Consider the following 126,050-nt stretch of genomic DNA (forward strand, 5'->3'; position numbering starts at 1 on the left):
AATCTTTAACAGTTAACAGTAGGCTTGTTTTACGCGCAGAACATACTTCAATCCGAGTTCCCAGTTCCCACAAGAACATATTAAGTATTCTGTCCATTTTATCACGAAATTCAAATGACAAATGCCGCTTTGATGCTCTTTAATGTGACGTGACAGCTCACTGTATATTTTCTCTCCCCTGCCGAACTTCTTGTGTAACCAACACAAAATAGGTGTCGTTTTAAAGCTTCGAAGCTTGGCTTTTCAATTAATACAGGGAATATGACCATCACTTAACAAGTGCTTTTAAATTTGCCAACATATTAGAAGTGCTCTCTAATATGTGAAAAAATATCTTCTTTAAATGAAAATGTGAGCTGTAAAATCATCGTAGCATACGGTATATATTTCAGAATACAACAAGCATATCTGTTCTTGTTAGAGGCCAAACTATACCAAAAATTTGTATGAAAAAGAGCTGCCAACGCAACGTATAAGCAGTACACTCTAAAAAATAATTCAGTGGCTTAGTAAATATCACAGTAATAATTAACTTTATTAACTTAATAACATTTCTAAATATCATTTACTTGATGTTTTGAGTTGAACATACCAAAATAATTGACTAAAAATCCAACAGTTAATTGTCTCAAATTTACAGTTATATTTAATTTTTTTTCACTAAAAGAATTTAGTGTTCGAATAACCAATTATTTATTTAAAATATACTTAATATATTTGTGAAATTTCTATCAAAATATTTAAGAAAGGAGAATTAAATCGGTCTGTTTCAAGAACCACAAATATTACTTAATTCTAAACCAAGATTATTAATATTTAACACGCACTGAAGAAATTTAGTAAATTTACTTGATTAAAACACTGCACCCCTCCCCCGCCCACTGATGTGAAAACGACTCAATGGTTGATTGAGCGCGGGCTGTTTGAATTCTCTTCAGTCTCCAGAGCAGTTCGTTCTTCTCAGCGTCGCAGAATTGGAACATTTCCTCTGTGAAATTCAGGTTTGTGTGTTTTATTTTATCTATAAAATTATTACTGTGCTTAAAATCTTTTTATTTAATGCAAAACAACATATAGGGACGCAATGTAAGTAAACGAGTGCGCCATCTGTCTTTGAAGCCCCTGGTGCAGCTGCCTTGCTCAAAACACACAACTTTATTCCTTAAGATAATGAATATAATTAATTTGGATGATAAAATGTTCTTAAAATTGTGCACTGTTTGTTTATTGGCAGGTTATGGTGTCAGGCGCGTTGCAGCATCTTTCGTCTACGAGTGAAATGCAGGACGGCGGTCTGAAGTTCAAAGTCCACCCGCAGACCGCGAGTCCATCTCAGGCTTGAGGAACGGCGCTGATACGGTGGAAATTGGATAACAGACCGGTTGATTACACTTGAATTACTTTTAAATGCTTAATTTTTACTTCTAAAATGTTTGTTACATGAGTTTAAATGTTGTAAATATGTTGTAAAATATTGTATGCATGTCAAAACTGTAATATATACTGTATTGCTTTATCGACAATAAAGGCCAATGTCATGTATAAGTGTGGTGTTGAGTATTTTACAAAGGTTTAGATTCTACTCAATTTTATTTGTAAATGTACCAAATGTAGTTACTCAGATCTACTTAAATTTTTACTTGCATTTGCTCAGCTCATACGGTGTATGTAATTGATTTCACTGCTTTAAAATGTACTCAATTTTTTTAGTTTAAAAATGTTTCACCAAAAAAATTTAGTTAATCATAGTCAACGTTTTTAGAGTGTATGCACATTATGCTTTTCGCCATTTTTTCGAAACTTTGCGAAACATTAGTTTACGAGATGGCATATCAACAACACAAAATCTGAGTCACTCGGTATCGACAGTTACACAGTACACACCATCCCTGTATCAAAGAGCTGTTCAGTTGCTGTATTGCTCCAAAAATACAAGGCATTCAAAGCTTTTATTGATGAGTCAGAAAGAATCCATCATAAAGGACAAGTGGACAGGCTACTTTGTTGCTATAAGAAAGAACCACTGCAATTCAGCGACTATCTTCTTCCAATGTCCCATCAATAAGAAATGATATACACTCCATTGTCTCTTATTGATTAAATGTGGCTGCCAGATCTGTAATATTGGAACTGAAGCAGCACAGACAAGCAAAGCCACAAAATCTACAATTAGCCAGCAGACTGAAACAAATAGGCTTTTTTGTACAGGATAACCAAAGGACATGCTGTAAATGGATGAACTGTGCATGGTGACATGGGATCTTAGAGCTCAACTCAAAGCCATAACCGGAGATATCTGAGGCCATCAAATGCAAACTCATCCATGTAAATGCCTACACTCCCAAAACACTTTGTTTTGCATGCTAATAAACGTATAACAACTATAAAAGATGTGCTACAGTTGCACTCTTCCAGCTTTACTTGCTGTTCTTGCTCTTCTATCATTCGTTAAAGTGTCAAAAAGGCCAAAATTAAAAAAAATATATATAATGATAGATATTTGAATGCTACATATGCTTTTACTAGAAAGCCATAACCGGAGATATCTGAGGCCATCAAATGCAAACTCATCCATGTAAATGCCTACACTCCCGAAACACTTTGTTTTGAATGCTAATAAACGTTTAACAACTATAAAAGATGTGCTACAGTTGCACTCTTCCAGCTTTACTTGCTGTTCTTGCTCTTCTATCATTCGTTAAATTGTCAAAAAGTCCAAAATTTAAAAAATCTATATAATGATTGATAGTTGAATGCTACATATGCTTTTACTAGTATTTTGAAATAATCTCTCAGGTATCAAAACTCTCAATTTAAGTATTTTCTCTTTTTATTCATTTTGGCCTCTTTGACACTGTAATGATTGATAGTTTGTATGCTACTTATGCTTTTGCTTGCATTTAGTATTTTGAAATAATCTCTTAGGTGTTGAAAACTCTCCGTGTCAAAAAGCTCAACATTAAAAAGGAAAATACTTAAACTGAGACTATGAACCATAAGATTATTTCAAAGTATTACATATATGAAAGCACAAACACAAGTAGCACAGAAACCAAAAAGATCCAAGCATTAAATGTTCTTATAAAGACTATTCAACCCTTTTCACCGTTTCAGCCATTGTGAGGTCTCCAAAAAAGCTTTTATCAGTCAAAGTGCATTAAGATAAGGATGCTCTCAAAATAATAAGTTGTCATTCTTAAGTAGAGACCATAGGTCAAATCTCAGAGTCATCAACAAGAAGGATAGTAATACCCTTCTCTCCGATGCAAAACACACATCGATCAGAAGTGCATGACTGAGTGCCAATGAGCAAGTGACTTAACCGAGCAATTATGAGGAAAGTAATGTCTTCACAGCGCGGACGTGAGCAATGGCACTTAAGACGGTCCTTAACATGTCTGAACCTGTAGCCTCACTAGACCATTATCTGCTTGTCCTGACTCTTATTTCCTGATTTAGCCTAATTCATTTATCTAATTATAAAATCATTTGGCTAGTATCCAGAGGGTCTCTGCTTTTCAAACTGGCCTGATGCAGATTGGCATCATTAGAGATAATACACACCACAAGCAACACGAGTAATGAACCGTGTGATTGAACTCGCCCCTCGCCGCTAAATATGAACAACATGCTGGAGCCTTTGATTTTGTAGGCCTGATGTCTTAAACGCCCATCTGACGTCACAGCATGATACGATTCTCAGACAGATTGTTTTGCAACCTTGATTGTTTTGAAAAAAATTAAGAGACCACTTAAAGGATTAGTTCACTTCAAAATGAAAATTTCCTGATATATTATACTCATCCCCATCTCATCCAAGATGTTCATGTCTTTCTTTCTTTAAGTTTTTTGAGGAAAACATTCCAGGATTTTTCTCCCCGTCATAGACTTCAATGGCAACCAAAATGTTGAAGGTCCAAATCAATGCAGTTTCAAAGGGCTTCAAAGGGCTTCAGAGGCTCTGCGCGATCCCAGACGAGGAATAGGGTCTTATCTAGTAAAACGATTGGTCATTTTCAAAAAAATATAAAAAATGTATATACTTTTTCACCTAAATTGCTCATCTTGTGTTGCTCTGCGATGTGCCAATAATTGCGCAATCACTCCATAAAGGTCACGGTAGACGTAGGCAGAAGTACCGCTCCTGTGTTTACAAAGCATTGCGAACATTGATGTTGGGCGATTTTGAAGATGAAGATGGAGTGTTTTTTGGTAAAGGGTGTTTGTATTGGTCCTCGCACGTTCGCTTGGGGCGGTACTTCCGCCTACGTCTAGCGTGACCTTTCCGACGTGATTGTGCAATCCGTGGCACATCGCAGAGCAGCGCAAGATGAGCAATCTAGGTTAAAAAGGTCACTTTTTTTGACATATCATCATTGATCATATCATTGTCACATCATTTCGCTAGATAAGACCCTATTCCTCTGAAGCCCTTCGAAGCCTTTTGAAACTGCATTGATTTGGAACTTGGACCATGGAAGTCTATGATGTGGAGAAAAATCCTGGAATGTTTTCCTCAAAAAACTTAATTACTTTTATATATATATATTGGAATATATAGTGAATTACAAATATCAACATTATCATTGAAAAATCTAAATGGTTCATAACATTTTTTTTTACTCAAAATACTTCAAATTATGACTGATGTTTAAAAAAAAAAAAAGGAAATACATTTACCACAGACAGGCTTCAGAAAATATACTTAAGGCTTGGGTGGAATCAACATCCAAACAAAAAAATTGCCTTTATTTTAATAGACTATCACAGCTGTTGCTATGTCACAGCATCTGCATCAGTCTACTGGGCGTCTTTCTTCATAAATCAAAGACATGTCAGAACACAATTGCTGCTGCACTCAAAACTATTATAAAGTGCCTCACAATCACTTTAATTGGTGGCATCAAGCACAAATTATATTTATTGAATTGCAGATTTTGAGAGGGCACGCATTTGGAAACAATGAAAAAGACATCAGTAAGGTCAGAGGCACCACAGAGATTGCATGTCATTTTTTGTGGTGGGTAATCGCAGTTCTGCATAAGTGCATTCTAATAAGTTTTGCATCTCAGTATCTGCACATTATAATGAGGGATCAACAAAACAAGCCCAGTGTTGCCACCTTTGGTGCCAATGAATGAATGTGTAGCAGACACAAGTAATGAGGAGCCAGCACACCGTGCAAGTGAAAAGTGAGCACAAAGCCATGTCTGGAAAAGCAAACAGCTGCAGCAGCCTCCTCATCAGGATGCTCAATGCTCTAGAGAACCTTTGGCTGACATCTGATTGAGTATAGATGGATGGAAGAATGGATGGATGGATGAATGAATGGAAGGATGTGCCAAGGAGAGAATGAACAGGGGAAACACTGTGAACACTCCCCACACTCTAAGAGTATGATCTCTGTATAATAAGCACTCATGTGGTGCACTCATCAACAACAACAACAATAAATTGTACATAAAGAAATTAATCATCTTTTTTATGCAGGTCCACTGATGGGGGCAGACATGTTGAGATCACATGACAAGTTAATTACCACTTTATCTCTGTAACAACCATATTAATCGGACACATTTGCAAGCAAAATAAATCCATCATGTCTGACTGCAAAGAGCGCAATTCTAACGTCATGGATTTAGACTATAGGCCTAGTAAGATAAACTTCTATACATGTACATGGGAGAACATTGAATTGTTTTTTGGTTTTTATTTGCCTTGAACAGCAAAAGAAAAATCCACTATTGCATTTTTATGACTTTCCAAAGAGGAAGAAAAAAATGGAGGGATGGTTTATTTCAGTCAGAAGAGAGAAAGATGTACACTTGTCTTGATGACAATTGACACTACATACACTAAACTTAAACAAAGAAAATGTATGATGATAATCACATCAGAAATGCATCATAGGGCCTAGGGATGCACGGTATAAGCGGTACGACATCAAAATCGGCTGATAAACGCTTAAAATATAAAAATCGTCCGATTATGCAGATATGCCTTGCCGATATGATAACGTGTTGATATGCGCCTGCAATAACTCACGTGTGCAAGGAGTGCTATAGCGATAGATCATGACAGCAGTGTGGTCATTCTTGAACTGAAGCAAATTCATTGCATGTATGGCAGGGGTCTCAAACTCGCGGCCTGTGGGCCACTTGAGGCCCGCGGGATGATATTTTGTGGCCCCCTACTTGACATCAAAGTTTAGTGTTAGTGCGGCCCACGCATTATTCTGAAAAGCACCTTTTTGCTGAGTCGTTGCGTGTGCCGCGCTTGCCACGCTTGCTGCCTCCTTTCTGTGTGTGTGTGTGTGTGTGAGTGAGAGAGAGAGCCTTGGCTCACCCTTCCCTCATGCAGTATAATTGGTTGACACCACGTGATTGACAGGAACAGAATGTGAGGCTGATTGAGATGTCCAATCAAATCAAAGTAGGCGGGGTTTACGCTCTCTTTTGGCTCGTGAAGTCTTCACACAGACGAACGTGTCAATCTATCGCTTAATGCTGATGCGGAGAGAGACTCTATTCTTTCCGGTGAAATCTAGGCCTGTCGCGATTGGTCGATACAATCGACTGCGTCAACGCTGTTAATTAGTCGACGTCAATATTTTTAGTCGACTGGGTAAGTTGGGTACCATATGAAATTGTATTAGTACCGGTACTTTAAAATTGACAGCACTCTAATAAGAGCAGTATTTCTTAATGTACGTCGATGTGTGACAGCAGGAGTGAGGACGTGTGTGTGAGCTCTGCTTCCACCGTTCACTAAACAATGGAAGCAGAACAGCCGAATATACGCGCAGCTCAGCAAAAAGAAAGCAACAGAAGTGCGGTGCGGCCGGGACGTGCTCACGCGCGCTGCCGAACTCTGACCTGAAGCGCGAGCAGCCGCCTTTCACTCAGACAGATCGCCAAGCTAGTTTCGCGGATTATTGGGTTTGAATGGTAAAACATATATAAAAATGCACGTCCTGGCGAGTATTCGGGTAAACGCAGTCGGATATGCCTTTAGTGAACGTATACAGAGTTGAATGAGATGTGTTACAATGAATTTGGTCCGTGCAGCTCTTAAAGGGCCGGACCTAATATTCTGTGTGAAGCAATGCAGGGCAGGAACCTGTCAGTAACATGCCGGCCAAGGGAGTTTTTAGGGTTTTTTTTAGCCCTAAAACAATGATAAACAATGAATAGTAAGTTCTGTCATATTATTCAATTACTTGCACAGTTTTTTGCCATGGTATCGATTCAGTATCGGTATTGAGGTATTTTAGTCTGGTATTGTATCGAAGTCATCATTTTGCTATCGTGACAACACTATTTTATGTAAAAAGTATTTGCTGATATTCTCTTTTTTTTTGTTATGTTGGTTTACAAATTTTTACCTTTTTTAATTTTTACTCTTTTAGTTTTACATTTTGTCGAGGACTTTTTTATAGTACACTACTGAAGGCCAGCGTTGCAAGTTAAATGAAATGTTTTTAAGTAAAATTGTTGAAAATTATTTGTGATAAATTAGTCGATAGATTAATCGATTAATTAGTCGATAGATTAATCGATATAAAAATAGTCGTTAGTGGCAGCCCTAGTGAAATCACAAACCAAAATGCACACAAATGTGTCCAAGCTCTTAATCTATTTGATCTGGTTACGGCCTTGCTTTGAATTAGTCTATTATTTGAAATAAAATTAAAATCATTCATTCTATTTTAATTCATTCTACTCTAAAAATAATTATTTAATCAACATCATCCTCAATAAACCCGTCTCCAGCATGTTGCCCCCTGTCCCTTGAATATTCTGATCTATTATGACCTCTGAGCTGTAAAGCTGCCAGAATAATAATAATAATACGCTGTTTGTTAATTGGCCAGAGGAGAACTGGCACCCCGACTGAGCCTGGTTTCTCACAAGGTTTATTTTTCTCCATTAGGTCACCTAATGGGGTTTTGGTTTCCTTGCCACTGTTGCCCCTGGCTTGGCTTGCTCAGTTGGGGACACTAAATTTTTCAACTAAACATCGAAATAAATCTAATTAATAAACTAAATTAACCATTTAAACTGAATTACTGATCGAATTATTGATCCAAAGCCCACACTGCCACTGTATGATAATTGAAATGAACTGATGACATCAGCGTTTTTTCCAGAATGGCTATACAGCTGAATAAAATTATGCTGCATTATTTTCCTGTTTAACACTGTAACGCTGCTTTGAAACAATCTACATTGTTAAAAGCGCTATATAAATAAAGTTGACTTGACTTGACTTGACTATTAATTTCTATAGGCTATATATAAAAAAAATAGAGTAGGCAAGAGAAGCCTATGTTCTGAAGAACTCCTCATGTTCAGAAGGAAAGTTCAAATTCAGAGGAACAGTTCATGTTCAGAAGAAACATTCACGCTGAAGAACTGTTAATAATAATGAAGAGAAGATTGGATCAGTTGTGCTCCTTTTTTTGTAGAATACTTGATGCGGCCCAACCTGACCCAGAGTCTACCTCCAGCGGCCCCCAGGTAAAATGAGTTTGAGACCCCTGATGTATGGTGATTTATATTGACAGTTTTTAAATGCTGCCTTGAATTTGTGAATGCGCGACCGTCAACAGTGACTCCCCACTCTCTAGCGAGTATTTATCATCTACAAGTATTTTCAATGCATTTCTTCACCAACAAAGAGCACGCAACTGCTTTTGCTCGCACAGATTTCTACAGATGTAAACCGTCTGAGCTGACAGCTTGTATTTGACTCCTCCCTGACTGCAACCACCAACTGTGGAGTACATTCAAGGCGAGGTGTTGTCAGCATCTCAAACAATCCTATTCTTACAACAGAGCTTGCTGCTACACACGACTGCACAAGGCCATAAACACAATGTGAGAAGACTTCCATGAAGACTCCCTACCATTGCTGCTGACCAGCAAAAAACCTTCCCTGATACAATAGCGTTATGTTCACAACATGCAGCGATGATAGCAGCACAAACAATGAATTATTTTCAATGCCTTTTCTGTTCCTGCCTGCAGGCTCTTTCGGCGAGATGCTTGCAATCTACAGTGCCTCCTCCCTGTATCTGTGTCCTCTGCCTATTCCCTTTTCATTTCTCCTGAAGCCACGATATCAGTTGCCATGCTGTGAATTCATTGCTCAGCAAGTTTGGATTCATTCCACTTGAATGGTAAATAGAAAATGGAAAAAATTAGGGGAAATAATCTAGTCGCCGGCAGGTAAGTCTTTAGTCATGGTATATCTATTCACCAAGAGCAGAAGATTCAATATGGTACTTAGAGCATGCAAACGGATTTGTACACTGTACAAGTCTATAAAGAATAGTAGAATTGGATCAGAAAAAAATAGCATGCTAATGTTGCAGTATAATGCCACATGGTATAAAATTGGAAAAATGCATTTCTGCACAATTATATCACATTGCTTCTTGCGCATTTCGCAAAACTTTTGAAGTGAAATTTCCAGCCAGTGGAGCTAAAAGCATGTTTAGTTTTATCCGAAACAGGTGAATGTGAATCTGGCAACATTTTATTATGTTGGCACTAAAATGTTAATGCCCTGGCATGTTTAAAAACAACATACCACCTACACTAAAAACCCTACTCTGAACCGACAGTGTTAAAAAAAAAGCAAACAAGATAAAAACACATTTGCTGAAGCAACCATGCAATTTTAGCTTTGAGCTCATTTATCGTGACGTTTCACAGGACTCGTACCCAACTGCTTCACATCTTAAAGACCCCCTGCGGTGAAAATCAAGTTTTTAATGTTGTTTATTTGTCTATGTGGTGTTTTTAATATGCTTTAAGATAAGCCATGTGCAAATTCATAAGTCAACACCATTGCAGAGTATTTTCTTCTAAAAACTGCAGTGAACCAAAGAAGTCTCAAACAAGGATTGAAATCACAGTAACCAATCCCGTCAATGTGTGGGCGGGCTTTAGCATATCATTACTATGCTGCGAAGCAGGTAAGTCTCAAGAGAAGCCAGGTTATCCCTGTATATTTTTGTTGATTTGAAAAATTGGGTTGATTTGAAAAATACGATGTTATGATGAACTACATGCCTTTCTCCAAGTTGTTCAAAGTGTTTTCTAAGGATGCTGATTTTTAGGCAGCTGTCTGACTCTGTGACGGAGAACGGGAACATGGTTTGTGTGGTATTAATGACACATTATTTATTTTTTAATGATTTATTAATCGTTAATGTGCTCACTCTCTAATCATAATTTGTGTGAAAAGGAATAAAATGTGTTGTTGCAGCTGTTGTTTCGCTGCCACTAGTGTTCATTTCAGCTGGAAACTTAAGATAATTATATGTATAGGTACGGTTTTAGAGTTTTCCAAAAATACAAGTAGAGGCACGTTTTTCCAGTGAGCCTATGTGTAATTTTAAACATTAAAACAATTCTTTACAAACTAAAAATGTTTATAATTTACAATGTCCATAAGTAGTAGACTTATCACAAGTTTGATTCGATTTTCAATATGAATTGTTTCTCTTATTAGACAGTGGCACAGGCTCAGGAATAAAGTTTAATTACGCTGGTAAGAGGAGCGGACCTTAACGGAGGGTCAGTTCCACACCACAAACCACAAGCTCTTGCTCATTTTTCTCTGAATATAAAGTGACAGACATTCCCTACCCTGTAGTGGAATTTCGAATAACTGCAACATTAAATGTCTGTTATATTGTTACAACTGGTAAATCACTCACTTCTAATTGATGGACTGAAGGATAAATCTATAATAATCAAAGCTGAATAATCCATTCTGAACTCATTAAGATTTTACTGATGACCCAATTCCCTAGTTGGCGGCAATGTAGAGGTGTCAAACACGTGAGGAATTACGCAAGGTCCCTGGAAGGCCTCAATACTTTTTCTCCCTTTATAAAAATTTGAAGACAAGGGGAGTGTAAAAACAAGCTTTAATAGCAGTAGATTAATTACCTCATTCAGAATCGTTGCAGGCATCCACACAGTGCACTTGAGCCAGCCAAAGGCAAGGTTGCAGACATCCCTGTCAATTAGTTTCTACTTTTAGACCAGGTGCCTTCGGGACAAACAAGTAATGTCACTGCAGTGCGTTCCCAAGAGTTGTAGTCTGACTGCAGGCCACGCACTCTACTGTGGGTCTATGAAGTATTGGAGCTTCACAGGCATTTGATTTAATCACAGGGAACATTTAACATTGCGATTACAACGGTGAACTCAAAGTCTTTCAAGTAATTCGTTTCTGCCAGTGGGAAAAATGCTCGCACAGACTTTGAGTATTCTGGGGAGTCTTGCCTCAGATGTCTCAGATCTAGATCAGACTTTCATAATTACAAATAGTGGTTTATCCTAATTAAACACTAAATTATATCCAAACCATGTAGGGAATACAGCTTTCCAAATGCATATTTATTTTTTATTTGTTTTGAAATTCAAGGGGTTTATATAGACATCTAGTTGGCATCTGGGACACATCGCTAATGTCTATCTTTCCTCTATAAAGGATAGCAGTATCTGTAACAGCTCAGGGCTGCCTGCTGTTTCAAAAGAAAAGACAATACCCAAAACAAACATTTCTGGTGGATTCTGGCCTTTTCTTGTAGCTTTCCAACTCTCAGATGAATGTATAAAGTTGCCCATAGAGTTCACACGGGATTTGAATGACCTTTTCATTATGGCTTTTGGGAAAGAGCAAGTGAAGATTACATAGAACAATTTTAACACGTGATATTGTCCCATAGTATGCAGTGCTCCACAATAAAGACGCTTTTTCTGCAGTAGATCTGAATTTTTTTTTTACTTGCCCTGCCACCATTTTCACTGGCCTGCCTGACCACAAAAATATCTTTACATATTTTCAGTATTTTGTATTTGTATACATGCATAATATATATACATTTTTTTTTTTTTAAATAACTAATTTAAATTTAAAGGGATAGTTCACCCAAAAATGAATAATTTACTCACCCTCAAGCCATCCTACGTGTATGACAGTCTTCTTTCAGACGAATACAATCGGAGTTATATAAAAAAAATATCCTGGCTAATACAAGCTTTATAATGGCAGTGAATGGCAGACCAAAAAAGTGTATCCATCCATTATAAAAGTAACCCACAAGGCTCCGGGGGGTTTATAAAGGCCTTCTGGGGTGAATTGATGGGTTTGTGTAAAAAAAAAGCAAGATATTTTACTTTATAACGTGTTAAATATGGATTTTTTTTTGCGTTGCACTGCTATTATAATGCTTTTAAGAGCGAGCACATATTTTAATATAACTCCGATTGTATTTGTCTGAAAAAAGAATGTCATATACACCTAGGATGGCTTGAGGGTGAGTAAATCATGGGGTCAGTTTTGGGTGAACTATCCCTTTAACTTTCAATCAAATAATGTTTCAACCTAAAAAATAAAAACTATACAAACACTGAAAAAAGATGGAACAAGCTGGAAATTATATAGCTTTAATCAACCACCAAATATTTTTTTACTGAAATTTAATGAATGAACACACCTTTACTGAAAAACAATTAATATACATATGATTCAAAACATATCGATTGATCTGTAGTTTTCTACACATTCATACTGACGCTTTCATGATCATAATTTGCACTTAAACCTAAAATCAGTTACGCAGATGTATGGTTGTTAGCATTTTTGCAAATATTCTACCAAAATAATATTGAAAACATCACAGAAAACCAAACATTTGTAAGGCATAAAAATGGATGTACAAGATCCATGAAAGTGAGATTCTCAATATCAACACACACAGCAAGTGACAGTTCCGTCAACTGTTCTGAAACTTTCTCACACTGGCCCCAGGCCAGTGGGCTATCCGTACCGTTGAGCCCTTCACTATCAATACAGATATATGACGGTCAAACTGAAGCTTGAGCTGTTTTTCAAGAGGAAAGCTAAGGGGGTATTAGACCAGTGGTAAAATATGGTAAGCCTTTAAGAATCAGTACTGTTAAGTTCCAGCACTATGCGCTAAGGTCAAGGGTTCAAATTCTTTTTTCCCCTCTTATTTCAAAAGCAAGGCTTAGTCATACAAAACGGGAAACAGGTTAGTGTGGATATTTGCATTAAATAAGTATTTTTGACCAATGAAAAATACTCTTCACTGTCAGAAGTGTCTGAGATGCTCAATGGCACCGCCAATCCTATTGGTGACAATGGATGCAGGAACTGGCTCTCACTTTGGGCCTTTTCTCTGCTTCTGTACACATGACTCCTTTCCTACCATATATTTTGTTTAAATTGCAACACTTCAATTTCACAAAGGACCGTTGTTTGCCGTTGCCACATAGACAAGTATGTTTTTCACCCCACTGAAACAACACTTATATATCAAGACCACAAGGCGAAACCATAATAATCCACATCTTCTGAATTACACAAGCTCCTGGCTATGATTACATTGATAAAGAGACTGCCGATCCAAAGCACAAATATCTGGCTTCTGGCACTGCAACAGCCCGGTTTCTCTGGATTATGTCAGGCTCACCACAGCCGGATAAAATATGACTGCCTAAATGACAATAACATTATGCGTCTCTATAATTTTGTATGAAGGCCATCTTGTGACAGCTGGCCGGTGGTGTCCACAAAACCATCACACTGAGCTAAAGCAGCATATCCTCCCCCTTCGCAAACACATTTACTGAACTGTAAGAGAGTTGGATTTGCTCAATGGTTCGGTCTCTCATGAGCCAACTGGTCTACTGGAGAGTGACTGCTGATTGAGACAAATGTGACCGGGCTGTCCCGAAGGACATCAGCGCAAAAAGCCCCATCCCTATGTTTGTTTCTCTCTTTCTTTCGAAGCGCTCTCACCTCAGCGTGCGCCAGCTAGCTTGAGCTCTCGCACGCACTATTTATAGGTTATCAGATGTGTCACCTCTCACATTCTACACGTCCTCTCCTTTTCATCACTCACTTCTCACCGGACAAGATCGTGCTGCTCGCTTCACCAGCAACCACGGGAGAAAAGTGGATGGGAGATACCAAAGCTAACAAACAGCTGCTCAAGAGATGCTGATTCTTCAGGACGAGGGGTTGCAGCTGTATTCAGGTCTTTTATCAAGAGATGAATTTAATCTTAGATGAAAGGAAACATGCTAGTAAAAAACACTTGACTGGGGTCGCTGGATGTATCTGAGGACGATGGTCCATTTAATGCGGCCTCCATGGGGGCCCTTGAGCTGCGAATATTCATTTCACAGAACATACTGAGGTGGAAGAGAGAGACAATCCGCCTATTGTTCCCGCCACTGCTCTTTTACTCATCTGAAAACCTCACAAAACCATGTTGGAGAAGCTGTACTGCTCCTAATTTAAGAATTAATGAAAGGTCTGGCTTTTGTCCGTGATGCCTTCTGTGCTTAATCACAAAGGAAAATTATCTTGGTTCTGATGTACAATAGAGACTAATTTAGACACACTAAAAAAAAAAAAGTTGGAGAACACTCGCTTATCTTATTATTCATCCCGAAAGGAGCACAGAGAAACTTTCTTTGAACAGGAAGCAAGTCTGTAGTGAATGGTGTAAAATTAATCATTCTTTAATCATCTCAACTTTCAAGGTTTTCTTTATGTAACAGAAACTTTTCGTTATGTTGTATATATATAAATATATGTTTAAATATGTTATTATGAGACTTGCATGATCTCACAATAACAATTAAATGACTCGGATATACAAGCTTCTCACATTCACTTAAAGGCAGCATATGTTCTAAAAGGGACATGGACAGCAAAATGCACACATATAAACATTAATTTAGGATTACAACGTATATGGGCTTATAAATTGTTTTACTTAGATCTTAGTGTTAATATTAGCACAGCAGCTACTTTGTCCATTTCTGCTCCGCCAGTGTAAATATTGTTAAACAAATCCACAGAAGTACTGTTGCATTTCCAAGCAACACACAGCGATTTTGTTTGTTAAATGAATCACTGTTTTTGAACAAATCGTTTGAGCGAATGATTCATTGTTTCGTTCTTGAATCATTAAACAATTTTGAGTAAATGATTCAATGACACATTCACTGGCTGTGTCCGAAAGCTGAAAAAGACTGCCTCCGCAGGCAGCATACGGAGGTGGGAAGGCAACAGTGCACGTACAAATCGAATGATCGTGTCACATCCTGTCTAGTGAGATCATAGACTATAAAAAATATGGGTTTCGCTGCCTCCTCATGACGGATCGCTTCCTGTACTCCTCAGTTGTAAGTCGCTTTGGATCAAAGCGTCTGCTAAATGCATAAATGTAAATGTAAATATTCGCTATCACCAAATTTCCCTCTAATAGATCATTAAACTGTCAAGCTGCCTCAGAAATCATGAGGTAGCTTTGTGCGCAAACGCTGCTTGCAAAGACAAGTCATCTGCCTAAGCATTCGGATGCAGCCATTGTTTAATTTTTGTATCAATCAGCTTTTTTGAGCAAAGCGTTTAAGTAAACAATTCATAAAGACAGTCACTTGTGGCCACCTACTGGCATAGCTACAGTATGTAACCTACAGGAAGTGTCGATGAAAAATCCCCATACAACATACTTACAGCATAAAGTCCTAGTGCTTTTGGACTGTATAAAAAATATAAAAGCAAATTGTTGTATAATTAATAATATATTAAAGCTGCAGTCGGTAACTTTTTGCTCTCTAGCGGTTAATAAACAGAACTGCATGCGTCTTGCGGAAGAACAGCCGGAGCTACTTCTCTCGGTTTATGTCTATGGCGAGTCACGCAGGGACTGTGCCCCTCCGCAGCGGTTCCTACCAGACCGGTCTGAAATAGTCTCAATATAAACACTTATTATAAGTGTACCACAAGGATTCAGGGTAAGACAAAAACACGGTTTGGAAAATGGATTCATGTTGTACATTCTCAATATATATTTTTTGTAAATCTTGAACACAGAAAAAGTTACGGACAGCAGCTTTAATATTAAAGGGTTAGTTCACCCAAAAATGAAAATTCTGTCATTAATTACTCACCCTCATGTCGTTCAACACTCGTAAGACCTCCGTTCATCTTCGGAACACAAATTAAGATATTTTTGTTGAAAGCTGATGGCTGAGAAAGGCTTCAGATAGGCCTCCATTGGCATTCAGTACATTAATACTCCCAAGACCCATAAAAGGCACTTAAAATGTTGTTACAAAGTCTATCTCACCACAGTGACTCTACAATAATTTTACGATGCGACGACAATAGTTTTTGTGCGCAAAAAAAAATCAAAATAACGACTTTATTCAACCTCTTCTTGTCTTCCGTGTGTGCCTCCACGACGCATGCGCGAGAATATGACGTAGCGCCGGCGTTCGGGAATCCATGAAATGCACACTTTAGCCCGATTTTGAGAACTACGCCGAGACCTAAAGCAAGATCAATGTAGAATTCAACAGCTTAGATACGCGCGTCTTCCTCTGCTTGTAAACAAATCGCTTCTGGGTCATGTGTCCGAACGCCGGATCTGCGTCATATTCTCGAGCATGCGTCGTGGAGGCACACACGGAAGACAAGAACAAGTTGGATAAAGGTGTTGTTTTGATTTTTTTTTGCGCACAAAAACTATTGTCGTCGCATCGTAAAATTATTGTAGAGTCACTGTGGTGAGATGGACTTTGTAACTACGTTTTAAGTGCCTTTTATGCGTCTTGGAAGTGTAAATGTACTGAATGCCAATGGAGGCCTATCTGAAGCCTTTCTCAGCCATCAGCTTTCAACAAAAATATCTTCATTTGTGTTCCGAATATGAACAGAGGTCTTACGGGTGTCCAACGACATGAGGGTGAGTAATTAATGACAGAATTTTCATTTTTGGGTGAACTAACCCTTTAAGCTATTATTAAGATCAGCTACAAAGTCAGCTGAGAACCACTGTACCACCTGCAATCACTGGATACTCAAAATCTAAATGCAAGTCAGAATCTAAACTTACAATTGTAGACCACCATCTCCAAGATTCAAAACTGAGGCTTGACCCTCCCCCCCACACACACACACACATCTGACAAAGTCTGTTGAAGCCAGAGAACCTGAAGAAGCATGCAAACACAATATCGTTACCCAAGATTCACTGCCCCTGACAACAACAACGACATCATTAAGACTGCGTAATGGGCAGTTTTTTCCAGTTGAATCATCATTCCATGCAGACATGTTAGTTGTGTCTAAACGACAGCGGACAAGTACAACTTGAGAGTTTGGCTGTGAAGGTCTTATCTAATGCACAGCTTCTCGCACAATGCACCTGAGTACTACACGGCCCACACACTGCCTGACAACAGATTACAATTAATTACTTGCCCAGAAATCATCATCTGGGCTTAACTGACCATGTAATTTTACGTGAGCACGGGCGGCAAACAGTTTACCTTGATAAAAATGTGTGGCAAGCATATTAGCAGCTGCACTGTATTTCTGTTGCAGCGTGTAAGGGCATTAGAGGGATTTCATTTTACTGACACACAATCATTGGCGGCACACAGGCTCATTTCTTGGCTGTGAACTGCAGAAACTAATTCAAATGCTTGAAGCAATACTTTGTAGGTTTATGATGCAAATGTCAGCTAGATTGCTCTTTTGTCCACGATTGGCAGTAAAACGCCCCTTGAGTGCTTTAAGGAATGTGTGTCTATCATATATAGTTTTTTGTCAAGGTTCTGTCGTCGCTGCTTTCACTGTGCGGATGATTGTGAAATAAACTTGGCTTGCACTGGGAAAGTAGTGCGTCTTTATGTCAAGAGTCAAAAAGGGCCCAGTGAGAGCGCAGATTTGCATTTCATTTATTTGATAATGCATCTTAATAGGCTCTTCATCATGCATCATACACAATCAGACACATTGGCCTTGTTGGATTTTTTCAAAAACCGTGCAGCAATCGGTCCAATCACAATTTGTCCTGGGTAAATGCACATGCTGATTGCATCTGAACAACAGTAATACTATTGTTGAACAACCACGTGCATTCATTCAGCCATATTCATTGTCATCCATATGCATGCATGAGATGATAAGTGTAAACTGTCTGCAGTCTGTATGTGCCATAAATGAGCAGCGAAGCACAATAATTCAAATGAATGTTGGCCATTTGCGCCCAGAGTTGCTGAAGATCAATTAGGCTGCACCAATGTTTGTGGTATTATTTAAGGGACATGGATGTTAACATTTAAATGATGTGGATCCGACAGCCTCTGGTACTGTCGAGGAGTGGATTACCCAACAACGCAGACACGAGAGCGAGCAGCCACTAGCTAATTCTTCACATTACGAGAACAATTACATCTTCCAGAGGCGTGATTAACCTGATTATCATGGCATTGCCGATGAGTGTGCACATATAGTGGGAACTTTGAATTAGAAATGGTTCATCGGGTGACATCTCACTATCCTCTGACATTTCGGTCAACAATCTCGTACTGGCACATCGCTTCAAATCACGGATCCATTAGGATGAGTTGTAGAGGCATAAAGATGATGATAATGACCTCATAGAAGTGCGCCCACTGAAGTTAAATCATCTGTTCTGCTCCAAAACCTAGTGAGCTGCCTGCAGGGGCAGTATGTTAAGGCATCACAAGTGCGCTCCCAATGGATGCTTCAAAAAGCATCATATATACGCAGCTAAAATACCTTAGTTTTAATCAGAAGTAAACCCAGAATTAGGGCTGCAAGAAAAATTGGAAAAAACTGACATTGCGATATTTTGTTTTTCTTCTGTATATATGAGCAATATCACACGAGTAGCTTTTTGATATGGCTGTATAATTGTACGGCTGTGATTCGGCCGCAGGTAGCCAAAACCATAGGTAGTGGCAAATTCCCGAATGACTGGTCGAGATAAATCGCTGAACGGCCGCTGACAGCCTGGAGTACACATCTGCGAAAGCTTTTAAACACATTGTAAAACAGGCGCTATGTTTATATATGAGTCACATATTTGAGGTCTAAATAACTACATTCTCATTTCGAGACACAACAACAGTAGTATTTTTAAAACTTGTGGTGGATTTGCTCGACCCCCATGACAGTCGCTGCAAGCGGAGTGATAAAAACGGTGAAACGGTTTGAGTGACTGTGTGGATATAGCACGGCTGGAAAAGGCTCTCAGCCAATCAGATTTGAGAACCAGAAAGAACTGTTGTATAAATTGCGATATGAAAACAGCTTCACCAGATGACTTGAATAGCTCTATTTGGAAAGAATGAATTATTATAGAATGATTGCGTGATTTTGTAAGGGAGTTAATCATAGGTAAATACAACAGAACAAAGATACCAATGTCTATCAGTAAGGTACAGAAATTCAATAATCAAATGGAGGGATTTTCCTGTATTCAATTTTTTTTGTCCCGCCCAAGCCTTATTTGATCATTTATTGTGATTTATGAGTGATGAAGATGACTGCTGCACTTGTAATACACTGTAAAAAAATAGTGCTATATGGTGGTTCTTGGCTCGTAATTATAGGGGAATCACTTTTGGTGCTATATAGCACCATATCTTAACAGGTTCTGTATATGGTAGCGGTGCTATAGCACCTCAGTCATCCCAAAGAACTGGTGAAGAACCACTGAAGCACCACTGAAGCACCAACATTTGGTGCTATACAGCACTTAAAGTAGTTCCCCTATGATTACGAGCCAAAGAAGCACTTTTAGTGCTATAGCACAATTTTTTTGAGAGTGTAGGGCAACACTGAACTCACAAATCGGTGTATTAATCATTTACTCAGAACACCTCTGAAATGAGAATGCTTACCCCATTTAACAAGAGTGGTTAGTAAGAATTAGTAATCCACAGTATTTTCAGGTTCTTTATACTGACAATGTGTAGTAAATTACCTATAAAATAATTTAGTTTAGACCGAAGTGAGGTGAAACCAGAACAAAGCGATTTGTTATTAGCTAGCTGCTAATTTTATAAATTTGTATATGGTAGAAAATTAGACTTGGTTAATAAAATTTGTAATATTTATATGATTATATACAAAAAAATATCAGTAAACAATGTAAACTGTGTAAACAACGAGGAAGAAAAGAAACAATCATCAATGTCAGAGATCATACATAATATGAGATATCAAAATAAGATAAGCATAAATATGTTTCTTTGCATTTATTTTCAATTTATTGTCAGCATTGGGCTCCCAGATCATGTGGGTAGTGTGTGTGTGGATGGTCATGTCTGTCAGCCACCATCAAAGACCCAGGAAAAACCCTGATTGTGAAATATTATTATAATTTACAATAACCATTTTCTATAATATATTGATATTTTAAAATGTAATTTATTCCTGAGATGTCAAAGCTGATTTTTCAGCATCATTACTCCAGGCTTCAGAGTCACATGATCCTTCAGAAATCATGCTAAAAAAAACATTTATCATTATCATCAGTGTTGAAAACAGTTGTGCTGCTTAATATTTTTGTGGAAACCTTTTTTTCAGGATTTTTTTGATGAATAGAAAAATGTAAAAGAACCGCATTCCTTTGAAAGAGAAATATTTTGTAATATCATAAATGTCTTTACTGTCACTCATTAATTTCTTTAACAAAACAAATCATATTGACCCCAAACCTTTCAATGGTAGTGTATATTTAGCTTACTGTACAGTTTATCTCTTTACCTATAAAAATTGCAAGTCAAATCTCACATGTGTCGAGCGCTACGTACATGGAGTGTTCCTACTCTTTTACTTACAAGGGTCAATTTCAGCTAAGATGCTGCCTTAGAAGGCAGTAGGCAGCTTCCTCGGTTTGGAACAGAGCGCTGGGAGAAAGTTTAAATTGGCGTAATTAAGTGTGAGGGTAAACCCGTACAGTCTGCAACTGGAAGCCCCAGGGTTCGGGCCCGGTTGTTGGTCACAACAGCTGGCAAAAATCCCACACCCTCCTCTCCCCTCCACAACCTGTCATGCTCATTTTATACTGTCCCACCACAGCGGAACGAACAGGCTGCCTTTCCCATCCATGTGTTCATTACTACAGCATTCAACTTCAGTCACCATATGAGCACATACATAATAGAAGTCAAGGAATTTCATGGATCACAAGCTTGCGAAAAGGTTTGTTTCCTCTCAAAACTATTACACAAGATGAGGCATGTTCAAATCAAATGTATGGTCTCGGGGCACAGACGGCTCAGCTTTTTACTGAAAATATGAAGCTTTGAGCGGAGGTAGAATAACTGCATGTAAATCCTTACCCATAAACCCACCAGGCATCCTCAGAGGGGTTAATTTCAGGAAGTTAGTCTAAAAGGACAACCTGGTTTATCAGCCATGATCTTTTTATACAACAGCTATAGTCAGGCAAAATCAAATCAAAATTTTCTGTTGAAGACAAAGCACATGGGAAATGCACATCAGTGTTTGTTTGTGCAAGTCCTGAATTTAACTAATGAAGCATAAAAAGACTATAATGGAATCGACTTCATCTAGATCTCCAATGCATCCGAGAGATGCCCATCCCATGACAGATCCATAATGACAACATGGGCTAAATGTTCATCCAATATGTATACACGGTTGTAAAAGGAAGCCCATGTGTAAGAAGGCAAAACAAATGCAGCACATACAGCATATAGAAAACATTTATTAAAGTTAATTATCATATGATTACACAGTTCGGTTTTTTTATGAGAGATATCAAATTCCATTGTATGCCACATGCAATGACAATAAAGGAAAACTAAAACAAAAAATTATAAATATTGTACAGTACTTTATCCAATCATTCACACATTATACAAAGATCATAATATATACATACTATATATATATATATATATATATATATATATATATATATATATATATATATATATATATATATATATATATATATATATATATATATATATATAATGACTTTATGAAACCTTTTCTATTATAAGAATGTTTTTATATTTTGGTGGTATGTCAAATATGTCAAGGTGATATAGCTGTCCTGATATTATAAATAATGAGGGGGAAGAAAACTTCCACCCATCCATCTTCTTCCGCTTATCTGGGGCTGGGTCGCGGGGGCAGCAGTCTAAGCAAAGACACCCAGACTTCCCTCTCCCTAGACACTTCTTCCAGCTCTTCCGGGGGAATACCGAGGCGTTCCCAGGCCAGCTGGGAGACATGATCCCTCTAGCGTGTCCTAGGTCTTGCCCGGAACACCTCCCTGGGAAGGCGTCCAGGAGGCATCCGAAATAGATGCCCGAGCCACCTCAGCTGGCTCCTTTTGATGTGGAGGAGCAACGGCTCTACTCTGAGCTCCTCCTGAGTGACTGAGCTTCTCACCCTATCTCTAAGGGAGCGCCCAGCCACCCTGTGGAGAAAGCTCATTTCGGCCGCCTGTATCCGGGGTCTTGTCCTTTTGGTCATGACCCAAAGCTCATGACCATAGGTGAGAGTAGGAACGTAGATCGACCGGTAAATCGAGAGCTTCGCCATACAGCTCAGCTCCTTCTTCACCACGACAGACCGGTACATCGACCGCATTACTGCAGAAGCTGCACCAATCCGTCTGTCAATCTCCCGTTCCATCCTCCCCTCACTCGTAAACAGGAAGAAAACTTAAGTACTGTAATTTGGCATAATTTATTATTATAATAATTATTATTACTACAGTTCAGGTTAGTTCAAGTTGTAAAATATCATGTGCTATGAATCCTCAAAACCCTTGCCTTTTATTTATCATGGACACGTGCTATTAAGTTGAAAAGCTTAAAGGGATAGTTCACCCAAAAAAGAAAATTAGCCCATGTTTTACTCACCCCCAAGTCATCCTAGGTGTATATGACATTCTTCTTTCAGACGAATAAAATCGGAGTTATATTACAAAAGTCCAGGCTAATCCAAGCATTAGAACAATGATTCATAGTTGCTCTGTTTTTGAAGTCCATAAAAAGTGCATCTGTCCGTCAAATAACGTGCTCCACGTGGCTCCGGGGTGTTAATAAGGCCTTCTGAAGCTAATCTACGCGTTTGTGTGAGAAAAATATTAAAATGTATAACTTTATCAAGTAAACTTTCGATCGACCGCATTCCATGGAAAAGTGTTGAATGTTGAAAGTGAAACTCAAGATGCGTATGTGACATCACAACGAGCGGACCTGGTCGCGGTAGTGTTTCGATCGGTAGGGTAACTTTCAACAATTTTTCCATATATTGAACAGGGAAGACGGTCGTTCGAAAGTTTACTTGATAAAGTTTTAAACATGGATATTTTTCTTACACAAGCACATCGATTCGCTTCAGAAGGTCTTTATTAACACCCCAGAGCCGCGTGGAGCAGTTATTTGATGGACAGATGCACTTTTTATGGACTTCAAAACAGAGCAACTATGAATCCAATTCTAATGCTTGAATTAGCCTGGACTTTTGTAATATAACTCAGATTTTATTCGTCTGAAAGAAGAATATCATATACACCAAGGATGACTTGAGGGTGAGTAAATTATGGGCTAATTTTCATTTTTAGGTGAACTATCCCTTAAACCGGTTTCAGTTTCAAAAACACGGTGGCATCATCTAAGCAAATCATAAGCAAATCCGTTTCCACTCATGGTGACATTCAAGTCACGGCGCATGTTTGCATAGAAGGAGTGAAGAAATGTAAATGACCTCATCATTTCACCAGATTCAGATGACAGATTGCCTATGGAGTCCTGCGGTCATATATTAAAAAGTAAAGACTATACAGTGACAACGATCCGGCTGTGAGAGAAAATGCTGAGTGTGTAAAAAAAAATATTCCACACTATTCAAAGTCATTTGGCAGGAGATTGAGTCCCGTATATTCACTGCCTTTTTTTTTCAAATAAGAGAGCTCGGGCTAATAGGTGGTCCTGATATTTTACGATTCCAGTGATTAAAGTGGCTTTCTGCGTGATTTCGCTTTTGAATGTCAAAATGCCAATCTGTGCGTGTTGGCAATGCGGCTCATTTCAACAAGTGTTTCCAGCCTTGGTTTGACTAAACTCGTCCTTTTGCTCTTGTGGCCTTCTGATAAACTTCAACTGATAACAACTGTTATTGTGAAACCCAAACCCGGTTCCCATGCTGCTCTTCACATGTGTCTAATGTCTAAACACATTTCAGTTGACCTACTTATCAGTAATACTGCACAAAATGTTCTCTCATGAAGGAAAACTGCTGTAATTCAGTATCAGAAAGAAAACACTGAAGGATCAGAACATACTTGCTTGTGCTAATATTCAACATGATTCTATATAAAACTGTGGACATAAGAACGAGAGAGATTTGTTTGGTGTAATCAATAACTGTGTGGGAGAGTGTGCTATATGAAGAAACAAATCACACAATTCAGTTCCCTGTTCTCTGTGTTGGACGACATACATCTATCCAACCAGAATTAAGGACTACGCCATAGTTCAAACATCTATCCAACCAAGAATTTTAGCTCAACTGGTAGAGCACGGCACTAGCACCGCCAAGGCCATGTGAATGATTCCCAGGGAACACACCGACTGAAAATAAAATATGCTTCGGATAAAAGCACATGCCAAATGCATATCTGTGTTTTAATATACCATACAATTTAAGATTCTAAGAACAACATATAAAAAAATCACTCTAATGCATATATTATGACTTCTTCTGTCATCACTGACATAAAATGCTGACATAAAATCGCGGCAAAAGTAACATGATAAAAAAAGAACAGCCATTTAAAAAAAACATTCAATGAATTCATCCTTATTCTTTCCTCCCATACCTGATGGTAAATGCTATTCTTCAGCTTAGTAACATAGTTCATTAACATAACTATGGGTGGTTTACATTAGACAAGCAAGGTAGAAACTTAGTGCCTTAGAACATCAATATATATCAGACACTAAATGTGAAAAAGTGGTGTGCTTATTCGTACTAAATGTGCACCTGTTATACTTCAAATCTTTATTTTTGAAAATCTGTACTTGTACTAAGAATTTTCATGTATTAAATAGCTTATTTATGATTTATTTATATGTGAACAGCTTGTAACGAAACTTAAAACACAAGACCTCCCCCAACTTCCTAGGTTGTTTATGAAGGCCTGTAGACTTTTATGTTCTATGTATATGATAGATATTTATGTGAAGGACTCGGGACGTTTTTGCTGGGAAAATCAATAGGATGTGACGTTTACGCACGCCCCTGAGAGCCTCTCTTCCGTTCGATGACACATGAAATGAATGTTTACAATGTTAAGGATAATGCTGTAAAGGCCATTCAGTACTATAATGTCAATGTGTCATGAAAGGAAAATGGATTCATTCAACCTATAGTCACATATAGTCTCAAGTATACTTTATAAATCAATCTAACATAACAGTGACATTTTAAAGAGCATGAGCAATAAGTTGCTGGCTGCAGTTCACTTTATGGCCACCGGTGTCACTAATAACAAGGGTTTCTGAATTCTACATATAGCCCCTATCTACCTTTTTCCGGGGGGCGCAACTGTAAAAAAGAACGTGGGTATAACTTCCGGTGAGGCGGCGGAAGTAGTATACCAATGGTATTTTGTGTGCTAGTTAGTGAAGAGGTTAAGGCTGCGTCCGAAATCGCGTACTATGCGAGTAGGTACTACATTTGAATTTGAACAAACTTCACGACCGTTAACAAAGTATGTTCTATTTAGTATGAATGAATGTAGTATGAATGTAATCTGGACGTACTACATCCGCCATGTTGTCATGATCATGTGACCTACCAGCGTCAGTTGCGTCCCATCACCTCCATTCATAAATCGTCTCCTGTGGCCTCATGGGACAGTACACTGTAAAAAAAAATCAGGTCCCCAATTGAAAATTTTCTAGTGAGCGATCACATCTAAAATTTTCAGTTGGCCAAATTTAATTTCTTGAATTTTAATTTAATCAAATTTAATCAATTCACAGAAATTCAATTTGGCCAACTGAAAAATCTAGATGTGATCGCTCACTAGAAAATTTTCAATTGGGGACCTGATTTTTATTTACAGTGTAAAGTGTCCATCATATGCGCATTTCAGAATCGGGTTCGGGTACTTTTCGCCTACTGTTTTTCGAATACTATGAATTCGGACATACTACTCTGATGGCGTACTGTTTTTCGCATACTATATAGTATATAAGTATTCCAAAGTATTCGATTTCAGATGCAGCTTAAGGTAAGGTTTCAAATTTAACATTTTTACGATTTGTTTTATCAAGGGTTAAGGGTTATTATGAATGACACACACTAAACATTTCAGTTTAGTACATTTATTAGTCAATTAATAATATGACAATACAATAAACAATACAAATGTCGTTCCCTTAATTGTCCTTCCTTTACTGACCGTCCACAAAAGAGCTGCTGCATGACTACAACAGCGTCCTGGCCCAGCAATACATGAACCCGCTGTTTGTCCTTCACCTGTCACTGATGCTAGCACCCATGCCTTGTGATGGGATACATGTAGGCTCAGACACACTTTTAGCGTTTCCGACAGATACTGAGACGCCTCTGAGCTTTTCAAATTGCTCATCGCCTCACAGGCTACTGAATCTAGAAAATAGCTAAAAATGCTACCGTACGTGATACTTCTTCACGTCATCCTCCCAACCAACTATCGCTGAGGGTAAAGGTACTGTTGTTTCACCGTTTTGAAAGTTCGTTGAGGTTGTGTTCCCACATTGTTAGCAAATTTGGATAGCTTGAATGACTGTCAACTGTTGAATGTCAATAAGCTATGTTTCCATCCACCTGTTTTTATGCGTATTTTGGGATATCGCATCAAAAAATGCTGAATGGAAATGCCAAGATGCGCATGAATTCTATAAATGCGCATAAAAAAATGTATGCGCTCGTTTGAGTCGGATACATTTTCTATCCGATATGAAAACGTGCGCATAAACTACGATGGAAATGCATAATGTCCCGCTTGTTTACTTCGAACCGGAATGCGCTCCCACTTTTGACGCAAGGCTTCATGGGGCATAGGAAACTTGTGGATAGAGAAAGTAGACTTTCAGAACGATTTCTTTTAAAAAGTTCAATTTGTATGAGAAATTGTAATAATGTCAAATTATGAGTTTTACTTTAAAGCACATTTTAAATCATTATGTTTTAATAATCTTTTCTCATGCTTTAAGTATGCGTTGACTAAAGTACTTGATTATAATTTGAAGTAATCAATATTACATTTAAAGATAATATATTTTAAATGTTCTAAATTGCACATTTATAAATCTGTAATTACAAATAAGTTTTCATGAAGTATTTCTTCGATTGTGAAATCGAAGAAAAAAACATAATTGGAGAACGTTTTTACAAGAAAATACTATTTCAGTCTTTTTACTCTCTTAAAAGCTCTTAAATTCCAGCTAACTGCATTTAATACAAATATAAACTATACTACCATGTAATTTAGTGTCTGTAAACATCACATTCAGTTCACACTTAAGTATGTTTTGTAATGTTAAAAAAAGGTAGCCTGCAAGTGTATAACATTAGGTTTTAGGCAACAGGTCAAATCAAAATGAGTTACTAATTACAGGTCATGAATACAAAATTAACTACTAAGCAAAAACGCAAAAATGTTGGTTCCTGCACAAAAATGTCTGGGGCTGTTGAAAGGTCACGGCTGGCCATGATTTAGACTACCGAGTTAGCAAAGCCCCATTATCTTACACGAGTCAAGCCCATCTTGTGTTTATAATGCACAATAGCTGAAAGCGTGCCAAATGAACCTCAGGAATTAGCTTATTATCTTACATATGGGAGTCATCATAAACAGGAGCACTGTTGTTGTTCAAAGACTTTTATTGTTGCGGTAGATTACAAGCCTGCCAAGTATCGCAACAGGTGACTGCACTCTTTAAAATGGGCTCTAATGTCAGCTTAAATGAGTGGAAATCAAAACTCCCTGACTAAATCTGTTAGGGATTGACAGTCAGACAGGCTGAACAACTATCATCTGGTAAATTATTCACAACAAACATCTCTGTTGTATCTGATGAACATGAGTTTTTTGACAGCCTGAATCCCTTTGAATGTTAAAGACATGACACAACTGACACATTTTATATACGTGTAAATAGCCCAGTCTTATCAGATCAACAGAGCGGTTTTACTTAGTGGGTTGTTTCAGTTATAACATTTATGAACCTCTGAAATGCATGCTTCTCAGTTCTCACTCACATTGGTATTGACATGTAGAAGGATCTGTTTAGCTAATCGACATAGCAATTAATCACTTTTTGTGACAGCTAGCATTCATTTTAGAGAAGTTTGAATCATTTGGCTACCTGTGTGTATTCTTTATAGTTCAACAGAATGAGAAGGCTCTTAAATACAACCTAGTGCTACAATATTGAACACCGTTCATTATGTGGTGTCTATCTTAGCAATATAGGCTATTTATTAACTTTTTTATAACAGTTAGTTCCATGTCTAGACAGACTGTCAATATTAGTGGGGGGATTTTTCAGTGACTGTTTCTAGAAGTTACATTGTTATACTAGTAGGTGGTGATAAGCTACTTTATGAGTGAAAGATTATGAAAGAGTCACTTGAATCATTCATTCAACCAATTTGTTCCAAACCACGCATTCATTCAGAAACGAAATTTCACTCAATGAGTCATTGAATCATTTACTCAAAGACACTGAATTGTTCATGAACGCATCATGTTGTTACAGTTCTGCTGTGTTTGCATTGTTTAACAACAAACTATTTTTGCAAAAACTGATATGATGGGCGATATATTATGCATCCCTACTTTTTCCTTAAGTCATTAAATATTTTTATTCTTAAGAATGTTTTGTGAATCTGGCCCCTGATTCTTAAAACTGGTTCTTGGGTTCTTTGGTGAACCCAAAATGATTTGTCTATGGCATCACTGCAAAAATCCTCTTTTGGAACCTTTATTTTTAAGAATGTATATGCATTAAGCTGGGTTTGGACTTGAGAGAGAATGCAAAGGGCCTGGAGATGCATTTTTAAAAACAAAACACAACATGATACATTACATTATTGCCAAGAACCACCAAATCAAAAAGAAAGAAAGCAACACTTAAAACTAGGGCTGCACAATATATCGAAATTATCGAAATATTGCAAATGTAAATATGCATATCGCAACGGCACTTTGCCGATTTAAAATCAGAATGATTTTAATAGGCTAGTTCAACATTGTGAAAAGTGTACCTTTTAGGTCGACGCATAGCAGAGAATAGACTGGGCACACGACTGTTAATTATGTGACTTGCTTGATGTTAAAAAGAGTTATTAAACGCAATAACTTGCGGAAAAACAACTCCTTGCAGTCTCTCGCTGACTGACACACACCGAAACGTGCGCACAAGTCGTCTCTCTGAAAGCATGTGATCCCTTCAGTTCTGTTTTGTGTCTTGTTACACACTCAAACTGTCAAATACACACACAGTTATGTCAAAATGACGGTCTTGATGAGTATTCATGTAAACACAGTCGGCTATGCTTTAAGTGAAATATATCAGTTGGGGAAAGAAACCGAATGCGTGTCAATAGGATCTGTGCATTAGGTCTTAAAGTGCCAGCCTGCTAATACAGTAAACCTTCTAATACAGTAAACCTGCTAATACAGTAACCTGCTAATACAGTAAACCTGCTAATACAGTAAACCTTCTAATACAGTAAACCTGCTAATACAGTAAACCTGTATTGGCTGAATAACCTTTGTAGCTTTATTATGTATCAGTGTATATTTAATTCATGTGAAGAAAGATAAATTAAAATAACAAAAATAATCATACACCCCTAGTTGAGGTGTCTTTGTTTACCTGGATGTTCTTGATGTTAAGTTTTAGGTTGATACAACTATATATTACCAAGTCAAGCAAAGAGTTTTTGGTATTTAAATATATTGGCATTGCATTTTTTGTTTGTTTACATTGATGTTAAAATTATATTGTCAGATTTGTGACATTCATTTTTGCTTAAACACTGCCCTTTCAGAAGTTGTAGCGATGCTTTCTTTTCCCAGTAAGATTGTGAAACACATAAATGGTGTCATTCTCATTTCTTTAATAATTTCTTTAATATAATTGAAATAGATTTTACACACTTAAAGCAATATCGTATCGCATAACGAATATCACATTATCTATAAAGGTATTGCATATCGCAGTTTTCTTCAATATCGCACAGCCCTACTTAAAACACTTAAAAAACAATGACAAATAAATAAGGTATTGATGTGTTTTGTATATATAAAACCCTACTTGATTACAGATTGCTCATGATTGCTTTGACATACTCTGACAGGCCTTTCTGATAACATAATGACTCACACATCTTGTTAATTGTGATGAGATGTGGTTTAGTCAAGTACCAGTAGATGCTCGGTGATGCTTTCAGAATGGCTTTGTGTTTAGAAAACAAGCTTTCCTTAAAGTAAAAGCTTATTAAACTGTCAAATCACTGCATATTTAGCGTATATTGTATTGTGAGGTTGTACATTAAATGCATTCATTCATTGTTTGCTGAATCTTATTTCCATGAAGAGTTTGTAGTATATTTTTTAAATATGATTTGAAGTGTCAAATCCGTTCCTAGAAATTAAATTCCCTTCGCAATTAGCTGGAAACGCAATCAAAGTTTGAGCAATACAATCAAGGAAATAAAATAACGGCTAATTTACCCAACCCTACTTGTGGAAAAACAACTCATAATTTCATTAACCTTTATGAAAACAATGGACATGATTATTAACCTTGCTTTAAAGCAGCAAATGAAAGGGAACTGAAAAAAAATTGAATTTATGTTAAGCAGCACTGACAATATTTGTCATTCCAGGAGTTGTACTCATCATTTTAATTTAGAAGATAGGAGGCAATTCCTCAACTTTGACATGAAATACTATGTGGTATCCTTCACCTGGATGAGCTGGCAGCGCTGCAGCTGTGAAATGAATGTCTGCTCTTGCATTACATGCATTCACAATGATTTGTGTACAAATCAATAATCAAAATGGTGGCAGCAGGGCTCAACCCCCATTTGCCCCAGAGTAGATCATATTTTTACTTGTCCTGCCAATATTTTCACTTGCCCCCCCCCCCCCCCCACAGAAATATATAAGTTTATATATATTTATATATATAAATATACAAGATGTGCCAAGCTGATCAAGCTGAGCTCCTATCCAAACAGACTGAGTGCTGTAATACAATCAAAGGGTACTTCAAGTATTAGTTCAGGGCCACGCACACACAAAACATTTTTTTTTTTTTTTTCTGAAATGTTTCGCTTTCATTTTCAATGGCATTGCATAGATTGTCATTTTTACATTAAACGTGCAAAAGTTCTGATATGATTGATCTTGGTTTCATTTTTTACAACACAAAAGTCCACAAAAGATATGTACAATGGGAGGAGTTGGATCCAGATCCAGGGGGCAGAGATGAGTAGGTTTAGGGATATGTTAAGTGGGAGGAGTTGGATCTGGATCAAACCTCGCCGTCAGCTGTTTTAAAGGGATAGTTCGCCCAAAAATGAAAACTGTCATCATTTAGTCACCCTCAAGTTGTCCCAAACCTGTATGAATTTCTTTCTTCTGCAGAACACAAAGGAAGATATTTGGAAGAATGTTTGTAACCAAGCAGATCTCGGCAGCCATTGACTACCATAGTATTTTTTTCCCCACTATCGTAGTCAATGGCTGCCGAGATCTGCTTGGTTACAAACATTCTCCCAAATATCTGTACAAACTGACTATACAGTTTGTACAGTATAAAACACATTATGTCTATGGAAAGTCCCCATAAAACATGAAAACACAGTGTGTGTGTGTGTGTGTGTGTGTGTGTGTGTGTGTGTGTGTGTGTGTGTGTGTGTGTGTGTGTGTGTGTGTGTGTGTGTGTGTGTGTGTGTGTGTGTGTGTGTGTGTGTGTGTGTGTGTGTGTGTGTGTGTGTGTGTGTGTGTAGACTGGTAATCCCTACGTTATGGGGTAATCCCTACGTAAATGTCCCCACAAAGATGGCAATATCCGAAATCCTCGTCCTTGTGGGGACATTTTTTGGTCCCCATGAGGAAAACATCTTATAAATCAGACTAAGTGATGTTTTTTGAAAATGTAAAAATGCAGAATGTTTCCTGTGATGGGTAGGTTTAGGGGCAGGGTCAGTGTAGGGGGATAGAACATACAGTTTATACAGTATAAAAACCATTACGCCTATGGAAAGTCCCCATAAAACATGAAAACCCAACGTATGTGTGTGCGTGTGTGTGTGTGTGTGTGTGTGTGTGTGTGTGTGTGTGTGTGTGTGTGTGTGTGTGTGTGTGTGTGTGTGTGTGTGTGTGTGTGTGTGTGTGTGTGTGTGTGTGTGTGTGTGTGTGTGTGTGTGTGTGTGTGTGTGTGTGTTACAAATATCTTGAATGCAATGCAAATGAAAATATAATAAAACTACAACTTACACATTTATACAAACACATTTGTTGGAAAACAATTGTTTATGGTGCAAAATAAATATGACTGATTTGTAACCCTTCTGTCAGGGCTGGTTAAAATGCAGGAAGAAAAGGTGAGGCTGGATCTATTTGCAGCAGTTCTTTATCAACAGAACTCAAACGGCACAAAACTCTCAGAATAATCGATATCAAAAGCTGAACAGAATAACAAAAAGAACGGAACAACCAACTTAACAGGACGAATACCAAACAAAGAGAGACAGAAAACAAGCTTCATATAACCAAGACCAAACCAATCAACAGGTGTACAACTTAATCAATCAATGAGAAACCATAGAAACAAACTCATGAAACACATGAAACGGAAACAAAACACGTGCAAAACCCACCCAAAACATCGCCCGTGACAACTTCTTCTATCACATAATTTTATCAGACATTTATACCTGAATTCACAACAATGTTCGAAGTCATTAAACCCATGTACAGTATATGAAACTTGACTCTCATCTAAAGTAGCATATTCTTCAGAAGGACACTGCAGAAAATGAAAAATTTAGCAGGTACTGATTGCACAGATGGCGAGGCAATGAAATTTAAAAGATTACAGCCATAAATGAGTCGAGGTGAATGTGTCTGCTGGCACATCAGGCAGATGATATACATGGAACTTTCTTGTGGATGAAACTACATTTACCTTCACAATGCTCTGGCACAAACATCATTAGCCCAGAGACCTTTCTAGAAGCACGGCAGGGGATTGTGCACCTGCTACTGCTTGACAAACTCCCTCTCTGTCCGGGCGTTCGGTTTTAAGGGCATTGTGGTCCACTGCCAGACCCAAGCAGCCAGAAAATTCAACTGCCAGCAGAAGTTTATGATTTGAGACTAAAATAAACACCTGCAAAAAGCTGGATTTGCCCAGGTTTTTCTGCATCAAAATGAGAGCCAAGAGCTCTTTTAAAGTATAATAGACAGCTTTGTACCTAAAAAGAACATATACAATACTTAATGTTCTCACTTTGATAGCTAAAAACTTAATCTGAACACTCAAATGTATATTGCCATGTTAAAGGTTAACATGTCAACCTCGTTCCAATATGCTAGCTCCGATAATGCTGTTGGCTCCTCAATTCAGATCAATAATATCTAGCCCATTCCCAGAACAGTGCTGGGAGCTCTCCAAACATCAAAAGACCTTGACACAGGACTTGGGAACTGGCTGACACTGCATGCACCTCAACAACTTTGCTGAACCTTTAGAAATTAAATAAAGTATACAAGTTTGAAGCATGCAATAAAAGACTGAGTTACGGTAACTACAGTCCTCTACACACACACAAAAAAGGGTTGTCTGCTTTACCACTTCTCGACTGATATGGGGTCAATGCATCCTCTTAAGAGGACTGTTTCCGTATGTTCAAAGTTAATTAGTAACCACAGTGGCGTATATGAAGTAGACTTTGGAGCATAGCTCAGACAGCATTCACATGTAAATAACAGATTGTTCATTTAATGTATTCATTCAATGGTGCATTAAGATATGAGATATTTACTCTAAGATATACTCAATATGAAAGGAATATTATCTTAATCCGACATACTTTCTCTATAGGGCTTTATCTTCAGAGAATGTTTATCTTGAAGGACAAAAAACTTCACTCACACAGACAAAACAGGACCTCACATTTGAATATTTCAGATATAGTCATACACAGTACATTCTGGGAGCCAACATAGTATAAAATGCATGGCTCCCAGCATGCATTGTGGCATGAAGCATGTCACCATGGTTGAGAATCATAGGGTGATTCTTGATGTCCGTTTGTGTCTAAAATATTTTTTTCTGTAATGTTTTTAAAATATCAATTCAGAATGTCTTTGTTGCATAAAAAATATGTGAATTACCTCTTCTGGTCACTGATAAGATTAGTGAATCATTCTATCTTATAATGAAAACTACATCACCCAATAAGCTTTGCTTCAGGCTTCCTTTGTAAAAAAGTATGTTTTGGTAAACACTGTTACAAAGACCACAATGCACTTAAGAAGTAGGGATGGGCGTATCGATATGAAGTATCAATATATCGATACTAATGTGAGCATCGAAAAGTATCGATACTCAAAGAAAAATATCGATACTAAGGTTTTTTTTTTTTTTTTGAAGATTATTTATTGCATACAATACGAATAACCTATGTTATCGAATAGTTGTGTAGTATAGGACTATTTTCCAGCTCATCTGAGCCATGATCTGAAATTGATGATTTGTAGATTTCCATGGTTACCACTACAAGTAAACATATTTTAACCATGTGCAAACAAAAATATGATCTAATAAGTTGCTATTAAGGCATATTGAATGATAAAATACCTTTCAAATATAATGTTAAGTGGGTATCTTTACCCATTTTACTCTTAGTAATTTTAATAATTGAATAAATGTAATAATATAAAAGTTCAGTTTAGAAGTTTCGTATTGGTATCAATATTGGTGATACTGGCCTTGAAAGTATCGGTATCGTATCGAAAACAAAATAAGTGGTATCGCCCATCCCTATTAAGAAGTGTCAAACTGCCCAAAGAAAGGAAATACTGATCACCATAATGGTTAGCAAACATTTTCATAAAACATCTAAACGTCTGTTAAATCTCAATAAGAGCGTCTGTAGACATACAGTATGACAGGAATAATTGGGAAGTTGTTTAATCCTCCTCTGCTGAGATCTTCAGACATTTAATGTCTTCTTTTATCTTCGGTTGATTTAATCTAAGGCTGCAGCTGAAGTCAGTAGTAGTTTTTCTTCAGTGATTCTGCTCATTATCATCAGGTGTTCATCACCAATGGCCGATCATCACTTAATTAATCTCTTTTAACTTCAACACTGCTTCAGTGTTATTTTAACTCTCTGTGGAGTGGGACCAAATACACTCTGAACAGTGTTGATTTAACACTGGGGATTTTGCTGTGTATGTCAAAGTAAATGACATGGATATTATTCTTTCTTTTTTTTGTCTAGTCATATAATTCAGAAACAAGCAAGTTTTAAGCTTCAGATTGACTCATTTGTGTCATTTATTTTTAAATGTACCGCTTAATCTAGTTAGTAGCTGGTTAAAACACCTTTAAATCCCTGACTGAACATCTGTTGTTGTTGTTGTTGTTTTTATGGTGCCTTCAGAAATGCAAATAGCACAAGTGACAAAAATACAGTCATTGTGGGTGGAAAGAGCTTAAAGCAGGATGAGGTTTTAAATTCAGGAGATTTTTTTTAGATCATTTATCCTTTTGATTACGGGAAGAAAATGACTCTAATCTGTGGAATATTAAGGAATTAAAAATGTTCTTTTTAATGAGGCATGCTGTTTTGGTTATTTTGCAATAAAAAATCATTTGACAGAGGAATAAAAGAGCCTGTCATTAATAGTCACACATGGCTGATCATTTCTATTATACCCCCCAATGACTTAAATAACTCATTCATAAAAAATAAACGCCACCAATTCTGACAAGACCATGCAGTTCTGTTTTATGCTCACCTGCATCATCACATTAAAAAGTATTTTGTAAGAGCACAATACATAAAGCAAACATACATCTACGTTCTTGTAACAGCACTAAGCAGTCGCTTTCTTTTCTCAGCATGCCAACTGTTACTCGTCTCCCTGAGTGCATATGCATATGAGAAACATTATAGAGGGAATCACAGCCAAATGATGCATATGCCATCTGTGACCATGCATGCCGTCTGACCTAATGACTCCTCTATTGTTCAGGTCCAGAGATCTCAGCTCAACTGTCTGTTGCACAGACAGACAGATATTTGACATTCCATTGTCATTTAAATCAATTTTGGCAGTCTTATGACACCAGTGTCAAACACATTGATCATGCACCATTCATAATTTCCAAAATGAAACCGTTGTGTCGATCTATGGAATTTAGGTGATTCTTCAAGTAGGATAACTTTTTTTTGTCCACTAAAATAGTATTTCTCCTTTTAAACAACTAATACAAAGATATGTTAGATTAACCAGAAGTGCTGTCATTTTCGAAAACAAAAATTATATTTAGGCTAATTGTGATGACATGACAAGGGACGTGTTTCTGCAATAAATAAACAAACGTAATAAATGGTCATTACCAACAGTTAAACTTTAATTCAAAGTTTTGAAGAATTTTAATTTCAGAAACAATCAATATCCTTTTACTAGTATGCATTCAAAGCTAAATGACTGCTAGCTAGATAATTTATGTTAGCATGTCCAGGGTTTAATCGACTTTTTTCCTCTAAAAACGGGTGGGAAAAAATGTCAATACCGTCAGACATAATATCAAAAATGCACACCATCACACATCACACCAAAATCCATCTGAAATATGACCAGGGAATTTATTCCGCGGAAGTGCCACGTTTTGACAGCCAGTATGCTAGTCAAAAGTGCCTCTATAATTGAAGAATCACCCATATATCAGAATACTGAACTGTTTTATATGAAGCTGCTGTGTCAGATCCAAAGCACATCAGGTGGTAATCCGTTTAACTTACCTTGTGTGACGGCTCTCAACACGTGGACGTGCATGCAGAAAAACGCCCACCAACTCCAAGTGCACAATGCAAACTTTCTCTTTCCGTTCCCGCTCACATTCCTCGCGGAGAAACGTGTAAAAATCTTGGAAGAAGTGCTCCTGTGGTCAAACATGATGGTCCTGTTGTCCGCGCATGTGGGAACTGGTGTTGAGTAAGTGCGCGCGGTGGCTTTACGGGAACCGTAGCCTCCCGGGTAAACACTGTCCTCCTCCGCTGGCGTGTTGTGTCTCCCAGGTCTGTGTGCTTTAGACAGACCTGTGAATTTTCTCTCTGTGGGATCAGATCCACTGGCGTCCATTCCGGTATATCGCACGCGCTCCGCAAGTTTAACTCTTATTGGCGAGAACTGACAGTTAGAAAACGCACATTCTGTCCAGTCGAAAGTTCCCGGCGAATAATGTGCTTTTCATTAACAGTTAAATGCAGCTACTACTGCGCGTGATGCCCGCGCTCACCACACACGCGTCATTACGGGTTTATAAATACACTCCAGTCCTGCTGTAATTAGGATGTATGCATTACACTGAAGACACCACACTGCTTCACTTAGCCTTTTTATTTCTTGCTATAGAAAGTCACGTAAATAGTATTTATCCCACTTTGAAAGCACACTCACTCAATGCATCCCCTCGATAGTCTCATGCGTGGATATTCGCAAGATCCGCTCTTTTGCAGATCCAGTTGCATGCAGTGCTGCTCCTCCTGTTTGCTGTTATTTCAACATGTTAGAGGAATTGCAAAGATAACCCTAACCACCCAAACTATAGCCTTCCAGTCGACTGGTGTACACTAGCTATCGAGAAGAATCCAGACGGTTGCATGCAGCCACGTAAACCAAGTCAAAGACACCCACAAACTGTATGCGTACTAATATGACCTCTCTTAAATTCACCGGCAGTGCCTGATGAAACGTCGCAGCGAAATATGAACATAGAAACAACTCAATGGTTAGATATGTACATCGCAAGGTATCCCAGGTGCTCCGGCGTACTTTTGAAATGCCCTGCGAGCTAAAGCAACAAGCGGCTGATCGTTGTGTTCGTGCGAGCGGAGCTCCGGCTCACAGCGAACTGAAGCGAGTGAAATGTAGTGTACAGGTCCAGCGCACTTACAGCAACTTCCATTGAGCTGCAGCCGCGCGCGCGCTCCCTCTCACTCACTCACTCACTCACTCACCTCCGCCCCACTAAAGACTCATTGGCTGCTGCTGCTGCTGGAGGCAATACTTTATACACTCCTAGTATTGCAGCAATGCCGTATATTTGACCCTGCCTGGACCACAAAACCAGCTCATAAAGGTGTGAAAATTGAGGTTTGAAATTGAGATTTATACATCCTATAATACAATAAGCATTTTTATTGATGTATGGTCTGTTAGGATAGGACAATATTTGGCTGAGATACAACTATTTGAAAATCTGGAATCTGAGGGTGCAAAAAAATCGAAATATTGAGAACATCGCCTTTAAAGCGTAGGCCTATTACTAGCCTACTATTAATACATTTTTTGATACAGTAGGACATTTACAAAATATCATGATTTTTGGCATAAATGAAAAATCGATCATTTTGACCCACACCTGTGCGACTCATTCAGGGGCGTAATTGCATGAGTCGCACAGGTGTGGGTCAAAATGATCGATTTTTCATCGATAATTTTGATCGATGAAATCGACCCCCCCCCCCCCCCCATATTCAAATCCATCAGTTACACCCCCCCCCCCCCCCTTCAATATTTCAACATGAAAATCACAGTACATCAAATGAAAAATATGTAGAATTCATTTATTATGTAACAATAATTTTGTTCCAAATCAAATATGAGTTTGTCATAATAAATCAGACAAAAAATACTCCCCCTCCATTGAACCGATTGGTAACGCCCAACCAATGAGTCGCATCAGGGCCTTTATGGGGCCCTAAGCAGAATTTTATTTGGGGGCCCCTTGGTGCGACCAATACGACTGACTATTGTCAGTTCTTGATAATTCGCACACCCATTATCAGTGTTATTAGATGTAACTTTGTTGCTTACATCTTGTCTGCCCGTCATGTTTTTACCCTTATACGGTTTTTAATTGTAACAGTAGCAAGAGTGGTCAGATATTAAAGGGATAGTTCACCCAAAAAGAAGATATTTTGAAGTTATGTTTGTAACCAAGCAGAGAGAGCAACCATTGACTACCATAGTATTTTTCCCCTACTATGGGAGTCAATGGTTGCTCTATCTGCTTGGTTACAAACATTCTTCACTCTATCTTCTTTTGTGTTCAGCAGAACAAAGAAACTCATACAGGTTTGGAACAATTTGAGGGTGAGTAAATGATGACAGAATTTTCATTTTTGGGTGAACTATCCCTTTAACTTGCACTTTAATATTCAGTCTTACAGTACTACAGTTCAGACTGGGATATGTACACTTTATATATATATATATATATATATATTTTTTTTTTTTTTTTTTTTTTTTTTTAATAGAAGCCTCTTATGCTGAATATGCTCACAATTTTTGCCCCAGATTTATTTGATGAATATAAAGTTCAAATGAACAGCATTTATCTGAAATAGAAAGCTTCTAAAGAATCCTAAAATCAATTTTTTTACACAACTGTTTTCAACACTGATAATAATCATAAATGTTTCTTGATAATCAAATCCTCAAATTAGAATGATTTGTGAAGGATCATGTGACACTGAAGACTGGAGTAGGCTAATGATGATAAATTCAGTTTCGATCACAGGAATAAATGACACTTTACTATATATTCACACAGAGAACAGCTATTTTAAATTGCAATAATATTTCACAATATTACTATCCGTTTTTACTGTATTTATAATTTTTGGTCAAATAAATGCAGCCTTGGTGAGCAGAAGAGAAATGAGAAATGTTGATGGATTTCTTTAAAACATTAAACAGCTTTTATTTTGGCAGAAACATGCAGGAAGACCTTTTATTTATTTATAAATGATTCTCATTACGAATTTGTGAAGATGTTTGTTGCATGTTGCGTTCCCAAATTATCATTTTGAGCTCAAACATAGGAAAGAAGCATTTACTGCGAACAGAAACTGCAGCTATGCTGTACTCCGTCAAAAACATGCAGCACGTCAGATAAGATATTCGCACTAAACCATCGCGCATTCTCAAATCCATCCATTCATAAAAAGGTTATCGGGCAGCTGACGAGTAACATTACGTTCCCTTTCGAACGGTCAGTTCGTACTGCGTCTTAAGACGCCATGGGAATTCTCCTATTCTCGAATATACTGAAGTAATTTGTAAAATCACGCAGTGCTACTGCCCAGTCAAAACAGTGTCGAGACATCTCGCATGCTATTGGCTGGCCAGTGGGAACTGCATGAACCTATGGCAGAACAGCGTAATCTGAGCGAACCAATGGGCACAAAGCCCGCGAAGCTGAGCGCAAGAGCCCGCGAAAGGGGCATATAAAATACGCTGTAACTGTCAAAAACGTCAGATTAATCTCCTTCAGCGACGATCTACGGTCCTCGCTGATAAACTCGAACTACACCACCTTCACCGTGAATTGACGAGCCTGCAGCGGAATAGCGAACTAACCAGCCCGGACGTCCTGCGAGAGTCAGCGGACTGCTGTATTTCAGCGCGCTCAAATCGCCAGCGATCCCGCGAGCTGTCACGCCTTTCCCCTGCGCTCTTTGGTGAAACACTACGGTGTATCCTTTTTGTACAATACTGAGAAAAACATATCACCTGTGTGCAGTAACGTTACTTACCTGCACTAGGAGGATAACCACGACGGGTGCGTGATCTGTCTGGGCAAGGCCCACGCGGACGCTGCTCTCGCCGGGTCCGGCTGCTCTCACTGCGCGGGTATGCCCATTTCCTCCCTCCGTTCGCGGATAGCGCTCTTTTCAGAGCGCGACCCCGGCCCTCGCGCTCTCCCGTTCCCCTTTCCGCCCGAGCCTCGGCGGGAAAGAACGGCGGAGCCAGAGGGCTGAGTATACCGAGGCCACGTCCCCTGCTGTTACGGTGTACTTCGCACAAAGGGTTGCCGGTTCGAGCCCAGCTCTCACAGGTTTCTCAGTGAGTCTCAATTTAGTGAATGGCGGCCAAGCCTTCAACCACTTCTCTCGGTAAACGAGCCTGTTATAAAACATGCACGCCTGTACACAGAACGCTGTATTATTGGTGATCCTAATAAACAATTAAGAGTTCTTTCCTCTGTTATGACTGCAGGCAGTGTGTCCCCTACATAGGGTGTACCCCTGCATATAAGCACTGTTAATTCAGCGCTATAGAACCACTCAAAAGTCCTGCTGTGGCCGGATTACCACTACAGACTTACTTTACATTCTCTCAATCCCCTCGGTTCAGGCGACTGGAGATGTAAATATTGCAGTCAACTAGCCTGTTGTCAAACACGCTCGCCTGCACATCAACGCTGTGTTTTAACAACGACTTTACTAAAATACATGCACCTTGCACATAAGCACTGTTCTCACAGATTACTGCTCACGCCGAGAGCGCTCTATATGTAGAGCACGCGCCCACTACAGGTGTGTGCCGCTACACATAAGTGCTGTCCGCACAGCGTCACATCTCTCCCCTCGGCCCGTTTTTGTTCCAGTCAGGGAGAAAAATACTGTTCTGAATGTTTTTCATGCAATGAATGTAAACTACGAGTCCGCTTTAATGCGTGCTCCCCTGCATTCTACCGCCATAAAGGCGAGTTAAAAAATTCCAGCTCAGAGCGAGTCAGGGTTTTTTACAGCCACTACTTCCTTGTTCCCAAAAAAAAAAAAAAAAAAAAAAGATGGCGGCCTCAGGCCCATCTTAGATCTCAGACACCTGAACAAGGCTCTATCAAAAGGCCTTTCAGAATGCTGACATTAAAACAGATCATCGCGCCAATCTGCCCGATGGACTGGTTTTTCTCATTGGATCAGAAAGATGCTTACTCTCATATCCAAATTATCCCACGTCACAGACCGTTTTTGAGATTCGTGTTCGACGGGAAGGCTTATCAGTACACAGTCCTGGCATTTGGCCTGTCTTTTCACGAAGTGCATGGATGCAGCTCTCTCCCCCTTAAGACAAGCGGGAATGCGCATTCTGAACTACCTCGACGACTGGCTCATACTGGCCCAGTCAGAGGAAGAAATAAAATCTCACAAATCTATGCTACTCAGCCATCTAGAATGCCTGGGTCTCAGAATAAATACAGCCAAGAGCTCATTGCTTCCCAGGCAGAGAACCTCCTTCCTGGGAACGATTTTAGACTCAGCCCAAATGAGGGCGTGGCTATTGGACGAACGCGCTCTGACTACACAGCAGCTTGCATGTTCATTCAAAATGGGAACCAACACACCCCTAAAAAATTTCAGAGAATGCTAGGCCTAATGGCAAAAGCTTCTCCAGTACTTCCGCTGGGTATGAAGCACATGCGCCCCCTGCCGTACTGGCTGAAATCACGGGTTCCTTCCCAAGCGTGGCATTCAGTCCAACTTTGGATCAAAGTGGGCCGCGGCTGTGTCAAAGCCCTGGCCCCGTGGTCACTTGGAAACAGTTTCCAGACGGATGGTGGTCACCACGGACACCTCCAACTCGGTTTGGGGCGCTCTGTACGAGGCGAACCGGCCTTCGGCTCATGGTCGAGCACGGAGTCACGGTTGCACATAAACTGCCTAGAAATGCTGGCAGTAGTGCTAGCCCTCAAGACTTTTTTACCACGTCTCTCAGGTCACCATGTTCTAGTCCGCACGGACAACACGACTGTGGTCTCCTACATAAACCGCCAAGGCGGGCTCAGGTCGAGATGGCTCAACCAACTGGTCAGACATCTCCTATGGGCAAAAGGCAAATTACATTCACTAAAAGCAGTGCATGTGCCAGGCAGACTGAACCAGGGAGCAGACATGCTCTCCAGGGGCCTCGTGTCCCCAGGGGAATGGGCCCTCCATTCCTAAATGGTTCAAATGATATGGAGTGTTTTTGGGAGGGCAGAGGTCGACCTCTTCGCCTCCGAAGACAACCGTCATTGCCCAATCTATTTTTCAAAAAGCAAGGATGCGCTGACCCACGAATGGCCCAGCTGCATACTTTATGCTTTTCCACCAGTACTGCTCATTCCCTAGATTTTAAAAAGGATCAGGGAATGCAAGCACACAGTCCTGCTAGTGGCTCCACTCTGGCGAACCCACATCAGGTTTCCCGAGTTGATTCAGTTACTATCAGCAGCCTCATGGCCTGTTCCCCTAAGGAAAGATCTCCTTTCTGAGGCGAACGGGACAATCCGGCACCCCCACCCCAAAATTGTGGGCGTTACATTGTTCAAGTTACATGTTCAAGGGGGGCTCGAGAACCTCCCAGTGAGTGTCCTGAGCACCATCAGTGAAGCTAGAGCTCAGTCTACTAGACGTCTCTATACCCTTAAATGGTCAGTGTTCTCTGACTGGTGTTCAGTCAGGAACTATAACCCAGTGTCATGCAAGATATCACAAATTCTTGTTTTTCTATAAGAGATGTTGGATGCAGGACACACTCCATCCACACTCAAAGTCTACACGGCAGCTATCGCCGCATCTCATACGCCTATAGCTGGCCAATCAGTAGGCAGACAAAATTCTTAAAAGGAGCCAGGAGGCTTAACCCCCTTCTCCCTCCTATGGTGCCATCCTGGGACCTTCATTGGTCCTAAGAGCACTAAAAAGACCTCCCTTCGAGCCATTGCAGACGGCTGAATTAAAGCCGCTTTCGCTGAAAACTGCCCTGCTATTAGCACTGGCATCTGTTAAGCGTGTCAGTGACATTCAAGTGTTATCTGTGAACGCGTCATGTTTAGAATTGGCCCAGGCGATTCTAAAGTCATCCTCAAACCAGGGCATGGTTATGTACCTAAAGTGCTTTCAACACCGTTCAAAGCACAGGTAATCACTCTCTCTGCCCTCCCCACTTCGGAGGATGAGAGACAGTTACACCTGCTCGGCCCTGTTAGGTCGCTTAGAGCATATATTGAGCGGTCCTCCCACTTTAGACAGTCGGAGCAGCTCTTTGTAAGTTTTGGTGACCGAACTAAGGGACTTCCGGTCACCAAACAAAACCTAGCCAGACGGCTAGTGGACGCGATAGCGTTAGCATATGACACTATGGGCCTCCAATGCCCCATAGGTGTCAAAGCTCACTCCACCAGAGGCATGGCCTCCTCTTGGGCGTGGTCTAGTGGAGTTTCTAAGGGTGACATTTGTAGATCGGCAAGTTGGTCCTCACCATCTACTTTAACCAGATTCTTCAGTCTGGATGTCCCTGCACTGCAGGCACAAGTCCTCGCTGTATGAAAATACTAAGATGGCCTAACGAATATTAGACGGCCTTGTAAGCCCGTCCCCGTCATAAGTTGGCATTGGGGCCTTCATATGCTTCAATGCTTACACATTCCTTATAGTTACCGGCCTCTATGAGCCCAGTAGTATAAGACGTGTGTACATATATATTATATATATAAATGATGTGTCAGTAACTCTAGTCTTGAGCCCTTTCTAATAAGTGTTCAAACTTGAGGGAGTACATGTCACTGCGCTTATCATAGCACGGCGGGATTTTACAGGTTCCCATGGCGTCTTAAGACGCAGTACGAACTGACCGTTCGAAAGGGAACGTACTCGGTTACTTAACGTAACCTCGGTTCCCTGAGATAAGGGAAGGAGTACTGCGTAGACGGCCGTGCTATGGCGCTGACTCGGGTGATCGTCGCTTCAGTCGATTTAACCTGACGTTTTTGACAGTTACAGCGTATTTTATATGCCCCTTTCGCGGGCTCTTGCGCTCAGCTTCGCGGGCTTTGTGCCCATTGGTTCGCTCAGATTACGCTGTTCTGCCATAGGTTCATGCAGTTCCCACTGGCCAGCCAATAGCATGCGAGATGTCTCGACACTGTTTTGACTGGGCAGTAGCACTGCGTGATTTTACAAATTACTTCAGTATATTCGAGAATAGGAGAATTCCCATGGCGTCTTAAGACGCAGTACTCCTTCCCTTATCTCAGGGAACCGAGGTTACGTTAAGTAACCGAGTACGTTTTAGCGCTGGTTTTCTCGCACTTGGACTTTGAACCCTGGCTAACAAGCTAATGTCCAGCCAATGGTGCAGCGAGCTCGTGCAGCGCTGTCAGACTCAATCCGCGTATATATTAGAAAGCTATTTTTTTAAGTGCAGTTTATCTAGTAATTGTTTAAGGCCATTTCGCGATTTCAATAAAGCAACATGCAGCAAGTAATTTCATGTGCTCTTGGGGGCCCCCTGGTGGCGAAGGGGGCCCTAAGCAGCCGCTTAGTTCGCTTATGCCTTGGGCCGGCTCTGAGTCACATTTTCACCAAAACAACGCGAGTGGTGTTTGAATGGGAGAGCACACGGGTAATGTTAGCGCCAAAAATGAAGAGAAGCGCTGCACAGCGGACTATATTTAAAGGGTTAGTTCACCCTTTCAGATAGATAGATAGATAGATAGATAGATAGATAGATAGATAGATAGATAGATAGATAGATAGATAGATAGATAGATAGATAGATAGATAGATAGATAGATAGATAGATAGATAGATAGATAGATAGATAGATAGATAGATAGATAGATAGATAGATAGATAGAGGAAGAAATAAATTACACATAAAAAAATGAAACAACAGCCAGCATACCAATGTCCAACCCCCCCCCCCCCCCCCCCCCCCCCCCCCCAACGTTTCATTTTATGAAGCTCGGGGCCCCAAGCAATTGCTTGGTTTGCCAGCCTTGTCGCGACGGGCCTGGGTCGATATGTGCCCTCGACGCGCACTTCTGCCGAGTCCGCACTGGTGCGGGTTACTCAGCGGACTTCTTCCCAACAGTCAAAGCGGCATTACGTCGTGAAAGTGCGAACTCAGAGGAAGACCATTAGGGTTTAGGAGGCCATTTGGTACAAGGCCTGTGTGTGTCCGTTAAAGGGTAACTAAACCCCTGCTCAGGGCTTAACTCCACCCACTGGCATTTTTTGAAAAATGCTGGAAAAGTGGGCAGAGCCCAGCGGAGACAGAGGGGACGAACCGAGGGCGGGGCTGAGCGGAGGGCGTGCACCTGAGACCCGCAGTGACGGGTTGATTGACAGCTGTCTGACTCGCGAGTCGCAAAGATGGAGAATGACTGGAATGAAGCCAGCTTTGCAACAACAGAGCGGTCATTCTCCTACCTTCACCTGAAGTGCAGGAGGGTGAAAGGTCTGTAGACACAGACCCAGAGCCTTATCAATGCGAGCCGCTGCTCAAACTGCGTTAACTCCCGATGCAGACGATGCTAGTAAAGCAGCAGCGCAAGAGAACTGACCTATGAACAGTCAAATCCTTATACTGAATGCCACTAAAAATAGATCAGATATCTGATATACATACAATGTATTTTCATTCAAATTAACTGAATCAATAAGTTCAGACCTAAAAGCCTATTATAAACGGATTTCCTCAAATAAGTTAGACTATATACGCCAGCACATAACGGTATTGTTGTTCGTTACCGAGGCAACCACTTGCATGTCAGGGTTTGAAAGCGCGTCTCATGTATGAAAATTATCTGTACACATGACGGGCGGCAATAAAATCGCAAGAAAAGCCTGACGTGTACTGACAACTGCATTATTTAACCGTATTTTCTTCATTACAATGTTAAAGCAAGTGTCAAGTGAGTTTCATTCATAATGTTTCTACTTCATGTAACATGACAGTTCATACTGGAGTGAAGTCGTTCTCCTCATGTGATTGGGGGAAACATTTCTGAGGGCGTGGTGAGCTCGTGCTAGGGGCGCGGATAGTGAGCCGTTGGAAGTACCATCCTACGTCACGATGTACCACAACGTCCAATAGGAAAATTCAACTGCAGTAGCCACCGTTCAACTTTAAGAGGGCAGCACTTTGGCGGTTTTACACCATATTTTATAGAATTAAAACACTTTATACTCAAATGTCAAAACATTTACTCGAATCAATGAACAGCATTAATAAAGCCCCAGTATTACAGATCATTAACTAAAAAAAGTTGGTTTAGGGTTTAGTTACCCTTTAAGTCCATGAGACTGTAGGGTGTCCCATTTGTCATTTTAGGCCATGTCTCAAATGGCACCCTAAACACTCACGGTTTTCCCACGAGTCCGCACTTTTGTAATATAACACCACTTTGACTGTCGGGAAGAAGTCTGCTGTGGAGCTCGCACCACTGAGGGCTCAGCAAAAATGCGCATTAAGGGTGCATATATTGACTGCAAAGGGGGTGCTCGCGAGCACCCTTCTGAAACCTAAAATGACAAATGGGACACCCTCTGGTCTCATGGACTTAACGGACACGCGCACTCCGCAGCCATTGGCTGGATACCAAATGGCACCCTAAACCCTCACAGTCTTCCTCTGAGTCTGCACTTTCGTGACGTAATGCCGCTTTGACTGTCAGGTAAAGTCCTCTTCGTAGCTCGCAAACTTGTGGGCTCAGCTGAAGTGCGCATCGAGGGCGCATAACGGCCGCAAAGGGGGCACTCGCAAGCACTCTTCTGAAACCAAAAATGATGAATGGGACACCCTACGGTCTCGAGGACTTAACGGACATGCGTACACGGCAGCTATTGTAATTCCACAAGACCGAAAGTGTATATGAAGTGTGCCATTTGGGACAGGGCCTTAAGCAAGGAACACACCAAACCAACGCCGACCAACTAGTGGCAACGAAAGCAGACTGCTGAGTTGGCTCACGTTGGCTCACGTCGGCAGCGTCTAGGTCCAAAGTTGTCCTGACACACCAAGCAGACGCTCGACATCTGACGGCCAAGTAGCACGTCCGTTCTGCACCAGCGTAAGAGTAAATAGCTTTCTGTACCAGCTGGTGGCAGTAGTCTGTTTGTGTTATTCAAAGGGGGAAACCGGAAGAGCTACAGGGATATAAACAAAGCACCTCATAATCTCGCTTACCACAGACGATCACTTCTGCTGTTTTTTTTCTCGTGCACTGGTTTGCTAGCTGAACAGCCAATCAGAATGATCAGATGGCCCGACTGACCGACAAGCGCCGACGCTGATTCAACATGACGAATCGGCTGAAAAATATCCGACGAGGACCAACGTCAGCCTATGGTGCGGAACACACAGAGAAAACATAGTTGGCCGACGCATGAAAACTGCCCGAGGGCCGACCGTCGGCTCGGTGTGTTCCAGGCTTTAGGGTAATTTTAGGATTCAGAAGGGTGCTCGAGAGTGCCCCCCTTTGTGGTCGATATGCGCCCTCGATGTGACTTCTTCCCGACAGTCAAAGCGGCGTAATGTTAAAGTGCGGACTCATAGGAAGACTTTGAGTTTATAGGGTGCCATTTGGGACAGGGCCTATGTCACTCGGGCACCAACAGTTGGGATCAGTACTGAACGTTATGGCGTCAAAATAAATGTATTGTTATTATTTATTACTGTTTTACATGTATAGGCTATCAAAAAAAAACTAAAAAAAAGTTTTAGATAGGGAGGACACATTATGGTTTGCGTGATAGAAACCTAAACAGCCTCAAGATCAAATTAACTTGACCTCTTTACCTTTTTTACCCCTGGATGTCATTGCAAATCAAAAACTATATATAGGTTTTCACAACAAAACAAAAAATGTTAAAAACAAAATAAAAAAACATAATTGACAACATTTTTAACGATAATTTCAGGTGTAGAAATTACTCTTGAAAGTAATACCTTTTGACTTTTTATAACTTTTTGTCATCAGACAAATGAATTTTACCTTTGAAAAGATTATGAAAACTAGGCTACTTTAAGGGCATCTCACATTAATTTATTACTGTTTTAAAGTATTGCTCAAGAAGTTGTATGTGACTAATGTGAAAGGTTGTTTTGACCTAAGCTGTCCTTACCTCTCTCATTCACAGAGTTGTGTGTTATTCTGTCTTCTCATCAGATCAATTCATCTCAAACACTTCCTGGTTGTTTATGTTAATTAACACAACTCAGGCTATGTAAATATGTGTGAATCAGCTTTCTGTTCGGCAGAGATAAATAGCTTGGTTTAGCCTCGATGTAACAAGGAAACTGACTCAAAAGGGCATAAATTTACTTTCCTGTGAAGTAAATGAATGCATAAAAGTTCTCTAAAGAGTTTATATAATCCCACAGTATAAAATATTATAGGGATTTCAAGAAACTTCTAACCCCAAGTATTTGGCCATATAACTAGAGCTACAGACAACTTAAAGGAACACACCGACTTTTTGGGACTTTAGCTTATTCACCGTATCCCCCAGAGTTAGATAAATCCTTACATACCATTCTCATCATAGCACAAAGACTGGAAGTAAACGGCTCCAGCTAGCCGACTGCTCAATAAGTGACAAAATAACGCCAACATTTTCCTATTTACATGTTGTGATGTGTGTTGTTACATCGTGTACTAAGACCGGCGGAAAATGAAAAGTTGTGATTTTCTGACGTGACAACCTGCTTGTACAGAGAGCGTGCTGGGGACTATTTTCAGGCGCTGCGTAATATCATTAAGCCTGCTGCACTAGCCAAATCGGCCTAGAAAATCACAACTTTTCATTTTCCATCAGTCTTAGTACACGATTTAACTATACACATTACAACATGTAAATAGGAAAATGTTGGCGTTATTTTGTCACTTATTGAGCTGTAGGCTAGCTGGAGCCATTTACCTCCAGTCTTTGTGCTAAGCTAGGCTAGCGGTGGGTGCGTCAGGCAGAGTTATGGCACGCACAGAGATGAGAATGGTTTGGACTTATCTAACTCTGGGGATATGGTGAATAAGCTAAAGTCCCAAAAAGTCAGCGCGTTCCTTTAAAGGGATAGTTCACCCCAAAATGAAAATTAGCCCATGGTTTACTCACCCTTAAATCATCCTAGGTGTATATGACATTCTTCTTTCAGACGAATAAAATTATATTTTAAATATATCATTATAAATGATAAACAGAGATATATTACAAAAGTCCTGGCTCTTCCAAGCTTTATAATAGCAGTAATAGTTGCTCTGTTTTTGAAGTCCATAAAAAATGCATCTGTCCGTCTAATAATGAGCTCCACATGGCTCTCGGGGGTTAATAAATGCCTTCTGAGGCGAATCGATGCATTTTTGTAAGAAAAATTTCAATATTTAAAACTTTATAAAGTAAAGTTCCAGCCGATCGCCTTCTGTGGGAAAGTGTTGAAAGTGCCTTCTCGCAATTCAAGATGTGTACGCGACGTCTGACGAGCGTACCTGATAACGTAAGCCTTTGATCGGCAGAGGCACTTTCAACACTTTTTCCAAAAATTGAATACAGAAGGCGATCAGCCGAAACTTTACTTTATAAAGTTTTAAATACGGATATTTTTCTTACACAAACGCATCGATTTGCTTCAGAAGGTCTTTATTAACCTCCCCGAGCTGTGTGGAGCACGTTATTTGACGGACAGATTTTTATGGATTTCAAAAACAGAGCAACAATTACTGCCATTATAAAGCTTGGATTAGCCAGGACTTTTGTAATATAACGTCTGAAAGAAGAATGTCATATACACCTAGGATGACTTGAGGGTGAGTAAATCATGGGCTAATTTACATGTTTGGGTGAACTATCCCTTTAATAAGGTGAACTTCCTTAAGTCTTAAAAAACATAGCAACATGCTGAAAACCACCTTAGCAAGCATTTTAGAGAGAACTCTATAATGTTCAATTTGCTTCTTAATATCATAATGCTTATACACCCAAACCTTTAGCTTGACGCTTTGTAACTAAGACTTTAAATGCCACATATAATCCACCTGAATATCTCATTGAGTCTAGACACTACCTGGGGTCTTTAATTGCTCAGGCCAGTGTAATAATTCATTCTGCAACTGATTTATGAGAGCAAGAAAGAAAATGAGAAACAAATGCCTTTGTCATCACAGCAGGAAACACTCGGTTTCATGAATGCAGATTATGTTCCATTAATGCAATCCAAATAATCAGCGCCGATTCCATCATACCAAACAAGCAGTCCTTTCATCTCCTCTGTTCACAAATTTGAGCAAGAAAGCTGGTCGATGAATTCTTGTAAATGAAGCTCTCTGCGTTTACCTGAGTTGTAACTGTCAACGTTTGATAAGGCCGAGTCACATGATGTCTGGGTTATTTATCACCTCGCCGCCGTGATCCATGCGATTCATCAGCTCGGGAGATTTTTCCATAATCAAAGAGGCCCGTGATGGTTTTTAGACAGCCGACATGATTATTGCGTGTTAGCCGCTGCGCCCGACTGAAGGTGCACATTCTTTTCGTGCTTACCTGTTTTGTGTTTCTGATAAGAGATGATGCATATGGCAAGACGCTCTGCATAAATGCTCTTGCATCTGCTTATTTCAGAGCCTTGTCTCCGTGGCAAACAGCGTTGAGACAAAGCCAGCAACAGCAGGGCCTGTTTGCTTCATGCCTTTCGGATCCAGGTCTTGTTTCCTGTCAATAAATAGTTAGTGTAAACTGTTTGTCTGGGAACAGCCTGTCTCACATGCTGAAAATGGGTTACTTCTGTGCATGCGTGGCCTCTAGATCACTCAAATCCCCATTTTCCTCAAGCCTGTCACAGTCCATCCCCTGCTGGCCACGTTCATGGTTGTATCTCAATAAGCAGGGCTTTGACTCGGAGCGAACTGGGCTACCTTTCTTCGCTGCCGTCCAATAAATCATTTCTTCCTCTCATCTAAGCCAGAACCACAAAGATCCCACAATCAGATGAAAAGGATATGTCAAGCCTGTAGAGCATGTGTGGCCATGGGGTTTGTTGTCACCATGCTGAGAGGGGCTGGATATCAGAGAGATGAGATAATACATGGTCCGGCTTAAGAAGTCATGCTCCTTCTGTGAAGTACTCAACCCCCTTGTCAGATACAGATCAATGCCCCAACTGAATATCTGTGCAAATGTATCTTCTTTTTTTAGGATGATGAATGACTTTATCGTCATGGCAATAAATGTTTCCCTCTGCTGGAAGAAAGATAGGCTCTCTGGATAGATTCCAGAGTATATTTATCCGTTCTGCTTAAAATGTGCAAGTGACATTTCTGATTGGTTCCTCAAGTGCCTCAGGGTTCAATGGAGAGTTTAACCAAAAATGAAGATTCAGTCTTCATTTACTCATCCCTGTGTCGTTTCAAACCCATACGACAGCTGTGGAATACTAAAGGAAATGTTTTAAAGAAGGTTTATGATGCTTTTTCCTTTCGATGAAAGTAAATGGTGACCATGACTAATTCTTTTATAAGTCTTTATATTGCCTGTTTTGTTTTCATGGACTTTTATTTTGTTTCTCTCAGTTACTTTTCCTTTCCAGTTTAACGCTCTTCGTTTGTTACCATGGTCTGTGCGTCATTGAGTTCATTCACCGTAAGTTCCTCGTTTCATTCAGTTCGTGGTCTGGTATTGTTTGTGTGACGTGTCTACATGCTGTTTCGTTGCCTTTCATCTTGTGGATTACTAGAGTTTGTTTTATTAATAAATCGTTTCTTTATTCGAACCTGTTTGAACTCCATCATCATCATCTGGACTAAACATGACATGCATTCCAAGTCTTTTGAAGCGTATATATCTTGGTTGACAGAAGAGATCAAATCCTACCGATGATGAGAGTGAATAAATGATAATGGAATGATGTGGTGAAAATGACAGAAGCTGCTTTTTCCAGTCGGTGAAAGTGAAGGGGGACAAACAAGGATAAAAAAGTTTTAATGAGATTTATTCCATTTGTTTTGAAACCTCTGAGGAACATAACTCAATAAATAAATAGCATGTGACATATACACACACACACACACATTGCCTTTTTGTCCTATTTGTTCACCATATTCACTTTCTTCACGCATCTCCTTTTGTGTTCCACAGAAGAAAGAACGTCTGAGTTTATAACGATACGCATTTGACATAACAAATGAAATCATACAAGTTTGGAATGACACGAGGGTGAATAAATGATGACATTTTTAGCTGAACTATCCCTTTAAGAGGAAACACATCACTTTTTTGAGTAAATGATGCGTCTTGCACTGCCTTGAGCTAAAAGGGTTTGCGCATATTGTCTTATTTTGTCGCACGATCATCATGCAAGAATGATGTAGAATGATGTCCTATGGGAGCAATGTTTCAGGCAACCAAAAATTGCGATGCTTTGTTGTATCTGTTTTGTTTGAAGCACACTAGGAACTCTAAACAAGTCTGCATCCGTCTTTTGCTTTGATAAGCAGCCTCTATTTCTCAATACAAGGCCTGACTGACTGTCTCCTTGCCAACACTCAGTGTGGCTCATGACAGACCAAGCAGATGCAGAAAATTCTTCATCTAGCAAGGGAGGAAGACACTGCTGCGAGCTACAGCAACAGCACTAGCATCTGGATGGTAGTACAAACTTCTGTATTAGCACCGGCGAGCATGGCTAACACATACTGGTTATTGGATAAATAGTTATTATGCAAATGTGCGTGGGTGCATTTGACACCTTATGGATGACCCTGAAAAACTGAGGCGTTTATTACAGTCTGACTGAGCCTAGATGGCACCGAACATTTAAATGTGAGGTTTAAAACATGTATGTGCTGTTTGGTGGGTTATCATAAAGACACGGTGTACAGAAGCCTACTGTATGTGTGGGAGTGAGTGCAGCAGACTGTCATGAGATAAAATGCTATATTGATTCAAGTTTGTGCTGATGGTAAAACCAGATGCATAGAAGAGTCTTTAAGCATCTTTAAGCATGTTTACCAAGATTAAAGGTAGAATTTATTTTAAATTATATAGGCTATACAAAAACTAAAACAACAACAACTATTAAATATTCTACATTTAAACAAAATATATATGCTACATTTGCTATCAAATGTGATCTTCACAAAAATATTGCCACCCTTTAACTAACCTACGATAGTGCCCTAACTAGCCATTGTGGTGTAGTCCAGACTGAAGCACAGCCCCACACTGCCCCCTTTGGCACAGTGAAGGAACTGCCTGTACATTACATGCATTGCATGTGTATGGAGAATCCATCCAGCGCTGCAGGATGTTCTCAGATGCATGTTTCTTTTTTAAAATGTGTATTGTTATTAATGCAAAAGATACAGAGATTACATGTTTATAATACACAAGTTTGTAATGCAGTACACAAAATGTATCAATAATATGTTCAATGTCCTCAGAATATAAAGGCAAGAAAGAATTACCAATAAATGGTTAAAGATTAAGGTTAAAAAAAGTGAAGATAGAAAAAAAGAACATAAGAAAGATGCATATTTCTTCTTACTTAATCCTCAGAAACTTTTAAGTTTCTGCGAAATTCACTTTTTTTTCTTTTTTTTCACTTGTTTTTCACTTTTTTTTACATTTTTAGATGTAATGGAAATGACATTTTGGTGAATATCTTCATTTCATTTTAGAAAAAAATGAAATGAAGTGAACAAATAAACTAATGAAAATGTGAGAGATTTATTTTCTTCCACAGGGCCAAAATAGTCCATGGTTGAAGAAATATTTGAATATATAGTGCTGTGCACTAGTCTGATCAGTACACTCTTAAAAAAAAAAAGGTTCTATATTGCACCAAAAATGGTTCTTGGCTCGTAATCATAGGGGAACCTTTTTTAGTGCTATATAGCACCAATTTTGGTGCTTCAGTGGTTCTTCAGCGGTTCTTCAGAGGTTCTTCAGCGGTTCTTCAGAGGTTCTTCACCGATTCTTTGACTAAGGTGCTATATAGCACCTCTGAAGAACCGCTGAAGAACCACTGAAGCACCAAAATTGGTGCTATATAGCACTAAAAAAGGTTCCCCTATGATTACGAGCCTTTTTTTTTAGAGTGTAGCGTTAGCAAGACTAGTCTCGTTTTGACAACACAATGATAATACAACCATGTTTCCGATATGTGTTTATTCATTTCTTCGAATAATTATTAGCTCTCTCCTGTGATGAAATTGCAGTCTAGTGTTTACTGATTGCATGGCTTTTCCTTTTATCCGCTAGTCCCTTGTGAATGCATCCAAAAAAAAAGTGCACATTTAAATTCGACTTCATTCATTGAAGGTTCCTGGGGACCCCTATGAACCCATTTCCAGTTACGAATAAGTGAAGAAGCGTTGGAAAAAAAAAAAACTTTACTCGGCTGTGGAGTCTTGTTATGCCTCACCACACTAACGGAGGTCACACAGGATGTCTCGCTATGATAAAATGAATCCACCTATTCCAATCCATGCACAATTTCCTTGTATGATTAGACATGAACTGCTGCTTCAACAAAGGCCATGAACCAATCACAGGGGGCAACAGACTGGCAGCCCACTTTGCAAGCTCTCTGGAAGCATGTACACGTTTGATGAGTGTGAGTCTGAGTGACCAGAATGTTGCCGTGGGGACACACAGAAGTCACCCTGATAGTTTCATTTACCTCTGATAAAATTTATCAGCTGCACATTTCAGTTCGCTATCCTGAGGTTCAGGACTTATCAGGGAAGGCACTTGAAAATGTAATTAATTCAGCAAAGCATGCCCCCAAATAACATTTGACCTGAAATTGCAGCAGGAAATCTGTGTCCCCTGCGGTCACTTCACCGTGCCTGCCTTTATTGTGTTATTGTGTATAAGTTCAGACCTTCAAACATGAAAGGCATGGACAATGAATGTGACACTCCCACTACATAAAGCAGAAGGCAGACTAGTTTTCATAGCATGAGATCAAAATGGACAGTTCTTATTTCTTATCCATGCACATAATCATTTTTGCCCTCATAATCTTTATTAAAAATAACTTCCCCTCCCTCTTGCAGAAGCGTGATTTTATCTCTTCTCTAATGAAGTATTTACTGACGTGAGGACAGGCCAACCTGTCACTCACATGACATCACAGCAATAGCACAACCATTCAACCATCCATTCAATTCCCTATATGGACTAAATCAAGTCCAACCCTACATTTTTGCTTGTTTGAGAAGGCATATATACTGTATAGGGAAGAAAAGACTAATCGCAACTTTGGTTTCATGTCGATTTTCTGAAAGGGAGTTTCTGCCCTGTCCCAAATGGCACCCTAAACCCTCACGGTCTTCCTCAGAGTCCAGAGGAAGTGCGCATCGAGGGCGTATATCGACCTCAAAGGGGGTGCTCGCGAGCACCCTTCTGAGACCTAAAATGACAAATGGGTCTCGTGGACTTAACGGACACGTGCACGCAGCGGTCATTGTAAGTCCACAAGACCGAAAGTGCACATGAAGTGTGCCATTTGGGACAGGGCCATTAATTACTCACCCTCATGTTGTTTCAAACCTGTAAGACATTCATTCTAGCCTAGAAATCTAGACGCACCCTAGCGGCAGCAAATCTAATTTGCAGCCAGGGTAGTCTACACTGTTAAAAATAAAGGTTCTTTGGCAGTGTGTATGGTTCCATGAAGAACCGTTAATATCCAATGAACCCTTCCATTGCACAAAAGGTTCTTTATAGCGTAGAAAGGTTCTTTAAACTATAAAATGGTTAGAAAAAAATAGTTCTTTAAAGAACCTTTCACAAAACTGTTCTTCAAGGAACCAAAAATGGTTCTTCTATATATGGCATCGCCGTGAAAACACCTTTTTGGTTCTTCCTGGCACCTTTATTTTTAAGAGTGTAGCAACTCTCCGTTGTGTTGCCTTGGAAAAACCAAACTCTGGTCAGGCCAATCACATCGTGTATAGAGTCGGTGGGCGGGCTTAACATAATGACGGCAGAGTGCTACTCGTAAACAAATAAGCTGGCGAACAGCGGTCTTTCGAATCGGCCTGACTCTGGAAGACTTGGAGTTAAGCTTCTCTTTGAGAAAAGAACAAAGAACGGCACTGAAGTCATTCTTAAGAAAGGAAGATGTGTTCAGAGTTTTGCCGACCGGATACGGCGAAAGTTTAATCTATCAACTAGATCCGCTTCACCTTCTTCGTTACTCTGGTTGGTTGTAGCGCTATCCTATTGCGTGCAGAGGGACTTTGAAAGACAACTGTTTATCCCACCCCTCGGATTGAGCCCTGCCAATGGTGAGTTCCCAGACCCAACATCTTGATGTGGGTCTGGCTTGTCAGGCTACATTCGTTCATCTTCAGGACACAAATTAAATCTTTTAATGAAATCTAAGAGCTTTATGTCCCTCCTTTGACAGCTACACAACTACTAAACCCCAGAATTTTATAAAGACATCATAAAAGTAAATGCATTAGAGATTAATATTTGTTAATAAAGTGGTAAACTATGTTTTTTTTTTTGCGCAAACAAAGCACTTGCGTCGCTTCATAAAATTGAGGTGAAACCACTGGAGTCACAAATTACTTTAATGACCTTTCTGGGGATTGTAAGTGGTTGCGAAGCTGTCAATGGAGAGATAGAAAGCTCTCATATTTCATCAAAAAGATCTTCATTTGTGTTCTGAAGATGAGCGAAAGTCTTAGGGGTTTGGAACGACATGAGGGCGAGTAATTAATGACAGAATGTTCATTTTTGGGTAAACAAACATTTTAATCATGGGTTAAAAGTCCTAATCCAAAGCGGCTCTGACCTAAAATTGAGGTGCCAGAGATACCGTGTAAAACAGTGCAGTACTAGAATGTTATTGCTAATTGTTTGGCATCAACTAAACTATAAGATGCTGGCTTCATTAAATATGCTTTGTACTGGCACAGAAACTTTCACAGGCTGTTTTTAGTTAAAAATGTCAGAAGAGATGGCAATTACGTTAACTGGAGTGATGAAGAATATTAGTTATTAGATTACCTGTGTCATGCGGATGAGAGGCCCGAACGCATTGAGAGTTTTCTATTTTAGTTGAAAATGGTGTCGTGTGGTGGCCCCAAACGGAACGGAACATGACATTACAACAGAAATACAATCAATCAAAAACTTACTTTATAAGAAGAACAAGAACACACACTCAAATATCATTATAATGTAGTGAATATACCTGTAAATATAACATATAATATAATAGGTTGCTTTCAAAAAATTACAAGCATGGGCTTACTGGTCCATGCTCAGTTTTTGTTTAATCAATAATAGAAACCTCATAAATGCACAAATAAGCATATTAACTCAGTGTGAAATCTGACACCTGAATAATTTATCTTAATAATAATAATAATTACTCACCCAAGGTAAAGTAGGAACAGTTACAATATCAATGGAACAAAAATGGCAAGAGCTACTTACACTAAGTGCAAAAGAGAGTGTAAATAGTGATACATATTGTTTGCACCAAGTATAAACAGCAATACATAGTATATTGTGCAAATATAGATGCTCAAGTAATACAAATAGAAGCAATATGCTATTTGTACTTATTAATAATTAATTTGCCAACAAAATGTTGAAATTTGCACTCAATGTAAACAGACACCGTCAAATTACATTATTACCACAATTTCAATACTGAAGCTCAAGATGGTTAGGATTTGGCACTAATGATCTGGCCTTTCTTTTGTGTACCAAGGGGATCATCAGGAATCTTTTTAACACTGTTTTAGTCTTTCTCCACGTTAATTAAATATACTCATGTCTTAAAGGGATTGTCACGTGTGAGAAGGGATTAAGCTGAGTGAGAATCCAAGTGCAGTATAATCGATTTAATAACAAACGACATCAAAAGTAACTATAGTCTAAAAAAAAAAAGGTTCTATATTGCACCAAAAATGGTTCTTGGCTTGTAATCATTGGGGAACCTTTTTTAGTGCTATATAGCACCAATTTTGGTGCTTCAGTGGTTCTTCAGCGGTTCTTCAGAGGTTCTTCAGCGGTTCTTCAGAGGTTCTTCACCGGTTCTTTGACTAAGGTGCTATATAGCACCTCTGAAGAACCGCTGAAGAACCACTGAAGCACCAAAATTGGTGCTATATAGCACTAAAAAAGGTTCCCCTATGATTACGAGCCTTTTTTTTTAGAGTGTACAAGAACAAGGGTATCCAAAACCAGGCAGGAGGGTACACATACAGGAGCACACCGACCGACAAACAACAACTAAAGCACAGAGGTATAAATACACAAAGGGGAAACAAGGATAACACCTAATAGACAACACCTGGGGAAAACTAATCAACATGAAAAACTACAAAGGACTACAAAACATGACAAGACAGGAAATATCAAAAGAGTCCTCACAAGACAGGGAAACACAGGCTGGAATCATGACCGGGATAGTTCACCCAAAAAATGAAAATTACCCCATGATTTACTCACCCTCAAGTCATCCTAGGTGTATATGACTATCGGAGTTACCATTGCTCTTCCAAGCTTTATAATGGCAGTGAAAAGAGGATGAGATTTTGAAGCCCAAAGAAGTGCATCCATCCATCATAAAAGTAATCCATACGACTACAGGGGGTTATTAAAGGCCTTCTGAAGCAAAGTGATGTGTTTGTGTAAGAAAACTATCCATATTTATAATTCATAAACTAAAATATAGCTTCCATAGTTTAGTTTAGTTTAGTTTAGAAGTCTAAAACGAGAAATGTCGGAGGGAAGAGGAGCGTGAGTTTATTGCCCAACCCTATTTGTCTGAACTGCGAGAGGCGCCAAAGCTTGCGATACTCCTACATCAGACGGAAGCTAGTTATTTTAGTCTGTAAAGTTTAATTTAATTTAATTTAATTGTTTACTCAGTATTGATCATTAGGGATCAAATTCAAGTTCATATCATATAAATGTACAAGGCAAAGACACCAAAGAGAAGCATCCTACCCAAAATCAGCAACTTAATCATTTCCCAAAATATTAAGTTGAAACATTTTGAAAAGACCATCAAAGTTATAAATTATTGAATAAACACTACTGCATAAATATTCCCCAGAAAGGATTATGTTCCATGGTGCGTGAGAAACACAACAAGGCACACAAGAATATAATTAGATCATAACATATTCACTTTGATTCAAATTAAATATGTTTATATGGGGGAAACACGCTTGATTTCAATCCAAATTGGAAAAAGATGCACTGGCTGCTCAAATAATTTCTCACGCCAGAAAAAAAAAAATCTTTTGTGGAAGCTGTTTTCCCTGCAGAAATTACAGAACACACTCCTACTTGGTTCGGTTGTGAGCACTAAAAAAGAAAAAGTGCTATGATAGACCATCAGTGAAGTATTTCTGATGCAGAGTGAAGATAGCTTTTAAAATGAGGGGAAATGAACGCAGGGAACTCCTGTAGAGTTCAGCGTGTGTGTGGCTGATGGCTTTGTTACGGCACAGATTTCTTTTCCTGGGGTGAAATTAAAGGTCGAGTCGGAGGTTCATGGATCACTGTTTATTGTCGAAACCATATAATTTTTGTAAGGTTTAAAGAGTATCCTGCCTTCTTCAATGACAATTGTTTATTTGAAACACGCCACTTTATTCGCACGTGTTGCGTTGCAGAGCGAAAGGGATAGTTCACCGAAAAATGTACTGTTTGTCATCATTCACCCTTATGTCATTACAAACCCGTATGACTTTGCCTGCGTCCCAATTCGCCTACATATACTATGCCCTAAAAGTAGTCTATGTTGTGTTTTTTGTGAGCCTGGTTTCTCCCAAGGTTTATTGTTCTCCATAAGGTCACCTGATGGGGTTTTGGTTTCCTTGCCACTGTCGCCTTTGGCTTGGCGTGTTCAGTTGGGGACACTAAATGTTTCAACTAAATATCCAAATAAATCGAATTATTAAACTAAATTAACCATATAAACTAAATTACTGATCTAATGACTAATCTAATGCCCACATTGTCACTGTATGATTATTGAAATGAGCTGATGACATCACCGTTTTCTCCAGAACGAATAAAATTCTGTTGCATTATTTTCCTGTTAAACACTGTGAAGCTGCTTTGAAACAATCTGCTTTGTTAAAAGCGCTATATAAATAAAGTTGACTTGACTTTTTGTGAAGAAAAAGTAGTTGTGAGTGTGTAGCAGAAGAGTAGGCAAGCTTTGGGACATACTACTTCATCAAAACTGCATCTTTAACGGACCGCCTCTGTCACTTTATGTGCATCCTGCCACCGTTTGTCCTGACCTTTGACAACCAGTTTGGTTTTAAACACGGCACAGATATGTGTATTTTTGCTTTAAAGGAGATTTTAGATTTGTATAATAGGCACAATTCCACAATTTGTATGTGTTTTATTGATGCCTCTAAAGCCTTTGATCGTGTAAATCATAAAAAATTACCCGAATTTCGAGTGAGAATTCTGGCATTTTATTATGCTCATCAGTCAATGTATGTAAAATGAGGTAACTTTTTGTCTGCTCCATTCAATGTATGTAATGGAGTTAGACAGGGAAGGATTTTGTCTCCCTTTCTTTGTAATGTTTATAAGGATGATTTATCGAAGCAGCTAAACGGCTGTGGAACAGGTTGTATGGTTGGTAATACGATTATAAACCAGTTGATGTATGCGGATGGTTTGGTCATTTTTAGTTCATACAATGCTGGTCTTCAACAGTTACTGAAGGTCTGCTCTCAATATGGCACAGACTTTGACATTAAATATAATGCAAAGAAGAGTGATATTATGATTGTCAGGAGTAGGGAGGACAGGAAACATTTCTGTAATTTGTGATGTCAGTGTGTGATGAGGCTAAATACTTAGGACTTTACATAACTGATGACCTGTCTGATGATAGGGACATTTTTAGACTGTCGTATGATGTATGCACAAGCTAATAGGTTGATCCGCAAATTTAGTACGTGCTCAGGATCTGTGAAGACTACTCTTTTTAGAGCATTTTGTACCCCTATGTACACTCACCTAAAGGATTATTAGGAACACCACACTAATGCTGTGTTTGACCCCCTTTCGCCTTCAGAACTGCCTTAATTCTACGTGGCATTGATTCAACAAGGTGCTGAAAGCATTCTTTAGAAATGTTGGCCCACATTGATAGGATAGCATCTTGCAGTTGATGGAGATTTGTGGGATGCACATCCAGGGCACGAAGCTCCTGTTCCACCACATCCCAAAGATGCTCTATTGGGTTGAGATCTGGTGACTGTGGGGGCCATTTTAGTACAGTGATTTCATTGTCATGTTCAAGAAACCAATTTGAAATGATTCGAGCTTTGTGACATGGTGCATTATCTTGCTGGAAGTAGCCATCAGAGGATGGGTACATGGTGGTCATAAAGGGATGGACATGGTCAGAAACAATGCTCAGGTAGGCCGTGGCATTTAAACAATGCCCAATTGGCACTAAGGGGCCTAAAGTGTGCCAAGAAAACATCCCCCACACCATTACACCACCACCACCCACCTGCACAGTGGTAACAAGGCATGATGGATCCATGTTCTCATTCTGTTTATGCCAAATTCTGACTCTACCATCTGAATGTCAGAACATAAATCGAGACTCATCAGACCAGGCAACATTTTTCCAGTCTTCAACTGTCCAATTTTGGTGAGCTCGTGCAAATTGTAGCCTCTTTTTCCTATTTGTAGTGGAGATGAGTGGTACCCGGTTGGGTCTTCTGCTGTTGTAGCCCATCCGCCTCAAGGTTGTGCGTGTTGTGGCTTCACAAATGCTTTGCTGCATTAATCGGTTGTAACGAGTGGTTATTTCAGTCAAAGTTGCTCTTCTGTCAGCTTGAATCAGTCGGCCCATTCTCCTCTGACCTCTAGCATCAACAAGGCATTTTCGCCCACAGGACTGCCGCATACTGGTTGTTTTTCCCTTTTTACACCATTCTTTGTAGAAATGGTTGTGCGTGAAAATCCCAGTAACTGAGCAGATTGTGAAATACTCAGACCGGCCCGTCTGGCACCAACAACCATGCCACGCTCAAAATTGCTTAAATCACCTTTCTTTCCCATTCTGACATTCAGTTTGGAGTTCAGGAGATTGTCTTGACCAGGACCACACCCCTAAATATATTGAAGCAACTGCCATGTGATTGGTTGATTAGATAATTGCATTAATGAGAAATTGAACAGGTGTTCCTAATAATCCTTTAGGTGAGTGTATACTGCCCATTTGTGGAGCCGTTTCAGAAAGAGCAGCATGCATAAACTCAATGTAGCATATAATGATGGAATGAGGCTGCTGCTTAAGGTGCCACGTTGGAGCAGTGCGAGTCAGATGTTTGTCAGTGTTGGTGTGCCCACTTGGTCTGCAGTGTTGCGCAATATCATGTACAGATGTATGTGTAGGGTAGGCTAACTGATTCTGCAAATAGTATAATTTTAACGCTGACGAACCCAACACTAAGTTCAGTCAGATTCTTCTCCAGTATGTGGAACCACTGGCGTTTTAGTTTATATGCAAATATGTGATATTGTGTATTCTTTTTCTTTTTCTTTTTGTATTGTTTGTATTGAGATGTTTTATGTTTGTGTTTTTGGACTGTGTGTCCTGAATAAAAGCTTTGGTTGATTGATTGATTGATTGATTGATTGATTGATTGATTGATTGATTGATTGATTGATTGATTGATTGATAAACTGTCTTGTCAATCATCTTGTCACAGTTAAAATCCTCCACATTCAATTTAATTTAATACCATATTGCAAAGAACTGTTATAGCACGTTGAAATGCCACTCGTGGGTCTATTATGTGGAGAACTCTCCTCGTGTGTTTGCATAATGATGCATTTAGAGGTTAATGACCAAACGTATGGTCATAAAAGTTCACAATGCTGTTGCAGATGAAATATAATGTGGATAACTTTGGATAAATATCTTTTTGTCTGGTTAGATGATTATTAATCACTCAAACCCCTTTATCTAAACCGCTCTACTTAACCGTTGGTCTCGCACATATGCCATTTTTGTAGTTTTTTTTAACACGTTTTATTTGTGTTTGTAGTTTAAATTGAATAGAGTGTGCATGGTGCACTTCATATTCTAACCGGAAAAAGTACACCAACCAGGTATCTTTGGAACACTCATTTTCAACATTTGGGACACACTAATTATAATTTTCGAATACTATTTAGGACGGACAGTATGTGAATTGAGAGGCAGCAAGAGTCTTTTCCATATAATAAAACACAGTTACCAGGGTACTTATGACTAATTAAGTTTTATGAAGTCACACCACAATTTTCTTTCGAGGAACAGGCCAAAATTGTATTTCATATTCATTGTCCCTCCATCAAAGCTCTCAAATTTTATATATATTCACGTTATATGCACACTTTATGCGCAAATTAGATTTTATTGTGCCTATTATATTAACAAAAGTACTGTTCAAAACATTTCCATTTGAGTTACACAAAATAAAGAGGATAAGTAAATGAAGTCTTTCCTCTCAAATAATATTTTGGATAAAATATCATTTGAGGAAAGACATCATCCTTGGCATTGAGAAATCAATAAAAATACTAGGCCCAAGGCCTTGATTAATATTTACCAATGGTCTATGAAACGTGTCAGTTTTGCAGTGCTTGCTTAACTTTCAATAATATATAGCATTGACTAATCATTTTAAGTCTTTGTATAACACTGTTATTAACTTTGTGACCTGGAAACTCCTCTCTTCAGCTTGTGAAAACAATATATGTCTTCATCTGCTGTGACTGAATGAAAATATTGCCTATTCATAACCGCTCACATTGTTGTACATTCATAGTGTGGATAATGAACGTGAACTTCTGCTCTTGTCCAAGTTTTAATGCAGTAGTAAAATTATCTGTTCCTTTTCACTAGGTGATAAAGTTCTCGACAATGCCATCTGATCTTGTTACAGGTGTGGGAGTTTTTTTGGCACCCACAGTCTGCTCAATTTTCACTGGGCTGCTTTTGAGCGATGAATTTCCTGACCCATGCGGCACGGTGTAGTGGTTCCACTGCATTCGTCAGCATCAGGTTTATTAAAGCCGGGCTCCTTCTTACTCAAGGGACACGCTTTGAGCCACATTTGATCACTGAAACACAACACTGAGCTTTGATAGCATCTCAGGGTGCTTTGGTTTACTAGTTTCTGTACTTTTACAGTGATTTTTATTGCTCTAGTTCTACACTCTACTACAATTAAATGCAAGGCTGTAACCATGCCTTGAACATTGGCCCAGACCAAGACATTTAAGAAAAAATCATATGCCTAAAATGCTGAAAAAGGCTCAGTTAACGGTTCTTGTCTCTTCACATTATTTATGAATTACAATACATGATTTTAATAACAAGAATATTAAATATTGGGGTGGAGAATTTGACCATAGCAGAATATTTAGGGAGACGTGCCCCCCAAACTTTGATACACATAGTAGCCACATACGTCTACTACAAATAAAACTCACTTGGACATGTACTACACAATCACAGATTATGTTAATGTCAAATACAGAGTTCCGTTGTTACAACCTACCCCACTACTCGGGTGAGTTGTAACACAGACCAGGGATAGATGTAACAATGAGAGGTAATTTGCTGATGAGATCCACAATATCCAATTTATGCAAAAACGTAATTGAAGAACAAAGAATAATTTGTGCATGAAAGACGTAAACAATTTAAACACAAAAAAAACCAATTGTATTTCTTTTAGACTTTAAATTTAGTTTCCTTGAGTGTTTGTGTGGGTGTTAATTTGTGTACTGTATTCCTATCACATTTAGTCACTCTGTTGCCATCCACCTATTTTTATGGGAATTTTGGGATGTTACATTAGAAAAGCTGGTTGGAAAAGCCAAATTGCATGCATGTGCATCAATTCTAAACGTGTTGTTCATCTGTTAGGACGGCATGTGCATAAACTACGATGGAAACACATTTACAACATAAATCCATCGATGCCCAACAAAAAACGTATTTAACTTTGCCTCAACAGAGGATGTGATTGATAATAACTTGACTCATTGGAATCATTATAAGTTAGTTGTAATATTTTTTGTTACAACTATCCCCACCGCAAGCAGCCATAGCTAGCTATGTGGGATTAAACTATGTAATTATGTAAGTCAAATTATTGTATCTACAATGATTTAAAAAAGAAAAAAATATTTCCTGAAAATACGTTTCTTTGTATTTGATCATAAAATCTACAAAGTTGCTCACAGACACAATGCCACTTCTCATGTGAGCTTAAAAAGGTGATGGACATGTATGATATTACCAACCACAGCTCTTTTCTGACTTGTCAGTAGCTGCGCAAATTTTAATTGAAAATATGGCTAATGGAAATGCGTCAATTTCGCAAAAACTCCCATATATCGCAAAAAAAGTTTTTATGCTCGTATGAGTTGGTTTTTCAGGCAAGCTTGTTGGCAAGTGCTATTTGCACTAGCTCCGCCTAACAAGATTAAAAAAAGACATGCATATTTCAATGTCTTCAGTGGTGTAGTTGGTAAAGTGTAAGGTTAAATAACCTAGGTTTTGACGCGATCGACCCGGGTACGAAATTGCCTTTTGCCGAGCTCGCTCTTCTCCTTTTCCCATCACATATCACATCAGAAAGGCATTTACTTTCCTAAAAGTGGAAATGAAGGGCCTAATTAATGGTTAATGGAAACGGCGTCATTTCGCAATCGTTTTTTATCGACATTTAGAAAATCTCACAAGTTTTGCGCAAATCTGTAATGGAAACACGTGTTACAACTGACAGTCTCTCAAACATCAAAATGATTATATATTTCTATACTACTATGTGCAATATTGCCACTATTGTGTAGATTACAAGTTATTACCAAATTTAAATTACTAAGACTAGTTTATTTTCTCCGTGTAGCCTAATAATTTTCCAGTGCAAACAATTTTCTGTCACTACTGTCTCGTAACCACACAAACAATCAGCATTTAGCAACGCAAATAAGGGCGTGGCAAAACCGTTTCTGTTTCGCACTCTCTCACACTTACTGTTTGTGAACAGTGTGTGGAAAATAAGAACACAAACCTTGTATTTTCTATACATTACAGTATCTTTTATACATTTTCTTGTGGAATCTTGTCATATCCGATTCTAAACTTCCCTTAATAACTCTCTCTCAAAAAAGCATGCTCTTTCATGTTTGATGTTTCACTGCGGGCGGGGATACACTCTTAAAAATAAAGGTTCTTTGGCAGGGTGTATGGTTCCATGAAGAACCTTTAATATCCAAAAAACCTTTCCATTGCTTTGTTCTTTAGACTATAAAATGGTTAGAAAAAAACGGTTCTTCAAAGAACCTTTCACAAAACGGTTCTTCAGGGTACCAAAAATGGTTCTCCTATGGCATCACTGTGAAAACCCCTTTTTGGTTCTTCCTGGCACCTTTATTTTTAAGGGTGTACCTGTAAAAATCTTGTACATTCTAAACATTTTTTGTACAGTTAAGTTCATAAATGGTGTGCGTGGTGAAACAGTATTTCATCATGTCAGCCACATGGTGCGTAAAATGCGTTATGACAGTCGATCACATTATCTTGGTTTACTTTAGAGTCTTTAGAGACAGTATATGTCTGTTCCCTCATCTTAAATTGATGTATTAATATTAATTTCACTGATAATCAGCCATGTGTTTGATTCAAATAATAGTGGGCTGCTTGTGGAGACAAATGAGCAGCTTAAACATGAATGAATGGCTTAAAAGGCGAGAATGATGATTCATCTTTCCTCTGTTCTTCAGAATAACATCTCGCTTAAGTTTCATATTCTCTCGTTAGATAAATCAATTGTATTTAAGTAATGTGATAAAAGAGAACTGGCTGCCTTTACCCGCACACTGTGTGAGTAGATTATAACAATGAATGGGATGAGGACATGTCTGCCTTTTGTGAGACTAAAATCACATTACCAGTGATCTCCATCTGGTCTAATGTATAGGCCTACTAAATACCATGTGGATGTATAAGAGGCAGTCTTTGATGGGAATTATCTCTACTAATAACCTCTAATTTCATAATTGTGATGGTATCTGTTTAAGGGGTCTTCATAAAGTACATTCTTAATATAATGCAATTGTCAATATGCATTGGATTGGTGTCAATTTAATAATAATAAAAAATAACTGTTTTATATTTTAATGCATTTTAAAATGTATTATATTTCTGATGGGAAAAATATTCAGCATCATTACTCTTCAGTATCACATGATCCTTCAGAAATCACACTAATATGCTGATTTGCAGCTTAAGAAACATTATTATTAATGTAAAAAAGTTGTACTGCTTAATATTCTTTGTGGAAACCATTACACATTTAGTTTTAAAATTCTTTGATGAATAGAAAGTTTAAAAGAACAGTATTTATTTGATCTAGAAAGGTCTTCCCTGTCACATGTAATCAATTCAATTCCACCAAAATTTTGAACAATATATGTACATACACAGTACAGTATATGTATGTATATTGTAAAATAACAGTAATCTACTGGCAGCTGTGGTTGCCAGCAATGTACATTTATGCATTTGGCAGACGCTTTTATCCAAAGCGACTTACAGTGCCCTTATTACAGGGACAATCACCCTGGAGCAACATGGAGTAAAGTGCCTTGCTCAAGGACACACTGGTAGTGACCGCTGGGCAGCAACGAACCAGCAACCTTCTGCGTATCAGTTCCATGGTTTAACCCACCGGACCACCATCTCACATGTACTGTTGTACAGCCCTCTACAGTTTATTTACAGCTCTCCTTTTTTTACAATATGTTACCGTAATATAACCATGAACGGTAACTCTTTTCATTTGAAAACCGGATTGCTTTAAACAGTTATCATTTTAAAACTAGCATTATACAGTGTTTGTACTGTAAACTTATTTCATTTGAGTCCACTGAATAGAACATTTCTTAAAATAATCTTCAAATGCGTAATGTGTAGTTGTGAAATAATTAAAAACATGACTTTAACTTTAATTTTTGCAGTTCATCGTTAGCAATAGCACACATGTATGTGATAAATTACTCAACAAACAGCTCATAACTGCATCAGCAAACACAGTCACTGACTTTAAATAAAGCATCAGGCAGCATTTCATCAGTGTATCTCTGCTCATCCTGGACTGAGGCACAGGCTCTACTCTTCAGCACAATGGTGACCCACAAAACTAATTAATTAAGCTAAAAGATCTGTTCTATATCTTGTGCAACAACACATAAAAACAGTTCGTTTTAATATTTACTCTCCTTATCAGTTACTGACTCCGCACAACTTTTTTCTATTAACTTTCACTAATATTTCAGTGAAAATATCTTGCTTCATCTGGTAAATTTGACTGTTACGTTTTACAGTATATTACAGTTTTTTCCTTGATTTTACGTAATCTACTGGCAGCTCTGGTTGGCAGTAAATTGCTGTTTTTTACAGTACTTTTCCATAAATTAATTTACAGTTGCTTACCATTAATTTACGTTTAACTCTGTTTTAAAAAAAAAAATCTAATCCCTTTAAACCTTTTAACCCCACAGCAAAATATTCAGTTTTAAATGAACACTTATATGTGTCCACACTTTTGAGTATTAGAGCAATTGATGCATTGTTGAAGTTAATGAGATAATTAAGAGATTAATTAAGTGATAATTAAAGGGGTCAAAATGTTGATTATACGGAAATGTGTGTTGGCAGTGCCTGTACACAACCATCCTATAATGATAAAAATACATCCAGTGTTTTTTTTGTAATCTCCTTATATATTTTCCCCTGTCTCAAATCGAGCCGTCTGATCGTGTGACGTTACACGGTGTAAGCCCCTCCTAAGATTGTTGATTGACAGCAGCGTTTCAACACAGACCCGCCCTGAGCGAGCTGCAATCAGTCCGCCATTGTTGATACGCTGCAGCAGAATGACGTCTAAGCGATTGTGGTGTTGTGTTGTTGGGTGTAATAACGAACACAGCAGTCATTTTGATGTTCCTAAATCCGAACCGCTGAAGACCCAGTTGCTGCTGAGTTTTGTTTTAGAAGGGAATATTCTCCCCGATCAACGTCAATGTTTGCGCGAATCATTTCTCAGCAGACTGCTTTATAAACGAGCGTCAGTATAAAGCAGGTTTTGCTAATAAGCTGCTCTTGAAAAAAAGATTGTGTTCCTGCTGCACCTTCAGAAGATGTGAGTGTAACGTTTTATTAACCTTTATATTAATCTTTGCAAATCGCTTGCACGCTTCACGATGAATGAGGCTAAAGTTTACAGGGTAAGTTACATTACGGCATGCTTTCTGTGTATGACGCTCTCAATATAATTCATAATCCCACGTTTATAATGAACAACGCGTTATGTTTGTTATTACAAACTGTGTACTCGGGTGATAAAGTTAACGTGGTAACACTACACTAAGCTTACTTTTGTACATGGTTTATAACGGTGTCTGTTACTGATAAAGAAGTAATGTAAAAAAAAAATCTTATAACATCAATCTGTCAATGAACTAACACATCAGTAAACACATAGCAACTACACTACTCTGCCAGTACAAAGATAGATCAAAGTGACATGACGTTAACCAACCATTCCGAAACGTCCTGTTCGAACTTCGATGGGTTCGTCATCTGTTCCTGGTCCGATTCCGGTTCAAAATGATAAGGTTGCTCAGATGTGTCCTCAGAGACTCCCGTTGCCATTATTTCTCGAAAATATACCCTCAAATGTTGTCAAGGCAACACTCCACGTGTGTTGTGTCGGGTCGAACCGAACGCCCCACAGAGCAGAGGGGGCGGGGTGAGCAAAGCTCATTATCATTTAAAGTCACATACACTGAAATGACTTGCTGAAAACTGAGCTGGTTTTGACCAGGTAAATTGAGTGTTTTCTTACAATACTAATGAGAATTTTTAATTAAAGTATATTACAAACTTTTCATTTAGACACTAAAGAATCATATTAACTTGTACAAAAATGTCATTCTATGACCCCTTTAAGAATTAGTGATGAGCACCTGCTGTTAACAAGCAGAACCACTGAAGGAAAGAAAAACACAAGAACTACAACTTACTTCAGCCACAGCTTTAGATGAAATCAACTGAAGATAAAAGAAGACATTACATCTCTGAAATCTCAGCAGAGGAGAATTAAACAACTCCACAAACAGCATTACCAGGTTCACGCATTACTAACCAGATTGACTTTATTTCTGTCAGATGTCTACAGAAGCTCTTATTGAGAATTAACAGATCTTTAGGTGTTGATGTTTAATTGAAAATGTTTCTTCACCATTATGGTGATTAGTGTTTGCTTCAGTTGGGCTCTTGACCATTGACGTTGTAACAATAGTTTTAAATGCATTTGTTATAGCAGGCAAAGCCGAAAGAAAAACAAAATAGATGATGTTGACTATTAATGGTCTGATTCACAGAGCTTCTTCAGAGTCTAATCTATAATGACATAGATGATGTTTTATATTTTTTTATGGTATCCCAATAATTTTACAGCATGGGATCCATCAGTGTTGCAACAACCAGATCATTTGAAGGGCATGAAAACAGCTTGTGGTCAAATGATTTTGAACACCTGTATCATTCAGACTCACATAGACATCAAAAATCGGCATATGAATCTCAACAATGGTGAAAATCAAAAGCTTTATCCTACAATGCATGCTGGGTACCGGCATTGTAGAAAAATCATCCATGACTACCAGCATGCATTGCGGCATGAATAAATTATGCTGCTGAATAGCCTTTATTTAGCCTTTATATAGCCTTTATTTGTTTAATTCTTTCTATTTAGCTTTATTTTTGGTGTTGTTTTTGTGTTGACTTTTAGTAGTGTTTTGTGATGTTCAGAGTTGATCACTCACTTATTTTCACTCACTCTGTCAAGTGGTCTATATCAGTAAACTAGTGTAGGTAGCGAATGAGGGTATAGGGTGTGATTTGGAGTCTGAGTGTCGACTTCGAGTGCTGTTAATTCACAGTATATTGCTGTTAGCTATTTTCTCGAAAATGGCAAATATTACCCAGAATGCATTGTTTACTATGGTATATTACTGTTTAATGGAAAACAGCATGTTACTGTCAAAATGTGGCCGTTTTTTTAATAGCATTTTTTTACAGTGTATTTATATGCAGTACCTTTTCAAACCCCTTTTTTATTCTTTATTTTAGTTTTTTTACATTTTCTTATGTTGCTGCCTTATGTTGAACTACTTTAAATTGTTTTTTTTTACATCAATCTACACTCCATACGACAAAGCAAAACAGATTTGTGACAACTTAGAAAATGTATTAAAAAGGAAAAACTGAAATAAGTATATTGCATAAGTATTCAAACCCTTAACTCAGTACTTGGTTAAAGCACCTTTACAGCCTTACACCTTTAAAGTCGTTTTGGGTATTTTCAGGCTTTGCACATCTGCATTTGGCAATTTTCTGCCATGATTCGCCTCAGAACCAGCTCTGTCAGGTTGGATGGGGACCGTCAGTGGACAGACATTTTTAGGTTTCTCCAGAGATGTTCGATTGTGTTTAAGCTCAGGCTCTGCTGGGTAACTCAAGGAAATTAACAGAGTCATCTATAAGCTCTTGCATTGTTTTATAGCTGTGTGCTTAAGGTTTGTAAGGTTATGAATGTTCTGCAACAGGTTTTCATTAAAGCTATCTCTATATTTTGCGGCGTTGAGCTTTCCCTCTACTCTGACCCCAGTCCCTGCCGCTGAAAAACACTCCCACAGCATGATGCTGATACCACCACTCTTTACTGCTGGGATGGTAATGTGCAGGTGATGAGCAGTGCCTGGTTTCCTCCATACATGATGCTTGGAACTGAGATTCATCAGACCAGAGAATCTTGTTTCTCACAGAGTCAGACATTAAGGAGCTTTTTTACAAATTCCAAGTGGGTTTTCATGTGTCTACACTGAAGAGAGGTTTGAGTCTGGCCATAGTGATGTTTTTCCTTCTGCAAGTTTTTCCCATCTCCATATATGATCATGAAGCTCAACCGGAGTGACCATCAGCTTCTTGGTCATCATTCTAACCAAGGCCCCTCTACATCGATTGCTCAGTTTGGCCAGGAGGCCAGCTCTAGGAAGAGTCCTAGTTGTTCCAAACTTCAATCATTAAGGATTATGAAGGCTGCATGCTTCTGTCAACCTTCAATGCAGCAAATTTTTCCCCAGATCTGTGTCTCAACACAATCCTGTCTCTGAGCTATAAAAGCAGTTCACAAGTTAGTTACAAATAATCAGATCGAATGTATGCATATTTGGCATGCTGTCCGAGGAGGGGCTTCCAGCTCAGAATTTTGGCCCGCACCCAGAGTACTCCGCCCGTATCGTTAACCAAACAAGGTTGAGGAGACAGTGTGGTGGTGGGAAGCAGGAAACTGACGAAGAACATAGGTGAGTCGGCTATGTATATATATACAGTATATAATATATATGTAACCCCTCCTGTTCGAACCTGCCCACTCCAAGCGGGATTCGAACCCGGGGTCCGCCGGCATGAGAGTCAGACGATCTAACAAGGAGGCTAAAGGCTGCAACCTCTAGCGTCAGTCACTAGAGCGTCTCTTGAGATTAGAGGAGTGAGGTTTACTCGCACAGCGACTACAAGCTGGCCTCCATTACACTCACTCCCCTAAACCTCACTCCCATCCGGGTCACAGCACCAAACTGTAGTGGGTTTCCTTCTCCGTTGTGTTTTATTTTTTTACGGGTAATAATAAAAGAGAGCCCACACGATGATGCAATTGAAAAGGTCTTTCTTTTAGTCACTTTGGAATCATGGTTTCTGTGTCAACACAAAACAGACACCATCAGATACAATCCATCGACATCTCCATAACATCCAGCAAAAGAGCTTTCCCCTCACACTTGCGCATGACGTCACTTATGCATAGTGCTTTCTTAACTTTTTACAGTTTTACAAATAAATAAAAAACAGAAAAACAAAAACACAGAAATGCAGATATAAAAATATAAAGAAATGAAAATACTTTGTAAATTATAAGTAAATGCATATTATTATATATATTAGCCAGCAGCCATATCACCCTGTAGCCCAAGACTGGTTTCCCACTGAAGCTAAGCAGGGCTGAGCCTGGTTAGTACTGGGAAAACTAGGTAGCTGCTGGTAGAGGTGTTAGTGAGGCCAGCAGGGGGTGCTCACCCTGTGGTCTGTGTGGGTCCTAACGCCCCAGTATAGTGATGGGGAAACTATACTGTAACAAGCACTGTCCTTCGGATGAGACGTTAAAACGAGGTCCTGACTCTCTGTGGTCATTAAAAATCCCAGGATGTCCTTCGATAAAGAGTAGGGGTGTAACCCCGGCATCCTGGCCAAAATTTGCCCACTGGCCCCTGTCCATCATGGCCTCCTAATCATCCCCATATATATATACGATTGGTATCATCCCTCAGTCTCCTCTCCACCAATCAGCTGGTGTGTGGTGGGCGTACTGGCGCAATATGGCTGCCGTCGCATCATCCAGGTGGATGCTGCACATTGGTGGTGGTTGAGGAGATTCCCCTCTTCTATGTAAAAGCGATTTGAGTGAGTGCCTAGAAAAAGCGCTATATAAATGTAATAAATTATTATATTATTATTATTATTATTATTATATAATGCTTATGATCACATGACTATAAATCGTAATTTTCTTCCAATACAAATTTAAAAATACAAGATCCCAAAATTAATAATTTCAAAATAAAAGATCACAAAATTAATACAGTTAATTATTTCAATAATCTAGTGTAACAACATACACTCGTTACATCTATATATATATATATATATATATATATATATATATATATATATATATATATATATATATATATATATATATATATATATATATATATATATATATATATATATATATATATATATATATATATATATATATATATATGCCTCATCTCGAACTGATTGGTTAGGAAATTTGAACATGTTCCTCCCGAACTTTGTTTTACAAAACATCATTTTTTTTAACCTCATGGCTTGGTATGCATTCAATTGAATTTGCACAGGTTAACTCCACTCAAATTGTAGTAACATCTACAAGTTAAAATGTAATGCTCCTGAGCTAAGTGTCAAGTGTCCCAAAAAAGGGAATACCTGTGCAATGTAATTATTATTATTTATTTTTTTTGTATGCATTTGCAAAGTTGTAACAAATCTGTTTTTTGCTTTTGCATTATGGTGTCTGGAGTGTATATTTATGTGTAGGGGAAGAGTAATTTAAAGTAGTTTAGCATAAGGCAGCAAAATGTAAAAAAAAAAAAGAAGGGGTTTGAATACTTTCACAAGACACTATTAATACATATAACAGAGTAAGAAGTTCTTGACAACACTTTCCTCATGAGGTTGTTATAGGTCATCATGTATTATGGTTACTGTAGCTCAGATTTGAACCAGTGCATAAATTCCTCATCCAATGCATGTGTGTGCTGCTAACCATCAGACCATGGCTTTGACATTGCATTTTCAAAATGGTTATATCTTTCCAGAGATATATGTATGGCAAGATGTATGTACAGTAGATGTATGGCAAGTCTAAAAGGACACATTTGCCAGTGCCAATCTTTGCCTTCAGGTCACGTTTTGACTCTAATGAGCACACAGCTCATTCTGCATCTCACTGCAGTCTCATTTCTGCACAAGAAGGCAAACACAATGCCTTCCCCTGCCTTCAATAACTAGTCCATTTGTTGTAGCATTTTCAGGCCTATTGTTGCTTTTGCTAAGCGGCTGGGCACGGAAATGGATTTGTGGTCAAACCGCTGTTATTAATGGACTTGACTGAGCAGAGCTGGCGGATGAAAATAAGAATGAGAGACTGAAGATGAAAATTGCTTTCAGAAACTTCATAAGACCACTCTATTGATAGGAGCCTTCTTTCAGCTCTGTGATTAGAAGCATCAACTAAATGTGTATTGGGCCTAATCAAATATTTAGGACTCCCTGGAAGAAGAGATTCTTTTTATCTCAACACAACCTTCCTGGTAAAATAAAGGATAAATAAAAAATAATATTTAGGAGCACAGCCAGAGAACAGTGTATATATTTATTTTGCCCTTGTTTGTGTCCAAATGAATCATTAGATCAGATAAGACATAGCTTTGATTACATTAATAATTTATATTTGACCAACAGGGCTTAAGAATGAAAGAGATGTCCAAGTCGACCAGAAGGAGGCTTTAAAATGATCTGAGACGTTGCATCGAGGCTGATGTTCATCGATTTACCCACTTCTAAGGAAATTGATGGACTCGTTCAGAGTCAGGGTCCATTACGGCTCTCAGTAATGGAGACTTTTTTTGAAACCAATTTATTATTTTTAAGTTACGATCAAAACCAATAAGATAACCGCATAAACCCTTGCTATTTGGAAAGCTGTAATGGTTTTGCCTCACCATTCAGATTCACCAAGGACAGCATCATCGGTTTAAGGAGAAAGCAGAAATTTCACATCTTGTCCTGCTCTAATGGCAAAACTCTATTTCTAGCTATGAAAACATATCCCTCCGATACATGGTATCTATCACTTAACCATTCATTGAGGGGATTTCTATTCCAAATGAAGACATTACCCAAACTGGATTTAAACTTGTACATTAGAGTGCAAAGGACAGCAAAGAGAAGAGAGTGGGTAACATAGGGAGTAAGAGGGTGAATAGAAACAATAATCTACAAAAATGAATCATCAAATTGCTCTTCTTGTTGGTTGATCGAAAAATAGGAGTGCTTTCCTAAGTAAGTATGCATCCTTTCATAATAGAAAGGATGTTCCTCAAAGATTTTATAGTATTTCGTAACTGTGTGTATAAAGCAAAACACAGCAATAGTCAAGTACATTTTTGGTTATTTTTCCAGCATTGTTTTCTATTTTTACAGTGCATATAGAGCACTGCCACGCTGTGTAATTGTAAGCCAAAGGTACTCTCCTGCTTCAAGAGCTTGTTTTCTTTCACTCAATGAATCAAACAGCTACATTCAGAAAAGGTAATCAAATACGTTCTTTTAAACAATACTGTATGGAATCTATGTGGAACTCCCATCTCTTGTAAGCATCTAAACTGAATAAACATTTTGTTTAACCTGTCATGGATGGGTACTCATGAAGCAGCAGAATGTTAAGAATGCTGCTCAACAACAAGTGTGGTCTTCGACGTATGTATCATGTCAACAATGACAGTCAAGAAACTTTTCTGTGAGACACACAGTTTTTTTTAAACAATAGCTAGGATCCATTTCTCAATGCTCAAGCACAACAGACGTCATGAATTCTTTTCTCACTCAAACACAACCACTGTCAAAACTTTATGTGCCTACGGGCCAAATTGCATGTTGAAATATGGGGAGAGCGGGGCACAAACTAATGCTTTTTGACTTTCTCAGTTGGGGTAAATCTATACTTAGGGTTCAGAATATTTATTTTTTTCCCACATTAATTTCACACATGTCTCGTACAATTATGTGGTTTTGTTTCATTAATACACTGTATACTTTTTTCTTGATTTACCCTGAAAGAATGGAAGTGAAATGTGACAACATGCCCCATAGGTGGGGCACAATGTAACATGTGAGGGGCACATTGTAACATGACCATATCACAGCTTAAAATGTTATCTGATAAACTCAAAATATCCATGACAAACTAAAATATTTTGACTCTGACTCTCAGTCATTATTCACCTTTTTCTCATGGTTTCTCAATGGAATTTATAAAAGTATAGAATAGAATGGCATAATTCTAATAGGGGCTCGTTTTAACGCAGTGTTACAACATATACCCCACCTGCGCAACTGGGATTTAACCCCGGCTCTTGTCTTCTGCTGGTTAGATCAGCTTTAAAGAACGATCTCAACTGTTAAATTTACAGATTTAAGATTAAAATAATATACAATATGTCTTATATTAAATAAACACAAAACAACAGAGATGAAAAATACACTTAGTAAGAAATGTACTTTTGTTAAAGTTAAATAAATGTTCAGTGATATCTTCCAAAGATTTTTTTTTTTAATTTTGGTGCATTTTTTTCTCTAAATAATATTGATTAGGCAACTAGTAAATACACAAAGTTTTGCCATCCTGGCATGTGTGGAAAGTTTTAAACCATGTGTGTTACAACTGACCCCGCGTTAGGTTGTGCCCTACTCTCCCTTATACTCCTTTCAAAGTTAAGTTCAAAACCTAACAAAACACAAAACTGAATAAGACAGCAATTTGCTACATTTCTATAGTGATACAATATTAATATCTATTCAAATCTATCAATAATTAGATAGCTGAACACATATGTTAGTCTTTCCATTTCTATATAAATCTATACAAAAGGAGAAAATGTATTTTGTACTTTATTGTAATGGACCATGCAACATATATGGCAGTGGATTCTAAAGTCAGTTATTGTTTTGTAAAGACATTTTTGCAAAAGAAGTCATTGTAAAATTCTAACTGTAATTAGTGTGGCAAAGTGTGTTTGTTGTGTGACAACCTTTGTGTTATGGAAGAATTGATTGATGAATTAAAGGGATAGTTCACCCCAAAATGAAAATGTTGTCATCATTTACTCACCCTCAAGGTTTTCCAAGCCTGTTTTAGTTTCTTTCTTCTGCTTGAAGAAACACGAAGAATGTCGGTGACCAAAAAGTTGATGGACACCATTGACTTCCATAGTATTTCCCCCCCACATGGAAGTCAATGAGCCCCATCTTCTTTTGTGTTCAGAAGAAGAAAGACATTCATACAGGTTTGGAACAACTTGAGGACGAGTAAATGATGACAGAATTTTCATCTTTTGGGTGAACTATCCCTTTAAGTGTTTTGATAATTTGCATGTTGAATGTGAAAATAGCTGTTGTGCCAAGCTGATGTTGGTTAGGAGGACTGTGGGAAGGGTTTTAAAAAAGTGTATTGAGAAATGTATCCTAGCGAATGTATGTAAACCCCTGTAACAGTTAATAATATACGTATTTGCTGTAGCTAAACTTTTAAATGACCAGTTGCTTTGTTTTTTAGCCACTAGAGGGCACACTCTTTAGCTAATTGACTGACTTTCTTTGTTTGGTACATTCCGTGACACTGAAGCGTCATAACTACAAAGTTTTAATTAGATCCATGATATAAAGTGTTGTCTGTATTGTAATGTTTCTTGTACATAACATTAATATGACTCATTTTATATGCTCATTAAGTATGATTAGCCAAGTCTACACAATAGGCAATGTGCTATTTTAATGACTGAGACCTCATCTCAGTAGCATTTCCAGACTATCATATTCATTCATTGCAAAATGTTTCTCCCATGTACCATGACTTTTTTAATGCTAAGTTAAGAACCGCACTATGTAGCCTACACAATAGTTCAAATAGCATGCAAACGCTGTCAAGTTCAATTGAAGTCAAGTTAAATCAGGATTATTTTTGTTCTGCTCTTTTCTGTCTAGTGTAAAAAAAGAATGAAACAGTCCCTCTGGAAGGAAGGTGTGACATTTGTGTAACTGTTGCCATAAACAAATGTTTTGGGGGATGCATTTGCATGTTCTGAACCACAGAGTTCATGATGGAACTATCTGTCAGACGCTGGAGTGGAGAACATTTCCCCTTATAAGACAACAAATGAGCACACAAATGAAGACTTCACACATATATTCCTAAATCTGTCTGACAGCCGTATCTCAACTAAACCTTCCAGATCTGATCTTTCAAAAAAAATCTAGCTTTAGATGAGACAGATCCATTTTTAAAAAATGGTGCCATTTTGATTTAAGGTGAACCACCGACAGCAGGCTTTCAGAATTGTGTCAATGGCTTAGCCTATTAAAGATAATTGCTAGAATAATTAAGATTTGTATCACGAACAATCACATCACAGTCTTTTGTTTAGTGTTAGACACAAGCACATTAGTCACCCAGTACAATAACACACAATTATGGAATATGAATACAAAAAATAGAAATGTTAAAAGGCAAGCCAAATGATGAAGTGAAGCAAACTAAACTACAATTAAGGAGAACTGACAAAAAAAATTATATTTTCTTTTACATTGTAAGCAGTCTCTGGAAATAATGCTCTTCTTAAACAGCCTAGTTGTTTCTACTCAGCAATATTACACATATTCAGTAAACCTAATTCAGTATTTATATTTCTCACTTAAAGTGCCTACATAAAAAGTTAACCACTTCATCATTATTATTTTTAAAAGATTTTTATTTTATTTCATAGCCACGGTGAGCTAGACAATGAGAGCACATTTAATCGCCAGAAAGTACTGTTGTTTTCACTTCGGACAAATAAACCTTTCACTGGAGCTGTAAGTTTATGGTTAAATACAGTGATGAGCTCCATTAGCTCCTCCCGCTCGCTTTGAGTGACAGCGTGTGAGACTGCAGGTGAAATTATCCAGCTTGTCTTGCGAGTTGTTGCGACAGAGTTCAGCTGGCGTCTTCAAGTAACTAGAATGGACCGGTTGAATTAAAGCCCGAGAAGTGATCTTCAACAGGTAAATCACGTTACTGTCGTTTGAATGTAACCGTTTCATAAGTAAACATTTCAAAGCCGAACTTAATCACAAACTTTTCGACGTAACGTTACCTCGGCGTCTGACAAACCGCATTACAGTAGGAAACTAATGCGTATCAGGGTTTTTACCATATGTTAAATACTCACTGTTTGTGCTTGTGTTACCTTTGGACTTCTTTTACTATGTGTGTACATAATTAGACTTTAAATGAATGTATAGTAGGTCAGTAAAGTCATTTCCAGTGTGTAGCTACTCGAGCGTATAAATGAAGTATGTTCAAGTGATGCAACATATGAATTAGTGTGATCTTATTGGCAGAAATATAAAAGCTATATTTTGGTGGTTGTCTTACTCATAAAATCCACCGTTCTCCCCATTTATTAGCAGTGTTGGGAATAACGGCGTTACAGATAAACGGCGTTACTAACGGAATTATTTTTTTCAGTAACGATCAATCAAACGAATTACTGTTTCTCTCGTTACAACGCCGTTAGAGTTACTGAGGGAAAAAAATGCGGCGTTAGTCGCGTTACTATAATTGAGCTCACTGAAGCGCTTTTCATCCGAACAGGCTCTCTGTCAGTCGGACCTGCAATGTGTGTATGTGTGTGTGTGTGTGTGTGTGTGTGTGCGTGTGCGCGCGCACCAGCCATGCGTGTTGGGGGTGGGTGCGGTGGTACACATAACTGATGATGATTGGTGGGTGGGAGACAAGGTTGAAGTTGATAGGTTGAGTTCACACCTATTTTTTTTCACGGTCTATGGTTCACACACACACACACACACACACACACACCTATGACGCACACACATTCAGCGATAGTCCAACGACTTCAAAGGTAGCTTTCGCAAATTGGAAGTATAAGCGCTACTTTTCCCTCGTTGAGGTGAAAGGTAAGAATATTTAAGTAACGTGCAACTTATGCCCAGGAAGAAAGAGTCTCTCCACGCCGGTGGCAAGTGATTCTGAAGCGCCTCACATCATCATATGCCACAAAATTAGTGGCTAAAAACCCAGGTGATAACGTGAGCTCCACTACCACAGGAAAGTATAGTACTGATAATATTTACACAATATTTACACTATAGTAGGCCTACTGATAATATTTACAATAATGCATTGAATTTGATAGGTGTCTCACATTGTCCCACAGCAACATTACAATAGTGCACATTAATGTACAATGTTTTATAATAATAATTTATTCTATTTAGTGTCCAATTCATTCATTTAACATATCTAATATTGGGGGCATCCAAATTATTTGACATATTTGAACATTTGAAAGAAAAAAAAAGTAACGCAGTAATTACTTTCCCTGGTAATTAGTTACTTTTATAATGATGTAACTCAGTTACTAACTCAGTTACTATTTGTAAGAAGTAACTAGTAACTATAACTAATTACTTTTTTAAAGTAACGTGCCCAACACTGTTTATTAGTCACTCATCCTCCCTCATAATAATCTAATAACCGACTAATATGATGTAATGAGTTTAATCTTGCATTTCCAACATGGACTATAAACTGAAAGTCTGATGTCTTAATAAAATGAGTGATGGAAACTAAGAAGTGTGCATGCTGTGTGCACTCATTGAAAAGTCAGGGGGTGAAAGGAGGATCATGCACATTAATCTTGACACCATTAATTCAATGACAATGTGTGTGGTTGCACATGGTTATTCTGTTATTTATGCAATGCACATAAACACACCAATGTCAACCTCAATCTGTCCCTCTTCTGCATGCTCTATATATCAGCTTGTTGCTGTTACTGTAGAGTTTTTGCACTATTCATGGGATTTGGTGCATTGGTGCTGTCTGTCATCAGATTATTTGTGTGTGTGTATTATTTAATCCTCAATTTTACAATAACTAATGGAACTAATGTAAATTGCTGTTGCACTGTATGTGCCCCCCTCGGTCCTGCTTGTGAGATGTGTGCATAGTGTGAAGATGTCATATGAACGTTCATAAATGGGAGGTTCCACCATGTATGTTCAACAGATGCGCTATTCTGACCTCATTTTTGCCTAACAAATTGAGCCACATGTCATGGCATGCTTTCTTTGATAACGACTTGTCTAGGACTTTAGGAGAGTCCTCATTAATCTGTTAAAGCCTTTCCTTTAAAAGACAGCTTGCTCTACAGGAACAGTTGTTGTAGGATGCCTCAGTAGGTTTGGTGTGCCCGCCCTGCCTTGGGCCTTGCAAGTTGATGTTCTGCAACAACATGCTTACTTCTCATCCCCTCCCAGTTTATAAACCAGTGATTAAAGACTAAACACTCAACATGGAATTTGCATTGTTGCAGAACGGTAATGCCCTTTTAATATAAATCACTATTTTGGATTTTACATTTATGAGTGAATGCCTTTGTTAATGAATTTTGAATGGCTGAAACTATGTGAGCGTGAATAATAATTCAGTGATTTATAATTCATGGCATATTTAGGTAATACTTTATTTTACAGTGTCCTTGTTACATGTACTTACCATGGTAATAACAGTAAAGTATGCATAATTACATGCAACTAACCCTCAACCATACCCCAATCCTACCCTAACCCTATAGTAAGTACATGTAGTTAAATAATATTTTTTCAGTACTACTATATAATTACACTGTAACAATTACACCTTAAAATAAAGCGTAACCCATATTTATTTCCTAGCATGTTTTAATTAAAGACATGATGAAATACCATGAATGATGGTTGATGATTTACTAAAGTTAATAAAAAAAGATTGCACCTATCATTGGTTACTATTTGATTAATGTATGAAATAGTTGACATCGAACACATGAAAAGTGTTTTCTGTAATAGTTTAGGTTTTTTTTCTCTTTAGTTTTATAGTTAATATCCATTTGTCTGAGACAAATCTAAGATTGTCTAAGCTCTAAAGTAAATTGTAATGGTCGGGTTTGGTTTACAGAGAAAATCACATTGAAAGGGATAATAAATATTTAAGATATAAGTGTAAAAAGGCTATATCTCAAATATGTCAAATTAGACAGAAGAAACACTCCTAACTATTCGGAAATAACAAATATCGCTTGTATTATTTACATCTACATTTGTATGTGTTGTTGATTTAACAGCCATAATTTGTTCAAACTGAGTATTTATTTCAGTTGGTCTGGCTGAAAAATTTGATCCGCCCCTCAATGTGTTTTTATATTGTGCCCCTCATTTCCAAAATGCATTTCAGCAGGCTAATATTGCCCAATAATTAAAGAGTTAATTTCTGACATGGCAATGTCTTACTGTGAAAATCAAAAGATACTGGAGGTCCCAATCTGGGTTCCTTCATACGCACAAACTGGTGGTATTTGTAAAATTATTCAAGTGCAAGTTCACAAAGACAAAATAGGGCATGAAAAAAAAAAAAACTATTGAACAAACCCAACTCTTTTTCTTCATTCCACAAGTGTGGCTGGTTTTGTGTTTAATAGGAAACGTCTGGAGAAATTTTAGGCACTCTTTTTGATAACGCCGTTTTTTGGGGAGCTTATAAAATGGATAGTCCCTTGCAAGAACTCCACAGTCTGTCCACAGTTCCCTTCAGAAACCTTATCATTAGGAACAGAACAGGCTTCAAATATATATTTGAAGTTCATCAAGTACACAATAGGATATTTAAGGCACCTTCAAAGCAAGTACTGTTCATAATACATCATATACAGTGGGGAGAACAAGTATTTGATACACTGCCGATTTTGCAGGTTTGCCCACTTACAAAGCATGTAGACGTCTGTAATTTTTGTCATAGGTACACTTCAACTGTGAGTGACAGAATCTAAATCCAGAAAATCACATTGTATGATTTTTAAGTAATTAATTTGCATTTTATTGCATGACATAAGTATTGGATAAATCAGAAAGGCAGAACTTAATATTTGGTACAGAAACCTTTGTTTGCAATTACAGAGATCATACGTTTCCTGTAGTTCTTGACCAGGTTTGCACACACTGCAGCAGGGATTTTGGCCCACTCCTCCATACAGACGTTCTCCAGATCCTTCAGGTTTCGGGGCTGTCGCTGCTGGGCAATACGGACTTTCAGCTCCCTCCAAAGATTTTCTATTGGGTTCAGGTCTGGAGACTGGCTAGGCCACTCTAGGACCTTGAGATGCTTCTTACGGAGCCACTCTTTAGTTGCCCTGGCTGTGTGTTTCGGGTCGTTGTCATGCTGGAAGACCCAGCCATGACCCATCTTCAATGCTCTTGCTGAGGGAAGGAGGTTGTTGGCCAAGATCTCGCGCTACATGGCCCCATCCATCCTCCCGTCAATACGGTGCAGTCGTCCTGTCCCCTTTGCAGAAAAGCATCCCCAAAGAATTATGTTTCCACCACCATGCTTCACGGTTGGTATGGTGTTCTTGGGGTTGTACTCATCCTTCTTCTTCCTCCAAACACGGCGAGTGTAGACCAAAAAGCTGTATTTTTGTTTCATAAGACCACATGACCTTCTCCCATTCCTCCTCTGGATCATCCAGATGGTCATTGGCAAACTTCCGACGGGCCTGGACATGCGCTGGCTTGAGCAGGGGGACCTTGCGTGCGCTGCAGGATTTTAATCCATGACGGCATAGTGTGTTACTAATTTTCTTTGAGACTGTGGTCCCAGCTCTCTTCAGGTCATTGACCAGGTCCTGCCGTGTAGTTCTGGGCTGATCCCAGAACTTAATTGATGCCCCACGAGGTGAGGTCTTGCATGGTGCCCCAGACCGAGGGAGATTGACCGTCATCTTGAACTTCTTCCATTTTCTAATAATTGCACCAGCAGTTGTTGCCTTCTCACCAAGCTGCTTGCCTATTGTCCTGTAGCCCATCCCAGCCTTGTGCAGGTCTACAATTTTATCCCTGATGTCCTTACACAGCTCTCTGGTCTTGGCCATTGTGGAGAGGTTGGAGTCTGTTTGATTGAGTGTGTGGACAGGTGTCTTTTATACAGGTAACGAGTTCAAACAGGCGCAGTTAATACAGGTAACGGGTGGAGAACAGGAGGGCTTCTTAAAGAAAAACTAACAGGTCTGTGAGAGCCGGAATTCTTACTGGTTGGAAGGTGATCAAATATTTATGTCATTTTCTGGATTTTTGTTTTAGAGTCCGTCTCTCACAGTTGAAGTGTACCTATGATAAAAATTACAGACCTCTACATGCTTTGTAAGTAGGAAAACCTGCAAAATCGGCAGTGTGTCAAATACTTGTTCTCCCCACTGTACAAACACCGTCATGCCTTTTTATAACAGAGATAAAACAGTCTAAATTAGATTTAGGTTGAATCAAAGACATTGGTTGCAACATTTTCAGAAAGCAAAAAGCAAAAAACAGTTCTGTATGTATCTTATCTATTACCTACTGTGTCGTTATGGATATATGAATACAGTTCAGTCTGACCAATTACTGCCAATTCCAATCTAATGAGGACAATACTTTTAATATACCACTGACAAAAATATAAAACGTTATCTCGCCATATGAATTATAAATGTAGGTCTTTGAAAAAGTGCTATTTTATAAAGAAAAGATGAGGCAAAACTTCTGTTGAAAATCTGCTGTCTTTAGGGGAATAAAATGTTCTGGTAGAACAAAGAGTGTTTAACCACAAAGGTATTCCAATTATTTTCAAACCTTAAAATATAATAATACAGCATGCCCCAAAATATTTCAAAACAAATGTGCCTCACAGTCATGAAACAACTTTAAATATGAAAACGTAAATGATTTAGCTAATTTATTAGTAAAGTCCTAGCAGAGATGCTGTAACGTCCTGACACCAGAACAGTATCTTGACGTTTCACTCAGAATCCTAAATAGAAATGTGCAAGCACAGATTTTTATACTCCACAAATACACTTGAAAAGCATGCCATGTCAACCACACACCACACCTGACTGAGGGAGAGTAGAAAGCTCCCATTTCTGTATTGTGAATGTCATCAGATCGGCTCTTAGGTTCATGTGCATGGCATCGTCCCTCACAAAGGTTGAATTGTTAGTTTGCTGGATCCAATTCCGAGCAATTGCATTACAGCTGGAATGTGCAGACTCACTCTTCAACCCAAAAACAAAAGATTTATTATGGTTAATTTGAAGCAACTACATATTTCTGTCATCGATCTAGGCATGTAGCATTTTAAGAATGTCTCGGTCTGTCATCAAGTTTGATTTGAAATGGTTTGTGATCTAAGGCGGGTATTTGCATTCATGTCTGTAGCACACCATCACCAAAAAATCAGGAAGCAAGCTTTTTCATTAATTTCTTTATTGATTGACTTATCGATTGATTAATTAAACTGAGTCAGAATTTTGACAATGAAAAGAGGCGGGTGACTGACTGTCTTGTTTGTCTGCCCAATTTGTGGTGGAGTATTTGGGAAACTTGTTTGAAAACAGCCAGTGTTTGTTCAGTTCTGTTTGATGACACATAAATGACACGCCTCATGAAAGGAAGTGCTGTAAATCACATTTTAGAATAATATTACGAAGTCATCAAACATATAACACAAATGTTAGTATGAGAATTAAAAGTAAAAAAAAAAAAAACTTATAGATATACTACCGTACTGTTCCGTTTTCTTATGCTCACCAAGGCAACATTTATTTGATCAAAAAGTACAGTAAAAGCTGTAATATTGTGGAATATTATTGCAATTAAAAATTCCTGTTTTCTATGTTAATATATTTTAAAATGTAATTTATTCCTGTGAAGGCACACTCAAAAAAATAACTCTTTGAATGAACATAAAAAAATCATGGAAAGTATTTCCACATGATTAACTTGCTTTATTTCAGCATTATGCAATTCTGTTATTCCAATTTAATGTACTTACGTTGGGTCAGCTTAATTTATTAAGGTTGATTCAACTTATTTACTATGGTTAGGCACAGCTTAATTTAATAGTGTCAGCCCAAATAATTTGCAATGTTTTGGACCAACTAATTTATTTAAGTTAGCCTAACAAAAGTGCTTAATGCTGAAAGAAAGCCATTTAATCACATGGAAATCCTTTCCATGATTTAATTACATTTATTCAAAGAATAGCTTTTGAGTGCATTTACAAAACCTTTTACAAGATTTTATTGGCTAGCCAGAAGATGGTTTTGTTACATCCATGGCATGCCCAGAATAGTTTTTTATTATTAAAACAACTTTATTAGTAGGTCCTCACCCCAAGCACATGCTCTACACTTCACCACAATAGTAACCTCCAAAAACACTAACATAACACATTTTTAAATACCAACATAACAAAACATTGGGCATTAAAATGTCTCTCAATTTTCTCATCTTGTTAAAAATGCATCAAATTGCACTTTATTTAAACATTTACTCTCCGAATTCAGCCCCTTTGCAAAAGCATGATGGGAAGTGAAAGTCTTGTTTGATTGGGTTACTTGACTGAAACATGTTATTTCAAAATGAAAACATCAAATTATGTCAAAGAGTAACGGTTTAAAGTCAGTTTAACATGAATCAATTACATTTGAACCAGAAACGTAATATAATGGTGTTAAATCAAGATGAATTGCTTAAATAAAGCGAACAGCATCATAAATAATTTTTTTGAGTGCAAAGCTGAATTTTCAGCATCATTACTCCAGTCTTTAGTGTCACATGATCCTTCAGAAATCATTCTGATATGCTAATTTTCTGCTCAAGTTACATTTCTTCTTATTATAATCAATGTTGAAAACGGTTGTGCTGCTTAATGTTTGTGTGGAAACCATGATCATTTTTTCAGGTTTCTTTATAGACTCATTCTTTATGAATAGAAAAGTTCAAAAGGTCAGCTTTTCTTTTGGAATAGTAACTTTTTGTAACATTATAAATGTTCTTACTGTCATTTTCGAGTAATTTACTGCATCAAAAATAAAGTATTAATCTAATAATAAAAAACTGAGGTAACTGAGGCGCTACAGCGATCACGACACATTAAAGAGCCACAAAACGGTATTGTTTAAATTTCTGTAAAAAAAAATGACAATATCAAAGTTTAGACTTTTTTTCATATCAAAAGTAACTTGCTCTGTCCTGTCTGTCGGCGTGTTGTCAACGTGATTTTCTCAATGTGAGAACGTGTGTGGCGTGAGAGCGCCATGGCTTGTCGGACATAGCAACAGTAACTAAAGGGGGCGGGTCTTTGCGAATGGTCAATTGCAGAATATCTAGGGGAAAAATTTTCAAAAATGGCTAAAAAGCAGCACCATACAACTCTATACAACTTACGGTATGCAGTATTTCCCAGGTTTTCTGAAGCCATAGCAAAATATAATATATTTGCTTAACATCTCCTACTCCATGGTTCTCAGATCTCAGCCTCGCTCGTACACGGTTCAATCAAATATGGTGCGTCACACCAATGATGTCAAACTCGGTGTACAAACCCAACATAGCATTTGAACTGGAGAGATTTTCATGAATAAAATGTTGGCCTTTTCCTCACAGAAAGACTTCAGAAGGCTTGGGATATCGCCCATGAATCTCATGGTTTGTTTTGTCCTTTGTTACGGACAAAGTACCGGACCTTTGTAACGTTTTCCTTTGTTAAGTTCTTTGGTGCTCAAAAAGAAAGAAAGTCGTATGGGTTTGGATTGATATGAGGATGATCTAAATGGTTAAAAACATTTGGGTAAACTTTTTTAAGGAAGTGATGCTCCATTATGTTTATATAATAATACATGACGTATATCAGTTTTTATCTTACAAATGTGCTATATTTAGATTTCTCATCAGCGCTGTCTTAATTAGGTCAAAATTTACCCTTGATCCTGGTGTTTAGAGTGTACAATTTCAGTCATTGTAAGGGAGCAGGCCCCACATCAGAACTGCTGTACTGTTTCACTTTCACACAAAACAGCTTAGTGCAGTTCCCCTGAACTGGTAGCTTGGTGGAGCAGGGTTGCAGCCCATTGGCTGAGCCGCTTTTGGTTTGTGGTTTTTTTTCTAAAATCGGATGGAGCCACAGGAGCACGTGGTAATAGTTTCCGCTAGCTTGGTTTTACGCTGATCTTCAACATGAAAATCACTCAAGCAGGGTCCCACTGGGATAGACGCAGAGTTAAACAACCTGACTGCTCGGCGAACTTGAAACGGTGTAAATATTCCAAAATTAAAGCTCTTAGACTTTGTTTTTTGGTGTCTCTGACTCGATCTTGTTTAGTAGTTAGTAAAACAATAAATCTAATGTATTAAAAAATGATTTGAATACTTTTATTTAGGTATGACACATTCAATTGTGACAGTAAAGACATTTATAATGTTAAAAAATGATTTCTATATCTAATAAATTCTGTTCTTTTGAACTCCTTGTTAATCAAATAATCCTGAAAAAAATATCACACAAATATGAAGCAGCACAACTGTTCAAAACATTGAAATTACTAGGAAATGTTTCTTGAGCAGCATCATATTAGCATGATTTCTGAAGGATCATGTGACACTGAAGACTGCAGTAATGATGCTTTGATCACAGGAATAAATTAAATTATAAAATAGAGCACTTAAAAAAAAAAAAACTGTAATAATGTTTCACAATATTACTATTTTACTGTATATTTGATCAAGTAAATGCAACCTTGCTGAGCATTTCTTTCAAAAACTTTTGAAAACTGCAGATCACATTTCAGGTAGTTTTTCCATTACAAAGTGCTCTATATTTTTAGGAGCTGTGCCTAAATTCACTCATTTTCCTTATGTTGCAAACTACATAGTGAAAAAGTCGATTTGAACGAAAAAAATCTCAGTTATCCTTTTCCCTTTCCACTGTCAATGACTTTCAGGTGTTCTATGTGTCTCTTGCTACTTATACACTGATGCAGATACAGATATATTGACTTGCACTGCTAAGTGGAAGTTGATCATCTGATAATTTGTATTTAAATATACTGCACAAATGAGTATCACTTCTGCTGTGCAACTTTAAATGTGTTCCCAACATTTCTCCTTTTAAGAGGCTGAGCTAAACACCTGCTAATGAAATGAGGAAGTGAAGAGCGCTCTCTTACTCACTCGCTCCAAAATAAGTAGAGAGGAAATCTGGTCAAGGTATAAGACAGGGGTGGGGGTGGACTGTGTGTGTTGTCTGTCTGTCAGGGTGAACCGCTGTAGTACGTGATGCTTAATTTTTAACTCGGCTGAGTCACGTCCTGACATGAACACAAAGCCAGTGTGATGCATGACAGTATAATGCCGTATTTTGTTATTCAGCGTGCTAAAATGTGAGGGGAGAAACCCATCGTTTCCCAATCAAGAGCGACGCTGTTGGCCCTCTCTCGCAAAAGGTGGGCGTTTTTGTCGTGGGAGAATGCGAACGCCCTCGTTTGCTTTCAAAGCTTTACATTAACACTCTCCCACTCAGTTCTCTGATTTCCAAATATGAGATGCTATCTTTGCCTTTTTTTTTCTTTTTTTTTTTTACAACATGAGACGATGCTGATGCCTAATATTAGATGTATGACTCCTGCTGTGGCATTTCTGACGTAATGTCTTCATCCCCCTGACCTCGGATTGACTGCATATTGCACTTGGCAAACGCTGGATAAAATCTTCAGTTCTTCCTTTCCTTTCACCAGAAACCGTCCTTCTGTGTCTCTCACCCACTGATGTCTGATCAAATGTCTCCTGTGTGGTAGAGATGGGGAAGTGAGGCCATTCCAGTTAGTTTGCGCTCACATATGCAGCAGTTCCTGAGCCTAGGGGTGCAAAAGCGAAAGGGCAGATATAGAAATGGAATCTGGGATGATAGAGACAAAGGAATATGCAAAAGTGTGTGTGGGCATATCAGTAGTAATGGTTTGATTTCATTTGCAAAGGTGCAAGGAGCGTTGGAAAACAATGCTGGTATTATGCCGCCGAAGGGGGCCAACTGCACCTTCAACGTGCCTCTTTGCCACAAAATGTATGCAAAGAAATTTGTCATGCAGAGCCTTGTATTAATATGTTGCTGTTCTTTCATTTACATTTACGTCCCACAGAAAAGCAGGGGAAATATGAAAGGTCATCAAAGAGCATGCTGAAATATAAACATAGACACCTTGTATATTCTCTTTAAAGTAGGTGAGGCATCAATGTATCCTCACAAGAGAGTCTCATTTATTAGTTTCATTGTGATTTGGTTAACTGAACCATGACTTGTCGTGACATGGTGAGGAACATGCCTGAGGAATTTGCTGTGTCCTTTCTGCCTTTTTGTCATTGGGTAATGAACCGGGTGACTGGTGTACACTCACCAAACATCTTAAAGGCGATATCTGGTAACTAGGGGTGTAACGATTCATCTACTACATCGATGTATCGATTTATTTTCCTATGATCTAACTACATCGATCTGTGCTCGGCAAGATGGCCTTCCGGACGACATATATCGATCTAACATCGTTTTAAAAGGTAATCAATCGATTGTATCGATCATGGGAAATAACGCATTGGATTTAAGCACGTCAGACTTTATATGGATATTTTTTCTTAGCACTTTTAATGATAAAGCCGTTAAGCGTTACTCGATTAAGTCTGCCTATCTGTGACATCATCGCAACGCACGCACCAGCAGCAGCGCTAAGAAAACAAAACATAGCATGGCGGATGACAGAGAAGCCAACGTGCGAGAAATTATCAAGCCACCAGGAGAAAGAGCTAAGTTAGTTGAAATGTTGGTTGCACTTACTGTGCTTTTATTGAAAATGTATTGAAAATTGAAAATGAGAGCAGAAAAGGTTAACTTCCTTTTAATTCAACCTAAACTGTTGGTTGCACTTTATTCAAATAAAATTTGAATGCATTTGCCATTAATTGTTGTTTACTTGTTTGTTTATATCCATAATTAATTGATACCTGATTCCCTTACAAGAAACAACAGGAATCTAGGAAACTTCACCTGCATTGAGCAGTATCCAGATATTTATTTCAGTCACACAATTTTTGGCTAAAAAGTTACTGAATCGATTTCAAGTCACTGAATCGTTTCGGATCGTATCGTTCTAAATGAACCAATATCGTCCTTGAATCGTATCGACAACCTCAAATCGTGATACGAATCGAATCGTTGTTAAAACGAATCGTTACACCCCTACTGGTAACAGATGTTGATATTTAAAATCACCAAAACAAACGTGCCCCTATTTTGATAGCTGTGCCCCTATTTTGATAGCTCCGCCCCACACATAGGTATGCAACCCAGGCAACGACTATGGCGGAATCTGCTGTGCCAGCCGGCTGAGGGTATGATGTCATCAATAAGTGAAAGCAATAATGTGTTACTATGGTAATCCAGGTCGAATGTTCAATGAAAAAGTCATCACTTACATCCCAAAAACACAAACACAGTTCTCATGAACAACTCGATAGCACGAGCACGACTAACGGATAAATTACAATTATGACAAGATTAGAGGGTTATATCGATCACTAAAAGAGGATCCAAAGGAAACAAACATATATTAGGAGTTTATTATCTTACTTTTTGGACACACTTTGCGAGCTTACGCTTGAAACAGACAACAATGGCCTAGGATGTAGAAATGAATGGGTCTTTATTACCGCTGAAGTGAATGATGATACAACTGCAAATGGACAAACAAGTGAACAAGACACATGAGTAGAGATGCTCCGATCAGCATTTTTAGGGCCAATCACCGATTACCGATCACCAAGTTCATGATCTGCCGATCACTGCCGATCACAGAATGGCAGGCGAATGGCAATCTTTTATCTATAATCTTGCTGAGTTTATACCATTTGTAGAAATTAAACTAACTCTAAATTAACTGAGTCAGGATCTTGAAGAACCACCAAGTGTTTATTTTAGAAAATGAGATAACTTAAGGCTACTGTAGGCCATCTTTCCCAATTAAATGTATATAATAAATGTATATAATTATCTCACCTAAATATTTGATCATGCAGTGCATTTTTGTTTTTAAAAACAATTTTTCAGGTAGGTCTAACATTAGTATTGAGGTAAGAAATACTAAAGACATTTAATAAGAAATCAAATGTAAATTAATATTGGTCTTCCCTGAATACCTTAAATTAGTTAAATCCTTACACTTAAGGCTGCAAAAGTTAGTCATTCAAGAGCAGTGAGTGTCATAAAGGTTCATCAAACAACAAAAGACAAAGAGAAACTCAAGAGACAGCAGCAGTTTATTCGACAGCTGTCACTTTAAGAGCGAACACGGTTACGGTTACAGTTACAGTTGCACAAACGTTCACTCGCGAGTCACGACGGGGTTTACGTGCATACTCGTCAAGACGGTAATTTAGTACATACATTTGTGTGTATCTGACCATTTCAGCGCAATTTGTACTCGCAAGCTTTTTGTGAGATGGCCTGTGTGTGTGTGTGTGTGTGTGTGTCTCTCTCTAGACCGTGCGCGCGAGTGCTGAGCGGTTTGAACACTGGCAAGACTTAAAAATAAATGCAAATGATAAACTTTAGTGACGATGCGACACTGCCTCGATTGTGCAAAGTGGCAAATCCTGTGTCAACTGTGCAGCTCGATTTTAGTGCACATGCGATGCGCTGATGTGAAGCCATTTGAGCATTTTGAAAGGGAGAGAGAGAGCGCGCGCACGCAGTGATTCACGCGCGCTGTTTGTGAACTTATGTCCCACAGAAAGTTTTCAAATGACTGCGTAAGTTATTTAATATAGAAATATGAATTGTACCTCACCTTCAGCATTATAATTATTTTACCCGCGCTGGAAAGAGAATGTGACGGTGTCGCTGCATATCATGCCCTAGCTCTCACGGCAGGTGCGGGTTTTATGTGTCGTCAGCATGCGATCGGTTCATGAGATCGGCCTTTTTGGAGACCGCCGATCAATCATCCCAAAACGATTATCGACCGATCGAGTTGCCGATCAATCGGAGCACCCCTACACATGAGCATATTCAAGCAAAAGCTAACATATATTAGTTCTGTGAAACAAAACAAAAACAAAAACAAATTTTACTCGCCTATCGAGAAGAAATACAGCACTCCTTGAGTTCTCTCCAGCGCTGGAAAGCCGATCCGATATTTACACGGGTCCTACTTCTTGCCTGAACGTAAGCCGTCTTTTGTTCCACAGACATTTTCCACTTTTGTTTTTTATCTGCCATCTCTCTCTTTCTGTCGTCGCTCGGCTAATGTCCGTCCTGTGTGTCGTGTCTTTTGAATAATGATGTGCGCTGAGCGCTCTCTTCTCCCCGTCATTAGTAGACACGCCTCTTACTGCTGATTGGCTACAAGTTTGTTTTGGTACTCGGCCCGAGACACTTTTCCAAAGCATTTTCGAAATATCGCTTACCCCCCCTTTAAGATTCAGCTTACAACCAAAGGTTCAGAGGCATTAATTTGATTAAAAAAATGACCATAAAGACTTTCATAATGTTACAAAAGACTTCTCTTTAAAGTAAATGCTTCTTTCCATTCATTAAAGAATCTGAAAAATCACAGTTTCCACAAAAAACATTGATAGTGATAAGAAATGTTTCTCGATCAGCAAATCATCATAGTAGAATGATTTCTGAAGGATCATGTGACACTGAAGACTGGAGGAATGATGCTGAAAATTCAACTTTGACATCACAGGAATAAATTACATTGTAATAAAAGTACTGTATTTTTAATGGTACTTGGTTAGCATAATAGACTGCACTGAATGTAGAATTTTCATTAACAGCAGACAGGATTGGGAATGGAACGGATCAACTTTGAGCTCCAGACTAGGGTCAGCAACATTAAAATAGGTCAGTTGCTTTTTGTGCTTCTGTTTCCACACAATTTCAATTGGAATGACATTGTTATAAAACAAAAGAGGTTGTCATGACAAATTAAGTGGTTGCTAGGGTTGCTCTCCATTTTGCAATCGCGTGTCAATCTGTCCGAGAACTGTTGACACAGGATGCGTTCTGTGTTTCCTCTGGACTGTTTTTCTAATTGTTGGTCTATGTGCACATGTTTAAAGGGATAGTTCACCTAAAAATTAGCCTTTTGCCATCATTTACTCACTCTAATTCAATCCTATATGTCTTTCTTTCCCCTGTGGAACATGTTGCTAACCAAACAGCGTTGGTGACCACTGACTTCCACTTTATAAATGTGTGTGTATGTGTGTATGCTTGTATATGTGTGAGTGTATGTGACGTGTATATTATGTATGTATGTATGTATATGTAAGTCCAAACATGTAAATTTATGTCCCTGTTACTTTTAATTTTCCTGGTTAAATAAACATGAAATAAAAACAAGAAACCAAATACAATTCTATTTTGTATTTTAAACTCTTTGTAAAGTTCTATTTATTAAAACTCATTTTAATTTCATCAAGCATCTTTACATTTATTCCAAAATAATAACTAAAGGCATTAGCAATTTAAACAATATATTTTATTTGTGAACTAATGGCCAGCTTTTCTTTTTAATAGTCAATTTATTTTCAGCAGTCATCAATCACACTGGGCACAGACACGAAGATGTACCTTTAATGTCACCAAGCTTGATCACTCACTAAAACCCACAGTCATCCTGTTTTCTGGCCATTTCTAGTTTAATTTTGACGTGACAAAGCGGTGATATCTTTATAGTTGTAGTAGTTATTGTTTACTTTTTATTTTGTCTTCCCATTAACGCCATCATTGTCTTCATTCAGGCCGTTTCGAGAAAGCGCACGAAAAACAAGAGGCGGGATTTATTGCACGAACCAATCATATCCAATCATAATCAATCATAACCGATCATATCCAATCATAGCACGATGGAGGCATTGGCTCCACTTACGTGACTTTCCCCCATTCATTCTCAATTACCCCCCCTAATAAACCCACCGCACCCATTAGGGGTTCTGTTTTAAGGAAATGGGCTCAGGAGAGGCACAAGAGACGTGAATTCTCGCTGTAACTTTACCCGCTGGTGTTGCTGTTGGATGGTGTTTCTTTATAAAAATGAGTGATGGGTACACTTCTTAATGTCACATTTTGTAATTTTTTTTTTTTTTTTTCTTTTGTAATATCGATTATTTTCTCTTCCAGTTTTTTTTTGGGAGAAACACCCACGGTGTGCGTTTGTGTGTGTGTGTGTGTGTATCTTATACAATGGAATATATATATATTCTTTGTACTATATTATGTATAGCCTATATCAGCATTTTATCAGCCATCTGCAGGCCGGCTCTCTGCCTTCATGACATTCGACCATTAATCACTATGCGCCAGTCCAAGAACCAGGTACACGGTTGGTTCACACATGTATGACAGTGAGTGTCTGTTTGAGCTGCAGCCATTAGCTATTCAGAAGACAATCCGCTCAGTTCAGCGCTAGTGGAGACAAACTATTCTCTGCGCTTTCGCATCAGCGGTGTGCTGTGGCATCTTTACAGCCACTGTCCACAAGGTTTAAAAAAAGACTTGGTTTGTTACACTTCTCCAAAGTGAGGCAGTGTGTGTGGTGGCACAAGCATGCTTGCCACAGGACATGAATGCCCCCAACTATTGCAAGGTCACGCTTGCATTAATTGTTTTAATGTTGACATTATGCTGAAGATATTTAAAGACAATAAATGAGTATTAAAGGTAGTAGTGTGGAAGTAAATTCACAATTGTGGAAATAATAATCATTGTAACTAAAAGATTATACATTTGCAAGTGTCAATGACAGTTTAATATCACATTGCATTACTCTCTCTTGTAACAAATCTACTATAATAGCTATTTTTCCTGCTAAAATTTTTAAAATCCAACAAAAAAAATGCTATGTTTGTTTGTAGGACTGCACAATTTGGCCAAAAAATGTGATTGTATATGAACTGTATAATGATAATGATGATAGTGATGCTAATGGTAGCATTTTACAATAACGTTTCGTTAGTTAACATTCGTTAACTACTTTAGTTAACATGAACTAAGTATTAAAGGTCCCATGGCATGAAATTTTCATTTTATGAGGTATTTCAACATTAATATGAGTTCCCCTAGCCTGAATATTGTCCCCAAGTGGATAGAAATGTTGATCGGTGTAAACCCGAGTTCTGGCTGTCTCTCTCTGCCTTTGAGAAAATGACAGGCCAGACGAGCCAATCCTGAAGTCTCCTGGTTTGACGTCCAAGCAGGAACGGTTTCCTCCCTTTCCCCCGCCCAGAGAATCTGCCACGCCCATGCAAACACTCGAGATCATTAACGTGTGAACTGGCAGTTTCTCAGTGTTTGGATGTACAAATGAAAACAGAAGTCTTTCTTCAGTTCCTTCTGATCTGTGATCATTGATTTCTGATGTGTAGCTAATTATTTATTATTCGTGCACACGCTGCGGCTTCTCTCTCTCCCGACAGAACGGTGTTTTCGTGTTTTCTATCTTGTGAGTCAGTGTTTTGTACGTCCTCGTCGCGTCTATCTGTTCTAAAATGTGCATACAGTCTTTTCTGTTTAACATCAGCAGTAACATCTTTAGAGATAAACATCACACACGCCGAAGCTCGGCCTTCAACATCCCCGACCCCCAGTACTGCATCTGGCCCACAGCGGAGGCACCAAACGCGGCGTGAGATTAAGCAGAAGGGGGGTAAGCGTGAGGGTATCTGGGCTAGGCTAGCCAGCTTTCCCCACAATAAACTGGATTACATTCGATTACTGCTGTTGTGTCTTTGTTTGCGCTGTGTAAGTTACTCAATGCGCATCACTGACGCTATTCATATGATTGGAACATATCTAGAAATAATGCTTTAATCAAACTTACTAACTCGTTCATCTCGCTGTAATGGTACATTGCATGTGTTACAAAGTTGGTAGAATAATGATGAAGAGGACTCGGTGTGACTGGGACTCGTGTTTATTCAGAACTCTCAGATACAAACACAATAAACTCGCGCTGACAGACAACGCTCTCATAACTCAGTAGTTACTATAAATAACTTTGTTAGCAATCGCTCCGTCTCCGTGATGTCCTGTTCGCGAACGAATCATTCTTTTGAATCGGTTCTTTTTAGTGAACCGAACCAGTTCACTGAATCGTTCTAAACGGTTCGCGTCTCGAGTCAGCGCTGATCCATAATTTACTAACTTTCTGACATGAGTGACAGCCCCTCTGACTAGAAATAAACTAATAACCTGAAGTATATTCTAGTAACTACAACAGTTCACCCTGAACTGAGACATGCTGAGAGAACTGATGTGAAGTGAACACAGGTCCATCTGTCTCTGGCAGACTCGTGCCTGCTCGTGCCTCGTTAAACCACGCCCCCTCCGCTCATTTAAAATGCAAAGATGTCAGCCAATCACAACAGTGGGCGTTTTTCCTGAAGTCTCACAGCAGACACGCCTCTTGAAGCAGGGCAGTCAGCCACAGGGCAAACAGCAGTATAGAAAAAATGCCTTTTATTTCTAAATTATGACATTTTATGATGTAAAAATCATACTAACAATATAAGTACACCTCAGGAAACACTATAAAATAATAGAAAAATGCCATGCCATGGGACCTTTAACAATAATTCGGCAGCATTTATTAATCTTAGTTCATGTTAATTCAACATTTACTAATACATTATTAAATTGTATTTGTTAACATTAGTTCATACACTGTGAACTAACATGAACAGCTGGATTTTTATTAACAAATATGAATAAATACTGTAACAAATGTATTGCTCAGTGTTAGTTCATGTGAGTTAACACATTAACTACTGTAAACAAATGAGACTTTTTTTTGTAAAGTGTTACCATTACAACTATTATTATTAAATACAAATATGAAATGTTAGCCTAAGATTGTAATATATTTTTTGGTTTTACAGTATAATATTAAACTTACAGTTCTAATATTTATGCATTCTTCAATTTCAAACATTAAACCATCAAACTGATATTTAATTCGCTTTTCGGTTACAGAGACAAATATTTTATCTGTAAAAAACATGCACCAATCTAGACCCTAAAACTGCGTGAAGAAAACAGACTTTAAAGCATTGTTAAAGCACAGCTGAATGGACACATCTATCTTTGTGCATGCAAGAACACATTCTTTTTTTTATATCTGATGTGCTGTCAATGCTGTGGGTGTGAAAGGAGTGTCGAAATAGCATCTAAAACTTTATTCTCCTTCACTCTTGTCTCATAGGGGCCTGTGCAGGAATGGAGAACGGCGGCTTAATGAACTTGCTAGACTATGGGGAGTCATTGTGGGAGAATGCGGAGAAGAACCGGTACATTTTGTGCCGTTTCATCAACCCCAACAAGCTAACCTCATATCTGCGACAATGCAAGGTCATCGACGAGCAAGACGAAGACGAGGTGCTCAACTCGCGCCTGCTAGAGTCCAAAGTCAACCGAGCAGGTATTATTCAGTGTTCTTGTGTGCATTTAAGCAGATACTATAGCATTGTTGATGATGTGCTACGGATCCTTCCAAGGTTGCTTAGTCGGATTGCGGAGACATCAACATTCATAGATGCCAGTGACAGAAAATACTAAACACTGTGGAATATGGAAATGCAAATTCCATGCCGAAAACATTTACATGCAAATCACATCATCAATCAGTTACTCGGTCACCCCATCTTTCACTGTGTTTTTCCAGTGGTGTAATTTGATGATGAATGGACGCTTTTAATCCTGTGAGCTGCCGCTGTAGTTTTTCTTTCCCAACGACTCCTTCCTGAACCTTCGTATCATTTTTCAACTTCCGAACGGCCAGAGGCAAAGCGGATGACGAGGATTTCGCCCGAGCAGCTCGCTAAAGTCTGCACTGTTTGTTTGTCACAAAGCAGCGCATCAAAATGCTTGTTTACCACAGCTGGGATTTTCACAGCCCTCTAATGATTCTCTTTTCCCGCTGGGACTGGCAGTTTGGCATGTAATGCAGAAGATCTTTCAAGTACTTTTTGTGCCATGACTCTCTCTAGTGAGTTAAAATACAATGCACCGCTTTTTATCAAAGACAGATCTGGATATTCCTGCTACAGTGCAACAACACTACAAAGCGCAAGTCCAGCATCAAGCAATCTGTCTGTCCACACCGGATACAACTTTTTAAAAAAGAAACTAATTATAAATCACAGCCAATCAGAATAGTGTGGGGGCAGAGCTCTCTCTGCAAGCGCATTGCTGTCTCATTTTAATATAATGCAGATCATAATCAGTTCCCAAAATGTCAGTTACATTTATGAAATGATTGTCTCTCAAGGGGTGATTGACTTTTTCCATTTTAAGCAATACAGTAAGTGTGATTGGCTAATATAGTTTGGAGAAGCATGTTTGCAGGGTCCTGACAGTCTGAGGACCTAGTTTTATAAATTTTAGCCGTGACTCTAATATCAAATCATTTCTGGAATAAAACCAACTGACACTAATTTTTGGAACAAATAGCAACCTATGCTTTTGAAGAAGAAAAATGTGGAAAGAATATGATTGTTTCACATAATCTTATCATAGTCAGGAATGTCAGAGATTGCTTGTTGTTTTCATTGTTTGAAATGTTACTGCAAAGCCCTATGTAATGACAAGATCAATTTTTTTTCCAAAAACGTAGCGCAGGGACTTGTTTCTATCCATCAGTTGTTTATTGGATGGAGTTGATTGTAAGAAAGGGGCGTTTAAAGGGTTTGTTCACCCAAAAATGAAAAAGAAAATGGCCATCAGTTACTCACCCTCGTGTTGTTCCAAACCGTAAGGCTTTCGTTCATCTTCGAAACACAAATGAAGATATTTTAAAATGAAATCTGAGTGATTTCTGTCCCTCCATTGACAGCCTACGCAACTACCACTTTGTCGCTTCAAAAGGTTTCCTTAAAACATCTTGATTTGTGTTTTGAAGATGAACGAAAGTCTTGCAGGTTTGTAACGGCATGAGGGTGAATAAATGATGACCGTATTTTCATTTTTGGGTGAACTAACCCTTTAAACAGACTGAATGATTAGAGAAGTCTGATGTTTTACTGGAAGGTTTGACATTTTGCATTACGAGGTGAAAATGAAACCTATGCACGAATGAATCATTCACAATAAGATCACTAACATGCATTCAGAGGATGCATAGGGTGAATTTCCATTTTATTCTGACTTTAATAATATATAAAACATTTGAATTTTGCTTTCATTTTATTTCATACTAAATAACTAGTGTTTTAGTAACGTAAACAACCCTGTAAAAATATCACCGCTGCTGTTTGATGATTCAACCTGATCACATTAACATGTACGACGTATTTTTTTAAGGGTCACATCAGGTAAAAAAAACCACATTGTACTTTTCTCAGTTCAACAAGTAATGCTACGGTGGTTTTTGTTTCAGGTCGGTTGTTGGATATCCTGCACACGAAGGGAGAGCGAGGCTATGTGGTTTTTCTAGAGAGTCTGGAGTTGTACTACCCTGACCTCTACAAACTTGTCACGGGGAAGGATCCTACTCGCAGATGTTCAACTATAGTCGGTGAGACACTTTTAAATTAAAATGCTGCCCATATAAAAGACCTACGACCATGCCTTAAAAGTTTTGTTGCCTTCCACCTGCTTCCCCTCTGGGATGAGCATCTGCCATAAATCCTCTTTCAGATTACTGTGTGGTGGTACTATGGTACACTAATGGTATCAGAGGGTGATAAATGATTACCATACTTATACACCGTGATATGTACATTACATTTTAATAATAACATGGCACTTTTTTGTGCAGTTGTGTTTCATTGACTGTATTTGGTTCTTTGCCTGTAGTGGAAGAGGGCCAAGAAGGACTCATCCAGTTTTTAATGAATGAAGTCATGAAGCTACAGCAGCAGACCAAGGTTAAAGACGTGCAGCGGGTGGATATCATGACCAAATGTCGCACGCTAGAGGATGATTACAAGAAGCTACGGCTGGCCAACAAGGAGCTGATGACTTTCCAGGAGCGCTACAATAAAATGAAAGAAGAGCGCAATAACTATAATGATGAACTTATAAAGGTGAAGGATGACAACTATCAGCTGGCCATGCGGTACGCTCAGCTCAGCGAGGAGAAGAATATGGCCGTGATGAGGAGCAGAGACCTTCAGTTAGAGGTCAGAGGGCTTCTGAAAGCATTGCAGGAGGATTTGTCTCCTAGATTTACTACTAAAAGTGATGGGTCACTCATATTTACATGGATTATTTGACTACTATGTGCAATACAAATGTTCACTGCTGTCTCTCCATTTCCCCCAGATTGACCAACTAAAGCACAAGTTGAACAAGGTGGAGGAGGAGTGCAAAATGGAGAGAAGGCAATCTCTGAAATTGAAGAATGACATTGAAAACCGACCTCGGAAAGAGCAGATATTTGAGCTGGAGCGAGAGAACGAGGTCTTGAAGATCAAACTCCAGGACCTGCAGTCCATCATACAGGTGAAGACCCTTTTCTGCATCACAGTAAATAGAAGACAGTGAAAAGCATACAGTTGGGAAAGGTTATTCAAAGGCAGAGTTTTAACATTTGTTTTGAATGCTTGTTTTGTTTCTTTTCATGCATAGCCCGGTCCTCTACCTGATTCAGACAAGGCCATCTTGGATATCCTGGAGCATGACCGACAGGAGGCTCTGGAGGATCGTCAGGAGTTAGTCAACAGACTCTATAACCTGCACGAAGAGGTCCGACAGGCCGAGGAGCTTCGGGACAAGGTCAGGACTAGCCTAATCATTTCAACTTCAAGCTCCTTGCCAAACAATGCATAGCAAATAGAAATGTTGGGTAAAATAGATCAAAATAATGGATGTTTTTTAAAAAAAGGTCTCGCAAGGAGAATCAAATTGAAATGGACTACTGTTCAAAAGTATGGGTCAGTATTTAAAGAAAATAAAAACTTTTATTTAAAGGGTAACTTCAGTGATTTAGCATTAAGCTTTGTATCTATAGAAACCCGGTAGTAGATTTGAATTATGGTACTTTCCCCCCTCATGTCCCCCTGAGACGAGAGAATTATGCATTTTATTTCTGGAAAAAAATCCTCAGATGACGCAAATATCGTCATTTTGCGTCATCTGAGGAATTTTTGGCCAGAGGTTATAGACTACAGACAGTAGAAGGAGCTAGTCCCGCATGTTATCAACCCGCCCACAGGGGAGAGATCTCACGCACAGAATGTAAATGTGCTCGGCTCGGCCTCTGGCATTCATAACGAAGCGGTGCAGAGAAAAGTGAGTGTTTCAACTTTTCAATGAATTCCTATTAAAGTTTAGCTTTCCATATGCGATCTGAGAACGCGCCAGACTGGACACGTGCCGAGAATGACTGCCGCGCTTACCTCAGCTCTGCTCTGCTCTTACTTCCCTCTCGTGCTGAATGAAATCTGACTCCTGCTGCGTTTGCCCTGTGACTTTCGTTCGGCTCACTCTCACTTTATTGAAAATACACGTTAAGTTTTTAATTGTAGTGTTTATTCTCTAACTGAGCGAAATTATTGTATTATTATGAAGATCAAAACGACGCTGGGGGCGGTGTAGGGAGTGGCCTCGTAGGGCAGCGAAGCAAGTGCATTCTGGGAGTTGTTGTCTTTCATCCACATGAGACAAAAATACATTTTCTCTCTTTTCTCAGTCTAGAAGGCACCAAATTCAAAAACAATTTCACATTTCTACTACATAAATGACACAGTTTCAATACACATTCATCTTCCCAGCACTGAAGTGCCCCTTTAACAAGGATACAGGAAATGAATCAAAAGTGACAGCAAAGATATTTATAATGTTACAAAAGATTTCCATTTCAAATAAAGGCTGTTCTTTTGATCTTTCTGTTCATCAAAGAATCCTGAAACAAAAATGCATCACACTTTCCACAAAAATATGAAGCCGCGCATCTGTTATGATATGACGTTGATAATAATAAGAAATGTTTCTTAAGCAGAAAATCAGCATATTAGAGTGATTTCTGAAGCATCGTGTGACATTGAAGACTGGAGTAATGATGCAGAAAATGCAGCTTTGACATCACAGGAATAAATTACATTTTAAAATAGAAAACTATTGTTTTACATTGTAAAAATATTTCGTAATATTGCTGTTTTTTTTAATCAAATAAATGCAGCCTTGATGAGCAACATCTTACTGACCCCAAACCTTTGAACAGAAGTTATCAAGATGCATCCATATTTAATTATACAATATAAGTTGCCTTTATTCATAGGTGTTACCATCTGCAAGTGATGCAGTCGATTCATTTTATAAAGTCATTTTATATGGCAGCGCAACTTTGATGGCTTCTGTTTAGAACAAGTCTTTATATCATGATACTGTATATGATGCCTTAAAGGCTGTCTAGGTAGGCAGCTCACTTTTGGAATCATATTGATCATGTTATGGTCACATCCTGAATGTTCAAATGCCCTCAAAATAAACATGCCAAATGTGATGTTACATTGGCATCATGGTGCATTAAGTGTATTTAATATGGACTCAGCATGAGAGTTTTTAGTTGACGGCTAGAAATAATGAAGTGTTGGCAAAGGTTTTTTTTTTTTTTTTCTTGTCACACATGAACGAGAAGTGACAGAGGCTGATGAGGACTGGCTGCTCTAAGTGGCCCCTTCTGCAATGTGCTGCAGCTCTAATTAGAAGTGCATCTGAAGTGACGTGTGAAAGTGTCAGAATTCAGGGTAAAGCAGGAAGGGGGGGAGGGGTGGCGGCCGTGACTTCTTAACACAGTCAGCCCTCTTTTGGAGCTCTTCAAATGTTCAACTTCTCGCATAAAATGTGTATTTTAGTGTTGAAGGCCTACTTTCAGGCAAATTTTTTTTAATATTTCATGTTTAATACATGCATAATGCTTGTCAAAGCCAAACAATATCTTCCACATTCCCAAATAGATCTTTGGTGTTTGTTTGTTTATTGACATGGAAAGTTATCCTTGTTTGAAAGTATCGGCGTGCCATATGGAAATTTCTGCTACAGCAAAATGGAAATTTATGCCGTGGCAGAGCTTTTTCTCTGTAAATGATGAAGCATTGTCTCTTCGACATGCAGTCAGCAGGGTTTGAGCCGCATAACACCGTTTAGTCTGGAATGATGGTCTGATGGGTAGGTATTAATAATGTGCTGAACAGAAACCCTACAAACGGTTGCTGTTAAATCGTTTTTACAGTTCAGAAGGTTTCCTCTCAGGTTCATGCGATACAGTGTTGAATGATGCAGCTTTGCTCTTTAGTCTACTGATGGGTTTAAACGAGTTCCGTTTTATCTAATAATGCACAGTATCTGGAAGAGAAGGAGGACCTTGAGTTGAAGTGCTCGACGTTGGTGAAGGACTGCGAAATGTACAAGAACCGCATGAATACAATCATGGTGCAGCTGGAAGAGGTGGAACGTGAGCGGGACCAGGTTGAGTACTAATGTGTTCCTAGTAAATCAGTTCACTTCCTGTTACTTAAGAGCTACTGACATAGTATTGCTTTCTACGTCTCGCAGGCTTTCAAGTCAAGGGATGATGCTCAACACCTCGTGTCTCAATGCCTGATTGACAAAGACAAGTACCGCAAGCAAATACGGGAGCTGGAAGAGAAGAGCGATGAGCTTCAAATCGAAATCGTACGCAAAGAAGCCAAGATAGTCAACCTGGAGTGCAAACTGAGACGCCTGGCCAAGGAAAATGGTTTGGATCAGGTGAGACATTATCAGTCCGATTGACAAGTGTAGTGTTTTTTTCTTTCTCGATTTTTCTACTTTGAAAAACCATATCAGTTGTAGTGTTGTCACGATACTGGAATTTCTACCTTTATCGATATTCGACACTATTTTCGATACCACGGGGAAAAATCGCAGCATATACTGTCAAATAGATATTTTTAATATAATTATAATTTTTTGTCCATCTATTGAAAGTGGAGGAAATAAAAAAAATATTCTGAGAGATCACTCTATATGATAAAGCTTTTTCTCATATATAAACGTTGATCAATTACCATTACAATTATCTCACAAATATTTGCTAACTAATTGTGTTGCAATAGCTTACATACAGCACAAGGAAGCTTGATTCAAATTGAATTTAAATAGACGAGTAAACAGTAATAAAATAAGAACAAATAAAGTAATTACAAATAATAGCACAAATAAATACAATAAAAATACAAATTAAATAGACTGCTTTATTTTTTTCAGGTAGGTCAGGTTTTTTCTAACAGTATTCAGGTAAGACACTGAATATGTAAAAAATCAAAGTAATCAAATTTAAAATAACATTGGATAATCTTCATTGTAAAAAATTCAATACAGATTAATTCATTAAAGTTACACAAGTTAATCAGTCAAGAGCAGCAAGTGATCGTTGTCTTTTTGTAGTTTGAATAATAAATAACTGCGGTCCCTTTAAGACCTGACGCACGCATGGATTCCTGTAACGCATTCTTCCTGAACTAGTTACGACTGTGTTCATGTTAATACTCACCAAGATGGGCATTGAGACATTTTTTGGGGGGAATTGAGTGTATTTGACCATTAATAAGCTGGAAAAAGGAGCTCATTTTTGCACTTGTATGTCAACACTTAACCGTACGCAGTCATGAGGAAAAATCCAGCAGCACACTCGTTCGCCATGTTCAGAGGGTTAACCGGACTGAATGAGAGGAGGCGGTTGCGTTTCAACTCACTGTCGGTCGGAGAGGAGAGGAAAGCGCAGCTGATATCGATACTGTAGAAAAGGAGTATCGTATTGTTTCAGATATTTCAATATCGAAATATGGATATTTTTGACAACACGAATCAGTTGTCAGCTGATATTTTACATGTTGTGTGGTGATTGTAAAAAAAAAGAGTAGTCCATAACATACAGTATGCTTCATTCAATTTCTTAAGATTTTTTTGAATGATATTTCCCCCTCAGAGTCTGCCACGAGACATTACTCCACTAATTATAGCTCAGCACTTTGGGCAACCGGATGCAAATACTGGAGGTCCTTCAGAGGACTCTGGAGAAGAGACTGTTGATGATCCAGAGTTTAAGCTCCAACGCAGAAGTAACCTCAAGGGCAGAGTGAGTAGAAAGTTTCTCATTGAATGTCTTTGTTATTATTATACCGGTATTAGCTGTTATTTCTGCATCTCAACACCTGTCATTCTCCTTTATTAGATTAACAGACCAAAATCGCCAGCAGCTGGGCCCAAAAGTCCTCAATTCCACGGTAAAATGTTTATTAAAGAGCTCCGATGATGCCATGCAAACTTGCAGTTAATATGTGCAAAAAGAATTTCCTGTGAGCTTGGTTCCTTTTCATTTCATCTCTTATTATATAGCCGTGCCTTTCACCAATGGAGATCTGTTAGAACCTGCAGCCACTGAAAACACAGGTCTTACCAGTACCAGCACAATGATTTCTCCTGCAGAGATCTTCTATAAAAACGTATGACTCATTTTCCTTTAATTAGTTTATCTCTCAAAGTAGCTTTAATTTTTAGAAGGCAACTTTTGTGTATGTGCTCCTTTTTTTTTTTAGCTGCGCCCCCGTAACGACAGTATCTTGTCCACTGCGCCAGAGCCTCCGGGCCCTCAATCCATTGTCAGGAGGATCAAGGAGAACCCAAACTCTCAATGCAAGTTGTAAGTGTAACATACACACATGACACAAGTGTAGCCGTACATTTTTAGAACTAGCTGTGGCTGCATTGTTACTTCTTCTTCTTCTTTACAATGCATTTCCACAAAAATACTATAGTTAACAATAACAATAATAACAATAGTAACAATAGTAAAGTCATAGTGAATTGTTGTTGGCATTATAGAGTAAAATTTACTGTGCTCTATTTGTCTTTCAGAATACCCTGTTCAGACACTGGTGATACTGACAGTGGAGACAATGGCGATATGGGTATGAACATGCATAAATCATTTATTTCGCCCACTCACTGTCTGAATCATACACTTTGTAAAAATGTCTCTTTCTTTTGCTGTAGATGACCATGACCTAGACTTGTCCTCCTACGGGCCTTCATCCATTCATTCATCTTCGTCTTCCCACCAATCTGAGACAATGGACACGTATGATCTGGAGCAAGTCAATAATATCTTCAGGAAATTCTCTTTGGAGAGGTGATTTATAATCATTCTTTGAACACTGCAGTGAAAAATCTTTATCTGTCTCTGTCATCTCACTTTACAATATTGCACATTCAATATCGATATTATAACTTCTCTTTGATCTGTGCATGTGTCCATTTTTTTTTTCTCCCCAGACCGTTTCGTCCTTCATTGACCTCAGGCCCTCAACGAAACTCAGTGCGGCCGGTGCAGAGCCTTGTTCTCTCTGGAGAAAACCTACTGTCAGAAATCACTCTGATTGGTGGAAATGATAGTGGCATTTTTGTGTCCTCTGTCCAGCCTGTCTCTGATGCAGATCAGGCCGGAGTTAAAGTCGGACACCATCTTTTAATGGTGAGGGGGAACTCATGCATGTATTCTACCACCAAAATAATAATAAAAAACTGTATTAGTAGAGGTTTAATTTTTCCCCTAGCTGGAGGGCAGTGTCCGTGGAGAAGCCCAGAGTGTGGCTTTGGACACCTGTACCAAGGAGGAAGCTCACTGGACCCTGCAGAGATGCACCGGACAGGTGCATCTCCATTACAAGTCAAACTATGATGGTGAGTCCTGACTCTTAAAAGGAAAGCGTTTCAAGATTTCAGTGTGAATAGGGGAAGTTAGAGGGTCCAATATTTCGAAATGTCCTACGCCTCCCTGAGAAGAGCTTAATAACAAATGCAGACTTTAAAGAAAAGACAGGGCTTTGGTCTTTTAGCCCACGGTCCTGTCTGAATCAAATGAGGTGCTCCTCGATTTGGTGTAAAAGTCTACCGAGTCCGTCACACACACACACACACACACACACACACACACACACACACACACACACACACACACACACACACACACACACACACACACACACACACACACACACACACACACACACACACACACACACACACACACACACACACACACACCATCTTATTCAGTGTGGTGTTGGGTTGCATTCAATTCTCAGCACCTCAATGGCTCCTGTGCTCAGGTGTTATCTATTAGACCACAAAATGTCCTGTTTTGACCCCACTTTCTTGTTTCCAGGCTACAGGCGGCTGCTGAAGGATATTGAAGATGGCACAGTGGTGTCTGGAGACTCCTTCTACATACGTCTCAATCTGAACATCTCCAGCCATTCGGACAGCTGCTCACTAAACGTACGTTGTGACGAGGTTCTCCATGTTCTGGACACTATGCACCAAGGCAAATGCGAGTGGTTGTGCGCCCGTGTGGACGCTTTCACCGACAAAGACCTGGAGAGAGGCACCATACCAAGCTACTCCAGGTGAGGACACTGAAGAAAGAGTGACCATTACAGTGTCAGTTTTCAAATCGAGTGTGAAAAATCGTCTATTGTCTGCTGCAGATTGTCTGTCAGTGTGTGGGTGAGAGTGTGGGGGCGTGCATTTTTATATCTGTTGACTGTGATGAGAAGCTGTTAAGCGAACTTTGCTGTCACCTCCTCCCCAGAGCCCAGCAGCTCCTCTTGGTGAAGATTCAGAAGCTGATGTGTCGAGGAGGTCGAGAGGAAGTCGAAACTCTGAGAGGGCTCCGGGTCAGTTCCTTCTTGATTGTTGGAGAAATATGTCATCATTTGGTTTTTTTTACATTTGTAGATGAGTCAGAATTGACTGGACAGAACTTGAATGCCAATTAAAGGGACTATATTCAACACTTTTTGTCATTTTAAAGGGATAGTTCTCCTAATAAAGGAAAATTCTGTCATCATTTACTTACCCTCATGTCATTTCAAACCTGTATGACTTTCTTTGTTCTGTGGAACATAAAGATATTTTGACTGTTTTTGTCCATCTAATGACAAAACATCTTTTGTGTACTGGTCAACTGTAGGTCTAAAGGCCTGTTCACACCAAGAATGATAGCTATATGACTATAATAACAATATTGGCATCCACAACATCGCACGATAACGTTCTGTTTATTATAAGCACACGCGACAGTTTTGCCATCTTCTAAGCTCTTTAAAGTCGATGGATTCTGATTGGCTGTCAATGTTTTTATCAGATGGGGGAAAAAGTTTTGAAAATTATTTCAGCGATTATTAAAACTTTATAGTTATCTTGTTATTGTCCTTGGTGTAAACGGGCCTTTTTAAGTCCATTTATAATGTCAGTCAACGCTTCTTGGACCAAAACAGTCATAATTATGCACCTCTGTTATGATTAGTGTGGTAGCTTGTCCCCTACGCACCTGACTTAAAGGATTAGTTCACTTTTAATTAAACTTTTGCTGATAATTTACTCACCCAAGATGTCCATGTCTTTCTTTCTGCAGTCGAAAAGAAATTAAGATTTTTGATGAAAACATTCCAGGATTTTTCTCCATATAATGGACTTCAATGGGCTCCAAACGGTTCAAAGTCCAAATGACAGTTTCAGTGCAGCTTTAAATGATACCAAACGATACCAGACGATGACTAAGGGTCTTATCTAGCGAAACGATACGTTTCTGCGAGACACCGAGCAGTATTTATGCTATTATTTTACCTCTTATCAGACGAACGTGATCATCTCTGAGCTCAGCCATAACTTCCGCTAAGTGAGGCCAAAATACGAGCGTGATCATAGATTTATACGTAGGTACCTCATTAGCGCTTGCACGGATCAATAGAATGAGGCATCTACGATCGATATATCTATGACCACACTCGTATTTTGACCTCACTTAGCGGAAGTTATGGCTGAGCTCAGAGATGATCACATTCGTCTGATCAGAGGTAAAAAAAAAATACTGCTCAGTTTCTTGCAGAAACTGATCGTTTCGCTAGATAAGACCCTTATTCATTGTCTGGTATCGTTTGGTATCATTTAAAGCCCTTTGAAGCTGTACTGAAACTGTCATTTGGAACTTGAACCGTTTGGAGCCCATTGAAGTCCATTATATGGAGAAAAATCAAAAATCTTAATTTCTTTTCGACTGCAGAAAGACAGACATGGACATCTTGGATGACATGGGGGTGAGTAAATTATCAGCAAAAGTTTATTGAAAAGTGAACTAATCCTTTAAGTTATACCAAGTGTCCCTGACACCAGCAAAATTATTCCACCTCCTCTATTATCACCTCTGACCATGTTGGTTGACATCTAAGTGTAGCTACTCTGACCGCATAAAGAAGAAGAATTATAGTTACCTGACCTATAGCTAAGAATTATAGTTACCTGACCGCATCGAACCATGCCTAAGAGCCCCAGACAGACTCCAGCAAATGCCTTCTAAATGCTTTAATCGGCCAGGAGAGTTCTCGAACCTCTCAAATCTCACCCAGAAAGAACAATACATCAGTTTTTATAGTATAGACATTCACTGTTGTTGATCAGTGTTGCCCAATACATTGTGTGTATGGTCATGTCGCGTTATTGATATCCGGGATGTCATACCCACAATGGTTTTGGAAAGAGACGGTTTTTTTAAGCTTGGTTTTCATCAATTCTACTGTCAAATCTCCCTTTCCATGTTCTCCCTTCTAATGATTTTTCTCTCTTCCATTTGTGCTCACAGAACACTCTACAACCTGAGGAACCCACACCTTCTCCAGACCCCAAGTCTAGTCCACGTCTGTCCAGAGCCAGCGTCTTCATCTTTCAATTATTACAGGTAACAGATCCTTTTGAGTTTGCTCCCACTGCCATAGTGCGGAGGTCTTATTTGCAGATAGGAAAAGGCTGGGATCTTGCTGAGATTAAAAGAGATACGTGGTGTCAGTTTGTCAGCAGGGTGGATAACAAGTACAAGAGGATGAACAGCAGCGAGCGTGTCCGCATTGTCAATGGAGGAAATCCATCATCAGTTTCCAGACCCGGTTTTGAAACCCTGAGGCCTGAGGGTAAGACTGCCCATCTTTGTCTTTTGCTTGTTTATTTCAGAGGAATCGTTGCATGGGATGGCATATAGACAGGTGTTGTACTGTCTTGAAAACGAAGCCAGAAAATATTAGGACATTTTTAAAGCTTGATTTTCCAGGACTGGAAAATGAATGGAAGTGCAATTGGAAACGGTAATATTATGCTCTAGGAAGTTTTGTCGGCTAGAAATTGCCCTTTTTTTGCCCAATTCATTGGTTGAAAGGGATGGTAACAAGTACTTATTCACAGTGCCACTCGTGTCTGTTTCTAGTGTTTATACTGCTTTCAAAGCTGACCCATGTATTCTTTCCATTCTTTTAGACACATCTGACCCAGAGAGTGACTTAAACAAGAGCCTGAATCTGATCCCTTACAGTCTAGTGACCCCACACCAATGCCAGCGCAAAAGACCCATCCTCTTCACCCCCAACATCCTAGCCAAGACCATCGTCCAGAAGTTCCTTAATCTTGGAGGGGCTATGGAGTTCAATATCTGCAAACCAGGTAAAAATAGCCTGAAGAGGTTTATCCTTCTAATTATAGCAGCACACTGTGGTGGTGGTGATGATGAAAGAGATATTGTTCCGTAAATAGAAAATAGTAAAATAGTGGCTGCCATTATTAACTACGGGTTACATGTATACGATAGATTCATCTTCATAAATGGATTCTTATTTTAATTTGTTCCATGACTTCAACAATTATGTCACAGGCAACAACCCACTGAGTCCATGTTTAGCACAAGCTTTTAAATGTATGTAATAAACCTCAGCAGATATACCAGACAAATCCAGCTGTTTCAGTTAGAAATGAACCTTATCAGTTATTCAAGCAGAGTGGGTTTTCAGTAGGGCAGGGCATAGAGAACAAATGGTGTTTATGTTAAAGGACAACTCCGGTGAAAAATGAACCTAGGGGTAATTAACACATGGCTACCGAGTAAATCATTCTCGGGGATGCGTTTTCATGAAAATCGAATGTAAAGAGTTTTATCTCTAAAAACAGATTAGCTTATAACGCTAGTCTATGGGGCATAGAATAAGTCAAATTAAATTGCTAGTTAATACCACTAACAAGGCTCAAAATAGCCTCACACCAACACGGTAGCATGATGAGGGTCCCTACATGCAAACCGAAGCATTGAGAACTTTGTAAGTGTACAAACAGTTTAATAAGAAGATACTTTATAAAGACAGTACATTACGTGTATACAGACAGGAACCATCTTGGAAAACAGTCTTGACAAGTCGAGCCACGGTTGAATAATCCGCCATCTCTTTAGTGTGTATCCTTTGGAAGCACTAGTCTCTGTTGCATTCAGTTTTTTAAAAAATGATTTGTATTTATTTATTTTCTCTGTTGCGTTCAGTGCTTTCTTCCGGAAACAACGGATCATATGAGATTCCAAGTCACAGTTCATCACTTAGCATAGCGTTCGTGGCTCGACTTGTCGAGACTGTTTTCCAAGATGGCTCCTGTCTGTATACGCGTAATGTACTGTCTTTATAACGTATCTTCTTATTAAACTGTGTTTGTACACTTACAAAACTCTCAATGCTTCGGTTTGCATGTAGGGACCCTCATTATGCTACCGTGTTAGTGCGAGGCTATTTTGAGCCTTGTTAGTGGTATTAACTAGCGATTTAATTTGACTTATTCTATGCCCCATAGACTAGCGTTATAAGCTAATCTGTTTTTAGAGATAAAACTCTTTACATTCGATTTTCATGAAAACGCATCCCAGAGAACGATCTACTCGGTAACCATGTGTTAATTACCCCTAGGTTCATTTTTCACCGGAGTTGTCCTTTAACCGATATGCAGGACTATATGCATTTATTTGTTTTTGTTTGTCTTTTCTGTTTACTAAACTAACTAAATCATTCATTAATCTGAAGGTGAACTGCCTGCATTACGAGACTTGCATATTAAAGTAATTAATGCGAGTTACCTGTGTAACGCACAGAGGTGTAACGGCATTTTTGGTTGTTATTTTTAAAAACTCATCATTAGATGGCACCATTTATTGTTTAAAGCTGCAGTCCGTAACTTTTTGCGCTCTAGCGGTTAATAAACAGAACTGCACGTGTCTTGCGGAAGAACATTGCAGCCGGAGCTACTTCTCTCTGTTCATGTCTATGGCGAGTCACGCACGGACTGTGCTCCTCCGCAACGGTTCCTACCAGACCGGTCTGAGATAGTCCCAATATAAACACTTATTATAAGTGTACCATAAGGATTCAGGGCAAGACAAAAACACGGTTTGGAAAATGGATTGTACATTGTAGAATTTTTGTAATTCTTGAACAGAAAAAAAGTTACGGACAGCAGCCGATATCTAAGAACCAAAAACGTATTGGTCTAAAAAAAACAACAGCAAAAAAGGGAAAAAAAATGGTTTAACCCATTGACAGGCTATCTTTAATTGGGAATCAAGATTCAAGAAACCACATGAATTTGATGATATTCAATTTCATATTCGATATTCAAAATCTGCATTCATAAATTCTGACGCTGTTTTTTTTTGCGCTATACTGACTCTGCAGCGCAAAAGAAATAGTTTCAACTTCAGAGATTGTGAGAATCTGTATTCAATCCCTGAAAGAATTGAATTGAGTCTGGTCTTTAAATGAATTAGTCGAAAAGACTCACAAATCAGTCTGGATGAGTTCTTAATTTAATGTTTGTTTAATCGAAATATGATACACATTACATTTACATTTATGCATTTGGCAGATGCTTTTATTCAAAGCAACTTGCATTGCATTCAAGGTACACATTTTACATTTGGTCAGTTCTTGCTTTCCCTGGGAATCGAACTCATGACCTTGGCGTTGCTAGCACCACAGCAGAGTTTAATTGTAATGGTGCTTCTTCAAAAGTACCAAAATAATCATAAATAATGGTTACACTTTACAATAAGGTTTCATTTGTTAACATTAGTTAATGTATTAACTCCCATGAGCAATACATTTTTTACTGTATTTGTTCATAGTTGTTAACGTTAGTTAATAAAAATCCAGCTGTTCATGGTTTGTTCATGTTAACAAGATTTTAATAATGTATTAGCAAATATTGAAATTAACGTTTACAAAGATTAATAAATGCTTTATATGTGTTAAGTGTTACGTAAATGATGAATTATTTTGCATTTACGGAACTGGAATTGTTAAGAGTAATCAAATCCAATCCACACTGTTTAAAAACCTTACGATTGTCATACCTACAAGCAATGTTTTCCTTGACATGCCTGCTTACAAGAGCTATTAATTCATCTTCTTTCCAGACATTTTGACAAAAGATGAATTCCTCATGAAACAGAAGATAGAGCCCATCATTTATTCCAAAGAAAAGCAGGCAGGCACATATGAATGCATCACCCCAGAAAATATCGAAGCAGTTGCCTTCAAGGTACAGTAATAAATGTTCTTTTCAGAAGAATTTAATAATGGCTAAATTATGTTTTTGCTTTTATGTGCTGTCATGTCTTCTGCTTACTCAAGAAGCTTTTCAGATATGTATGTGTTTGCTGTTTTGCCAAACAGTATCATTTAGAAGTGCTTCCTCTTGGTGAGAGCTTAACCCTTTCCTAAAGACACTAATGGGATTTTCACACTACACCTAGCCCTGGCTCAACTTCTTAAAGCGATAGCTCACCCAAAAAATAACAATTTTCCTATGATTTACTCACCCTCAAGCCATCCTAGGTGTATATGACGCTCTTCTTTCAGACGAATACAATCAGAGTTATATTAAAAAATATCATTGCTCTTTCAAGCTTTATAATGGCAGACTAGTGAATGATGCTAAAAGTAATCCACACATGACTCCAGGGGGTTAATAAAGGCCTTCTGAAGCTGAACAATGGGTTTTTGTAAGAACATATCCATATTTTAAAATATTATAGACTAAAATAACTAACTTCTGGTATGCAAGTCGACTTCTGTTAAAAGATTAACCCCTGATGCGATGTAGGAACAGCGTAAACTTTGATGCCTCTCGCGCCAAACTCAAGCTCCTTTAAATCCTCCGACATTTCTTTATAAAAATTCTTGTTTTAGACTTCTAATTCGTGACCGGTGTTTTGTTTTGCTCTATCCTCTGCGCTTCAGGCATCAGTTCAAGGGTTCAAGGCTCTTTCTGTACGGCCGTCTGCCGGAAGCCAGTGATGGGAATAACGGCGTTATAGATATACGGCGTTACTAACGGAATAATTTTTTTCAGTAACGAGTAATCAAACGAACGACTGTTTCTCCGGTTACAACGCCTTTAGCGTTACTGAGAATAAAATGCGGCGATACTATAATTGAGCTCACTGAAGCGGTTTTCATCCAAACAGGCTCTCTCTCTGTCAGTCGGACCTGCAATGTTTTTTTCTCTGGTTGGTGTGTGTGCGTGCGGGCGTGCGTGTTGTGTAGTGGTACACATAACTGGTGATGATTGGTGGGTAGGTTTGAGGTTGATAGGTTGAGTTCACACACACACCTATGACACACACACACGCGCGCACGTCCAACGACTTCAAAGGTAGCTTTCGCAAACTGGAAGTATAAGCACTACTTTTCCCTCGTTGAGGTGAAAGGTAAGAATGTTTATGTTACGTGCAACTTATACACAAGAAGAAAGAGTCTCTCCACGTTGGTGGCAAGTAATTCTAATCTAATGAAGCGCCTCACATTATCACATGCCACCACAACATTAGTGGCTAAAAACCCAGGTGATAACGTGAGCTCCACTGCCAAAGGAGTAGTATAGTACTGATAATATTTACACTATATTAGGTCTACTGATAATATTTACGATAATGTATTGAATTTGATAGGTGTCTCTCACATTGTCCCACGGCAACATTACAATAGTGTACATTAATGTACAATGTTTTATAATAATAATTTATTCTATTTAGTGTCCAATGCATTCATTTAACATATTTAATATTGGGGGCATCCAAGTTATTTGACATATTTGAACATTTGAAGAAAAGAAAAAAAGTAACACTTTCTCTGGTAATTAGTTACTTTTATAATAATGTAACTCAGTTACTATTTGTAAGAAGTAACTAGTAACTATAACTAATTACTTTTTTAAAGTAACGTGCCCCACACTGCCGGAAGCTAGTTATTTTAGTTTATAAAGTTTTAAAAATCTATATTTTTCTTACACAAACACATCGCTTCACTTCAGAAGGCCTTTATTAACCCCCTGGAGTTGTATGAATTACTTTCGTGATGGATGGATGCGCTTTTTTCAGGCTTCAAAATCTCATCCTCCATTCACTGCCATTATAAAGCTTTGAAGAGCCAGGACATTTTTTAATGTAACTCCGATTGTATTCGTCTGAAAGAAGAATGTCATATACACCTACGATGGCTTGAGGGTGAATTTTACACCTGGATTAAGTAATGTTTCACACATAAGAAGTGTTTCTTATGGGTTTGGAATGACAAACTTTTCAAAAGTAAGAAGTGTTTCCCAAATGACAAGTGTGAAACATTACTTAATCCAGGTGTAAAATTGAGCTTAACTATTATTTAAAGGGTTGGTTCGCCCAAAAATGAAAATTAGCCCATGATTTACTCACCCTCAAGCCATCCTAGGCGTATATATGACATTCTTCTTTCAGACAAATACAATCAAAGTTATATTAAAAAAATGTCCTGGCTCTTCCAAGCTTTATAATGGCAGTGAATGGCGGATGAGATTACTTAAATTAAAGGAACACTCCACTTTTTTTGAAAATAAGCTCATTTTACAAGTCCCCTAGAGTTAAATAGTTGAGTTTTACCGTTTTTGAATCCATTCAGCCGATCTTTGTATCTGGCGGTAGCACTTTTAGCATAGCTTAGCATACATCATTGATTCTAAACAGGCCATTAGCATCTCATTCAAAAAATGACCAAAGACACTTTCAATATTTTTCATATTTAAAACTTGACTCTTCTACAGTTACATCGTGTGCTAAGACCAACTGAAAATGAAAAGTTGCGAATTTCTACACCTATATGGCTAGGAACTACGTTCTCATTCCTGCGTAATAGTCGCGGATCTTCGCGGCCGTACCATGGCTGCAGCGGCGCAATGATTCGTTGGTATTCTGTGAAACATGGTGGTAGTTACACCTTCGACTTACAGTCACAGCCCTTTACAACACACAGAACCATGGCTAATCACACAGGTAAATCCACAACACAATTTGTCGGCTGCAAGCCTGAAACTTTCTCTGCAACTACATGAACTTAGTGCCGGTCACATTGAAAGTTACCTAGCTGGGGGCTACTTTCAGGCGTTGCGTAATATCATTGTGCTGCTGCAGCCATGGTACGGCCGTGAAGATCCGCGACTATTACGCAGGAATGAGAACGTAGTTCCTAGCCATATAGGTGTAGAAAATCGCAACTTTTAATTTTCAGTTGGTCTTAGCACACGATGTAACTGTAGAAGAGTCAAGTTTTAAATAGGAAATATATTGAAAGTGTCCTTTTTTGAATGAGATGCTAATGGACTGATCAGAATCAATGATGTATGCTAAGCTATGCTAAAAGTGCTACCCCCAGATACAAAGATCGGCTGAATGGATTCAAAAACGGTAAAACTCAACTATTTACCTCTCGGGGACTTGTAAAATGAGCCTATTTTCAAAAAAAGTGGAGTGTTCCTTTAAGATATTTGTAATGAAATCTGAAAGGTTTCTGTCCAGGTAACAATATTTCGAAGATCCAAAAAGGTTGTCATAAAAGAAATCAATATAAATTGAGTGCTTTAATCCAAGGCTTGTGAAGAGATAGGATCGCTTTTATTTGATAAACAGATTTAATTTAGGCTTTTACATGTAAACAGTAAGCGACGCGCACACATCGAGCGCATCACATATGGCAATCACACACAAGTCTCATTGTGCTTTATGTGACGGAGAGGGGAATCAGCAGTAGTATGTAGGAGACAGACGGCTCCTGATGGCTGCAGATGCAATCTGCTTGTTGGGGTTTTATCAGGTGGTTAGATGAGAGGAAGCATATTGTTTTTCACTTGCTAATGTGTCAGGAGATGAGTCTAATTTTCCACTGCAAATCTTGTTCGAGGGGTGTGCCCAAAAACGGGCCAAAAGGGAGAACTGACACCTCACTGGATGAGCTTTCGATTCTCTCTTCAATTCTCAATTCTCTTTTCTCAAATAATAAATTCATATTTAGAATATAGTTTATATTGATCGTTGGTAGCGGCTTTAATAGCTAACATAAATGGAACAAAATGCAAGCGTATTTAAACAAATTCAATCCGTCTTTTTTTGCTTCTTAGAATAAGCACTGTCTTCTGGAAGCGGATCTGAGCTGTGTGAAAGACCTGTTGAGGAGAGAGATCTACCCCATCGTGATCTTCATCAAAATCTGCGAAAGGAACATCAAAAAATTAAGGCAAGCGGTCTTTCAAGGTCTCTTCGATGCATGTTGATTGATTTTTCATTATTCATGGGCAAACGATCCTTTATAGCATTTAGTAATTGTTTGTGATCCTCTCTTGGAGCAGAAGGCTCCCTCTGAAGGTGGACTCTGAGGAGGAGTTCTTGAAGATGTGTCGCTCAAAGGAGAAGGAGCTGGAGACATTGCCGTGCTTGTACGTGGGCGTGGAGCCTGACTCATGGGGTGGAGTAGAGGATCTCGTCAAGATCGTCAAGGACAAGATTTTGGAGGAGCAGAAGAAGACGGTCTGGGTGGAGCAGGACCTGCTGTAGCCTGATGACGGAAGCCCCAAAACTCTTGTCTGTTTGCAGCTCTGGTGGAACGTGTGCATGCAGCGCAGGGTTGTGAACAGGAAGTGACTCTGTCAAACTTGGTGAGGTGTGATTCTCTCTCTGCTGTCAAAACACACGGACGAGGAACGGTACCACGTGATGCACCTAAGGTTCACATAGTAAGCAGTGGAAATGTTCTCATCCTGAGCTTCTTATGTATTATTCTCCTGAAGCGAAGCTGTTGTCAATAAAACATTACCCTTCCCATCATCCACCTGAAATGCTCAATATAGTGCTGCCCACTGCGTTTTACTTCTGATTTGTGTAGAACTGTAAATTGAATCGGATGCAATAATTGTTGCAAAATACGGTATGCACTTTTAATCTTTGTAGGCACATTACATACATTAATAGAGTTAATTTGTCACTTCTATATTTATTTTGAATACACTGCCATTGTGTAATCTGTTTTCTAAGTTGGCCTTTACACAGATAACACACACGTGGCTTATCTCTGTGCCCATTTCAGCTGCTACCTAAATACTTGCCATGGTTTTGAGCATACTGTAGTTCAATGGCATTATATGTATATTTACATTTTGAGCTCTTAACTGTAATTTGCAGCTTTTATGTTGGCATTATTTTGGAGTCTGTTTAAGCTGTCGATGACGTCCTGAAGTGAGATGTTATCACAGCGAGAGCTATTTCTGTTGTAAACCTTATCTTATCCATGTGCCGTCTTTACCGACGATTTACCGCTTGCCATTTAGACACACCATGACTTATGGATAGGGATTTTGAATGTACATTTTCGGTTCAAACGAATGTGAATATATAAGGGAAAATGTATATTTTAGGTGTTGTTTTTTTAAGTCATTAAAACCTTTGTGTAATAATTATAAAAGATTTATAGGTAACACTATTTTACAGTGTCATTGTTACATATGTTACATGTACTTACTATAGTAATAACAATAAATTACATGCAACTAAACCAAACCTAACCCTAATTCGTACATGTAGTTACTCGGTACTTAAATGTAGAATTACAGTGTAACAAAGACACCTTAAAATAAAGCGTAATATTGAATGATTGATGTCAACTAGCCTTACAATGACCCCTGTGATTTTAAACATACAGCATACAGATGTGTATATAATGATATATAATATAATGCCATTGAGTGATGCCAGCAATGTCTACTATCTAGAAGACAGTATGTTTTTTAGTTAATGTTTGTATATGTTACTTATCCAGGGGTGCACATCCTAGTTTTGAGTGGTATGAAATTTGGAAAAAACACACAAATTTGTCACTATTATGTATAAAATATTATTCCAAATATGTGTTATATCCTACTCCCAAGCCCTGATTTTAATTCTTTTTGTACATATTGTTTCATAAACGGACACAGGAATGTACTTCTCAGTTGATACAACTTTGCATGGAGTGTTTTATGTAATAAAAGGATTTTAAAAAGCAGCGTTTCTGTTCTCTTCACGCGCATGTGCTTCAGATAGAAACCGACACCTTTTTTGCTGTCGAAATGAGAAGCGAAAAACAGTAAAAAGGGCTCGAAAAGAGGATAAATCCTGGAGAGAGTGTGTCACGAGCAGCGCAGTGGAAATTTCAGTTGGGGCCCTGACAAGCAGACATTTTGCTGCTTTATGTGGTGTTGGTGGGGGTTCCTCTCAGAGTGGCGTCACTTGCAGACAACAACTCTGACGGTAAACCAATTTTCCACTGTGATTGTAAACACCATTGAAGAGGCTCTCGGATCTGCTGCTGCTCACTAAAACAAGGAGAAATCTGTGGTTTGACAGAACACCTTAGATATGGAAAGACTTTTTATTGGGACTTGGGGATGTGTTTTTACACAGAATAAAATACTTTGTGTTTGCTTCCTTTTAAATGTGCCAGGTTATTGTTTAGGTTTGTTAGGATTGATGCATATTTAAAAGGCCAAGAGGAAGTAGAGATATGAAAACATATAGCCTAATTTGCACATCAATGCAAACGCATTACGTTTTGAAAGTCTTGAGCAAACAATGTTGGTTTCTGCACTGACCCGTTTTTTTGTTGGCCCGTGTACTTTAGAGATTACGCACAAAACTAATTTCTATCCTTTATCTTAATATATTCAAAACCCACAACGTGAAAATCCAGGCTATACAACTTCGAGCTATTCATTGCCACACTTCCAGCGGTTTTTGTTTGTGCCTTTCTTACACTGAAGATCGCGACAGGAAGTGTTGTGTACGTCTCGAGCGTGTCAATTCGCTGTGGCAGATGGCTTGCCAATCTGTTGACTGCAGTGGTCCCTGCATCCATCAGTCAAATCTGTGAGGAGCACCGGAGCTGAAATGTCATAATATACTCCATGAAGGAGTGTGTCTGTCACAGACATCAGAACCTTTGTGTCTAGGTCATCTATCTCCCTATTTCATAAGCGATCAGATCCCACTCATCCTTTGTTCTGAGAAGCACAAGGCGTTTAGCTCCTCTTCTAGCCGCTCACCAAAGCACAGATAAATATGTTTTCCGCAAGGATAAATATGTTTTGGAATGTGTGCCTCACAGTTCTTATCAAAAACACATATTTTCAAGATCATTGCTTTGATTAGGAGAGGAAAGCTTTTTTTGTTGGGGGTGTCTTTTTATGTAAAGAAATTAAATAATTAAAGAATTAAAATGGATTTTAGAGAATAAAGAATAAAGTAAAAGAGGTAGGCCTACATATTGTGAAGTAGTAATCCATTTAAACTCTTTACAAATAATATTTTACTTAAAAACATGCACACATTCATCCTTGTTAGTATGTCTAATATGTCAAAAAATTATTGTCTAGGCACATTCAGATATGAAGGACATCATTTGCATATTTTCAATTAAAAATGGCAAAATTACATTACAAAAGTTGAGTAGTTTGCATCACATGTTACTGTGGTTTGTTAAACTTATCCATACTAAACAGTTGTCGACTATAAAATGTCACGCACCCTTTTTTACAGGACAAACTAAAAGCTTGCTGTTGGAATTCACACTCATCTTCAGTGAACATTAAGCCCCGCCTTCTTTGATCTGATTGGTCGTCATTTTGATATTGATAGACGAGGCAGACCAGTTGAAAAGCAAGTTGGTAATTTCCAATTATTTGGGGGGACTTGTCCCCCTCAATTCCTGTGGTGGTTACAGCCCTGCCATGAAATCAAAGTGGGACAATTCTTCTTTTTTTAAAAATTTTCTTTGATCAAAATAGGCGTGTTCGACATCGGCTGCGGCTGGATGCAACCGATCGGCGAGAGTAGCCGCGTGCGGGGAGGAGCTGCAAACGGAGACGTGAAGTCGGACACTTTCTGCGTCCCGTAATGACGCTCTCGCTGTGTTTACATACTTTATCACAGCTCAAGTGAAATAAATGCAATATTTGGCAATACACGGATGTTTCAGAGACATTATTGTCATGTAATACTTTACGCACTGCTTAATACAGCGTGTGTTTGTAGAATAAAGTTCAACATAAAAGCCTACACTATCAATGAAATGAGGTCTACGTTTTTTATCAGTTTTATTTTGATAAATATAACATCACGACTACATGAAAGGAGGTTTTACTGTTATAAAAAACTGATTTGTGTGCATTAGTGGACCTGAAGGTTTTAGAATAAATACGAAACACACGTGATCGCTGTCATGCGGTGAATCCGGCCAGTCGTGGAACAGCTTTGTCATCATCAGAGTCCGTGCAGCCGCTCTAGAGAAACTGCACCGGCTGTATTAGCCGGCTGCTCTCGAATCGCTCTCGCGGCACTTTGTTGACATACGTCACTGTCACGTGGCGTCGGCGCTGCCTAATGCTGCGTTCACACCAAACGCGAATAGAGCGTCTGGCGCAAGTGATTTCAATGTTAAGTCAATGGAAAGGCGTGTTGACGCGCGTCTGGAGGTCCTGTGGCGTGATAGATGCGTTTCGCGCGGCGTGATGGACGCGATTCCGCCTAATTCGCTCAATTGAGCGTCTTGGGCGATACGCGAGTGGTGCTTTTTGTGCATTCACGCGTTTGAAGCTAATTCGCGTCTTGACGCCCGAGTTGAAAAATCTGAACTTTGGCGTCAATTCGCGCCACGTTAACCAATCAGGAGCCTGCTTGCTGCGGTCACGTGGTAAAGTGACGTGATGAGAAACCATGCATAATTTAAAAATACAACTATTTTGTTACAAAATGTAGTTTTAAGACTTTTTCAGGTGGGAATGTAGTTGTTTAGAGCTCAAATCTGTGGTTTATTTATAAAGAGAGCGCCTATTTAAAAAAATGATCTTGTGTTTTTGGAGTTGTGAGATCCAGGCAGTCACCGGGCGCTCAGCGCTCATTAACCCCGGCGAGAGCTGACGTTTGCGCATGGCTCTGATGTCCTGTAGTGGTTCGTCTTGTGTGGATCTAACGGGCGATCTTTGGTGTCATGAATCTACAATTTGTTGCCTGCCAAATCGTTTTGACTGAGGGCAAAGAGAAGTTTCATAACTTTATTTTTTAAGGATATTTAAATATACATGCAGTGAAGATAATGTAGGAGTTGCCTGGACCACATTTGTGTGGTTATTAATGTTTAATATATATTTTTAATGAAAATGAAAAGAGGCACTTCTCCTGGAGCGCCTTGAACGCGCGTCTATTTCGCTTCAAACGCTCGATTTATACGCGGTTCCAATTCGCTGTGGACGCGCGAATGGATTCAAAATGTTCAAGCGTCCAACTAAACGAGGTAGACGCGATTTTGACGCTCTATTCGCGTTTGGTGTGAACGCAGCATAATAACTTCTACCTCTTGCAGTTCATCTCTGATGACGTGTTTACTGGCGCTAGGACGGGGCAAACAGTCACATGACATCACAGCAATAGCAAACCACAATCATCCAATCAATTCCTCACGGACAAAATCAAGTCCCGCACTACATTTTGTTTTTCTCTTGTTCAAGTCACAAGAGGGAATATGCAGGCTATAGGTTAAAAAAAGACTTCAAAAAGGGGAAGAAAAGACTATCGCAACTTCCTTTTCACATACATGAATGTTCATTTGCTGCTCTTTTATGTTAATGTTATCACTTGAAAGTTGATGTTTTTTATTTGCTATCTGCTTGTGGAAAATACATAGCTCTTTTGTGAGCTATTATTTCTTTCTTCCTCCCCCTGATAAACATGCTTGGGCTTGTTTTTTTTCTTCTCCTGAGCAAACCTTCCTCAGTCTAAACATTGTGGCCATCAAGTACGGACCTTCGTTAATGACACATACACTTGTCCATGTATGAGAGACAATATGCTGGAATCAAAGAGTGGCATAAATTTAATTATTTGCTGTTTTAATTATTTAATTCAACATTTTCTTCTACAGTCCTCTGAGACCACATGCTGGCTGGGTTTAGTGTATTCTTATCTCACTTAATTAGGCTGGACAAAGCTATGAATCTGTTTTCTGACTGTTTTACTTCCTGATCCCCTTGCTAAATGTATTTGTGCCTGAAAACATTATTTTATCCTCTCTAGGTTGCTTTGTTCTAAATGTTCTCAAGGTCTTAAATAACCTTTAGAAAACAAAGTTAAAGGATTAGTTTACCCCCAAAAAAGGAACATTCTTTCATTTATTGTTGTAAAAGCTCTTGGCCTATAACAATAGTTCATAGTGAACCAAAACCAAAAAAAGCACAATAAAAATAAGACTTGCTTGAGAAAAGAGACCTGCGTAAAGACCCCTCAGAAATTCTCCTTTTGATGTACAGGTTTAGAACAACACGAGGGTGAGTAAATAATGACAAACATTTCATTCTTGTGTGACTTATCCCTTTGAAACGTCTGCTTATTAACTCATTTAAAAGGCTTTAAGAGTCTATGCTGTTCTGATTTCTTATGTAAAATGCTTACACGAATGAATGGTTTCTTTTTGCTGACATACGACACATTCTCATTCAACAGAATATGCAAAAGACTTACCATAAGTCAATAACTTTGACTGCCAAAAAAAAAAAAAAGAGAGAAATGAAATTTACATTTAAGGCTAATGT

General features: G+C 38.7%; 2 protein-coding genes across 9 annotated transcripts in view; one reads left to right on the forward strand and one right to left on the reverse strand.

The window, feature by feature from the left end:
• The window catches only part of sdk1a (sidekick cell adhesion molecule 1a), a 405,563-nt gene extending 367,376 nt beyond the window's left edge, over nt 1–38,187 (reverse strand). For all 8 annotated transcript variants that reach the window (XM_079824232.1, XM_079824230.1, XM_079824228.1 and 5 more), the window contains exon 1: nt 36,988–38,187. In XM_079824232.1, coding sequence (XP_079680358.1) covers nt 36,988–37,327 — 340 coding nt within the window. In that variant the 5' untranslated portion in view covers nt 37,328–38,187. The remainder of the gene's footprint in view (nt 1–36,987) is intronic.
• A 42,053-nt stretch (nt 38,188–80,240) lies between these two features.
• card11 (caspase recruitment domain family, member 11) lies at nt 80,241–121,473 on the forward strand. Its single transcript, XM_079840643.1, has 24 exons — nt 80,241–80,374; nt 99,499–99,714; nt 101,671–101,808; nt 102,090–102,415; nt 102,558–102,737; nt 102,864–103,010; nt 105,579–105,704; nt 105,792–105,986; nt 107,206–107,355; nt 107,452–107,503; nt 107,616–107,722; nt 107,816–107,919; nt 108,135–108,187; nt 108,273–108,408; nt 108,552–108,750; nt 108,833–108,959; nt 109,444–109,684; nt 109,870–109,954; nt 111,919–112,014; nt 112,123–112,243; nt 112,584–112,766; nt 115,549–115,673; nt 119,559–119,674; nt 119,787–121,473. Exons 2-24 carry the CDS (start codon nt 99,513–99,515, stop codon nt 119,989–119,991), a joined length of 3,414 nt encoding a protein of 1,137 aa, XP_079696769.1. The 5' UTR covers nt 80,241–80,374; nt 99,499–99,512; the 3' UTR covers nt 119,992–121,473.
• The last annotated feature ends 4,577 nt before the right edge of the window (nt 121,474–126,050 follow it).

The sequence above is a fragment of the Gobio gobio genome (assembly GCF_949357685.1).
Source record: "Gobio gobio genome assembly, chromosome: 1".
NCBI lineage: Eukaryota > Metazoa > Chordata > Actinopteri > Cypriniformes > Gobionidae > Gobio > Gobio gobio.

What these genes read in the sequence shown, in the direction of transcription:
- card11 (XM_079840643.1), top strand. Translation starts at nt 99,513, where the DNA reads ATGGAGAACGGCGGCTTAATGAACTTGCTAGACTATGGGGAGTCATTG. An exon ending in ACCTGCAGTCCATCATACAG is followed by an intron (nt 102,738 to 102,863) that starts GTGAAGACCCTT and finishes TTTCATGCATAG; the next exon opens with CCCGGTCCTCTACCTGATTC. An exon ending in CAAAAGTCCTCAATTCCACG is followed by an intron (nt 107,504 to 107,615) that starts GTAAAATGTTTA and finishes CTTATTATATAG; the next exon opens with CCGTGCCTTTCACCAATGGA.